General features: G+C 39.9%; 3 protein-coding genes across 5 annotated transcripts; 2 read left to right on the top strand and 1 right to left on the bottom strand.

Moving 5' to 3' along the window:
* The first annotated feature begins 213 nt into the window (after positions 1-213).
* wdr31 (WD repeat domain 31) lies at positions 214-10100 on the top strand. 3 transcript variants are annotated; one of them, XM_030737397.1, is made up of 11 exons: positions 214-537; positions 878-923; positions 1142-1213; positions 3387-3519; positions 3813-3887; positions 4004-4148; positions 4985-5085; positions 5283-5350; positions 7249-7390; positions 7843-8005; positions 8100-10100. In XM_030737397.1, the coding sequence occupies exons 3-11, from the start codon at positions 1167-1169 to the stop codon at positions 8300-8302; spliced, it is 1077 nt and encodes a 358-aa protein (XP_030593257.1). In that variant the 5' UTR covers positions 214-537; positions 878-923; positions 1142-1166; the 3' UTR covers positions 8303-10100. The 3 variants fall into 3 exon arrangements, with proteins under 3 accessions (XP_030593257.1, XP_030593256.1, XP_030593258.1); XM_030737396.1 differs by lacking the exon at positions 878-923; XM_030737398.1 differs by lacking the exons at positions 878-923; positions 1142-1213.
* Positions 10101-10900: 800 nt separating this feature from the next.
* On the bottom strand, positions 10901-16983 carry bri3bp (bri3 binding protein). Its single transcript, XM_030738443.1, has 3 exons — positions 16668-16983; positions 15303-15405; positions 10901-14912 (listed from the first exon to the last, which is right to left on the bottom strand). Exons 1-3 carry the CDS (start codon positions 16842-16844, stop codon positions 14491-14493), a joined length of 702 nt encoding a protein of 233 aa, XP_030594303.1. The 5' UTR covers positions 16845-16983; the 3' UTR covers positions 10901-14490.
* Positions 16984-20616: 3633 nt separating this feature from the next.
* On the top strand, positions 20617-91318 carry stpg2 (sperm-tail PG-rich repeat containing 2). The gene is given in 15 exon segments (XM_030738109.1): positions 20617-21137; positions 21456-21559; positions 21964-22131; positions 23166-23324; positions 28250-28365; positions 29639-29750; positions 35095-35199; positions 41751-41910; positions 43374-43537; positions 43801-43893; positions 69344-69431; positions 69434-69505; positions 72225-72340; positions 89906-90106; positions 90711-91318. Coding segments are annotated over 14 exon segments (1731 nt in total). The 5' UTR covers positions 20617-21031; the 3' UTR covers positions 90074-90106; positions 90711-91318.
* The last annotated feature ends 30578 nt before the right edge of the window (positions 91319-121896 follow it).

Below are 121896 nucleotides of genomic sequence, written 5' to 3'. Positions count from 1 at the left end.
TAGAAATTAAGAAAAGAAAAAGCTTTTGAATATAATAATGCTGTGAATATAAAATTATAATGATTTTATTTTATTTTTTTTGGTGCACATGGGGCAGTGGATACACTGTGCAGTGAGACACGGGGGTTTTAGTAAGCTAACCACTGGTGTACTCCAGCTTTTATTTTGTAAGAGAGCAAGTTTCCGGTTACTTCCGTCTATGCGTCATGTGACCTCGTCCTCGCCTAGTTACGAGAAAGCGTCGCTCCGTGGTCGTTACGGAGGGAGGGATGGGTTTGTTTTAGTTAAAAAAAACAAAAACACTTAATGTGCACTTTCCCACGCGGTTACGACAGCGGTCTATCATGGCAGTGTGTGGGAAACGGTTCGCTGTTGTTACAGTAACAACTTTTGTAAGCTTTGACCCGTGTACGTTCATGTTTTACTGCTACTAATGCATTGATCTTTCTTAGCATGACCGATAAAGATTAGTTAGCATGCTAGCGAGCTAGCTCCCCAGTCTCTGCATCACCCAGTGAAGACACCTGCCAGTGACAGGTAAGAAATCCTGCTCCGGTGCTCTACAAGTGGGCGCGAGTCATCATCCATTTTTCACCTTTATTAACTACGGTTAAAATCCCGCGGGTACCGTTGCATAATAATCGCCAGCACAGTTCTTAGCAGGTGTTTTCCAGTGACTAATATATTGTGACAGTAATGATGCCGCTGTAATAGGATTTGAGCCCTCTCCTTCCTGTCGCTTGTTTGTGGAGTGGAGTACGCCGGGATAACGAGGGTGGGGCTTAGCTGTTAGAGTGTGAGAAAGTACTGTTATTGTTCTTTCTTTTGTACTGCTCTGTATAATACTGAATGATTTTGCATCAAAATGTCATTTCAGATTAGTACGTGACTTCAAGCAAGGCTCCCCGCTCACTGAAAACAAAGTAATAAGTTTATTTAGCTGCAACAGAAGCACAGAAAGTTTGTGCCTAATGGAATTATTGCATTAAGCACTGTTGAGTTAGTACTGGGCTGTTGTAGGGTTGCAGTGAAATCTGAGTCGTTACCCCTCATTATTACCACTTACAAGATATGCATTTAGCTGCTCTGGAGTGCCTACAATCGTGATTTCTCTGTTTAATGGCATTTTTCTGTGTGTCAGTGTGGCTGCCGGTTCCTAGGCAGACATGGGCAAACTACAGAGCAAATTCCGCAAGAGGTCTGAGCTCTACAGGTGAGACTTGTGCTAGAGCTGCTCAGTTATGACAAAAACAATTATTTTTAGTCAGTAATAACATCAAGATTAGTTAACATGATTAACATGATTTTTGGAACTCCAGTTGCTTTATTATTTTTTTAAACGTATTTAACTAACTGGATTTTTTCAAGTTTCAATTATAATGCAACTCAATAAACTAATGAAATAAATAAATCTAAACTGAATTAAACATGCCACAGCCTGGCGGGGAGCGAATTTGGAGTTTTATGGAGAGGCAAAAGGCAAGAGAGAATTATTACAAAACAGTGTTGCAAAAATAATCATGGTTATCTCGTTTTAAGTATCAGTGGAAGCCAAAATTGTAATGGAAAATAAAATTAAGTTAATTGCATAGATCTGACTGTGATTTAAAAAAAAAAAAGGACTGAATGTGGTACTTGCTCAGTACCCAGGATTAAAAAAGACATTCACAATCTTAAAAGATAGTGCTGGAGGGTAGACAGGAGATAGAAGAAGACGACTCTCCAGGTACATTATCAAGAAATGAAAGCATTAATGCTTGCTTTTAATGAACAAATTAAGAAGGCAAGGGCCAACTATTTTTCTACTTTAATTCGTACTAATAAGCACAGCTCCAGAGGCTTTTTAAGTCAGTGGACCATCTTTTACTTCCTGTAAGTTTTAATAAGTTGTGATAACTGCCTTAATTTTCTAAGCTTTACTAAGGATAAAATTAATTTTATAAAATCCAAAACAGTAGCTCCCGATTCTGTCATTGATGTTCCCTACCCCAGCTATTACATTTTATCTTCTTTTATGCCAGTTTCACTGAATAAGGTCAAAACTGAAATTGACAGAAATTTTGGATGCCACTGCCCCATGGTTGATTTAAATAATTTAAAGTTCTCTCTGATCTGGCTGCATCCCAGAATGCTTAAAGACAGCCTGTGTGCAACCACACATCAAAAAAATCTGGCTTTGATCCTTCTGACTATAACAATTACAGGCCAACTTCAAATAACATTTTGTTCCACTGCTATGCCGATGATACACAACTCTTTGTCCCAGTGAAATCCACTGATTCAACTAATGTTGCAAACTATCTAACTGCTGTTAAGAAAAGGATGTGTGCAATTTTTTAAAACTTAAATTCAGATAAAACAATTTCTTATTATTGGTTCAGACAAGGTGCATCCAACATCAAGTCCTCCCTCAGTCTTTTATCGATTGATGTGAAATCAGCTGTTCGAAACCTGGCTGTGCTTTTCTAGGTTTAAGTAGACTTCAGTTTGTGAAAAATGCAGCAGCAAGACTTCTTACACGAGGCAAGAACACTGAGCATATTACACCAATCTTAATGACTCTGTACTGGCTGCACATTACTTTTAATATTAATTTCAAGATTTTAATTATTACTTGTAAAGCATTTTTGGCGTGGTCCCAGAATAAATAGTGAAGGTGCTGTTCCCGTACAAACTGATGCACAGCCTCAGATCCTCAGGCAGAAACCTGTTAACTGTTCCCACCTCACGCTGAAAGACAAAAGACAATCAAGCGTTTGCTGTCGGGGCTTCTTGGTTGTGGAATGACCTGCCAGTGGAAATCTGGCTCGCCTCATCAATGTCTTCTTTTAAATCACTGCTAAAGACTTGTAAGGCTTTTTAAAAAACATTTTACTATAGATTTTATATTTTTTGACATTCTTATCTTAACTCCATCTTACTCTTTTAACTTCTAGATTTTTTTGTTCATTTTAAGTTACTCATGAAAAAACAACCTCATTGTATCTTATTTTTATTTTGATGTTGCACTTGAGTCTTTAATTGATTTTTAAATTATTTTTTATAATTTCCTCCTAGTTCTTTAATTCTGTGTATCTGGGAAACACTTTCTAACACTGTTTTTGATAAGTGTTATACAAATAAATCTTATCTTCTTATTCTTCTAATCTTATTATTATTATTATTATACCGTAGCACTTTTCTCATTTTTACTACATAATATTAATAAATATATGGGTAATTTTTTATAATTGCAAAAGCTGCTAGAATGCAGTTCCTTGAATGTTTTGTAAAACAAACAATGAATATAGTATAACATTTAGAAGTAGATATGTGCCAGTATAATTATGATATGAAAAATAAGCCTGTATATGTTTCTGGTGTTAATTGTTGTTTTTGTTTTGTAGGGCATCTCAAGGGGAGAAGACAGAAAATACTTTTGACTGTCAGGTGGTGCAGTATGAGCCTGCCCATCATGGCTCCATCAACACAGTGACCACTCTCAGTCCAGACCTGTGTGTCTCTGGTGGGAGTGACCAGGTAAAACAATACATGTACATTAGCCCATAAAGTCAAAATTTAGTCATTGTGTTGAATATTAATTAGCCTTAAGCACTGCAAATGTTCAAGTCACAAATTGAACATTATAATGGTTTTAAATTACTTTAAATCATAAAGCTCACAGAGCAAAATGCCTAATTCATAGAAGACTCATAATATTAGCTAAGTTATGATTGTTCATTTATAGGTTATGCTAGAAATCCCTGAATTAAGGGTATAGATTTTGTGAAAACTGCTTAGACACATGGTGATTAGCATGTCCATCTCTGTAGGTTGTGGTGGTGTATGACTGGAAACAAGGCCGGATGTGTCAGTCTTTCCAGGGCCACAACCGAGAGGTTACCAAGGTAACGTCAATACCATGTGCGTAAAAACTGATAAAGGTATGACGCCGCAAAGGTGTCATAGATTTCACATCGCCTGGTCTTATCTCTCTTATCCTCTGAATTCTGCCCTCAACCAGGTGATTTGTTATCCGGGTAGTACATGGATCTTTAGTGCCTCACGGGACAAGACTGTTCTGATGTGGGACCTCAACCAGGGAGACGAACCTATTCAAGAATTCTGTGGGCATGAGTTGGTGGTCAACGGACTAGCTATCAGTCCTGGTACATACACATAGGCATTCACACACAATGAGTGTTCTCAGGCATCAGTAAATGTTTTAACTGTTGTCTTAAAGCCTACAGTAAATTTGCCAGTCTATGATTTCTGGTATGTTACAGTGCATGATAAAACACGGCTAGTAAGTGTATTCTGTCATATCCCTGTGCAGATAGGAACTTATTTATCCCAAAACATTTTTTTGTAGTTGCAGACATCTCAATTTTATTGTACTAAAGCTCAAGAAGAAGAGATGTGCCTCAGAAGGCATTTCACAAGTATGAAAAAAAGCATAATTAGTATTATTAAACAAAAGCGAATTATTTTAAGGTTTTGTTTCCAATTTAGTTTAATTAAAGAATGAATCAGAGTGAATTTGCACATTTCAGTTTAGTTTTTATTGTTTGAAAATGTTTCGTTTCAGATTAATTTTTATTAGTTACAGTATTGTTTTTAGTCTTTTCCACTGTTATCGTATGGAGAATATTTGTCAGAGCCAAGTTTTAAGAGGTGAACACTTTCCTGCATAAACATGCAAGTATCCTCAGGCTGATTGTGATGACAGATGTGACCAAATTGACCAAGATCAAAACTAAGGACGTTTCAGCTCTACATGTACAGTTGTGGTCAAAAATGTACATACATTCATCATGGCCATAAATACCATAGTAATTTTGGGCTCAATTAGTAGGACAGTTGGCACTAGCTGGAATGTCAGATTTCTTTCATTTTATTTTGATTATGAGCAATTATTTTCACTTCTGGATACACACTAACATCTATTTCAGGTTAACAATCTGCACCAAATATATATGAAAGTGTTTTTTTTTTGGGTTTGTAGATGGCAGAAAGCTGTGCACTGGCTCTCGTGACAACTGGATGTGCTTGTGGGATATAGAGTCTGCAAAATGTGAACAGAGACACAACATATCTAGAAACCTGGTAAGAATAACAGTATGCGTTTTTATGTGCTCATGTCCTTGTACTAAGAATTGCTTTAAGCATGCTGAACTGCTTTAAATATACACCTGAGCATACAGTATGAGAGAAATAATTAGATCACCAAGCTACTTAATCAGACTTTTAGATCCTGTGTCTGCAGGATGACCGTTTTTCCACTTTTGTGTGTCTTTTTCCAGGTGACTCATGTATGCTGGGTTCCTGCCAGCTCCTCTATTGTCCAGACCTCTGAAGATAAGACTATAAGGTACAGAAGGATTTTCTTTTACAATATTATTACTGAAATTCAGTGGAATTCCATTTTGTGTGCTGTAAAATATGATTTGTTTAAACTTTATAAGAAAATGTATAATGTGTCAAGTGTGTAATTAATAGCAGCCCTGGGATGTTTCTCATTTGGTAACACTGATAAAAGGGACACTTGACACTGTATTATATTGTACCATAGAATGGATTCAGTTATGCCTTCCCTATTTTCCTATAATAAATCATTAACAGGTCTGACTTTTCAATGAGGCAAAGCTGAGTTCAAGTCCCATTTGGCAGGAAAATTTGGATTGGGAAATTAAACGGTTTCACCTAGTTTTTGCTCTGTAGCACCCTCCCTGTCCGTGACCTGACCCCATCCCTAAATTATTGCTGAAGTACCTCTTGTCTTTGGGAGATAACATGCTTTCTGTCTTAGTATGGCTTTAAAATGCCGTACAAGAATAGACTGATAATATCGTGAGTACACCAAGACTGCAAATCAGATAGGAACACAAACCTTAGCATGAACTTATACAACCAGTTTAGCCAGTTATTTAATACTCAGGGATTTACTGCTGGTGTCCAGATAAAGTCAGCCAAAATCTAGCTGCAGCAAGCCAATTAGAGCACCGGAGACAGTATTAAGCCTTTGCATTGGCATTGAATAAATCGCCAACAGTGTCACCAGCAAAGCACCCCCATACCATCGCACTTCTTCCTCCATAGTTCACGATAGGAACTACACATGTAATGTCCATTCCTTGTGTTCCTCGGCCCAAACCATTCTCTTCCTCTTGTTGTTCTTCCTTATATGTGACTTCTTTGCAGCAATTCGAGCATAAAGTCCAGATTCACGCCGTCTTCTCTGAACAGTTGATGTTGAGATGTGTGTGCTACTTGAACTCTGTGAAGCATTTAGGTGGGCTCTTATCTGGGGTGCTGTTAACTTGCGGTTTCTGAGGTTGGTAACTCTGACGAACTTATCCTGTGGAACAGAAAAAACTCTTGGTCTTCCTTTTCTGGGGGGGGGGGTCCTTATGAGAGTTTCATCATAATGTTTCATGGTCTTTGCAACTGCACTTGAGGATACTTTCAAAATTATTGAAATTTTTTAGATTGACTGACCTTCATTTCTTAAAGTAATGATGGACTGTCATCATTCTTTACGTCGTTGAGTAGTTCTTGCCATAATATGGATATTAGAACATTACTCAAATAGGCACAGCTGTTACCTGAAAACTGTTCCAGGTGACTGCCTCATAAAGCTGACTGAGAAAAGATGTGCAAAGTTGTCATCTAAGCAAGAGGTGCCTACTTTGAAGAATCTAAAATATAAAACACATTATGGTTTGTTTAACACTTTTTTATTTACTAAAAATTCTATATGTGTTTCTTCATAGTTTGGATGACTTTAGTATTAATCTACAATGCAGACAATTTTAAATAATGAAAAAAAATCACTGAATTAGAAGGTGTGTCTAAATTTTTAACAGGTACTATATATCCAAGGGATTTTTTTTTTTTTTAATTTTAGAAACTAGAAGGTCATCATATTTATGGTCTTTCTGGAGTTCAAATACTTTTACCATCTTATATCCTGGGAGAGTAAAGTGATTACAGATCCTAACACTTAGATAACAGCTCCCTGAACATTTGCTCCCTGACCTCTTTCGAATCCTGAGCATTTGATGCAGTTAAGACATTTAGAGACTTAGGATGTTATCTGGAGATAATCAGCATTTGTTGGTAATTCACCCTGTTAGGGCTTGAATGTACACACCATCTGTTGAAAAGTAGAAGACCCTGAGGACATACACGCTCATGTGTACGCACAGAATGTTCTTACATATGTATTAAATGTATCTTTCTTCAATAATTGTTTACTTATGTATACAGGGTGTGGGACAGCCGCGTATGGCAGGTGACCAATACATTTCCAGCTAAGCAATACATCCAGACCCACTGTGACGTCTCTCCAAATGGAAACTACTTGGTGTCCAGCAGCAATGGCTTTGGAGGCCAGGGCTGTGAAGCCACGGTAAGACCACAGGTCGTGCATGTTTGGTTGTTGTCTGTAAGGCTCTAAATGTACAGATATTTGGTAGATTGAGGCTGTCACTAGGTTATTTATTGTCTGGGTTTTATTAATCTGGTATTAAACAAACTGGAATGAACAATATCCTTTGTTGCTCTGCCAGTGTGAAATACCAGTGGCCACATTTTTATTCCTCCACATTTTCTTTTCTCAGACATTACCTTTTTGGCCTTTGAATGATTTTTCTTGTGGGTTTGAATCCCCCAGTTTACACTGTAATATGGAAATATGGAGTGAGCCAAAGTCATTTGGTTTGCGGTTTTGTGGTGTGCAGCTACTGAGATGCCCTCATGATAAATGGATTTGATCTTTTTTTAGCACTGTTTTTGCGGATTTTTTTGAAGCACTGAGCATTGCCGTTTGTTATTGGTGGAGTTGTGTCTGTGTGTTACTAGCTCTGGGACCTGCGTCAGCCTGGCTGTAAAGTTGTGGAGTACAGAGGCCATCTCCAAACCACAGCCTGTTGTGTGTTTCTGGCCACGCATCCTGGTGGCACAGCTCAAGTAGCAACATCCTCCCATGACAGCTCTGTCAAAATCTGGGATCAGAATACAGCAGGTAACACCCCTACTCATGGATGAAACTACAGTATTTAAACACAAAATAACTAATACAAACTGCTGCAACCTTCCCTCTGCTGTTCTCTGTTTAGTTTGTTTAGGGACGCTGTCTCTGGATGGTGCCGGTCCACTGGTTTCACTGGCTCCCAGTGATTCCACCAATCTGCTGTGTGCCAGCTTCAACTCTGGCCTCCATCATATCCAAGTGGACCAAGGATCACAACATGCTCAGGGTTCGGGTGCAGGTTCAGGTGGTGGAGGTGGGCTGGACATTAAAGTTGTGGCACGTTTCTGACAGCCCAGGAGAGTCTGACGTGACTCGTAATGTGAACAACCAGAGACTCAGCAGGAGAGTATCACTGGATATGGACATCAAGTCATTTTATTTTATTTTTTTACAGACTTCATTTCTATAAACATTTTGGAGTTATTAGATTGCCATACAGTGAAGAATGGCAGAAGAGACTGAGTAAAGGAGGTGACATAGCTACTCTTCAGGGGGACTACAAACAGGAAATGGTCATACCTGCAGTCATCACCAGAGATACCTGATGGAGGGCGGGATTTACCTGTTAGGTGTCATATCATTATAAACTACCACTTTATTTAGAAATATGTACCACATGAATAAATGGCCACTCTAAAAGACAGTCACAAAATTAGATGATTGTCGTTTCCATTGATTGGTTCAGGTTCTTGCACAGTTAACTAAATTGCTAAAAACTACTAGTCACCCTCTCGTTGCGCTATCGATGATCTGAGCTCCTTGTGCATTGACTCACTTTGTCTGGTTGGTGTTGCAGCTGGGCTTGGAGTGTTGCCTATTTGGACCAAACTACAATTGACCAAATTTTACAAACTGCTATAGTTAGGTGTGACTTATTAGAAACTTCAAGCAGATGTTTTGCTTTTATTGGTGAGCTGAATGCAGTTTGGTCACAGCTTTGTGCCAGTGACACTTCTGGCACTAGGTGGCGCAAATTAATCTTAAGCACTGAAAGCCTACGATGGTTTTAAACAAGTTGCTCATTTTTGACAAACTGAAAAGCCCAGATTTCCAAGCACCCGACTGAGTGGATATCTGGTAATTTTCTTTTTAGATTATTTAAACAGTGCAAGAACTTAAAGCAGTCAATTCAAATATAAACTAAGGCAAGGCCAAAAGAGGAGTGGTGATGAGTCATTGAAGCCAAGAGTAAGCAATAGTTTTTTCCCCTGATGTTTTTAGAGCGCAAAATCAGACTTACACTTTTATTTGTCAGAGAAGTTGTGAAGTCAGCAAAACAGAGTAATGTTTGTATGCTGATAATATTGATTAGTTTGTACTTTAGCTTTAATCTGTCATGTGTAAGACCGGGTCAGTACAACACCAAACTCTATAAACACACTTTGTTTCATGTAAATAGAGATTCTGATATTTTTATCAATCAAAAGCAGTTGATAGTTGATATGTTGTGGTATATTTAATTTTTAAAACTACTATGCAAAATACCAGAGTAATTCCCCTTTTTATTGGTAAAACTGTGTTTGAATAAACACATGAAATACAAAATATTTCAAAAAGATGCCGTGCAGGCTGTCAACATAAAACCTTCTAGCAGTTACTTAAAATCTTATTTAATCAAGAGTAATCAAGAATTTAAGTGTTGCAGATGTTACTTTGTCATAATTAGCAAGTCAGACACGCTGCAATTTAGCAACACTTTCCATAACTAAATAAACTTGTCGAGATATTCGGGAAACTCTTGTACTTAAAGTGTAAGTTTAAAAAGTTTAAACACAAGAGCGTTCACCTTTTTGTTTACAGATATCAGGTGATCATCTCTCGCAAAGACAGTTGCTCCTAAAGCATCCAGTTAAATCAAACAAAAAAAAAGTGGATTGTTTTGTCAAAAGGTACTAAGGAGTCCCCACAACAGTTATTTATTTCTACATTTAGTGAAGAAAACAAGCTGTAGAAAACCAAAGGTAAGATTTAGTTTTGTTTGGAGATTTGTCAAAACTCCAGATGATTCAGTTCAGTCAATCTGTGTGTTTGATATCATATGATAAAGCAATAAACAAGACATTTCATGTCATAGTGGTAAATCTTTCTTGCTTTGTGTCTGCTGATTTTTTTTTTAAATCTTGGTCACAGCCTTATATTTTATATACCACTGATCCTAGAACTGCCATATCTCATCCAGTGAAATACCAGTTATATTTAATCATTCATAGTACCCCATGAATGATTTGTGAGATGCTTCCTACTACAGATCAATAAAACAATCTAGAAACCGCCCTCCCTAAAGAAAAAAAGTGTAAAAAAAAAAAAACCCACTCATGTTAATGTTTACACAGGAAAGCTGCCAAGAACGTCATTTTTTTTTTTTTTATCATCAGGCACTGGCAATTTTCTGGTTATTTGTTTTGCTCAGGGTACCATGAAAGCCTGTTTTGAGACCAGTATTTTCCAAGCTGTTTCCAACGTGTGATTCACTGTTTCAGTAACGTTCTTAGTATTTGTGATGACCATACCAGAACTACAGTTACTGAGCACGCTGTCTCACAGTAAGAAGATCGAGGGTGAAAAGGTACATGTACAGCTTTTTTAATGTGTATGTGTGCTGGAATAACTGGTACCACAAGTGATAATTTCCAGTTGGGCTGAAACATAGCATCTGTTCAAAACCCATTAGCACCACCTAGTGCTAGAAATATAAATGAAAGCACTTCCACTAATCACTACAAATACTACAAAATAGAAGAATGCATTTAAATTGAAGCAGTTTGTCAAACCTCATGGATATTTAGGCCATTTTAGCTTGCATTATAAAAGAACTGAGCATAGAGCAATGTGTTCTCTTTTTCTCACACACCTTAAAATGACTAATGAATCATTAAGTGGAAGACGTTTAGTCATAGTCTGGTGTTTATTTAAATCTGGACCTCATTTTCATTCTGGCACATAAAGAACCACATCCCCACCAACAGGTTTTCATAAAGACAAACATCCAAACACGAAGTAACAGCAGGCAGAACAGTTTGGCTCTTCAAACATCGAGTGAGTACAAAATACTCATTAGAAAGAAAGAAAAAAGGCTTAAAAACATTAAGTGGTGATATGGAAAAGAAAGTATATGCTATCTGCATCTACTCTAAAATCAATGGTTACAATTTTTAAGTAACAACAAAATAAAATACATTATTGGCACAGTACATTATAAAAAGCAGGCTATGTGGAAAACAAAGAAATACACTGGACAAGGTACATTAAAAAAGAAGCACGTCATTCAGATGACAGTTAACATTGAATAAATATAATCTGAATGCAGGACTCAGTCTATGCTGAGAAGCCAACAGAAGGACCCACAAGTGGGACATGACTAGACCTACAACTACCAGCAAATTGAAGCATTAACAATTTCTTCCATAATATCTGAAAGGAATGGTAAAACCTCCCTCTTGGAGCTTGTTTGTGAGTGTTTTCAGTGTGAGAACTTTGAAGAATACCCAGAAGTTTTCATTTGCCTCTAAAAAAAAAAATAAAAAAAAAAAATACAGTTTTTAATGTCTAGCATACAAAGTCTGATAAACAGCCACCAAAATCCTGAATCCTTTCTAAACCAACTGCAGGGCATTTTTCAGCTTCAATATCACACTGTCATCTACTGTAATCTAAAATCTATCAACATACATAATTACTGCACACTATAATACGCCTTCATTTATCACACATGCTCCCAGTAGTTAAACCTATGAAGACTGCTGGCTACAGACTGTTAGACCAACCACACAATAAAGCACACCATGATCACATCCCTTTCTCACGTCGGCGGTTCGTCTACAAATCACAAAATGATCATTATCATTGTAAGGACTTTATAATTTGACTATGTCAGAGACACGGCAATCATGTGATTATGGAATGACAGGAGAGCGTTTGTGTCCGGTTCAGTGTTGTAACCATAACAAACAGCACACACAGTTTAGCATCAGTGCAAATGTAAACCGTAAAGTACAGAAGAACAAGACTTATAACACAATTCCAATAGTAATTGACTTCTGGCTAATTTCATCACACCACACACATTTTGTAAGGGCTCTCTGCCTAGGCAGTCAACAGCATAATCATACTGTAATGTAATGCAATATTATAGGCATAAAAGATAAGCATGCAGCAAAATTTGAGATTACGTAGGATATATGGGCGACCTGGGTTTGTTGATGGCAGTCGGGGCAAAACAGGGACTCATTAAGAGTATATGAGGTTATTGAAATTTGCTATTACCACACTTAATTTTGATAACATTTAATGAGAACCTGAACTCAATAGAAATCACCAGACAGTGCTGGGAAATGGCTAACAAGTCCATGTTTCTATACCTGGCATAAGGTTACGCAGTATGAGATTCTCACGGTATGACGACAATCTATAAACATATCAGGTTTCAAGGTGTACAGTATTACACAGTTATTAGTGTACCAGTTTAAAAAAAAAAAAAAAAACTGGCCTTAAAGGAACAGAAATTAACTTCAAACAAAAAGTAACTGGGGATCTTTTCTCCCAATAATATGAGCAGATGTACTTGGTATGACAACAGTCAGTGATAATAAATGAGCTTGAATTTCATCCCACTATATACTGTGAAGCCAGAAGGACACTACAACCCGCACTTGTTGATACAAAACCTTTTACATTCTATACATCACTGCACCCATACTATTGAGAGAAACAGAAATACAGCCCACACATACTGGTAGTAGTAGTATCAACACCATCCTGTTTGACCTCAGTATTATCATTAAATGTATCTTGATCACCAGCAACTTGTGTCTGTTGGCTAATTTTTCTCATGTGGACACTTAGAGCACCAAATCTGCACAGCATTAGGGTCATTTTTAGAAAACTGTTTTTTTTTTTTTTTTTACAGAGTACAGATTCAATAACTTTAATTTACAGTAAAGGAAGTGGGGTTTTTAATTGATGGAGGCATGTCACAAACATAGACAAGCAGTGTAGGGCCCATTCTCTTACAGCAATCCATGGTGAGAAATGAGCTGATGAGAGGGAAAAAAGGAAAAAAAAAAAAAAAAAAAAAATCAGAAATAAACAAGAAATTAGTCATATCAATCTAACAAATTAGCGAGAGCTACAGTGATGCAGGGTAAGAATATACCAACACACTACTTTTTAACATAACCTTTTAGTGCATGACTCAATTAAGCTGGTTTTAAACTACCATTAAAATACTCATAAGAGAAATGACCACATACATTAGTTTCAAAAGCAGGGTTAAATGATATTCAATCTGATTTTTTCCCAGCAGTATTAGATTTCACATCCATAAACTTTAGGAGTATTAGCAACAGTTCAGATCACCACAGTAACTCCACGCTGGTATTTAAATAATGAATGAAAAGCTGGATTTAAACTTTACAAGTTCAACACAAAGTACTGTAAGATACTGGGAAAAAATGTGAAGCCACATCTGAATTGTGAAGAGACCAATACATGATTTTAACATACTTGATATCTCATTTGATTTCAACAAGTGTTGGGTGAGTCCCTGAGATATTGCTGCCTGTCTGTCCACATCTGATGGTGACTTTTAATACAGTGCTTTTCTATTTCATAAGCTTGCCTCTCACACACACACACACACACACACACACACACACACACACACACACACACACACACACACACACACACACACACACACACACACACACACACACACACACACACACACACATTCAAGCAGGTCACTGAGATGCATCTATGCAAATTCACACAAGAAAAAGAGGTCCTGATGTCAAGCTTTTGTCACTATGAAACAATGACTCAATAGAACAAACTAGACCTACACAATTTCAACACTTTGGATGGAAAATGGAATAAATAAATCTTACTGTGGTCAACTATCCAACATCTGGAATTTACACATTATAGAAACGACGTTTGTGTTGGTTCCCAGTAGCATATACCCTACCCCTTCTTACATCAATAGTTTCAAAAAGGGGAAAAATGTGGACAACTGAACCCCCAGCTTATTTACAGGGATCAGAATAAATAAACATATGTAAAATCTGCTTATTTATCAAGCACAAGCATTGACAGTACTTAAGTAAACCTCTAAATATTAAACTAGAGGAATTTCTTACAAGTAGCTGAGGTGTAAAAGTAGGCTAGTATTTAGAAAACCTCTGACATCTCCTCGACAACTTCCTCAGAGATGTAAAAAAACCTCTCAAAGCTCTCAAACAAAAAAAGAAAAGGAAAAAAAAAAAAAGAGCTGTTTGGTTTTGTGCAAGCTCCAATTCAACAGTTTCTCTTGTTACTAAAATCAATTCAAGCCATTAAAATACTGTTTTCAGATCTAGTTTTGTCCCCATCTGACAATAAAGCTGTATGTAGGAGACAGTATTCTCTTATCAAATACATCAGTTTTTCCCCTGGACCCTCCCCCAAACTCATCCTTGCTTCAACCTAAAGTGTGTCTACTGGTCCCCGGTACGTTCAATGGTGTCTATTACACGGCTCAACCTGATATTGAGCAGCCTGATCTGAGTGTCCAGGTGGTCGATTTTTTCTTCTAGTGAACCTGCTCCACCGCCCCGGCGCCAGTATGCTCCCACAGGGCCCGTCATGAAGTACACAGCCATGATGAAGCACAGTGGGAGCACTGCACGCTCAGGGTCACCCTCGAACTTCTGCAGGATGTAGAGGCAGGACAGGGCGAAGAGGGTGACGCGGGCTAGCCAGAAGAAGCGTCCAAACACAGCATGCAGCAAGTAAAAGAAACCCCCCAGGAACATAGACAGGAACCAGTAGGCCAAGAGCACAGCGGCGACCAGGAGCAGGGCACGTGCTGGGGAGTTGGTAAGAGATGTGGGGCTGAAGTAGTGGCTGAGGTTTGATGCTACATATGTAAAGGGAGACAGGGAGAGACACAAGAGGAAGTGGTTACAAAAACAAATACAGTTTGTCATTATGGACATTAGATGGATACTGGAAGCTGGGAAGACAAATTTCATTTATACAATGCTGTGAAAGAAGTATTTGCCCTCTTCCTGATTTCTTCTGCATATTTGTCACACTTACATGGTTCAGTCAACTTCTTTGTTTCTCAATTACTTTTGAACAGTGGCAGGTAGGTTTGAATAGCTTTTTACCCTCAATAGATGAAATCATCATTTGAAAACTGCATTTTGTGTTTACTCGGGTTATCTTTGTCTACACTGTGACATGCTTCACATTTTGTCAGCCTCCATTATTCTGGCATTTCATAAGTACACATTTAAAGACTTACAGTCAATGCCCATCACATCCAGCAGATCTGACCAGATCTTCCAGATGGTGTCCAGGAAAGAGTCCACTCCACTGACAAACCTCTCCGTTGCTTTGGAGAAGAACTACAAGAAAATGGAGATGGTAAATGAAATATGCAAAGACAACCAACTGTGCTTCACGCTATTTTCTCTCATCAATCACGGCAGTCTGTTGGTCAAACTGCAATGTGCAACATCCTCAAATATTAAATAAAGGAGTGCTTTGGTAGCTTCTCATTCTAGCTGTTACCTATATTCTGTTGTTGTATTCAAAATGCTTCAGTATGCAGTACCACATTAAAACTAGACAGGACAGTTCTGTGGAACTAACAACTGCCAGTGAACTAACATCATGGTGTCTAGAGCTGGGTACATGTAACTGTGATACCCTCTCTCTCTGTTATTGACCTCTGTAGCTATAAATCAAACCCCTGTTTACCAGCTCTCCAGGCAACTGACTATTTTTCATTCTCAAATGGGCAGGCAGCTAATGTGTTGATATAACAGTGGCCATATAGGATTAGCATCACTGGAGCAGGCACTTTTATTGCACTGTGAAAGTAGAGTTCTCATAAGAACCCTTTGGTTGCCAGTTTCAGCAGCTCTTCTTCACGGCATACATCAACACTGCTGGACAAGGCAAAGGTGTAATCAACCAGTTACAACTGTATTTAAACAGTCCACAATATCTCATGGCAAAGACAAGTCTAAGAGACTGTGGCAAACTCTACAAGTATCAGTGTGCATTCGTTACTTGCGTGTTTATCAAGCAAGCAGCTGCAAACTGAGACATGAAGCTTCATTATACAGTAATAAGTCTACAGGAACGACTACCATGTGGGTAGCTCAACATAGGCCACTTAATTTAGCTTTGGCGGCTAAAGGCAGGAAATAACATCACATTTCAAAATGCAGGAAATGCAGCAAGGCCAATGAGAGCACATGAGCAGACCCAGTATTTCCTTATTGAGAGCAGCTTCCTAATAAATAAAGAAACGGCTGTTATGTCATGAATTAATTGAGCTGTACTTAATTTCTACTTTAGAGTCACTCATTGTTTGTTGGACTCATTTAGGTACATATACAAAAAAATAAAATAAAAATGCAAGAACACAAAATACAATTTTGTCTTTACTTCGATACAATACTCTGGCATCTTCCGACGATTAATTTTTTTTAAAAAAGGATAAAAGGCTATTTTTTCCCCAAAATGGCATCCGTGAAATTGCTAGCCAGGCCCTTTTCTGTTCGCCATGCTCAGATCACAAACCGCCTTTAATGCGAGCTAGTATACGGGTCATGAACAAAGCTAGCCACTATCTTAACATGATATAGACCTTACTGACCTTGTACAACCCTCTAATGTTGTCCTCTCCGAAAACGCTGCTCAGAGTCTGATAGATGCCATTAGCTGCCCGTCGGAAGCTGTTCTGGTTGCTGGTCCTGCTCCTGCCCCCTTCGGTTGCGCACAGCAAAGACGCGGAAAGCACCAAGAAAAAGACGAAAAACCTGATTCTTTTCATGGCCCCAAGTGCCGCTGGGTGTCAAAAGGAAGAGTGTATCAAAAATGTTTCACTTAAACGCGGAGTAAAACGGGTAATTAGCTGCCAAAAGCGACACCTCGCCGGGCGATGACCGACACTAGCCTTGATGGGGGGGAAGATAACTCGTGGTGCTTTCACGAACGCTCTGTAAAATCCTCGACACCTCTATTTGTTGCCTTGCCATTTGAACGAAGTTAGTAAAAGATTACGTGCGGAGTAGATACATATATTTTGTGGGCCAAGAATAAATAAGAATAAGAATAAATAATATATATATATATATATATATATATATATATATATATATATATATATATATATATATATATATATATATATATATATATATATATATATATATATATATATATATATATATATATATATATACACACCTCTTGGTCTCTTACAGCTTGCCTTTGTCTTTCCCATTTTCAATAAAGGCACCACTTGCCTTCATGTGAATAAGAGGCAGGTTAGGCTTCCTGCTGCCCTCTGCTGGAATGCTTTCACTTTCATTTTTATGTCTTTATTGTTAAACTGAACCCAATAAGCCCAGATGTGACTGTAAAGTGAGACCTTTGTTAGCTGTTTGTTTCTAGTTGTAATCAGTTACCTACCACATATGTGCATATGTAATATGTGCATTTCTGTCCTGATTGATCTAATTTCCCTCTCCCATCACTGTGCTTTGTGTTTTTTCAGTGTAAATTGTTGTTATCTATGAGAAAAGAAAATGTTGATAGCTACTAATGACACCCCAGCCAGAAAATTAACCAATTTTTTTTTTTTTTTTTTTGTTTTTTTTACAAATTTTTCAAGATTACTAAGCATGATTAGAATTACTTTAAGATGTTGGGTAATGGTGCAGTTTTCCAGTCAGCAACATGAATAATAGAAATGCAGCAAGTCTCAGGTGTGAAATTGTAATGTGAGTTTCAAGAAAATATGCATGTATAATGGATTCATAAATAAATAGAGTTGTTTATATAACATCAATATTGAAATTATAATTCAGATTCACATCTGAGTTGACTTCTCAGCTGCAGAAATAGTGTTTAAGAGCAGGTGTCATATCTAGTGTGTAATGTTAATGAGTTAATGACATTTGTCAAGTCAAAGACAAAGCCCCCTGACTAAGAGACATAAAGGGTGATTCAAGTAAGGATGCGGTTCAGTGGCACTCCAGAGAGCCACTTGTTACTTGCATAGCTTTCCCCTGAGTTCTCATTATCCAAACCTTAACTACATTGTGAAACAGGAGGAAGTGTGTCAAGACTGTAGTAGCAACAGGAGTGTCACATTAAGGCCAAATGCAGGGACAGTTTTTTTTTTTCTCTCAAAAGTGTTTTTTGTGATATTTGATTAATCAGTGGACTTTGAATGAACCCAAATTGGTCCAAAATGTAAATCAATGGTGGTGGGGGCTCTGTCAAATTCATCCACTAGATGGTAGAATGGGTCTATGGCTGCTCCCTGAAAATAAGCATTATGGTGTGAGGCCCAATTTCAAGACATTTAGCTGTATTTTTCCTAAATGATTTAATAAATATCCAAAAAAAAAAAAAAAAAAAGGCTAATAATGGTAACCGAAGCAGTGCTACAAGTGTTGCAAAAATGTACAGGTGATACAGGTAGTAGAAACAGCATTGAGGGCAATGCTGATCTTCAAAGTCCTTCTAGATGCAAATCTCACTCTTACTGGATAATTATTTTGAAAAATGTTTTAATTTAAATGCCTCTCGGCAATAAAAACTAGGCTATATGTAGCCTATAGAGACACTAGGCAATGTGATTAAAAAAAATGCTTAAAAGGTTTGCTGACTTTGCCCCTTACAAGGTTTTTTAAAGAGATTTTGTTACTCTTGCTCAAAAAAAAAAAAAATTAAAGGAACACAGTCTCAGTGGTGAAAAGAATAATGCTGGATATCTATACTGGTATGGACTGGGTGATGTGTTAGGAATGACAGGATGCCACATTGTTTGATGGAAATTAAAATGAATTCAAAGACACCCCAAAAATCAAAGTGGAATACATGATGAAGCAGGCTAGTCCATTTTGCCAAGATTTCATTTCAGCAACTCAAAATGATGCTCAGTCATTTGTATGGCCCCCAGGTGCTTGTATGCACGCCTGGCAATGTTGGAGCATGGATAGACCAGGGAATCACTGAGCTCCTGGAAAGTCTGAGGTGCAACCTGGTGTCACTGAATGGATCAAAACAATAATGGTATCACTTGCTTCACTGAACTGTCTACATGCTCTCATTCACACCGGTGTCCTGCTGGATGTCATTTTGTAGGGCTCTGGCAGTGCTCATCCTGTTCCTCCTTGCACAAAGGAGCAGATACCGGTCCTGCTGATGGGTTAAGGACCTTCTACGACCCTGTCCAGCTCTCCCAGAGTAACTGCCTGCCTCCTGGAATCTTCTCCATGCTCTTGAGACTGTACTGGGAGACACAGCAAACCGTCTGGCAATGGCATATATTGATGTGCCATCCTGGAGGAGTTGGACTACCTGTGCAGCCTCTGTAGGGTCCAGGTATCGCTTCATGCTAACTGTAGTGACACTGACCCTAGCCAAATGCAAAACTAGAGAAAAAATAGAAGATAAGATAAGATAAGATAGTGTTTATTTGTCACATGCACAGTTATACACAGTACAATGCACAGTGAAATGTATTTTGTACCTGCAACCTTATATACACACACATATAAATAAGAATAAAAATAAAAAAAAAAGTAATTCACACTATACACTATACTCTATATACTATACACTATACACACTTTTTAAATTATGATATTTACACTGTGCAATAATGGTCCAGTTAGGGCTCAGAGTTGAGCAGACGGATGGCTTGTGGGTAAAAACTCTTCTTCAACCTTTCAGTCTTAGCCCTCAGGCAGCGGTAACGCCGGCCTGATGGGAGCAGGGAGAAGAGAGAGTGTCCGGGGTGGCTGGGCTGTTTTAGGATCTTCATGGCCCTCAGCCTGCACTGCTTGGTGTAAATGTCCTGCAGGTTGGGGAGGGTGGTTCTGATGGTCCGTTCAGCTGAACGAACCACCCTTTTTAGGGCCATGAAGTCCTGCTTGGTGCAGTCTCCCATCCAGGTGGTGATGCTCCCACGCATGATGCTCTCGATGGTGCAGGTGTAAAAGTTCCTGAGCACCTTGAGTGGGAGCTTGAAGTCTCTCAGCCGCCTGAGGAGGTAGAGACGCTGTCTGGCCTTCTTCACAGTGATGTTTATGTGATGAGTCCAGGACAGGTCCTGGACTCATCTAGTGGACTAGAAAAGACAAGGAGGAAAAAATATCAGCCCCCCCCCCCCCCCCCCCCCCCCATCTGTTTAGGGCGTTGTCTCATCGTTTTCCCTCTGTTGTTAATTTCATTAACACCAAAGCAGCTGAAACTGATTAACAATCCCCTCTACTACTGAACTGATCAGATCAATGTCCCAGAATTTTAACTGAATTGATGCTATACTCTGGTTAAATATGTATGTGATTATATATGTAACGGAGAAGAAAGGTAAATGTTACAAGGAAGTCTTAATGAAAAGTAATCCTGACTTGTTTCTTCTTTAAGAGTTCAAGTCCAACTTTCGTCAAGTCAGAAACAGGTAAGTCATTCCTCCTATTTCTCAGTCCAGCCTCACAGACACAGGCGCGTCCCCGGAGCCGGGGAAGCCACGCCCACTCCGAAAGGAGGCAGAATTAGCGCTCAGGCGCGCACCCACACATGAATAGCTTCACGTGAGGGAGAAAGCGATACGGAGGTACTGCACCTGGAGGGGCGGGTGGAATCATAGATCTATCTATCTATCTATCTTGCTTCTACCACCATCTTAGCAATTTCTGAGTTCTCCCATAAACTTAAATTGTCAGAGTGCCATGTTTCCCTGTCTCTGTGGTACTTCTTCCTTTTCCTTTCTTCTTCTGTGTATTCGGTCTGCAGTTGCCATGTAACAATAAGTGGTATCCAAGCAACTATGCAGTCGAAGTAACCAGCGCAGTCCTGAGAAAGAGGAGCACAGGGCAGGCAATTTTTAACCTCGGAGCCGAATAGTTTAATGAAATTACAGCTACACCCTGTGGCAGATTCAAGAAAGAGTATTTATTGTACAAATGAAGTTTAGTGAGGCTCCAAGTCTGTGAGTTCAACATGTATGGAAGAGCTCCGAGAGTGACCTTCATGACAGCAGGAGGTACATCGTCTACTGTTGGTCCCGGATCATACAATGTCAGCCAGTCCAGTTACAAGATATCAGGTACTTAGAAGCAAGCCTATATGTCCTTTATAAAGTCAGAATGTATTTTTTTTCCTCCTTCAGAAAACTGTAATATTTTAAAGTTAACCTCAAATTAATTTAGCTAGCTTGCAAGAAAGAATATAGAATATTTAGACTTCCGGATTGTAATCAGCTTACACTTCTCACAGATAAAGGTTAAATGAATATATCTGGCAGTATAGTTCCATATGTAGGCCAAAATCTTCCAGCTGTTTCGTTTTTCTCACAGTTACATCAGTGAAAATAAAGCATCGTACCTCCTGCAAGCATTCACTGTGGACGTTTTCCTTGTTGCAGATGGCTATGCGCCATTCCTTTCCTTGACAGCCAGGGAATCGATATTCTCTAAAGGCGGTGAATATTTACCTGGACCTGGACACTATGACTCCTCACCTGTCAAGGTATTGTAGGTTAGAGGGAACCATTTTCCTTTACAAATAGTGCAGGACCTGACCATAGTGGAGAGTCATGGAGTGGATGTGATGGCTTCTGGATAAGAGTGAAACAATTAGCAGATTTCTTTTTTAAATGGAAATATGAATTTTTCTTTATTTAACTTTCTCATTGTTACCTATATGACACAGAGTAATGTTTGTGGTGAAACTAATTTGACTGTCAAGAGAAGAAGCATTATTTGCTGTTTCCAGGTAAACTGTGTCCAACTAACCATCAGTTCAGATGGTGGCTAAGTGAAGATGATGTTTGCCTACTGTTAAACAAAAAAATCTTTTAAGACATTTATTTTTTTCAATAGCAGCCTTATTCTCTCTTTGCTTGCCTTTCTGTTGAACCCTTGTCCCTTCAGTTAAACGTCCATGGTGGCAGCAGTCTTCAGAGCCGCTCCAAGCGTTTTGAGGCTGTAGTGTCAGAGGTTCCAGGCCCCGGGGCCTACAATGTGTCGCATGCCTCAAAAAAGGCACTCAGGGCTATGACAGCTAATGTAGGACACCCTGGAAGGCCTGGCAACAAAGTGGTAAGCATATGGGTGCAGATAGGAGGGCAAAGTACAAGAGTAGTACTGACACTTGCTACTTTTACAGTATTATGTCATACATCTATTCAACTGAAATATTTAGTTATCGTAGGTGGCAGTGGCTTTATAAGGCTGAATATGTCCACATGTCCACTTTTCCGCTGTTGTTTCTTGGCCCTTAAAACTTCTCTAATCCTTCATATTTGTGTTTGGTGTGCAAATACAGGAAGGTTTGGGCAAAATCCCCTTGATAGGTCTAATTGAATAGGATAGAATGCCTTTATACACATTTAATATTGTATAGAAGAGCCTTGTACAATTGTAAATCCAAAGTTGGTACAGAAGACTCTTCATCCTCTGCTGATTTGAGTGTTGAAGTCAGAGCACTTACAAACTCACACTACACCTGGCGTGATATAAGAACTTCAATAATGGTGTTGAAGTTTGGGTATTTTGTTCCTCATTGTGTCCATTTTGCATTTTATTTCAAGAATATACACAAAGTAAGCTATAAGCTGCCCTTTGGGCTGTTATGACAACAACGACAGGCTGTTATCTGTGGATATTAGATGATATCTAATTCAGTGCATTTGAAACTTGCACCTCCAGAACTGAACATGAGCATCTTAGTAGGCATTATTTTTTATGCTTGCTGTAATTAACTGAAAAGCATGTATGTACACGTACATTACTCCCAGCTGAAGAAAGTTAGTAGAATAACTTCCTGGCAGATTTCTTTGTTTATGTTCCCTCAGTAGATCTTATTTCTGTTGCACTTCTACACTTGTAGTTTCTTCTTCTTCTTTTTTTTTTCTTCATCCTGCTTCTGTTTCCCTTACCCTCTTTTGCTTATCTTCTCTCTCATTAATGCTTCTCTCTCTCTCTCTGTCCCTCTCTCAGTCTCGTCTTATATTGGCCCCAGGCAGTGCTCAGCTGCTTTGTAAGCCAGGGCATTTTTTCCATCAGAAACCCTGACTTTTTGCTTTACTCTCTCTGCCTTTCTCCTGCTTTTCTTTCCTTTGGACTGGCTGCAGGCTACAGGTCTCCGGCTAGCTCTTCAGTCAGACATCCCATCTATTCCTTCCCCGGGCCAAGCCTATGGCTATGAGGTGGATGCCCAGGGTGCCCTTCGTAAGCAACAGCCTCCTCCTAGGGACACAACCCTGGGGCCAGCCTACTACAATCCGCTGCTGGTAAGGACAAATACACACAGACACGTTCAGAGTCCTGCTGAAGTTTGAACATTCATCCATCAGAGAAGGTGAAACCCTCATTTCTGAATGCATGCATGTTTTCATTAATCTGTACGAGTGTGTGTCTGAGTGTACTTTCTCTTCCACGAGGCGACGGCCATTAGTGTTAGGTAGAGCTAATGCACCATTGAACCCCCCCCCCCCCCCCCCCCAGCCCGCCTCATTCACTTGGCCCAAAAACCATTTCCATAGCTAATGAATGCAGCTCCACTTTAAAAAAGCCACAGTGCACCAGTGCTCATCCATTTTACATGCCAACAAAGAGAGCCATTAGTAATTATTCTTCAAGCTATATTACTATATTCACTTAAAATAATGCACACGCCTGCTGGTCTGGCTCTCAATTAAGTAATTTTTCATCTGTTAATGACCTGAGGAAGTCAACAGCGTCCTTGAGTGTTGGCCGAGGTTGTGTCAACACACCGGCGCAGGCACAGAGGCGTGCTGTGATTTAGGGCTATCAGCAGTGCATCCATCCATGGCTCTTATTTTTTTTTTCCGACTCAGCTTCTGTTGCTCTCCCTTTGAAGGTTCGACCTCAGTATCTGTCTTTCTCCTTCCCTCTGTTCATCCATCTGACACACTTATTTCTTTAAACTCAAACACTTCCCCCACCCCGTGCTCTGCCTGAGTTCAAAAGTGTGCAGAGGAAGAATTAAGTGGTTGTCTGAGGACATAACTTCAAAGTGCCTGGGACAATCTTTGAATGATAAGACATTAGAAAGACATCAGAAGAACAAAACTTTTTTTTTTAATCTGGATGTTACCGAGAAACACAAAAACATCTTTCATCACTTATTCAGAGATATGATTTAAGTCTGTATTTACGAAACAACATCAACTAATCGCTGTGTACTAAACTGGCCATATGAGCTCAGTACACAGCTCAGACTCAGGCTGGTAAGCTGTATAAGATTTCTCAATGTTGTGTTGGTTTAAGTACATACAGTATGGAATGTGATATGTTAAAATATCCATGAATAATACAGTAAGAACCACTTAATATTTTGTTAGTTCACATTGTACAGTGTTAAATTTAGCAGATTATCATTAAACAGTCATCCAGATGGTGATGTGGAACGGAGACTCTGTGGAGGAGACAGAGGACCTGAATCCATTCAGAAAAGGAAGAGTTTGGTTCGAGTTAAGTGAATGAGTTGCATTCACAATAGTGGTCATAGAAACTGTTCCACCCCCAAAATCTGTTACACAATATCTGCTTTCTTTCCTCAGCTCTCAGCTGTGCGCTGCATCGTCAACATGTCACAGTAATGCTCTGTGAACACTCAGTTGTATTCACCAGGACGTATGGGGAAAAAGTCACATTAATAACCAGGGGTGTCACATTCATTTTAGTTCACATACAGCCCAAACTGATCTCAAGTGAGATGGATGAGTAAAAAAGGTAAAACCATTACATAAGAACCTATAAAACAAAATTTTTTGGCTTTCTCTTATGTTCTAAAAACACATGAAAACATACATTATTTCTCATGCTTGTTATAGCACCATTATTTCATAAAGCAGAAGAAACGTATCAGCACAGTTCCCTACCACAGTGGCCCCAACATTATGCATCAGCCAGTTTACAAATAATCAGTATTTAGCACATTGTGGATACGTTTATGTAACACACAATTAGCTGTTTCAGCCTGTGGAACCTGCCACAAACATAACCCAACCAATATAAATGTTTTTTTCTGGTCCACTTTTTCAAATTTTTATCTAAATAATAAATATCCTGCCATTCCATTTCATCATATCTGAATGCACATCTGTATATGCTCTATCTGCAATGTTGTTTTTGCTTTTAAAAGCTTTCCTTGACATAAATAGGCAATTTGTGCCTCTGAGCTCTGTGCCAGCTACAAAATCATCATAGTTTGTGTCTGTATGCAGGATAGAAGTGTTGCTGTTTTTTTTTGTTTTTTTTAACTATGCATCTGAACATCCTTGTTTCCTATCTTCCTTCCTTGAAACTTGATTGGAAGATCACAGGGGGCCTAACCTCAGATCTTGTCCTCCAGTCGCTGTTAAAGTTGAAATAAGGAGACAGGCACAACATGGAGTTAGAAACTTTTTCAGACTGCCTGCCAGTACCTCCATAACCTGCCTCACATAATAAACACAGACAGTTGGGTCAAGGAAGAAGTTAAAAGAGAAATGGAAAAATGTTTGCAGCTTTGATTTTTAATCCAACAGATGTCTTTACTTCTATGTTGGTTCCATTTAAGCATGTGGTTTTGAAACTGAGGGACAAGAAGCAGACTTCTGTCATTGTCAGAACCATGATTTTTTTTAAAAATTAAATACCAAACTGTTAAGTGGAATATACAGATAAAAACACAGAGAATGTACAGAGAGAATGGGAAGTCTGTTTCTGAGAACAACTCACAAACGGTACCTCACAATGCTGCAGACTAGTAACCATTAAAGAAGCCTTCCTTAATAGTTAAGATGTAAAATGCAAGTGCAAGCTGTAAACCAAGTATTCCTTTCACTTTAACTAGTAGTGACTTCATGGATTTCTTTACAAATAAAATTTTAGACATTAGAGAAAAAATTATTCATAACCATCTCAAAGATTATTCTTCATGTTCGGCTGCTTTCAGCACTGCTGGTATTTGTTTAGACTCTTTTGCTCCAGTTGATCTTTCTGAGTTAACTTCAATAGTTACTTCCTCCAAACCAGCAACATGTTTGTTAGATCCCATTCCTACTAGACTGTTCAAAGAAGTCTTTCCAATTATTGATGCTTCAATCTTAAAAATGATCAATCAGTCTTTATTAGTTGGCTATGTACCACAGGCCTTCAAGGTGGCTGTAATTAAACCTCTACTTAAAAAGCCATCACTTGACCCAGCTGTGTTAGCTAATTATAGGCCAATCTCCAACCTTCCTTTTCTCTCAAAGATTCTTGAAAGAGTAGTTGTAAAACAGCTAACTGATCATCTGCAGAGGAACGGTTTATTTGAAGAGTTTCAGTCAGGTTTCAGAATTCATCACAGTACAGAAACAGCATTAGTGAAGGTTACAAATGATCTTCTTACAGCCTCTGACAGTGGACTCATCTCTGTTCTTGTCCTGTTGGACCTCAGTGCAGCTTTTGATACTGTTGACCATAACATTTTATTACAGAGATTAGAGCATACTATAGGTATTAAAGGTACTGCACTGCAGTGGTTTGAATCATATTTATCTCATAGACTCCAATTTGTTCATGTAAATGGGGAGTCTTCTTCACACACTAAGGTTAATTATGGAGTTCCACAGGGTTCTGTGCTAGGACCAATTTTATTTACATTATACATGCTTAGAAAGCACTGAATCAATTTTCATTGTTATGCAGATGATACTCAGCTTTACCTATCAATGAAGCCAGATGACACACATCAATTAGTTAAACTGCAGGAATGTCTTAAAGACATTAAGGCCTGGATGACCTCTAATTTTCTGCTTCTAAATTCAGATAAAACTGAAATTCTTGTTCTTGGCCCCACAAATCTTAGAAACATGGTGTCTAACCAGATACTTACTCTGGATGGCATTACTTTGGCCTCCAGTAACACTGTGAGAAATCTTGGAGTCATTTTTGACCAGGATATGTCCTTCAATGCACATATTAAACAAATATGTAGGACCGCTTTTTTTCATTTGCGCAATATTTCTAAAATTAGAAACATCCTTTCTCAGAGTGATGCTGAAAAGCTAATTCATGCATTTATTACTTCTAGGCTGGATTATTGTAATTCATTATTATCAGGCTGTCCTAAAAGCTCCCTGAAAAGCCTTCAGCTGATCCAAAATGCTGCAGCTAGAGTACTGACAGGGACTAGAAAGAGAGAGCAGATTTCTCCCATATTGGCTTCTCTTCATTGGCTCCCTGTTAAATCTAGAATAGAATTTAAAATTCTTCTCCTCACATACAAGGTCTTGAATAATCAGGCCCCATCTTATCTCAAAGACCTCATAGTACCATATCACCCCAACAGAAAACTTTGCTCTCAGACTGCTGGCTTACTTGTGGTTCCTAGGATACTTAAGAGTAGAATGGGAGGCAGAGCCTTCAGCTTTCAGGCGCCTCTTCTGTGGAACCAGCTCCCAGCTTGGATTCGGGAGACAGACACCCTCTCTATTTTTAAGATTAGGCTTAAAACTTTCCTTTATGATAAAGCTTATAGTTAAGGCTGGATCAGGTGACCCTGAACCATCCCTTAGTTATGCTGCTATAGGCCTAGTCTGCTGGGGGGTTCACATAATGCACTGTTTCTTCTCATTGACCTTATTTACTTTGTTTATACTCCACTCTGCATTTAATCATTAATTGATATTAATCTCTGGCTCTCTTCCACAGCATGTCTTTCTCTCCCATCAGCCCAACCGGTCACGGCAGATGACTGCCCCTCCCTGAGCCTGGTTCTGCTGGAGGTTTCTTCCTGTTAAAAGGGAGTTTTTCCTTTCCACTGTCGCCAAGTGCTTGCTCATAGGGGGTCGTTTTGACTGTTCGGTTTTCTCTGTATTATTGTAGGGTCTTTACCCACAATACAAAGCGCCTTGAGGCGACTGTTTGTTGTGATTTGGCTCTATATAAATAAAATTGAATTGAATTGAATTGAATTGAATTAAACTATAGAGGATCTACCCCAGACCCTGGCATAATTTCATTCAGCCACCAAGAGCATGGGCTGCAAGACAAACCATCTTCTCTTCTCTTCTCTTCTCTTCTCTTCTCTTCTCTTCTCTTCTCTTCTCTTCTCTTCTCTTCTCTTCTCTTCTCTTCTCTTCTCTTCTCTTCTCTTCTCTTCTCTTCTCTTCTCTTCTCTTCTCTTCTCTTCTCTTCTCTTCTCTTCTCTTCTCTTCTCTAGATAGAGATGACTTCTACTCAGAAGTATAAAGGGATCCACTTTGGCAACATGTCAGGAAGGAGAGGTGAGGTGGAGGTGGAGGTGGGACCAGCTCCAGGACAATATGACCCTGAGCTGTGAGTATCACATCATTACTATAAACAGCCTCTTTTAAATTTTCAGTCACTTGCATGGATAACTAATTAAAAGGTACACACAGCTTCACTTAAAAGAAACATGGACTTAAAAAGAAAACTGTACTATAAAGACTATTTGATCTTCTACTTAGTTTGTAAAATATCTTAATTTCCTTAAACAATAAAATGATTGACATTTAGATTCTCTGTAGGAACACCTAAAGTTAGCAGTTACTATGGAGAGCTTTACCGAACAACCATGTAACATCATCTGTAATTCTGAACTATTGATATTTAAGTTAATTTGATTGCTGACCACCAATCCATGAATTTTCACAAATTCGTATTTTGAAGCAGGGATACAGAGCTGAGGGGCTGGTTAGATAAGACACTCCCCAGCATGGAATATCAGAAGTTCGCTGCTCTTGAATTCTTCCCAAGATGTGTGCTGAATAGAGAGGCTGTTCCTCCAAAGTGAAATATTACTTTGATCCTATAGCCAGAGCATTCGATTTGACATTTTTCAAATATCATTTCTACTGATGGCCACAGAGGACGGGGCTTACTAAGCATGGGTGGGCACACACCCAGCTCAGCTATTCATAAAGGAATTGACTTGGAAGAAGAAGTAGAAGAAGAAGCACCCTTATTTGTCACGTTTACATTGAAGCGCAGTGTAATTCTTTTGATGGTGCTTCACAGCTTGTTAGAAAGCTGGTGTCAGTGATGATGTGGTGCCCCTTGATCAGAAAGGGTTAGGGGCCTTGCTTAAGGGTTCAACAGCTTCATTTTAGTGGTACTTGGTGTTGAACCCCTAACCTTCTAATCAAACTCAGAGCCCAAACCATTTGAGCATCACTGTCCATTGGCAGCTGAAGTAAAAGAAAAAGGAAAATAATGTATTGGTGCAGGTGGACATCCACACAGACATGTCTGTAACACACAAGTGACTACTGGAATTATTTAAAAATGACAGCATATTCAGTCTTTGTGCCTGTTACAGTTATTACAGGTATTTCATCCTTATGAGCCTTTTTTCTCTTTAATATTGCTTTTCTCTCTTTCCCTCTGCTCCCCACTTTCTTTGCTTTTCTCTTTCTATTTATTTTTCCATTGCACATCTCTCATTCAGTGTATTTTATTTTCCCACTTCCCCCCTTTTTCTGTTCTATTTTGTATGCACCTTTAACTCCCTCTCTATTTGTATATCTTCTATTTGTTTGTCTATGTTTTCTATTTTGAAAGACACTGTCATTGCCTCGTTCTCCCACAGAGTCCCAGAAACACAGTACGAGAATGTGAACCTCCAAGAGGAACAGAGACGCAGAGCTGAGCTTGTCATCCCTCGCTACCATGAACTTGTGCCCATGCAGGAGGAAAAGAAGGTGAGTATGTATTTGTGTTGGCGTGAGTTTGTATTAGTTTGATTCTATATATATGAGTATGAATCAATGATAAAAAAGAGCTTTAAAAGAGCTCACAGACTGTATAGAAGGGGCTGACGCAATCAAGGTAACACTGATAACTACAATTAACTGCACAGTGATCCATGTCACTTGTCTGATAACTACATTCAAATACACCACAAACACTGCCAACACAGTTGAGAGGTCTGGTTTAGTGGCTGGAATCAGCCGAGATGATGCTTAACAGATGACTGCCTCTGGTTGGCACCCACATGTCACATAAAGTGCTCATGCCCCTGATTACTTTTATCCCCTTTTACAATTTAAACCAGTGAGTTATAAAAAGATTCACCCCTACTGGATTGGACATAAAGGGGAAGATTAGCTATCAAAACCAGTTTATGCACATAGATGTTTTTTCTGCCCAGATGTAGGTCATTTTTACATGCGCATCTCTGGGGATTGAGTTGATTTTGGGGCCAACTTTAAATTAGAAATACACTTTTGAAGTAACCCAAATGAACTTGGTAAAGAGTGGACTCTCTGATCGCAAGTGATAATTAAAATGTCAACAATATCCAGCTCCTTCTAACACTATTGCTCTGTCAGCCTAGTGGCTTATTTGGTGATATGGAGACCATGCTAGCAAACATCAAGCAGACACAGAGCAATGTTTATTAAGTCATGTCTCTGTCTGATCAAAGCAAACCAGAACAGGGAAGCTCCAGCTTGCAAAAACCGAACACTAACACTAAAATGCTCTTCAGAGCTGAGAGTAATAAACATATACACTGCTGAGAAAAAAGTATTTGTCCCCTTCCTGAGTTCTGATTTTTTTTTTTGCATATTTGGCAAACCAATTTTAATATTAGACAAAGATAACCTGAGTAAATGCAAAGTACAGGTTTTAAATGATTATGTAATTTATTAAGGGGAAAAAGCTGTCCAAACCTTGAATCAAGAAATCACTTAAATAGAACCTGTCTGGCAAAGTGAAGTAGGATAAAAGATCTCAAAAAAGCAACACATCATGCCACAATCTAAAGAAACAGCAAAGAAATAAAGTCATTGACATCTATCAGTTTGAAAGAGTTACAAAGCAAAGGGTCCCAAAGGCTTTGGGATTCCAGTGAACCACGGTAAGATAAATTATCCACAAATGGAGAAAACAGTGGTGAACCTTCCCAGAAGTGGCCGGCCTACCAAAATTATTCCAAGAACGCATCAATGACTCATCCAGGAGGTCACAGAAGAACCCAGAACTGTTTGTAAAGAACTGCAGGCCTCACTTGCCTCAGTTAAGGTCAGTATTCATGATTCAACAATAAGAAAGAGACTGGGCAAAAATGGCACTCATGGGAAAGTTCCAAGGAGAAAACCACTGCTGACCAAAAAGAACACAAAAACTCACCTCACATTTACCAAAAAAAACCATCTTGGTGATGAAGACTTTAGGGAAAACATTCTGTGGACTGATGAGAGAAAAGATTAACTTTTTGGAAGGTTTGAGTCCTGTTACATCGGATGTAAAACTAACACAGCATTTCATGAAAAGAACATTGTACCAACTGTCAAATATGGTGGTATTAGTGGATGGTCTGAGGCTGCTTTGCTGCTTCAGGATCTGGATGACTTGCTGTAATTGATGGAACCATGAAGCTGCTCTCTACCAGAAATCTTGAAGGAGAAGGTCCAGCCATCACTTGATCAGATTTTGCAGTGGCCTAGTCAAAGTCTGAACTGAAATCATATTAAAATGCTTTGGCATGGCCATCAACAGGCTGTTCATCCTCAGAAACCCTCCCATGTGACTGAATTAAAACAAGCTGTCACAATTATCAGTTATCACAAAAACACTTGATTGCAGCCAAGGGTGGCACAACCTGTTATTAGTTTTAAGGAGCAATTACTTTCTCACATAGGGTCAGGTAGGTTTGGATAAATAAAATCATTATCATTAAAACCTGCATTTTGCAGTTACTCAGGTTATCTTTGTCTAATATTCAAATTTGTTTGATGATCTGAAACATATAAGCGTGCCAAATATGCAAAAAAACTAAGAAACCAGGAAGGGGGCAAATACTTTTTCTCAGCACTGTGGTCTTTTGAGCTACACAGTGTAAGTTTTTAGCCAACTTATTACAACACAACAATGATATTGAATGCTGTTTTTGTAAAATGAAGACTGTGTGTCCATTCAAATATCAAATAGCCTTGCTTATCAGCAGACATTGGAGTCACTGGCATAATTTTATATTCATGTTACTTTACCTGAAAAATATTTTCTCATTTTTGTTTTTAAAATCTCATTCTAAAAGCAAAGCCACTAGCCAACCTTGGAACTAAAAAGACAGGAGAAACAAGCTGGAGCACACAAAGTGAGCTGTGCTGCAAGCAGAGGCAAGAAACTTATTAACAAGACTGACACACAGTTTTTTTTTTTTTCTGACCATGCTGACCACTAATCATACCTAATTATAAAAATGATCCCTGTGCAGACAGTTATGTTTCTTTTGTAAGCAACATTTAATGCAATACCATCATAATCACATTATGACTGAAAAATGAACTGCATGCACTGCTTCTGACCCCACCTAATGAGTCCTCTAACCTTCAGGTTTGAACACATTTCTGTCTGTTTCAGCACGTTATGTAATGTTGTTTTAATTACACCAAACCACAATGTTTTGATAGCATCTTTCACCAACAGGTTGTTGTTATTAACAGTTAAATAACTTAGTTGATTTTTACAGTGAGAACAGGGTAAATATGTTGGATTCTAATGGATTTTTCCAAGCTCAATCAATGAAAGATGATTTACCAGTTCATCTCATTTCCCATAGGGGGCAGTAAAACACAAGCTTTTAACACAGACTAATATATTGGAAGTGGATGAGTAGAGGGGAGTTACTCACCTGCATATGAACTTGACTGTGCTGGCAGAGTAATGCTCTGTGATGCCTTATTTTACCGATCGGTGGGTTAGAGAAGGTGAGGCAAGGCTGGATTTCATGAGAAAAAGGTAAATGCGCCTTTTTCTTTTTTTTTGTCAAGGCATTTATGCCTTTCCCATTTCTTATTTTGCCTTTGCCTCCCACAGCATCTTATTGCCGTTCCACTTGTCTTTACATAATATTATGCATATCTACTAAAACATTTTTAAAAAACGTTTATCTTAAATTTCTCTGGCTTTCAGTCTAAAACTTTACTGTCTGTGCATTTTTTGTGTGTTTGTGCTACATGCTGTATTTGGACCCCCAGCCATGATGGCTGCACCTCCATCCGTCATCATTAGTATCTGGCATGTCAACCCATATGTACTCCCACACATATATACACTGACCAGATGGGTCATTTCCCACAGTGGGAACACTCAGGACAAACACCTTTACTTCCTGGAGATCAGCAGACAGTCTGCCTCTAATGGCTTAGGGCTGCTGGTGTCCTATAGACTTTAAGAGACTGTGTGCAGGATTTCTCCATTAAATAGACATTCTGACATAGCTAGGGCAATATCTGAGCAAACCACTTTAAGATGCCATTACAGTGTGCATCCCTGCAAACACAAGAAAAACAGATAAAGTTGTACCCGTGCGGTGTCTGATATTATCCTGGATTTACAAACTGTTCTGTCATTTCACCTTTAAAATGCCATGAATATCATGTTAATGTTATCATGGGTGATGATATTTGCAGCATGTGTTATTTTTAGAAACAGGGAAGCGGCACAGCTCCCTGCGAGGAAGAAAGAAGAATTCTTGGCAGGATGTTTAACCTAGGGGATAACCTACCTCTAAAACTGTAAATTGAGCATCTCAGGTGCACAATATGTTCATTTAAATGTATTTTAACTATAATATGTTTGATGTGACTTCAGTAAGACATTGTTGTCTTTGCACAAGAATGTCTATATAATATTTGATCCAAAACTATATCAACAATGCGGCTACACAAAAACTTAAGGTGAAAAGAGAAGTTTTTCTTGAACACCTGGGTGCAGCATGCATGCAGAAACCTTTCCACAGAGTTCCTCCTTTGAAGTTACACTTCAGAGGAGACACCCTTTAGTGATAAGTAAATACTTTGGCCCTGCCAAAGCATGCTGTTTGTGTGCTTGTGAAACAAATATCACAAATAGCATGCAAAATTTGGGAGCTGTTTAATGGCATTTAAAAAAAAAATTCCAACCAGCTTTTTTAGACCCTTTCTGAGCCCATATGTGCAATGTGTTTGCACACGCAATGATGGAATAAAAACTTTTTTTGTGGATTTTGTGTATCCTCGTGCATGGTGAAAGGTGAATAGCAAATCTCTTTAGGAATTCCTTGCAACACAAATGCTTATGAATGAGAAAGCATGCACAGATCTCCTTAGAAGTATTAGATGTGGAAAAAAATGTACAGGCATGTGTAGTTCTGGCACAGGGCTACAAATCGCCAAAACAAGTTTTCTAAGAATAGCATTCTCAGTGGCAGCCTTACTGTACATCAGCACACTGAATGTGGCATATTTGATTATGAGGAGAGGAAACAAGTTTCTTGCAAGAGGGCAATATGGCCATTGTTCACTGATAGACTCTGAGGTATCCTAAGGCACAGGGCAGACACATTATTCAGAAGTTCACTGAGTTCCCCCCCTCGCAGTGCTAACAATGGCCAAAGGAATCCATGTCGTTTTACTGCAGAACTAGTTAAACCACCTGCGGCAGAGCAAACTTATTGTTTTCCAACAGATATAAAAATGTCCAGCTCTGTATCGGGCAATGCGGAAATGTGTGATTGTGAGAACGTATCTGGGTTTTCTTAAACTTTCACTGTCAGCTTCTCTGTAAGTGCCGTTTGCTGCTCTACAATGACGTAGTAATCTTGAGTTGGTGCATGATGTGACTGTTATAGCTCAGACGCACAAACACTGTGTACACTTTATAATGAGCGTTTCTTCTGCTCTGTTTCTTTATATAAATGACTTAATTGGACAGCAGGAACTTTTTTTTTGGTAGTATTTTTTTTTTATATGTATTCACAGGTTACTCATCATTTACTGCATTTCTTTCTCTGCTCTTTTTCTTTTCATCATCTTAACATTTCAGCTTCATTTCCTCAACACTGTGTGCTCTTCATTCATCACAGAAACAGGAAAAAAAAAATCTAAGCAGCAGCTCCATCCAGTGTCCTATCCTCTGTCTCTTTCACTTCCTCAAACTTTCTCCTTTTCCTCTTATTGACACACCTACATGAAAAGTGATATTTGCAAATCGTGTAAATGCATCCCGATCAGTTTCACCTTGGATGTTCTGTAAATTTCACTTTCTGTTTCCCAACAGGGAGTCCCTGGTCCAGGCCAGTACCACATCAGAAGTCAATTTGAGAAACCTGTCAAGCCTGGCAGCTTGCCGAAATTCACTTGTTCCTTCCTCTCAAAGACTGAGGTAAATCCCAGATAGCTCTGTGTTTAGCCTTGTTGGCTCCGGGGGGAGGATTGTGTGGTGTATTTCAATTTTCTGTATTAGTTTTTGTGTTGCTATTGCATTGATTCCATGTCTGTTCATTCATTAGCATCTTACTCTGCAACTAATGCAATAATTTTCTAATACTCACCACTTTTGTCAATAATCAGTTTGGCCATGCTGCCAAAGATCAGATTGTGTCAGAAGGTAGTTTAAAATCAATTTAACAATATTTCTAGCAATTCTCTAGTTTGAATTTTATGTGAAAATAAAGCCAGTTACCATCTGTTAATTATATATCTATTTGTTATAACGAACCCCCAGTAGTTACTGTAGTACAGTTAAGCATTTATGTAATAGTCAGCTGTCTTATAGCAACTGCAGCTAGTGTCTAGTTGACATCATATTGATTGTAAGATAGAATATGAATAAAAGGGTTGGCTGACACATCTTTATACTTTATCAACTGGTATGCTTATTTTACAAATCAGTACATTTATTAGACTCTAAATCCTCATCTGTCTTATACTGGGCTTTGGTACAGACCATCACTTCATCCACTGCCTGAGACAAACTATTTTAACTCCCTTCTAATATGAATCCCATTATAAGCTATATATAGCACTAGACCAAGGATATCAAACTCATTTTAAATTGTGGGCCACATGCAGCCCACTTTGATCTTAAGTGGGTCGGACCAGTGAAATTCTCCTTTCTGTCAGTGTAACGAAGTTCAACTATACATTTTAATCCCTGTGATCTCTTTAATTCACAGAAAATGTCCTTTTTTTTTCACTGAAGACCCATTGTGAAAAAAACAAAAAAAACAAAGACCCCCCCGCCCCCGAAATTTTTATAGTAGACAGTGGAAAAACCAGGAACCTTTCTCTCACTTAATTGTTCATTTATTACTGAATTCCTTTGGTGTAGTAGGAATTGGCCACGGTAGGAAAAGTTGTAAAACGTATGAAAATACAGATGAAGTCCAAAATTTATGCCCTTCACTTTTTTACAAAGTTGTCCAGTGGACCGGGTTAGAGTCTTTGCTGGGCCGATTCTGGCCCCTAGGCCATATGGTCGCAGCAGATGACTGCCCCTCCCTGTGCCTGGTTCTGCTGGAGATTTCTTCCTGTTAAAAGGGAGTTTTTACTTCCCACTGTCACCAAGTGCTTGCTCAGAGAGGGTCATTTTGACTGGGTTTTCTTTGTAATTATTGTTGGGTCTTTAGCTTACAATGTAAAATGCCTTGAGGTGACTGTTGCGATTTGGCGCTACACAAATAGAATTGAATTAAATTGAATGTTTCACACCCATGCACTAGACAGTGCTACACCAGACATAGCCCTAAAGTGTTTCTGCTGTTAGGCTTAATATACTGAAAATAGTTTTCGGACATAATCTACAGGAATCAAATATATTAAGTTTACTGTACAATATCTCCAAGGAGGTTGCCTTTTTAAAATGGAATATTTTAGATCAGTTACAGATCTACAACACTGAGCCCTACTTGGCTTGTTTAATTGATGTGCTGGGAATGGAGGGATTCTTCAGATAGGGGTGAAGATGAGTTTATTAAGAGGCTCAGAGGAGCGAAGATGAAGGATGTGAAAATGTGTAGTTTCACGTTTCAGGAATAGCTCTCTTCTCCTCCTCTGTGGCACTGGCCCACAGTTCTACTCCTGTGAAACTCTCAGACTGATTTAATTATCACTCTGACACACGTGATAGTGCATGTTCTCACACACAATCGCACTATTCCAGATTGTGTGTATTTTAGGTGCAGGCAGATTTTGGCTGCCGATATGCAAGCACAACACACACACACACACACACACACACACACACACACACACACACACACACACACACACACACACACACTCCTAAAATTACCTTTATTAGGTCTAAAACATAAACGTTTTACCGGTGAGAACGACCAGTGCAAGATTCTTGGATTTATTTTATGCATGTGTGTGTGCACATGGGTGTGTGTGTCACAGTTTGCTATGACCTAATTTCCCTGGCCACATGCTGTGTTGGTGCATCGACCCTGTGATGTCGTCACTGACACCCACCAAGGAGTGTGTGTGTGTGCGTGCGTGTGCATGTGTCACAAGTCATCTTCACTGAAGTACTGAGAGCGACAGTTTTCTTAGATCTTCGTCTCACTGTGAGTCCGGTTCCATCTGACGCTGTTATCCTGTGGAGGGATGGAAAGGAAATGAGGGAAGGAGGGAGGGGTGGAAGAAGCAAGAGAGGCGAGGATAAGAGGAACAGTTGGAATCTTCCAGTTCTCATCTCTCCTCCCTTTGACTTCCCAGTTTTCCAATATCAAAGCATCAATCTGACACATTGTGAAAACATGGCTTTTACTTGGTCTCGCTCTTCCAATCATCCCTTCCCTGTTTTTGTTTAATCATTGTCTGACAGCTTGTAAGGCTTTTCCGTGTGCCATGTTTATTAATCCATTTCCCGTCTTCCTTTCTTATTTTTTGTCCTTATTTATTCTCACATTTATTTTCTGCTCTGACTCATTCATATCTGGTTTCTTCTTGGATTTTGTGGAGAACAGTTTATCTCTTCACACCCTTGTACAAATGACATCACCAGTCATTACCATGGAAATGAATGATTTGTAACACTAACAAGAAGGCAGTTATTTGTTTCAGAAGTATGCATTATTCAATGTTCCAGTTCCACTTGTGTTGAATATAACATGTGAGAAGTTCAAGTATTTTTCAGTATATATGATGTAATTTTTATGATGGCGTTTTGCATTAATTACTGTTGCTAATGACAACAAATAACTTAGAAGCACACAATAAGCCAAAAGGTGTATGAAGAAAATAGAATTAAATTTGGCCACCGTCCTACTCAGGGTCATCTCTACATACGTACCTCTGGACCACTCCCAGTGATCCAACATTTATGACAAATATGATCACTAGTTATGACATAGAGACCAAACAGCTGTCTTCAGTGGAGGAGTTCACAGTCTTTAAGCCATAAAGTGGATCATGAGGTCAGGCGCGCAGTCAGGAGATTGCTTGTCATTTTTTGACATTTATGGGGTTTTGCACCACATGAATTCAGATGTGCCAGATATTCAGATAGTGACAACCTTGAAGGGCACAACAGCCAAATTTAAATCAGGTGCTTTTTATTGGTTGAGTCACAAAACTTTTTGATCGCTCCCTGTATAATCCACACATTTTAATAAAAATCACAGTCTGTGGATTGTCTGATTTTATTTATAGATGATAATGCTTGAGTAAGCATAGAGCCATGAAGCGCTTACAAAATCCTAAGAGGAGCTTAGAAACGTTTCTGCAGCTGATGCTATGCAGAGACAACCTGAGAAGGGGGAAAAACAAATTTCATACACGCTATAGCATAATGTGGTACTTTAACAACCAAATGTCAAGATTGTGTTGTGATATTTGAATACAAATTGAAAATGGTAGGTAAAAGATGAAGATAACGCCAATAACAGTATTTAGCAGGTGCTATTGTTTGTGATTTAGACAGTTAAAACAAACTACTGTGTCCCTCACTCCCTTACTGCTGACGTGGACTAAAAATAAGGGCGTGAGTTTAACATGGGGCACATTGATTACCTTCATCATGGGCATCGTGGAATTTCACCGTAATTTGGGGCCATTAATGATTTCTTTGAAATCATTAATGGAACAACCCAGGAGCCACCAAGGCTCAAACCTGCCTGGAAACTGCTGGAACACCAGCGTCACTGTCCACAGTAAAGCGAGAAGGTGCTGGGAAAAAAAGAAACCCCTGCTTCAGAATCAAGACTTTCAGGCTTGACTGAAATTTGCACCTGCCCACACGGATAAGCCAAATGACTTCCAGAGAAAAGTTTTTGGTCAGACGAGACAAACATTGAGGCCACAATGACAAGAGGCATGTTTGGTGGAGTAATGGTGAGGCTTTCAATCCTAAGAACACTGTACCATATTTGAACCCGTATGTATACTGTATATGCCTTGTGTGGATTACAGAAAATTCAAAATAAACTCTGCTTGTGCACCCAATTCTTGTTTTTTAAAGTCATTAAAGATGTACAATCATTCCAGAACAGTTCAAATACATCATTAAAGGCCCCAAATTACCAGGACATTTGTGCACAGGATGAGTGTACTACTGAAAAAAAGTTAATTGTTAAAATTTCACTAGACCAGAATCATCAGACTTGATCATTAAGGATTTTTTTTTTCTCACTTTATTCATGCAAATGTGACTGCTAGATTGTTTAGTCTCTGTTGATTTACCAGTGTACTGACTGAAGCTCTAGCCTGTTAGCAATTTACACACCGGCAGCATGTGTGCTGTTTCTGTGCCGTGTTTGTGAGATCACTCAGTGTCTAATCTCAAAATTTATCAGAAACGTTTAGCTGTCCTAGTTCTCCTCCCCTTTTCTTGTGACATACACAAACCCACATACAAGCATTTACAGAAGTTCTTTGGTAATGATACCATGCACTCAACGCACTAACATGGCACGCACAAGAAATTAAAGTCACAAACCCTCAGGATGACTATACATTTTATTTATTTATTTATTTTTTACTAAAGTTGGAGCAATTTAGTAGGATACATCTTGGCCCTTCTTGTGCAGCATGAGGGTTCACTTTTTATAGTCCGACATTAACAGTGTAACTTAAAAGGTGTTTGTTGCCAAACGTCACCAGTGAGAACAGTGTACTAGGGCTATAGTGCCCCCTCTCTCTGTGTCTTCATTTTCCACATAAACCGTCATTATTTTCACAGTTCCAGTGAACATTTTGGCTTTGAGTGTGAATTTCAAAGGCATTGCTCTGGCAGTTTTCCTCATATGTGCTTAAAGATGGAATAAAAGGAAGGAGAACAAAAAACAAATCCACCCTCTATGTGAAGTGGTAACAAAGCTCAGGGTGTCAGTTAAAGAGAGAAAATGTGCCTGTTAGCAGGACTTTACCCAGAGCCAGTAAGGCTGAATTGGATTGACAGATGGCCACAAACTTCTGCTCTGTAACTGAATTTGAAGAAGGAAAAAAATCACTTTGGTTTGGCCTTGGGACAGCTTTTCTTGTCATTCTTACTCTTCTCCTTTCAGTCTCTAACTTCCCCTCTCTGGCATTTTCTACTTTTCTCAATTTCTTCCTCCGTCTAAACATCTTTTCTTCCTTTCTTTTCCTTCATTTCTTTTTCTTCTTTTTTTTTTGCCTTAAAAAAATCTCAATATTTCAGCTGTGCATTACTAACACAATTTTCATTACCCCCACAAATAATTTTCCATAGGCTGCATCTTGTTTAAATGCAAACCCTAGATCAATAGTTGGCATGCCTCCAAATACATTACTGTATATGTAAGATCATTCTATAGTTGAACATCAGTCATTTGAGGACTTGGCTGTGGTTTATGTGTGGCTGTGCACTGTTAATGTAGCCTTGCTGGCATTTGAATGAATCAAGTGATTTGTATTCCTCCAATGAATGGTTCCGTTATGAGTTAAACCGAAGCATAGTTCACCTTCAGTAATTTTGACTAAAAAAGGCAACTTATCTGTTTTGGTTCTTTGATTTCCTGTGTTGTTATAATAGACTATTAGAGAAACACCCTGGAAGTCAGGCTGCCATCAGCAAAATGTTCAAAGAACATTACATACCTGATTGTGTGAATCATTATCTTTGCATTGAAGATGCTGTTTCGCCATCTCATCTTCTATCCCGTCACTTAGTTCTCTCTGTATGCGATCTACTCTCATTTTTTGTGTCACTGGTTTCATTATCACTCTTGTTCTTTCCTTTTGTCTTTTGTCTTTTTTTTTTTTTTTGCTTTTATTGTGTTTTAGATTTTCCACATGTAATTGGGATTTGAGATTTACAGCAAAGAGGCAGATGAGCAGTATGGCTTTATGGGTAGTAATTTGTGTTGTTGTCTGTTGTTGTCTGACTTTGCTCCTGATTGAAATATCTAAATGACTGTTGTTGTGAAATTTGTGTCCTTCCCATGATGAAATGGAATAACTTTGGTGGTCAGATTTACCTTTGTTTAGTACTTTGATTATGCTAATGATAATGCCATCTGCCCCAGTTGTGTTGTTTCTGCGTCAACCAATTAAACCAGTGCTCACACACATTAGCATCCATCTAAAAGCCCTGCAGTGCCCTAACAAAGTCTCTACTGTGTGTTAACCCCAGTTCAGTCATAACTTTATTTTCCCAACTCTTTAGCAACATGGGAACTCCACTGTTGCTGTTCATCTCGTATGACCTGATCAGAGATGAGGCACAGCTGACTGTGGTAACAGCTGATCGAAGCCAAGTCTGTGGATAAGGCAGATATTTGCAGCTGGATTTGTTACCGTGTTCCAGATGGGTACAGCTGGTCTCTATTTGATCAATAGAAGAATGCTGTTAAATAATGAATTGTGAAATGTTAGTGTGTGCTGGGTACTTGACTTAAGATGCCTCACTTTCTGTTTTTTTTTTTCATTCATTCATTTGTGTCATTCCCTTTATTCTCTTTCCATTAGAGGTTTGGCCCTGTGAAAGAAGTGTCGCCCCCTGTTGGTACTTATAATGACCCGCGCTGTGCCCTGGAACTGCTGAAGAGGACCTCAGGAATAAAGAAAAGTCCATTTGGCATCACTGCAGCGCGCTTCGCTTTTAACCACAAAAAAGGCTCCACACCAGGTCCGTGTGTGTGTGTGTGTGTACTTGTATGAGTGAGTATCTACTGTAGATTGTGTTTAGTCAATGATTTTTTTCCACTGAGCAGTAGAATCCAATTTTCTCTTTAGCAGACATCAAGCAATCAGTTGTTGGTGCAGAAGATGGGTGTTCTGTCTTTGCACAGATTTTGTAATATAGATCTTTCTCTTAGTTAATAGCTGAGGCTTTTCACTTAATATTCATATCTTGTCAAACATGACTTGCACTTGATTGTTGCCTTGTAATGTTAGAGGACAGTATTTATTAGCCTTTGAAGCTTTTTCTTAAACAACCCATGTTCTCTAAGAGATCAGGTTTTAACCTGACACGGCCATTACACTCAATTTAACAAGTAATAATTAAGAATAAGTACTACTTTACAGCTTGTATTAACATTTTGAAAGGAAATGAAAGGGGCATGACTTGTGTGTGCACGCGCGCGCATGTGTGTGTGTGAGCGCCTGCATGAGAGAGAGAGAGAGAGAGAGAGAGAGAGAGAGAGAGCATGCTGTGTCGTCCCATGAGTGAACCATTATTTGTAGAGGTATGATTCATTTCTAACATCTGCTCGCATTAAGCCTTTGAAATATAACACAAGGAATATTAAAACTAAAACCTCGTCTGTTTTTGCATTGCATATTACTCTGAACTGTAGTCATTTATGTAAAAATTAAACTTTATGAGCACAACAACATTAAATCTGTTCCTGCATTTTCATCTCCAAACATCTCTCCACATTCTGCAGAGCAAAACAGACGTGTTGAATCACATGATTGATTTTCAGAAGCTGCCTTAATTTTTAATGACTTTGATGATTCACTTTATACAGATGGTTTTGTTATATTTTATTGCTTTGTTGATTTTTTTTTTTTTTTCAGTTTTTGGTAATGTTCTTAATTTTATTTTAGCTTGAGGAGAAATGCAAATGTTTCTCCCTCGTGTCTTGTGTTACCTTGAATATTTGCTGCATTTTTGTCTCATTTTTTTTTTTACAAATTCTGCATAAAAAATTTTCTTTTCTTAGGTTAAAGTGCAAAGGGCCATTCATTCATTCTTCTGTTTTTTTCTTTTGTAGTACACCTGTAAACACAACATATTGCAGAGGAGACAGATGTAAAGCAGTAAACTGTCTCCGTATGAAAGTTATTGTAGCACAGGTGTAGCACAGATGTCACTTCTCAGTCAGCACAACATGAATGCTACACACACTGCCAAGTGTGACACCAAGCCAAAGTTACACCTTGGCAACATGTGTCTAATAACTGCGTCTTGATTGCAAGATTAGATTCATCGTAGTGGTTCAGATAAAACTAACACGTATTGGTTTATGAGAAAGTAGAACAAGAACCAATTATAATGTAGTCCTGGACTGTTTTCTCTTAGGCCATGTGTGTAAAATTACTGGTCACAAAAAGTGAACACAGTGAAAACCTCTGTCTGTGCAGGTCCAGGTTCCTACAATGTGTTTGAGGATGGCTTAGCACGGGAAAGTTTTAAAAAGGCATTTTTATCACAAACCAAGAAGGGGGGCTTTGGCTCTTCTTCTCAGCGCAGCTCCATTTTCTACAACAAGGAATCAGTCGAGGCCCCAAGCCCAGCACAATATGAGGTAGGATGGACTAGTAGTAATTCATGAAGCTTTCACATTGTTATCCATAACATAGATCAGTCCCAAATTCATCAATAGGTCATCAGATTGATAAAAAAAAAAAAAAATTGTGAAATTATATTTGAAAGTTTTTTGCTTAATACGTTGTACTTTTGAATAGGGCTAAAACATTAAGCTTTATTAGAGGCATGCATACAGTTTTCATGTTCTTATTAGCATGTATATGTGCACATTAGTGTCACTGTCTTATATTCTAACTATAGACAGAAAAGAAGACAGAGGAGCGCTACAAACAGCAGCACACAGCGGTTTTCAAATCAATCACAGAGCGTCTGGCATCACCACTATTGGCTAAAGTAAGCTTGTTTTTCTCTCTGTCTCCCACTTTCTCCCAGAGTTTTTGTCGTTAGACATTTTTCTATCTAGACACCAAGTTTTATGTTGCAAATCTTCTCAAACCTACTTAACAGAAGAGCCTGAAATGAAGTAAAACAGCAGAGCGTGCCAAGCTTTTAGTTTCATAAATGGGCCATCACAGCAGTTCATTTTCTTAGACGGCTTCTTTTCTTCTTTTCCTTTTTCCCCCCTAATGCTCATTTATGCTGAAGAAAACAGGTCACAGCTGTGATAATTAGTTTCTTGCTCATCTCCGATGTAACTTTTCCTGTGAGCTTCCTCATTCCTCACTCTCTTCCACTTTGCTGATATTAATACAAAACCAAACATCATATATTTACATACCAAACTCTTTCCACTTCTAAGTATTACTTTGATTCTATTTTAAAGCAATTATTTATTTTATTTATGATCAAACTGTTTTGGGTGTGACCCGCAATTAAAACAAAAGGAAGCTTTGCTTTTAGTTTTAATTATATGGTTTAGTATTGAATACTTTGATGTTATTGTCCTCAAACTTTTGTTTTTCTGGATGCCCCTATAAGGATATTATTCTTGTATTTATTTATATTTTCTACAACCGGTTATCTTAAAGCAGTGACTAATTTATCTGAATCCTGGAAAGAAGTTTGAGTTTCCTTTTTAACTTTCTCCTTTTTAAGTTTAGCTCATTTCCTCTGTCAGTGTTTTTTATTTATGCGGGTGCTGAGTTAAACTTTTCTCAACTTCTAGGCGAGTGATTGAGGCAGCTGAGAGCACAGGAAGCAGTTGATTGACATACATTAGAGGACTAGGGTTACCTAGGCAACTGGAGCTTGGAATCTACACTAATGAGTGACCATCAGTGAAAAAGCGATATGCGACGAGCGTACCTCCTTGTGACTGGAATATGCTGCTAGTGGAACTTGAAAAAGTGTGACACAAACTGGAAATGTAGAACATTTACTTTCAAAGTAAAAGTTGCGTTGCACTTCTCACAGTTTCACTACTGCTCAGCTGGTAGTTTACAAGCATTTGCAGACAAGCTGGGATCTTCCATGCAAACTTTGGGCGACTGTGGGAACCTGCTAGCGACCAAAACATCACAAGGAGGTTTTTGGTGCAGGTCTGCATACCTCTTTTTGAGCAATTTCTTGCAAACACTCCCATTTTTCTCTAGCCACCTGTGGTTCCCAGGGGGCCACAGATTGGCCTCTATGCCTGCATAACTTGGGCTTTAGCGGCTGATTACACAGTAATTGCCATCATAATCCAGCAGCCACTTGCCAACCAGGTGGGGAATATACATTTTTCCCTGGTGACTGGTGGTTGTCAAGAGGCTTCTCGGCCTGTGTGACAGGGTGCCATCATGATCTAATTGTTAATTTTACTGTTGTGATAATTTTTCAATTTCAAATATAGATTTATATTGAGAGATCAGGAGTTCTCTAATACTGGTGGTTAGTTTATGAATGTGAGGATTCAACTAAATGAATCTATTAGGTCATGCTCACAGATGTCAAGTCCTGCTAGACTAAATCAGTTTACTGCTGGTAACTACACAGCTGAAGGAAGCACTACACACACATTATAAATTGAAGGACTGTTATTTATTCTGGGTTGATGTATTTTATGCTTAAATCTAATATTAAATTTGATGAAAATTATGATAAAACCCGTGTCCATGCAAATTTTCACCAAAACATTTGTTTTAATGTCAAGAAAAACACAACTGACAAAAAGTGACTGCTTAGATTGTGAAGCTGTATTTCTTTGCCCTGTATGACACAAAATGATGTTTACTTGCATATAAATAATGTGCTAATAACGAATCACAGTGAAGCTGCTGAATGTGAGGGGTAGCGATTGAATCTTGCTAACTCGAGCACTAAAAAAATTGGGAAAATGTGAATTTCTGCCTTTGACACAGCAAATATTAAAGATGCACAATTTGTACTTTCAAGTACCCTTCTGGGTACCAGCTGGTGTTTACTCTGATTAACTCTAAAGGTTAGAAGTGTTATCTTCATCTTGAGGCAAAGGTCTCCAGAGCTGATTTTAACACTGCAAACTGTGGTGCTCTCTACAAAGAGAACGTTTAAAGGGTAATTTTACACTCAGCAATGTGGGCAAAGAATTGTAGGTGCATATTGTACTGTAAGTCAGCATCTCTGGACTTAGTTGATCTTGTGGGATTCATGTGCATCTCTCACTCAGAAAGCACTATTTATATCACTAATTAAAAATTTCAAAGAAAAAAATTCTGGCACAAAGTTTATGTGCAGAAAGTTGAAGTAACTTAAAATTTTGAGGGAAAACAATCTATAGTTCTGCTTTAACCAGAAAAAAAAGAAGAGAAAAAAAAAGAAGCAGAAATGTGAATTCAAATATTCTGCACATACACTTTTTATTGTGCAAGTAGATGTACAGAAGATGCCTTGTCATATCAACTGCACTTGTTTGTAGTTCTACTCAGTTCTAATCAAATTGGTGTGATAGCAGAGCAGGTTCAGTATTTACTAGACACTCAATAATCTACATAACTGGAGAATGTGTGTATAGACATGCACTGTAGTAACATGGATACTGAACTGAATACATTTTTGCTTATTTTAATTCCTTCCTGACTTTTTTTTTTTCGTGTGTGCTTGTGTGACAGACTGACTGGCAGAGTGCGCAGCGTTTCCTCACAGTGTGAATGTGCCTGAATTTTTCAGTGTTTTTGATTTTCAGGAGTGGGAATGAGCATATTTAGACTTCAAGATGCTGCTTTGTCACATTTTCAATTCAAGCTGACTTCATGCTCTGCTGTTACAGACTTTTCATATGTGAAATCATGGCTGTGCACTTGTGTACTTTGAAGAAGTGGATTAAAAACTTGCTACCTACATACACACAAGCATCAGTTTTCACAAAGAGGAATCTACCAAGGGAAATCAGATATCAATCATCTCCTATCCTGTAGAGCAGGGGTGGGCAATCCCAGGCCTCAAGGGCCGGTGTCCTGCAGGTTTTAGATGTGTCCCTGATCCAACACACCTGAATCAAATGGCTGAATTACCTCCTCAGTATGCAGTCAAGTTCTCCAGAGTCCTGCTAATGACTTCTATATGTGATTCAGGTATGTTGGGTCAGGGACACATCTAAAACATGCAGGACACCGGCCCTCGAGGCCTGGAGTTGCCCACCCCTGCTGTAGAGGATAGTAAGATTTCTGCCTTTTGCTGTCCAGTTTTAATGTACTGTATTATTGCTTGTTTATTTATATTATCCCAGTTGGTTACTGTACAAATAGGAAATTCTATGTTTTTTAACAGAAAATTGTTTAAGTCTTGGTAAAGTTAAATATAAAAAAACTTAATGATGTTTCACAAGTAAGGAGATGGCCCTGCTTAAGTCTCCCCCAGTCCCAGTGGTTTTCAGCCCTCTCTGTGGGAACCATAAATGTTTTATACAGTCATTGGTCTTTGACACATAACCTTAGTGGGTTTCATTCTTGCTGTATGTTCGGAGAGGGATTTACACGGTGGACACCAGCTGAATGCCGTTAACTACCTGGTAGGACATTAAAGCAGCAGGACTCTGGGGACAGAGGAGCAGGACTGAGAGACTGCGATATTGTGCGAGCGGCTTTAGAAATCAAAAAATGTGCTGCAAATGAAAATATCATCAAATGCATCTATATTTGTAACTTAAGATACTAATGTTACACATCAGCAGTCTCCACTGGGAAAATTCTCCTGCTTTGGCATGTAGTGAGATCAGAGATCATTGTCAGCTTCATTTGGGCAAAGGATGTTCGCTTAATTGTGTTTCATGCTGCTGTGGCATGCACAGCAGAAAAATGTCATAAAACTATCTGCATAGTACAGAACATTATTTTTGCTGGCCTGATGAGTTGTACTGTAGGCCTGCAACTAAAATGCCATCAGGCAAAGCAGGGCATCTGCTAAAGCTTTTATTCCCATTGAATTATTTTTTATTTTTTTTATGGCAGTTTGGAAAAACGCAGTGAGCAAATTGTGTATATTTATATATAGTTAGATTGTTTATGCATTCAGATAATGCAGATCTGTCACATTTTATTGCATATCACAAATGAGTTCAAGTGAGAGTGTTGAGACTAATTAGAAAACTGTGAGCAATCCATCAAGAATTGTGGTGCTGATCACCTCTTTATTAGTCTCTACCTCATATCTGTCTGCAGCGTTTGCCATTTTTCATGACAATGGCTCAGTGGAGTTTTCTGTCAAGCTGCAGTATATTGTGCTGATGGATGATCTGACTCACTTAGAATCCTTGGTTTGCTAAATCCTAATGCAGCCAGTGGAAAACTTGACAGCCATACTACAGAGTCTGCATAATGTTCAGGTTTTGACATTGTCATGTGCTAATAGTTTTTGATCTGGATTGGATTTCTGAAAGTTGAAATGATCAGCGGGAGGCTTTCATTACATGCTGGAGACACGGGGTGATTAAATATTTAACAATGGCTTTAACTTGGTTCAGTTCCCAGTCGCAGTACCTCCAGCTTGGTTGTGTGTTCCCACAAACATAATTGGTCATGTTTGCAGGTGGGAGGCTGTTGAAGTTGAGGTGAAAAGAAGCAGCTGGTGGCACGTGTCTCAGAGGTAGCACACGCCCGTCTGCATCTCTCCTCAGGCAAACAACATTAGCAGAGATGAAGACTGCAGTGTAGAGGGCTTGTACTTTCTAAACTGGGCTAAGGGAAAAACAAAACAAAAATCAATACATAATTATTAAGAAAGCAGCAAATTAAAAAACAAGCAAACTGTAATTTAAAATATCACTTCCCTGTTTTCCTTCCTGACACCATTGCATTTTTTTTTTAGGGGGGAACAGCACCTTTGAGTTCTCTGTGGTGGTGATGATCTGAGGCTAAGTGCAGTTGCTCCACACAGAGCCTCCTTTATGACCAGTTAATGAAAAATCACCTGGGGACATCTTAGCTGTAACAGTTAGCCACATGCTGTGCTTCAGCCTAGGCTGTATCCCTGGTAACGGTCACCCGCTGGGATAGATATTAAAAGAGTCTAATCAGAAAGCAATCACGATCACATGAGAAGGCAAAAAAAGCCGGAAAAAAAGAATAAAGGTAAAAAGTATGTCTTTATTATCTCTTTTTATGTGTGGGAGTTTATGTCTTCTGTACTTTGACTTAAAAGCTTCAATTAATATTAAAGGTCAACATTATGCTGGAGACTTTATTCACATTTCATGGCTTTTGAAATCAGAAATATAAAAGATACACCATGTCAGCTATAGTGATAGAAGTTGTTTTTACAGACCTGTTATCTAACTTGTCTTTGTTATTACTGTGTTACTTCTTATTTTTCAGATATTTTGTTTTTGAAGTGTTTATTTTTTTCCCGATAAATTCCAGTTTATTCAGTAGCAGTTTATTATCAAATATTTTCTCAGTGAATTTCAAATCTATCTGTTCCTAAAGATTTAATGACCGAACAGTTCTTAAATAGCCAATCACTGGCCACTTTGTTAGCTCACCTGTTCAGCTTCTTGTTAAACTGTAAAATATTTAATTAGTCCCTCACATGGCAGCAACTCATTGCATTCAGGCATGCAGACAGGGTCAAGGTGACCTGGGGACGTTCAATCTGAATGGGGAAGAAAGGTGATTTAAATGACTTTGAATGCAGCATAGTTGTTGGTGCCAGGTGGGCCGGTCTGAGTATTTCAGAAATTGCTGATCTTCTGGGATTTTCCCACTCAACCATCTCTGTGCTGGGTGACTCTCCTGTCAACTAAGAACAGGAAACTGAGGTTACAATTCACACATTAAGCAAAATTGGACAATAGAAGACTCGAAAAATATTACCTGGTCTGATGAGTCTCGATTTCTGCACCAATATTTGGATGGAAGGGTCAGAGTTTGGTGTAAACAACATGAAAGCATGGCTCCATCCTGCCTTGCATCAGCAGTTTAGGCTGGTAGTGGTGTAACAGTGTAGGGATATTTTCATGGCACACTTTGGGCCTCTTAGTACCAACTGAACTTTGTTTAAGTACTACAGCCTACCTGAGTATCGTTGCTGACCATGTCCATCCCTTTATGACCACAGTGCACCAATCTTCTGCTGCTTCCATCAGGATAATGTGCCATGTCATAAAGGTCTAATCATCTCAAACTGGTTTATTGAACATGACATTGAGTTCATTGTACTCAAATGTCCTCCACAGTCACCAGATCTCAATTCGATAGAGCACCTTTGTGGTGGAGTGAAGATTTGCATCATGATTGTACAGCCCACAAATCTGCAGCAACTGTGTGATGCTGTCATGTCAATATGGACCAAAATGTTTCCAGCACTTTGTTGAATTTATGCCACAAAGAATTAAGGCAGATCTGAAGGCAAAAGAGGGTCCAACTTAGCACTCGCACAGTGTACCTAACAAAATGACTGGTAAGTGTGCACTAAGTAACAAGGACTGCATAATTTATTAGGGAGAGCTTGTGTAGTCTTATCTTGTGGTGGATTTCTTACATTTCTGACAGTTTAAATCAAACACACCTTGACTTGTTCAAATACTTGAAGCTATGTCAGATCTGCACTTTACCCAGAGGTCTGGATCTGATAGGAGCTGATTACCTGTCTGGGGGGAAGAAAGACTCAAATCCTCTTGGGAAATGGCAGATATGAAAGGAGAGATGATTATGAGTATAGAGCACAACTTAAATGAATGTTTGCTTTTCTCTCCCACTTTAATCCAGAGCGTTTTCCAGCATTATTTCCCCTGATCCCCAAACCGTCCTTCTTCACTTCTATTCTGTCTCTGTACATCTATCTTCCTTTTTTTTACTCTTTCATCAGTGTTTTCTTTCACCTTCTATACCTCTTTCCACATTCTCTTCTCCTTCTGGCCACCCCTTCCTGACACTGGCCTTCTGGCTGCAAAGGTCATGGGATACCCTCAGGCAGTGCTGGTAGAGAATAAGAGTAGAATTTAATTTGGACCTATGTTTCAACCAGAGGCAGTGGAATTCCTCCCTTTTCTATAAATCAGTGAAATATTGCCTTGTCCCTTGAAATGACAGGAGAGAAATTTGACTTGGCATTTTGTCTGTCAGTTTCTTCAAATACATCTCTGGCTTACATCATCACTGTTAGAGGTCCTAGTGGATTTTCACTATTTATAATGAGTGAGAGTGAGGGATTGTCAATGGTTTGTCATACAGTGTTAGGTATTTCTTCAATAAGGGGTACATTTTCACTGGTGCTGTCATTGAATTGTGGACAGTGGGTTACAGTTATTGAGTTACCCAGTGAGATACGCAGTAAAATGACTGCCAGTAAATCCTGGATTATTTATTACAAAAAAAAAAAAAAAAATTCTCTGAGTTAAAAGTTCAGCCAATGCCTGAGATGAAGCGTTGCACCACTAAGGCAGAAAATCACAGAAGAAGCAGAGCCTCAGTATTCTGTAAAAGTGCTTTCAGATCATTAAAGGTTGCCACTTTCTCCCCTTAGTTTAATTCCAGCATTACCAACAGTCCTGCAATTATCTGGTTTCTATATTCTCAAATCATTATAAATGATTTAGACTATACTGAACTTTAAATCCCAAAGTTGGCAGAACTAAAAAAAATATAATATAATAAGGCAACTGAATGTCTGAATGTTTTGGAAAACTGTAAATAATGACAGTAGAGTATAAACAAATTCAGGTATGAAAATATTGATTAATCACTGATTTGATTTGTGTGTGAAATGTTTGTTATGCATGATTTACGCACAGATTTGTGTGTGGACTCTTCATGAACGAGACCCAATGTCTGCAGTTGCCCTTTCTCATGTTCTCATGTTTACTGGGCAAGTCACTGCACTTTTGTCACATGCACAGTGTCAGAAAGTGCTTAATATATTCAGTTACTTTGGGCATTTGTGGTTTATAGTGCGCAAGACAACATGGAAAATGGTTCCAGTTTGCACAGATTTTCATATATTTTGCTTCATTTGAAAAATAGTCCAAAACCACAAGATATTCAGTTTAGTACAATGAAAGAAAAACATCAAATTCACATATCTGAGAAACTGGAATAAATTAAAACAATATTCCATTGATTATCCTATCATTTTTTAAATAAATTGTTGCAGTTCTTTTCTTAAAATTGTGACTGGAACCATGCTACTACACCAGCAAAGAAAAACTGTCAAAATATACAAAAACATGAGGAAATATTGCAGAGGCTTATTAGTTAGCTAGATCTATGTGGGAACTTCACAACACTGGAAGAGGCTCATATGGACATCTAATTATGTAAAATTGTTTAATTGGAACACCAAGATGAAAACACATTAGCATAACTTTGGCATCCTCACTGGCCCTCCATAGCTTCTGGAAACTCAAAACTCAGTGAACACAATAAGTTATTGAATAGATTCACTTGACACTCTTTAAGTTGAAATATGCAAAGACACCCCAGGATTGGCAGAAATGGCTTCTCTGGCAGTAAAAGCTCTACTCACAGTTCTAAATTTGACTTTTAACTTTTGACTGGAATGGTTTTATATTTTCAAACCACTATGCTTTCCCGGCACACGTCTCATTTCTTAAAGCACTTTCTAATTTATGTGAAGAACGTGTACATGGGTGGTTTAGTCCACTGTGTTGAGTAGCTACTTTCAGCTGCTCCCTTGCCACACGGGGTTACCACAGCAGGTAGCTCCGCATGTTTGATTTGGCAAGGTTTTACACCAGATGCACTTCCTGATGCAACCCCAACGGGGATTTGTGTCTCTGGCTGGAACTGACCCAGCAACCTTTCACTAGCCAAGCGAATGTGTTAACCACTAGTATGTGATCCATATGCCACAAGGCCGCTGCGAAGGCAAGAGGTGGGTTACATACACCCTGGACAGGTCACTGGTATAACACAGTGCTAAGACAGGGCTAACACAGAGAGTTCTCATGTCAATGTGAGCTTTCTCACACTCACACTTTATGACCAATTTAGAATCACCAATTAACCTAACAAGCATGTCTTTGGAGTATGGAAGGAAGCCCACAGTTCTGGTACCGGGAGAACCCATGCAGGGCCACAGCCAGCTGGTGGATTTAAATCCAGGACATTTTTGCTATGCAAAAGTGCTAACTTCTGTATCCTCGTGCCACCATAAAAGTGGAGTAATACTGTATAAAGTGTCTCATAACCCACAATAACATCAGCAAATAAAACCTATTTTGACTTTCTTTTTCTGATTGAAATAGTCAACAATATAAAGTTCTTGTCACGGTCTTCTTTTTTTTGCCGCATCCAAGAAACTGTAACAGAGTAATAATGTCGCTGCCAGTCAATCACACTTCTCTTTATCTGCACTAATATCGTTTACTGACAATGAAGAAGACTTCACAATTTTCTCTCAGAGAAACTGAATCAGTGAGAGACAATATTAAACATGTTTTTTATTACATCTACTACTGACATTGATTGGAGGCAAGATTCATAATATATCAATGGTGCCAAAATAATAATGAAAACAAATAGAAAAAAGGGAGCACTTCTTAGCTGGAGACACTTCCGTCCCCACGCTTGGCAGCTCTTTCTGTTGCTTGTTAAGGTAATACACAGACTCTGTGCATTGTACACTTACTCATATATTATAATTTTCCTGTTGCTACTTTGATTGACAGGTAAGTTCTTTGTGCTGAAATTGTTAATCATGAAACACAGTTAATACAGATGCATAATTCAGCTTTCAGGGTTAGGTGTTGCCATACCTACAATATATGAGGGAGCCTCAAGAGTGTCCTGCCAATATTGATGCACAGTTCCTTAAAAATGTATCATCAGGGGGAGCTATGTGGAGGCTAAATTGCTGTGTTTCCCTCCTATACTTTCTGTTGGCCATGTACAGCATAAAAATCTTATTCAGTCCCTACTATGTCTTGTGACACATCATTGACAAGGGCTGACACAGTGAAGAAAACCCCCCCATTAATGTGGATGACAAGTGGAAAAACAATATATTGCTCTCAGAAAAAGATACCACACATAATGGCTTTGAGAGAGACAGAAAAATTAAAGGAGAGATGAAACTGAATGGAAGAAACAGTGGGAGGGATTGAAGGAAAGAAAAAGAATGCGAAAGAGAGCCTCTGTGTATATTGTGTAATTATCTATCCTATTAGCTCTGGTTGAGATAATTAGAGTGTTTGCTAAACATACATTTATCCAACTGAAGAGTATCAACACTTGCTCTGTGCTCCAGAATGAAGCAAAATGCAGAAACCCATGTGGTGAAATTATACTGAAAATGATGGGAGTGGGATTGGCAGTGAAATTAAGGAACTGAGTAAAAAGTTGATGGTGGGTGTTTGATGAAAGAGAAAAAAAAGTTCAAATCAAGGGAGAAAGATGGGAGGGACAAATGGTAAAAAGGATTGAAAAATTAAAGATGATAAATAAAAGCCACGGGAGTCAGTCATAGAGTGACAGTTGCATATGCCATGGGCGAGATATGGTGGAGTTGCAAAATATGCAGCGGCCCAGGGTTTGTCACTTATTGACTTTTTGTCTCCGTGTTTCATTGCATTTTTATGATATATCCATGGACAGCTAATGGCATGTCATGGTGCAGCCTCTATTTATGGGAGACAAGGGAGTCGGGTGATGAAAGAAAGGAACAAAAACAGGAAAATGGACTTATAGATTCGATATGGATTTTACTGTCAGCTGTCTGGGTAATGATGATGATGTGAGTCCCTGTGAGAATTTAAGCATGGTCACACACACACACACACACACACACACACACACACACACACACACACACACACACACACACACACACACACACACAGGGCTGTTACTGCACCCATAAACACATAAATACATATATAATAATCCGATATTACCCAGAATGTTGAAACATGTCTACATGGGTCCATTTGCAAACTCTTATGAATCCACAAGAACATTGTAGTGATACGCACACGCACAATTAAGTGATTGAATGAGCGCTTAGTGACACTTCTACCCTGAGGCATCAGACAGTAACACTCCCATCATGCTTTGAATATCTCCCGAACATTTCATAAATGTGATAGATAGAAAAGTAAAAAGTGAAGAGGAAACGGGGGGTGGATAGACTCCTGCTGTTGTATTTCGTAGCTGTATTGACTATTTTTTTTAGATGAGAGATTTTTGCTCCCTTTTTCTTTCTTTTCGTGTTTTCTATACTTGCCCACTCTCTTCTATTTGCTTGCAGCAACAAAATAAGAAAAGAAATGACCTACGGCTATGTGCTGTTGTGTGAGCTGATTTACCCACCTCCTTGTGATGTGCGATACCACTTATTTCCTTTCAGATCTGATACAAAATAAAACCCTGACTGGCATATATTGAATACCAGTCCACATGGATACTAATACTTGATGTATACAAAAACTGAATGTGCTCAGTGAAGTATACCCAATTTGTTTCCCAGATGGTATCTTGTGAGTGTTGCTGCACTGTGTGGATGCACAGTCTAAAATTGATCACTGTATGAAAACTCTGTATGCAAATGCTTATTTACTTACATTTGCAGCCTCTAAAAATTTATTAGCTATTGTTCAAGAGGTGAGGACCAACAGGTACCCCGGTGGCAGGTGCTTAAGAAAATGATTGATGGAAGTCTGTAATGAAATAATTAATAAATTGGTCAGCCATATACTCCTCATGTCTAAATTTAGGTAAGGTTTGCATATAGAATGAGTCTTTCAAAATGAATGCACAGGTGTCATTGAAGTAAAAGTAAAAGAGCCTTTTCAGCATCACAACCCTTGAAAATATTAATATAGTTCATCAAATTTTAGGGAGACAAATCTCACTCTAATCTGGGGTTACATGTACTCATGCGGTTCTGATAACGTGGCCTAATTTTGTGTGTGTGTGTGTGTGTGTGTGTGTGTGTGTGTGTGTGTGTGTGTGTGTGTGTGTGTGAAGAGACAGAAACATAAAGACAAGACTAAAAGTTCTGCTCATGACTTCTAGAAGTTGCGATTTTCATGACCCCTTACAATATTAATTAACTGTGCAAAATAGCTAAACTTTGTCTGTTCTTCATGGTGAGGGTACTGCTAAAGGCAACGCCTGGGCTTCATTAAAATCAGAGCAGGTTATACGGACCGTGAGTATGCGCAGAAATTACACAGCATTTTGGAGACTGTCCTCCCAAGAGAGCTAATGTCCAAAAACAACATATGTTTACGTTCCAGTGATTAAAATCCTCCGGGCATAGTCATTTCTCTTTTCCATCAGGAGCAAAGGAGGAAATTGTGTGATGTTACAGAGTAAAAGTGCTGATGGCTCAGCAACAAACTTTAGAACTACTTTAAGGACAATCATCTTGTCCAGAGGCCTGTACTACAAAGCAGGATTTTGTCTTATTCAGGTGACTTCAGGGTCAAGCCTGGGTTTTCTGTAGTAGGAAGATGGCTCACATCTTACTGAGGTACATCACCATAGTAACTTATTTGAAGACAAAGATCAACAGGTAAGAAATCACCGTGTACTGATCAAACAGTTCTCCGGAAAATAGTGTCACTATTCCTGGAAGATCCCTCGCACCTCTGTAGGCAGAGAGTAGGAGGATCTAAAGTTTTTCAGTAGTGTCCAATGTCTTTGTGTTTCCATGATGAGCATCAGTAATAAATACAGATTTTAAGACACAACTTTATTCCTTGATGTGTTTTTTTCCTGTTGGCTGAAAACAATTTTACAGCAATTTTATTGTTCTAAGCACTAATGTTAAGCACTAATGATCCCTAAACAGCAGCTGAGTTTATTTCATTCTGTATTGTGTGTGTAACCACTTCATATTTTTCTAATATTATAGATTACTCTTCCTTTATAAAATCAAGTTTTACCCAAGTTTTAAAATAAAATTTAAGCAACCTCTAGCAGTCATGGCTGAAGGGATAGTGAGGACTCACTAGGCAGGCTGTTTGACTTGCTTTCAGTGATTTATTTACAGTGCTCGAAACAAAGAATTGCGCTAGTGGGAAAGGGTGGCTTGCTGGGCTCTCCTCTTATTTCCTTGCTCACCCACTCTCAGGCATGCACTCCATGGTTCCAGGTTTGGGAGATACTGTAAGTAACAGTCCGGCATTGAGGGTAGGTCTTCCTCCACTTAAGTAGGCCAGATGATCACCCAAACCATAATCAGCTGCTGAAACTGGCCCAGGTGTCTTAGCAGCTGAGGGTTGGAGGAGGACCGCCTCTACAACACAGGTTTAGTTAACACACATGACCAGAATGGGAGACCCAGAGTGGGGGGTCCAGCGGCCAGCGGGGTCCACGACAGAAAGGGTGTGTGAATAACGTGTTTGGTTTTTTCCCAGGCAAATTCAGAAGAAATGCAAAAATATGGATTTTCTCAGATTTGTGAAAAGTCTATGTGGACTATGCAGAGAATGACTGAGCCCCTTATAAGCTTAATAATATATTAAACAAATTAAGTGGCCTTGCTACCTTACTTAACCTAACCAACTTGAGCAATAGCACAGATACAATATAAAAGGTTAATTTCTCAACAGTTTTGGGGGCTACTATAGATAATCATAGTCAAAGTCATACTGCTGTTGGAGGCGTGAGGTTAGTGAACATTTCTGTGTGTTGCCTGAGAGGGCAAAGGATGTGCTCTCTTTTAAATCACTCACATTTTGCCTGTTGGATCACAACATTCTGTACCTTATGTGCAAAGAGCTCATAGTGTTCAATATAAAGAGGGATTATCTTCAAGAGAGCATGCGTGTTCTCAGTTAAGTTCATGTCAGTCCTCGCATAAGAGATTAATATTTAGAGTCTATTGACAGAAACTTGACTGTTGATGGCGCCATAAAAACGCGATAGAGAAAATGTTCCTTAGCTGAGGTTAAAACTGAATTTCCTCATCCTCAATGAGAATATAACAAATTGTGTTTTTTAATCTCGCTCACTGTCAGGCAGCTCAGTTCACAAATATTACTTCATCTCTCAGATCTCTGGCTTCATTCTGTAACTCTTGTGTAAAGAAGCGTGTGTTTTGTGAAGAACATTGGTTTCATTTTTTGGTTCCATCTTGAAATTAGACATGCAGATTAAACCTGTCATCAACCCAAACTTGTTTCAATTAAGACTTTTCATTGAAGTCAAACCTTTTCCTTCTTTTAATAACCTTGAGAAGGTGATCCATACTTTTATCACATCCAGACTGGATTACTGCAATTCTTTATATGCCAGAGTGAGCAAGGCACTGTTATCACAAATACGGAGAGTACAAAATGCTACTGCCAGACTCCTGACTGGAAAATGGAAACACAAAGATATTTCACCTGTCTTGGCATCGTCACGCCACCTGTGCAGTTAAGGCTTCATTTTAAAATCCCTTTGGTCACTTATAAGTGCTTGCATGGGCTTGCCCCTAAATATCTATCAGGGCAGTTACTGTTTTATACCCCTTGTCAAATGGTTACCAGCAGCTCTTAGTGACTCCAAGCACCAGACTGGCTTCTATAGCCAATCGGTCTTTTGCAGTCGCAGCTCTGAAACTCTGGAACAGCCCCCAGCCACCCCCCCCATCTCGATCACGTTGTCTGCTTAACTAACAGTTTTCAAATCTCCACTAAAAACTCACCTTTTCTCTTTAGCCATTTCAGTTCAGTCTTAATTTTCAACGGTTTCATTCAGTTAGTTATTTTTAATTATTCATAGTTATGTTTTAATTATGCTTTTAATTATGTTCCCTTACTGTTTTTGTTTTCCTGATTGTTTTATTGATTGTGCTTAAATGTGCTATAAATAAACCTGCCTTGATAATATTACAGTGTAATGCTATTACGTTGCTGACTTAGATTTTCAAGCCTCACTGAAATGTTATTGTAAAATGTTAGTATTGGTTAAGAGTGAACAAAGGGCATGTAATTTATGGTGTGTGTTAATCTTTTAGAAGATTTTTTGAAAGATTTGCCACTTGCTGAATGCTCCAGTGCTTTTTTCTGACCTCACCTGTCCTCTAATTAAGGTGTAGTAGGCTTAATTTCCCTTGAGCAGGATAGCTACAGAGTCATTGATTCATAACTGATGAAAATATAATCTTTAATAACACTACAGCATATTGTTGCAAATCTTTCTCAGTGTACGAAGACAGCATGGGGTGGGGGGTTCGGGGGGAGACAGTAAAAGATAAGAGATAATGGAGACCACAGAGGCAGTAAAAGGAATGCATCAGAGGCACAGAAATAAACGTGGGAAATGCGACTGGATGCACGAGCATCAGAGGAAAGACAAAGAAATGAGAGAGAAACACAAGTACATCTTAAAATGTGTGATAGGGCACAGATGGGGAACTTGTCTGTGTTGCACTTTCAGATTTGATGATGTGTGGATGCTGTCTAAGTTATTGCTTGAAGAAAAAAAGATCACATATGCTTGGTGAAATTATTTTTCTGGTTTTTCTCCTTCTCTTCCCCTCTTGCTGTGAAGTCCTGGTTATTGTTACCTTCCTGCTGTCTTGCTGTTATAAAACAAGCCAACTGAAAAACAGCCCCTCCTCAGTCTGTGACTCGGAATAAAAGACGTTTTATGGAAGAAGGTGGATAAACACAACATGACTTCTGGCAAATTCATAAAACTAGAGCAAGCCTTTGCAGAGGCCACACCCACCATATGCATTGCTGGTATGCTGTTTGCTGTGTTGTCATTAAATACTGCCCATTGCACTCATATCTGCATCGCATACAGACAAAAAAAGGTCATTTTTTACATTTTTTTTAATGGGTTAGCAGATATAAAAAAACTACTTAAAAGGACACTGTTCATTTTGGCAATTAAATAAAGCAAGCAGTTGTCATCTCCTTGGTTAATGTTAGTTAATGTGATTGTTCAAGTTTACTCTTAGTAACATGTAGGATGCCAAGATTTGTTGCCTGTCACAAAACCCCAAGTATACACCTTTTGAATGAAATATCTAAGCATCATTTGGAAGCATTTTCTGAAACCTTATTAAGAGTTTTTTTAGTCACTTTGCTTTTCTAGGATCAAAAGAAAAGTTTAGTGTTAAGCACTGAAAAAGTGTTTCACTTTAACATCCACCAGTTTGCCATCTTCTCTTGGGTGAGGAAAGTCTTAAATAAAGTCGGTAATGACTCCTTTCATGTGTTAACAGTTTCTTTGAAATCAGTAGTTCAAAGTGACTCAAATAAGAAATATTAATAAGAAATATTGTCAGCTAGCAGCATTAATACAAAACTTGATGCGCAATGCCACAATTTTGATAAATGAAACCTTTCAGATGCATCTTTTCTGTCCAGCATCAGGACGAGGCTCTGTCTGTCAAATCTTATTTGTATCGACCTGCTTTTGAAAATAACGAGAGATTGGGTCCCATTTGTATTTATTTATTTGAGAATAATGGAATTGTCAGCAGATACCTGTAGACCTGTGACACTGCCCAGAATAGAGATCAGTATTTAAACAAATTAAAAACTTATTTTCCACTTGTAGATTGGATTAGGGGAAGTGAGATGTAGCAGGCCTGGTTCTTTAATTTGATCCTGTCTTTGTCTATTAAGAGGACTACGTTTCACTTATGCTGGCAGTTTTCTCAGCTTTAGTTGTTTGTTCTAATTTTTACAGCTTTCTTTTTGCTTGTATACCATTATCTTTTGGTTTGCCCATCTCTAGACATTTTCTCTCCCCTCTCATTATCTTGTGCCACATCTTTTCTTTTCTGCTGTCAGTTAATCGGTTTCTTGATGTTTCTTCCTTTCTCTCTCTCTTTGTCTCCCTACTTGTGTTGAGGAAGGAGACACGTGTTAAGCAGCTGTGTCCAGTCTGTGCATGTGCATGCCTACCTACATGTGTAGTTCTCTGTCCAAAGTATGGGCACCAGCTGTGGCCAGCAGCTGTGTGTTTAGTGCATTTTGTGTGTGTGTGTGTGTGTGCCAGTATATGCAGGTGTGGGCATGTATCTGTTTTATGCAGCAGCTGTGTGTTTTGTGTTTATTTGGCTATGGACAGCTGTTTAGTAGGAGGTGATGATTTTAGGAGCCAAGCACAGAGTCATCTAGGCAGGTGGCCAGGGGACAGCAGGACGAGTAAAGCCCAGCAAGGTGTAAGGCCTGGCATGGGTGTTATACTCAATTGGGCACTTCTGGACCACTGCTGGATCTATCATAGATCATCCAGGCCCCAGCTGTGGGTGTCAGACTTTATACAGGATTATTAACCTGCCCCACGCTATAGATAGGTTAGTGATTGCCACATAAATCAGTAAGAAGGAGTCACTTAAAGGGAACCTATTATGCTCACATTTTGATCTCCATATTTTTAGTCTTGGACTCCACTAGAGTAGCTTTGCATGAAGTGGAAAACTATTATTTATCTAGGTGTCCTAGGTCTTGGTGCAGGCCCTCAAGTCATTCATTCATTTTCTTCTGCTGGTGACTTCTCCAAGGGTACACCCTGAAGAGAACCCACACAAGTATGGGGAGAACATGCAAACTCCACACAGAAAGGTGGCTTCAAACCCAGGACCTTCTTGTTCTGAGGCAACAGTGCCAACCTCCGCACCACGTGCTGCCTGAAATAAGTTACTGAAGCCAATTCCCACCAACATTCTTATTAAACAAAGTGACTACACTGCTCAAAAAATTAAAGGAACACTTTTTAATCAGAGTACAGCATCAAGTCAATTAAACTTCTGGGATATTGTTCTAATCAGTTCAGTAGCAGAGGGGGTTGCTAATCAGTTTCAGCTGCTTTGGTGATGAGGAAATTAACAGTATGTGCTCTAGAGGTGTAAACAATGAAACAACCCCCTAAAAAGGAATGGCTTTACAGGTGGAGGCCACTGACATTTTTTCCTCCTCATCTTTTCTGACTGTTTTTCATTAGTTTTTCATTTGGCTAGGGTCAGTGTCCCTGCTGGTAGCATGAGGTGATATCTGGACCCTACAGAGGTTGGACAGGAAGTCCAACTCCTCCAGGATGGCACATCAATACGTGCCATTGCCAAAAGGTTTCCTGTGTCTCCCAGCACAGTCTCAAGAACATGGAGGAGATTTCAGGAGACAGATAGTTACTCTAGGAGAGCTGGACAGGGCTGTAGAAGGTCCATAACCCATCAGCACGACTGGTATCTACTCCTTTGTGCAAGCAGGAACAGAATGAGCACTACCAGAGCCCTACAAAATGACCTCTAGCAGGCTACTCGCATGAATGTCTCTGACCAAACAATCAGAAACAGATGTCATGTGGGGAGCCTGAGGGCTCACCATCTTCTAGTGGGCCCTTTGCTCACTGCCCAGCACTGTGGAACACCTCTGGGACATTATATTTTGGTCCATCTGATACCACCAGGTTGCATCTCAGACTGTCCAGGAGCTCAGTGATGCCCAGGTCCAGATTTAGGAAGAGATCTTAAAGGACACCATCCTTCATCTTATTAGGAGCATTTTATCAGACATACATACTGTACAAACACGTGGGGGCCATACAAACTACTGAGTACCATTTTGAGTTACTGCAATGAAATTTTGGCAAAATGGACTAGCCTGCCTCATCATTTTTTCACTTTGATTTTTAGGGTGTCTTTGAATTTAGCCCTCTGTAGGTTGATTATTTCATTCTTGGTATCCTTTCATTGCTCACACATTACCCAGTCTATATCAGTATAGATATCTAGGTATCTAGATTTTTTTCCCATCAAGATTTAATGTGTTTTCAAAGTGTTCCTTTAATTTAAGCCTTTAATTTTGAGCAGTGTATAATGGAGATATTTCCTCTCATTGACATTATAACAGCCAAGAGTGGGAAAAAAATGGTCTGAAATAAGTAAAGCTGTCTGAAAACTGAGCTTTTGGCAATGTTTAATATGAGCATCCCTCATTATAACAGCAGAAATGACAGAAAAAAGGAAAAGCATATTAGGTCCCCTTTAGGTCTTGGTTTGAAAATGATGTGGGCTCACTGTGGTTTATCAAGGCAGAAATGTAAACCTTTCACACTGATGTTCCTCACAATCCAACCAGTTATGAATGTGTACATGTAAGTTGTGACATTAGATGTTGAGCTGAGAGAACAAAGGCTGGTAAAATAGAAAGTCAAGCACTTTTACATAAGAATGAGTGGTGGAGAAGTAGGTAGCAAAAATGGGCAGAAAAAGGAATTCAAGTAGGAAAGAGAAAGACAAGGCAAGATGATAATAGTAAATATGCAAAGAAAGACGATAAAAATAAATAAAGGAGAAAGCAAGATTACAAGACTACAAAACACAGCAGAAAACTGTACCCGTCAGCAAATTGTTAGAATAACTGCTGCCTATAAAGTGTGAATAGGAAGCAAATGGGACCCATATGGTTTCCTTCTGTCATTGCATCTATATTGAAGACCTGTCTAAAACCTCATTAAGGCCTTACGACACCAACCATACCTTCACTACTAAAATCAGACAGATGGTTATCAGGCTCTGTGATGAGGCACCAGCTGTGCCTATGACACACTGAGATAGACGGTCTTTTCTGGGTGTTCTCTTTTCATTTAAATATCATCACTCCATTTTGTTACATGAGACAAAAAAACAAATGCAAAAGAAAATAAATGCTGCTGATTAAACAAAAAAATGGTGACGCGCCTGTCATGTCATGGTGGAAAGTCATATAAACAAATTACCTTTAAGTACCTTTAGATTTACAGTCTATGCCCTTTATCACCCAGTTATTTATTTATTTAGTCAATCAACCAGTAAGGCCCTTTATATAACAACTGGGCAAACTACACAATCGCAGCTCTTTCCTTGCTCAGAATTGCTAAGGAAAATTTCCTTTGCCTGAATGATTTAGGCCAACAGTACTCTTAGAGTGTTGAACACAGGCCCAGATGTCTAAGCACTTTTGAAAATTAAGTAGAGTGTTTTAATTGCCCACACTTGAGGACAAAATTAAACAAAGAATTTAAGGATCTGAAACTCTTTACATTGCAAACAGGTTATATTATCCTAGAGACCTGCAGACTGGTTACCAACAAGATTCCTAATCGAGCCTTTGACAATTGTCCAACTCAAAATTTTTTATTTAATAGCAAATACTCACAACTACAGTACCAAGTTAATTTTTAACCTGGGAAGATGAGAGAGTGCTGTGGTGTTATAATGAATATGTGACGATGTCATGGTTATTGGTTGACACATAGACAGATGAAGACAGAGATCTAGCGAGAGAAAGTCAAATTTGGAAGTACAGAGTCTGAAAATAGCATATTTGCTCTGAAAGGAAGAGTGAAAGGCTTTAAGAGTAATGAGATGATGAAGAATGGAATGGAGTCCTCGTGTGAGAATTCAAGCACGGTCTCACACACACACACACACACACACACACACACACACACACACACACACACACACACACACACACACACACACACACACACACACACACACACCTCATGTTGTGCCTGACCATTAGTCAAGCTGTCACTACGCATACTGCCAAATCATTAATACTGCCACTGTCAAGTGCACTTGAGTCATTAGTATGAGAGGGCGTGGTGTGAAAGAAATGCTGTACTGTAAGAAGATAATATAAAATCTCTCACTTTGTGTTTGCATTTTGCCGAGACAAAATTATTCTAAAGCTGGCTATGAGTGAGAATGTGTGTTGATAATGCTATAGTAAACTGGTAGTTCTTGAAGAAATTATATTTTATATGATGTGCATGAAAAAAGTAGAAATAAGCAATATTTATATTTGATGATTGAATATGGCATGATTGTAAAGTATTTTGAGTATATATAAGTAACTACAAATAACTATCAGTAATGCAGAGGCTGCTTTCTAAAGCCTAGAAGCACAGGACAAACTTAAGAACATAACATTTTGTAAAGTTAAGAAAGTGGGAAAAATTCTTGCCACAACTTCATTTTTCTTGGTCAAGGTAACAGTTCTGAGAGGTGTGTTCCAAACATTTTGATGAATAAACTGAATGCTCCACAGAGACCCTCACTATAATGTGAAATCATGCCTTCTCGAGAAGAGATTTTTTTATTTATTTATTTATTTTTTCAAACAGCAGCAGCAGCCTCTTGACATAACAATGTCAGGTCCAATAACTGATGTGGCGATGCACACATATTCCCTCAGTTTTTGGTAGTTATTTTTGAAATCCTTCAGTGAGACATTTCAGTCCTTGTTTCCTTTGATTTTGATTCGTTGCTTAACATGAATTGCATTGCTGGGTTGAACTGTTCATGTGCTGAATATCCTTGTAGGGTCAAATTCAGGACATACTGTATGCATTCAGTGGCATCCCATTGTACATACAATTCAATATTTAGATATTCGTGCATGCAGTATTTACCATGACTTCATATTGTAGTGATTTCCTTGATCACTTTTCTGTTAATTATGCTCAGTCTTGATAAACAGGAACTGTTTTTAATTTTACATATAACATTTTTATTTTTTTTTTGTTAATTTTTTGAACCACTTTCATTATAAAAATACTGTCAGGTCTGGCAGTCTGTGTTGCTGCTACCAATATATCAATATTTAATTTCAGTTATTCTCTAGCACTGGCTGCCACAAATGTCTATCTAGCATCTACTGTATATTCACTCAGTCACTTTCAGACAGTCAAGGGCAATGTGACAGAATCATCAAGAAAAGTTTGTGTGTGTGTGTGTATTTGTGTGTGTGTGCAGATGGCAAGTATTGAGCTGTCTAAATGTCAAGGGTGTGTAATTAAAGTCAACCTGAGTGTGCTGTCAATAGTTGATGACTACTACTGGGAACATGGTTTGTTCCATATTCCAGTATAATTATAGACCATAGGGCTCCACAGATGTGCCCACAGGTGTCCGTTATATTAAATCAACGATGACACCAACCAAACCAGCCAGACTAGGAGAGACTGGTACAGGGCTGCAAATTTTCTTCACCGTCATTCAAATTAATTTTTCTTTTCGCATAGATTTTTATTTCTCTGTGCATCAATAAGTTAAATGTTTCCATGTTTTGTGTGAGGTTATACTGCTGTACACATGTTGTGCTTGCCTCCTTGTTCCCCCTGCTGTGTCTATAATGAAAAGCTAAATGACCGCGGTTAGAAGTGATTAAAGATGGACGGCTACCTAGGAGGAGAGGAGAAAGCAGCGGTTGGGAAATGACAGCTTGAGGTAAATGACAGCTTTCCTATGTTTAGGATAAATGGATCGTGCTGCTATATTCAGCCTTCAACATTAATTATTCAGAGACCCGCCGATGAGACAAATCCCCAGCAACTGAGGTTCCTCTGCAGCAGTGGAAGTGCGAGTTTTACCCATGATTCACCCATTCTCCATTTCAGATTCAAAATTCTATGACTGGTATCAGCAAGGGTGCTTCCATGAATTTGCTCTTTATTAATATTCATTAAGGACTGAGGTTATGATAGTCTGATATGGAATCTATATGCCTGAAATTACCTATGACATGTTGGAGATGTGGTTCTGACATTGTTTCTTCTTTGCAGAAGCACAGTACCTACAAACTTTCATTGTATCTGTGTGTGTGCTTCCTTTCAGTTGATTTGTTCAGTTTAACATGTATACAGTACCAGTCAAAAGTTTTGGACACACTCAGTGTGTCAAAAGTTTGGACACATGAAAGGCACGGTATCTTATACTACAGGACTGTAGTATAGATATCATGCCCTTTCATGTCCTGGCTAAAGACACTTCTATTCAGACTTTTGACCTGTGACCTGTGATTACATATGTGAGGCCCTGCCTGCACATACATTACCATATCATCACAGTCACTCCTCAGTTCTTGCTGTTTTCAACTCACTAAGAACACCTCTGCCGGGCTAGTTTTGCTGCTGCTATTGGCTCTCTTATCAGCTACCAACTTGAAATTAGTTGAATTTCCATTATTGGTGCTAGCCACCAATGCTTCAGTTGGTGAGCAGACTGCCTGTGGAATACAAATTTTGAATTTCCAGTGCACTGTATTTTTGGTTTGCAGTCTGGCATAAGTACCAAACCAAAGCATTCAAAGAAGTCTTATGTATGCCCCTGTCCTCTGGGGCACAGCTTCTCTTTGCATGACAAAGACCCTGAAAAGGAAGGTAATATTTGTGGAGAAAGTGCTGGGAAAGACTTGCTGTCACACAGAATGACCTTCTCCTGACATGCATGGGTTGTCAGAGAAAGAACAAGAGAATAGGAGAGCCTGTCTTCAGCCCAGTATGCCGCCCCTGCTGCCTGGTTGGCCAAGAAGATACAGTATGTCACTTTTCTCTGTATCACTGTGCAGTTGAGAAGCTGCAGGTAGAGTGGCTCTCTTCTGCTGGCTCAGAAATTGTCATGGTTTATAGGGGTTCTTAATACACCCAGAGCTACAGTGAGGAAAATAGTTGACCACAGTGCTACCGCTCAGCCTCCTAGAGTAGAATCTTTAGGTGGCACAAATCCCCTGGAAGTACAAGTTCTAGACACATAATCACCAGGTCTCAGTAGATCTTAATGGGGTGCATATTAGCCTTAGTGACTTCAATTCCATATCAATTCAAAAGCAAATGGCTAAGTAAGAACCGGGAATAGAAATGCTAAAATCATAATAAACCACTGAGTAATACTGTCACTTCCTGTGTTTGGCATTACCATAATAGTGCCATTCCATTATTATGGACTAACTTGACGGAGGATTTTTTAGAAGATGGATCATTGTAGCATTTAAAAATCCTAGGTGACATTATTATCATGACCCTCAAGGTCAAGGTCAGTGGTCAGGTTTTCTGAAAATCTTGTGAACGCGATAATGAGACGAGATTCAAACTTGTCAGAGATTTTTAGTAGGTGCATTTTTTTGCATTAGAAAAGCTTACAGTAGTTGACATCATTATCGAGTTATCACATTCACAAGATTTTATGACCTCGACCTTGAGGTCAAGGTTGCCTAGATTCTAACTTGTCTGAGATTTTTAGTAGATGCATCTATGGTATGATTTTGAAAATCCCAGGTGAAATTGTCATTGAGATATTGCATTCACAAAGTTAAAAGTTGGCCGCCTACCTGCGCACCCAGTGGGGTGACAACAATACCTCATCAGGCTTTTTAAGCTGAGGAGTAAAAAACTACCTGCCCATGTTTCCAGATGTTTAACCTCCACATGGAGCCAACCCTTGTCCATCTGCATCACTGTACCTGGCTAGGAATAGTATTTGGACCTGGATGCTGTAGAGAAGGCTGGCTTTCTGGCTTATTGGCTGGCTTGCTTAATCCACTGCCTATGGAGCCAACCCTGTCCCACAACCATGGTGTGGGAGGCCCCACAGCTATTCTGTTCAACCTCTGCAAATTTTCAAGAGCCTCAGTTGGACCAACTGAGACTCAGGCAGGTATTGGAGCATCTGCATGTTAGTCTGTCTGGATGATTGGGCTCCAGAAAGCAAGTGGCAATGCAGCTGTTGCTGCTCATTGTGTCACACATTCAAAGTCTGATTTTCTCAGTAAATTTTCAAAAAAGCTTGCTAACCCTGAGCCAGCAGATCTTGTTTTTCAGGCTCGAAATCTTCTCAGTTTCCAGTTGTGAATGTCTGTCAGAGCACAGAGTGGCCTTGCTCAATTTCACTTTGGGTGCAAACTGCATTTCCACATGATTTTACAATTACTGGGCATGATGACATCTATGATAGCCGCTGTGGCACTCAGGCTTTTAATAATGATTCCTTTGTGTGTCACGTCACCTTCAAAGTAGGCTGGTGATAACCGCTCCTTGCATGTTAGCTCTCCACCCTTGGAAAGAGCCTGGCTTGCTATGCTAAAGGCACTTTGACTAAGAGGGTGTCTTTTCCTGAGGTGCTGTCCACAGACTGCTCCCTGGGGGCGGGATCTGTGCGAAGCCACAGGTGTGATCACATGGTCACATTTCATTCTCAATAAACATGTGTTGACAAAATTGACAAAATTAATTAACACTATAACAGAAGACATTTTGCATATTATTATCATTATTTTTACATCATTCTCTTAAAAACCTTATATTTTTTTAGTTTTTTAAGTTTACAATATTATTTTAGTTAAGAAAGAATTTAAGAATGAAAACTAAAAACCTATTTTGCATTTTGATATGAATTAACTGAAATATTTCTTTTCAAAGCTTGTTACAGTGTTTAGATTTAGATAAAAGCAAGAGCCTTGATGAAGAGGGTTTGACATTGTTTGGATGTCCTTGCATTTGCATGCCAATATTCATGCATACATGAGTAACACTGTAATAAGTCTGACCATCTGAGTGTGTTTTGATAACAGATGGCTGACCTTGCAGCTGTGTAATGTAAAAAGGGAAAACTACACATTTTGTGCATTTCATTTTGTTGCATAAATGTTACTGTCAGTTCCTTCCAATATATCATTACTCTTCTTTGCTCTGCTCTTCTCTTCTTGTAGGATTCTCCTGCACCCAGCAGATACAATGTGAGTCAGACATTTGAGAAGGTTAATGGCCACTACTTAGAACCCCGAAATGAAGATGCTAAGAACGGCATAGCTGCTTCCTGTCTGCTGCACCGAGGGATAATTTCTTCCTACACAGTGACTCTAGCATTCCAGGTGTAACACACACACACACACACACACACACACACACACACACACACACACACACACACACACACACACACACACACACACACACACACACACACTTGTTTTACTTGTTATATGTATAACACTTAAAAGTACAAGTATGTTATACTTACATACTTATATGTGTTTGGCCTGTCAATTGAAGCAATGCATTTCCCTGCCCTATACCATAACCCTTACTTTCCCAAGTGAATGCCTAACCCTAGATCTATCAAATACAAACAAAGTGTTAAACCCAATTTGAAGTGTTAACTATGTTGGGTCCAGCAATTTGGTCCTCTGTGAAGTAGTTGGGATCCACAGGTTTAGTGGGCCCCTCCAAAATATATAATAATAAGTACCCACATAGATATTATGTAAAGAGAAATGGCTCCATCTGCATGTGGGTCGGTCCTTCCTTTCTTTTCAGTGTTAAACATTCACAAACTGTACAGTGCCTCCCTTTGCTATCATACAGTCTAATTAGCATCATCTCTATGGGCCTCTAACCTAATATTTACCTGAGTTACACTCCCATTGAAAAATGTTGTTTCAAAATTGATAGATTCATGACTTACTTGGATAATTTATGACTAGCCCCCTTTCACCAAGGGACTGAACCCAGGAGACACCTGAAACCGTTTAACCAAAATCCAATTTGCATATAAATAGATTTGGACTGTTTGCAGAATTGTTTCTACTAGAAATGCATACACGCACAGATTTATGCCCCCCCCCCCCCCCCCCCCCCCCCCCCCCCAAGCAGTTATGTAGACATAAATATATGGACACTTAAAGGCAAACTTAGAAACACACACTATACACACTGATATGTGCATGCCTTTTTTCCCATTGTTGAATTTGCATTTATGAATAGGCCTATAATATATGGAACATTATATTACTTATCATGCTGGCTCTAACGTGATCATATTTCTGATAATGGTAGGAGAGAGCGTTTAACTATTCATTAGTTCTGAACAAAAATTAATGACTGTGTTACTCACAATGGTCTGTGACATTAGCAGTTGCTCAAGGTGTTTTTAACTCTCTGTGTAGTCATAAGTTGATTGCATTTAGCCACTGGAGCCGACTAGCACTTACTGCTGCCTTACTGTAAAGGTGTTTCAGACGAATAATGAATTATTTTTCTCTTTTTTCCCCCTCATCATAATTATAAATGCAAAGAATATGATCCGTAGCATATAGGTCCATTAAACCATTTAAAAAATCAATTATAAACTTCTTTTCATAACTCTTTAAAAGTTAGGTGGTACATTATTCTAGCAACCTTAGATTTGAAGTTGTATTGGGTAGCATCCATACCTATTTGACTGATTAGGTTTGTACTAGGGGTGGGACTTTAACGCGTTAATTTCGATTAATTAATTACAGGGAAATTAACGAATTTAAAATTTTAACGCATTTTAATTGCACTTTGCACCTTGGAACGTTTCTCATTGCACGAGTTCCAGGCATACAGATTATATCGACACACAATGTCCAAATTCAGGGGCCGCATCCTTCGAAGGACCCGGCCCACGTAGACCTGGGCCTTTGCAGCCTACGAAGACCGCAAAGATTGGAAGTGAGCGGCTAGCGTTCATATCAGCGTCGTCTGATATGCAAGTGCCCAGCAAGCCTGAGTGCTAAGCACAGCGGTGGAAAAGCAGCTGGTTAAACGGAGAATGAACTTTTTCTCCTTTTTGTGGTTTAATTTTAAGTCTTTAATTCAAAATAAGCTATTAAAACAAGCATAACAACATCAAGGAAGACAGCTGGTCGAATGATTAATTTCCAACTATATTAAGTGAGACATTAATGTTGAATAAAACTATCCAGTTATTATGATTAACTTTAATTTCAGGAGTTTGCTTATCACAGGAGCACTTCCGCCCTTCGTTGGTCTGTGTAGTAGACTGGTGGGAAAATAAACAAGATTTTGAAGTTTAAGCTTATGTATATTGATTCATTCATCAAACAAACTTAAATTAATATTTCTCATGTTAAATATTAAAATGTGATTAATTTCGATTAATTAATTACAAAGCTTCTAATTAATTCGATTAATTTTTTTAATCGAGTCCCACCCCTAGTTTGTACACAACATTTGTACTGTTTTTTTCCTCCAGTATGTAAGGAACAAACAGTATAGCATTTTCCAGAGATTAAAAAACACAAACTTCTTATCTGCCACAACAAGTTTGCTATAGAACCCCTATCTTTACTGAAGGCAAAATGTGCAGACAGTTACATGTCAGCTATTTTTTTAAAACTTACCTCAAAACCAAAAACATAACACTTAAACACTTACATAGAATTTGGTATTCAATAAAAATATAAATTTCTACCAATAATTTAGGATAGGAGTCTAAAATGATTTTACATGGTAAACACAATCAAGCTAATGAAACAAAGGCACTAGTGAAACACAAAGTAAACTCAATCTAGCAACACAAGTAGTATATAAACAATACTTACAGACAATGACTTAGCAAAGGGGGAGAAAGAATAGCTTCAAACTGAGGAGCTGTAGACAGGATTAGCTAGCTTATCTCCCAGAATGCACTTCTGCTAGACTGCTATGGTTAGGAGACATAAACTTAATTACAACGAACTAAGATAGCAAGTCATTACTAGGGGCATAACGCTGGCTTTTCTTGACTGTCTTAAAACATGTTTAAAGTTTGTCTCTGTTGATCAGGCCCAGGGCAGTACAACCCAAGTGTAAACTCTTCTCCAAAGTTGGCCCTGATGTCCTCCAGAGAAGATCGATTCAAAGTCTCCAAGAACATCATCCCAGGACCTGACACTTATTGGGTAACAAAACTGATATATTAATGTTTCAGCCTTGTAAAATGTCCTCACTTTCTATCATACTCCCAGTGTACTTGACTGAACCGAAATACAGTAAGTTCCACAGTTTGTTGGACAAAGACAAATTTTTACTTCTTTTGTATATTTGTCTCTGTACACAACCACAGTGGATTTGACATCAAACAATCAGTATATGATGAAAGTGTTGGTGGAGTCCAACACCCATTGGAAACGAGTCAGACTTATTGCTGGCAATGCAGACCAAGTTCTCTCTGTAGTTGTAAAGGGACTGAATGGCCCGTAACAATGGGTTAGACACCCCACACTCTCGCACCACCCTCCACGAGATACCCTGAGGGACATGCTCAAATGCCTTCTTCAGATCCACAAAACACATGTAGACTGAATGGACAAACTCCCATGCACACTCAAATATCCTTGAGAGGATAAAGAGCTGGTCCAGCATTCCGCGACCAGGACAAAAACCACATTGTTCCTTCAAAATCTGATGGATGAACTCTCTATTCCAGCACCCTGACATAGAACGTCCTGGGGAGGCTAGGAAGTGTGATCCCCTGATTGTTGGTGCACGTCCTCTGGTCCCACTTCTTGAAGATGGGAACCATCACACCAGTCTATCAATTCAATGGCACCGCCCCAGATCTCCACACAACGTTGCAGAGACGTGTCAACCAAGACAGCCCTTTAACATCCAGAGACTTCAGGAACTCTGCCACCAAGGAGTTGTTTAAATACCTCAGTGACCTCACCCCCAGTGACGGGTGAGTCACCCTCCTCACCCCGACTGTGCTTCCTCTATAGAAAGCGTGTCAGTGGGATTAAGGATTAAGGTATAAAAATGTAATTCTTAAACAGTAAATGCTACATTTTTGTAAAAGCCCTTGAACGAAAGCTGAATCACATATTGATTGTTTCATTAAAATCTACTGTGGTGGTGTACAGAAGCAAAACAACAAAAACTGTGAATTTGTCCAACAAATTATGTACCTGACTGTAAATGTGTTTACAGCAGATGCCTAATTTGTTTTTGTACAGAGAGGTTGCCTTTTGTGTGTCTTGTGTATTGCATGAGATGCAATACCCTGAATGTCTGACACTGCTTGTGTTGTAATCCTTGGAGAATCTATCACATTTCTCTCAGTGACCTTGAGCTCTGCGGAAGAAATTGATTGCTTTGAGAAAAAAAAAACAAAACAAAAAAAAAAAAACAGCAACAAAACAAAAACAAATCCAAACTTCAATATCTGTCTGTGGTTTAACCAAAACAAGGCTGATGCACTTTCATGCTCAAGGCAGCTTTTCACTTTGTTTGTAATTGACCCACCTGGTTAAATTAAATAGGAAAAATAGATGCATTTTATTAAGTGTAATGCTGTTTAACACAGCCACCATAGATTACTGACAGAGATAAATGTATTTTATGGTTTAGGCACAATATACCTGTAATGATTCTCAACCAGAGCTTAATCTTTCCCTGCTTTGTTTTAGTGCATTTTAATAGAAATTACAGCTTCTGGTTTTATCTGCTGGTGAATGTGTGTGTGAAATTGAAGTGTTAATGTTGCTTCCAGTCTCTGCTGATTTTGACAGGTGAATATCAAAGACAAAACCAGAGATTTGATTCAAACCTCACTACACAGTTCATTGTCATGTCCATGTCTATGGGTGTGATGCTAGCACAGAGCTCTTTTTTTTTTTTTTTTAAATCTCTCTCTGCCTGTTTTCCAGTCTGCCTGCTGCCTCTGTGTAGTTTTATCTCTCATGTTTCTACTGTCTTCTCTGTAGTCCATGATCTCTATTTCTACTGGTGTTTTCTTCCTCTGTGTCACTCTTCTTCCATGCTGCCATACAGAATATCTTATGGTTTTTTTAAATATAATTTTTTCAGGCTTTATTATAAAGTGATTTTTTGTTGTTGTTGTTGTTGTCCTTGATTATCCTTTGATCACTATGGTTATGTACCATGAAGATTTGTTTGAACGTGTTTTTTATGATGGGATTTGTGACCTTTAAAATAGTATGTGAAATAATATATCATTCATAGCAAATAGTTATGTACTTATTTTTTCTAAAAAAAAGTTGTCAAATACATATAAGAAATTTGCCTCAAAGGTGTTTTGAGACACTGACACGGACACAAATTTAGTTCAGTTAATACTATCAAAATTTTAGCACATTAGTAAATTGTGATAAATGTATCAGCACAGTAGTGGTGAGGTCTCTCAGATAATTACAGCGGCATTCCAGGCCTAATTGAATATGACTAGCACTACAGTGTTGGGGATGCCATGTTTGACATCACAGGGCTAAACCAAGCAAACTCTGGGAATTCAAAATGTCTGCTTACCTATCACCTTTCTTGACATTCAAGCCAGGTTATCGTACAAGATGTAATCTTTTTGGATGAGCTTTTGTCACTGCTCTTTCTGCTCCCCATCCTCTTCTTTCTCTTTGCTTTATTTCTTTCTCCTCTAAGAGGGATTTGTAGCTGTGGTAATTTTTCTCCTGTAGCAAAACTGTTGAAACATCTGATATGATCCTCCTCCCATCTCAACCTGTCCTAACCCCAGCCTTTCTCCCTGCCAGGAGGTTGGGTGGTAAAAGCTGTATTGAATTGAAGTCCATTTTGCCACATCAAGTGTTTGTCTGAAGTTACTTTAACCATCACAGAGAGCTTTAAAGATGGTAGATAATTGGCTCAAAGTAGGAGTAAATTGTTTTTGCTAAACTTTGTAGCAGTGTAGTTACACTGCTACAAATATCAGCTAATAATGCTTTCTGTAGAAGTGAATTGAAGATGAGTAAATTAGGCCCCAGGTTCTGCTCCATTGGCTGCCCAAGAGTTCCTTGAGCATAGTTTTTTATCTTTCTCCTGGCCGTGTATATACTTCATTTGGGTGCACTAGATTCTCCTGCAGTAAAGAGACATGCATGATAGGTCAGTTGGAAATTTTTTGTAGGTGCAAATGGACGTGTATTGCAATGTTTTAGAGGTGAACTCTCCAGTGTGCTAAGTGTAAACTAGAAGAGGCTCCTGCCCACCTTAGAAAGTAGAAAATACATATGTTGCAAGCCCGTCAGTAACTTCTAATCTGAGCTAACAAAATTCCTTAAACTAGATTTGGCAAAAATTTGTTTGGCAGTTTACAAGTTGAAACTTACATTACTCACGGTGCCTCTTACCAGAAGTCACTGCAAACAGTTTTGCAAGTGCAACCTTCCTGTGATCTAAATAATCCCAGATGTCCATCTGATATTCATACATATGCATAATGCAGTAAAAGCCCCATTCAAGAAATAAAAAAATGATTCTATTGCATTGTATGCGATCATATGGCTCCATTTAGCTCTAGGAAGTCGAGTTCCTTTTTAATGGTGAAATGGTGAAATGCAAGTTTAAGCTCGTTGCTCAGTAATTAGCTGTGTGACTGTGAATCTATATGACACCACAGGCCATGCAGCGTTAAATATAGTATGAAGTGGAGCAGAGAGGGAGATAAATAAGTGCTTGTGGAAGATGAGCAGGCAGAGTATAGGATGATAGTAATGAGAAGGAGGCAGGGAGGGGTGAGAGAGAAAGGAGAGACGGTGATAGAGGTGAGACAGTACTGAAAGAGTGGTGGAAATGTGTAGGGGAACAGAAGCAGAGAGACAGAAAATTGAGCTGCTGAAGAGGGTAGTTAAATTCAACAGCTGGAAATGTGTTCTGAGAGTCTGAAATCTGAAGCAGACTTTTCGTGTAATGGAACAGTAGCTATTTCGGCATAAGTGTGTGGATAATCATTCATCCATATGTGCGTAATGTCACAAAGCTATCTACTTGAGAAGCATTTGTCCACTGTGAAGGTTCATTTAGAGTTTCCATTAAATACACTATGTGAGGTACCTGCTTGAGTAGGCTTGATTACCTTTCTCACTCATAACACTGTTCTTATTGGCTGAGCTTCATTTAACAGAGAGTGAAGTGTGGAAATATAAAAAGACTCGGGGAGCAGATGTCGAACAGAAACAAATATTAATTAAATGCTGTGGTCTTTACTGATGCTGGCCTTGTACAAGACACATATGGAGGCAAGAAAAGTGTATTGACTTGAAATAAAAAAAAAATCAAGTGGTAGTTTAATAATCATAGAGTTCATTTTTGACAAGGGTATGCATTAAAGTTGAGCAGACAGTGGTGACTTCTTCAGTTTGTATCAATAAAACTATGCTGTGCAAGTATATATACTGTATGTATATATTGGCACTCTTAATAAAAATCTACTATTAGGCTCCTATTCATTATGATTTAGAACTTAAGGTTGCAGCTGACATGTAACGAAATGCTTCTTATAGTGTGCTGTATATGCATTTTAAGGGCTCTCACCATGTGGGAGTTTTCATATACTTACTTTTAATTTTTGCTGTCTTTGGGAAAAATGTTGATGAGTTGAGTTTTGAGTGTATTTGACTACAGTAATCCCTCACTTATCGCAGGTGTTCCATTCCAGGACCACCCGCGATAAGTGAAAATCCGCGAAGTAGGGACGCTATATTTATTTTAATACTTATTATTTTATTATTATTTTAGTAGTTATACACTATTTTAAGTTTTTAGAAAACCTTCCCACACACTTATACACCACATATATACATTACTGTACAACACGTACTACGCATTTGAAGAACGAGTACCGCCAAAACCTGCGAAACAGCGAAAATACCGTAATAAATATTTTACACTAATATTGATTGAAAACCTGCGAAACAGCGAGTCCGAGAAAAGCGAACCGAGAAAAGCGAACCGCGAAGTAGCGAGGAATTACTGTATACAGTACACTTAATGTGGTAAAGATACTTCATTGGGGGAGTTGTAAATACCTTTTAAAAAGAAAATGAATGTAGGACAGATTGTAGGAATGAGGTCACTGAGGTCTGGACCTTGGTATTTATTTTTCACAACAAGAATTGGCACGAATCAATGTGTTACGGTCTAGATGTCTTTTATTTTGGAAAGAATCTATATAAATACTATGAAGTTATGGTTTATACATGCAACATTCCGCTTCCATATTTTTATATTCACCGATTTTGGCCTTTCAAAAGAGGCAAGTTGTGCAAAATAAAGTTCTTTATAGTTATAAATTTGCACCTCTAGGACCTACTCTAGCCTTTTCTACTGGTCAGTGGAGCACAGGTGCTACACTTTAAATATGATGCATTAATAGAAAAAAATCTGAACTTAACTAATTTCTGAACTCTGGTTACAGCCCTGGGCTGAGGCGAGACCACAGCTATTTTGGAACTTTGTGTTCATTTTGTTCTCAACTATACACTTGTAGAGTTTTTGTGACCACTGTGGCTGTGGCTTGGTTGGTAGAGCAGGTCACCTTGTAGGAGTCGGTGGAAGGAGACACGAGCAGGTATGTAGTCTCAGCTTTATTCGGTAAACTCACAACAAACTAGAACTCCAAATATAAACCTGCAAAGGAGGAGTCAAGCCCTTTTATCCCAGGCCTCTCTCTCCCGCCTTTTCCCTATCTATTCCGGTCTCTCTCTTCGCAATAAGAGCTTGGGGCATTCTGGTGTGAAATGTGCATATATGTGGCCACCACACAGGCCCCCCCTGAACACACAGAATGGCAAACAATACAATAATAAAAACAGCAACCATTTTCAACTCAACATAGCAAAAATAAAATACCACATCAAGAGTATCTCCTAGGGGGTTTAACAAGGCGGCCGCTACGGCTGTGCTTGGCGACCACAGGTGGTGAAAACGAGGGAGGGGCATAGCCCCGACTACGGCGAGACTGCCCCCTCGCAGGGGAAAAAACAGCAGCTGGGGGCAGGTCCTCCGAGTGAGGCATAGAAACGGGAGGACGACCGCGGCGCGGAGGTTGGGCCAACTCAATAGGACCATCCGGAAACATGTGAGCAGGCTTAAGGCGATCCACCGAAACCCGCTCCTGACGACCTCCCAGCTCAACCAAAAAATCCTTAGGTCCCACCTCTAGCACACGGAATGGACCATCATAAGGAGGTCGAAGTGGAGAACGGTGCGCGTCATGGCGGATAAAAATGTACTTGGCAGACATCAGGTCCTTTGGCACATATGACTGTGGAAGGCAGTGATGCGCCGCTACTGGGGCCAAAAACCTATCATTCCCCGGGAAAACCGGCCCGCTCCTTTTGTCGGCCCCCGAAGCAGATGCACCAGGAAGGAATTCCCCTGGAACCCTCAAAGGCTGGCCCAGGACCAGCTCGGCTGAAGAAGACTGCAGGTCCTCCTTAGGTGTCGCACGCAGGCCCAGCAGGACCCAAGGAAGGCGGTCAACCCAGCTGCTGTCCACCAGCGCAGCCCGTAAGGCAGCCTTCATGGTACGGTGGAACCTCTCGCAAAGGCCATTGGCCTGCGGGTGGTACGCGGTAGTGCGATGGAGTCTGACGCCAAGGTTCTCCGCACAGCAGTCCACAGCTCAGACGTGAACTGAGGACCCCTGTCAGATGTCAAGTCAAGCGGTACGCCAAACCGAGATACCCAGGAGGAGACGAACGCACGAGCAACATCTGCTGAGGTGGTTGACGCCAAAGGAACTGCTTCAGGCCACCGAGTTGTCCTGTCCACCATTGTCAGGAGATGGGTGAAACCCCGGGAAGGGGGAAATGGACCTACCAGGTCTACATGGACATGTTCGAACCTTCTCTGGGGTATGGGAAAGTGCTCCAGAGGGGATTTGGTGTGTCGTTGCACTTTGGCGCGCTGACAAGCAACACATGAGGAAGCCCACGCCCTGACCTCTTTCCGGAGGCCGGGCCACACAAACTTGGCCCCTACCAACTTAACTGAGGCTTTAACTCCTGGGTGCGAAAGAGAATGAACTGCCTCAAAAACCCGCCGACGCCAGCAAGCAGGAACCAAGGGGCGAGGCCTGCCCAATGAGACGTCGCAAAGTAGGGTTACGCCACTATCCTGAAATGAGACATCTTCCAAACGCAAACTGGACTCGGCCGCCTTAAAAGCCTGAATCTCCGTATCCGTAAGTTGGTCAGCAGCCATGGCAGAGTAGTCCACTCCCAAATGCACAGAACTAACCTGCGCCCTGGACAGACAGTCAGCCACCCGATTACACTTGCCGGCGACGTGCTGAATGTCAGTGGTAAACTCTGAAATAGCAGAAAGCTGCCGTTGCTGCCGTGCAGTCCATGGTTCTGAAACCTTTGCCATGGCAAATGTGAGAGGTTTGTGGTCTACAAAAGCGGTAAAGTCACGGCCCTCAAGCAGGAACCGGAAATGACGCGTCGCGAGAAAAAGGGCAAGGAGCTCCCTGTCAAACGTACTGTACTTTCTCTCCGCATCCCGAAGCTTCCTGCTAAAAAAGGCGAGGGCTGCCAAGCACCACCCACCCATTGTTCGCACACGGCCCCGACTGCAAAATCGGAGGCATCGGTAGTAAGGGCAACAGGCGCCTCGGGAGACGGGTGGGCCAGCAGGGCAGCGTTGGCAAGAGCAGCTTTGGCACTGTCAAATGCCTGCACCCGCTCAGGTGTCCACTCTATCTCTTGGTTGCCTTTCTTGCCCTTAAGTGCATTGTACAGAGGGTGCATGAGGTGAGCAGCCCGGGGGATGAAACGGTTATAAAAGTTCACCATCCCCAAAAACTCCTGCAGGGGCTTCACTGAGGAAGGGCGCGGAAAAGCAGAAACCGCCTCCACCTTAGCGGGCAGGGGAAACGCCCCTTGGGGCGAAACGAGGTGTCCCAAAAACTCTATGGCCGGCAGACCGAACTGGCATTTAGCTGGATTCACAATCAAACCGTGCTCACTGAGACGCTCAAACAACTGGCGGAGGTGCACTGAATGCTCCACGGTGGAAGGGCTGGCAACCAGTATGTCATCCAGATAGACGAACAAAAATGGCATACCACGCAAAACGGAGTCCATGAGGCGCTGAAACGTCTGTGCCGCGCCCTTCAGACCGAAGGGCATTCGCAAAAACTCGAAAAGGCCAAAAGGAGTGATAACCGCGGTCTTGGGCACATCACGCGGATGGACAGGAACCTGATGGTATCCCCTCACCAAATCCACCTTTGAAAAAAGTTGCCCCCGCAAGATGAACCGAAAATCTTGAATGTGGGGAACCGGGTACCTGTCATTAGTCGTCGCATTATTAAGGCGCCTAAAATCCCCACAAGGGCGCCACCCACCGTCAGCTTTAGGGACCATGTGCAACGGGGACGCCCACGGGCTGTTTGAGCGGCGCACAATACCAAGGCGCTCCATGTTTGCAAACTCCTCCCTGGCTATCGCTAACTTCGCGGCATCGAGACGGCGTGCACGCACAAAAACCGGCGGACCCACAGTGGTAATGTAATGCTCCACACCATGTTTAGCTACGGCTGCAGAGAAGGTGGGAACCGTGAGGGTGGGAAACTCGGCAAGCAAACGCTGGTACTCATCACCTGTGGCAAGCATGTTAGCGAGGGGCAGGGGGCCAGGACTACCAAGTGTACAGGGGTAGGTATCAAAAGACACAGCATCTATCAAGCACCTATTAGCTACATCGACCAACAACCTGAAGCACACAAGAAATCAGCGCCGAGTATAGGTACTGACACAGACGCTATCACAAAGTCCCAGTTAAACTGACGTCCCTTGAAACACACAGTCACCAACCTCATTCCATATGTGCGAATGGGGGTACCGTTCGCCGCGTCCGGCAGGGGTCCGTGACATTGTCCCAAGGCGTCCGCAGCTGAAGCCGGCATGATGCTACGCTGAGCACCCGAGTCCACAAGCAGACGGCGTCCCGAAGCAGTGTCCTCAATGAAGCAGCTTGTCCGAGCTGCCAGCGCACACAGCTGCTAGTGAGCACTGGCCCTCTCGTTTCCCTGGTGCTGGAAGGTACACGGCGGAATGCAGCGCTTCGCCTTCACTCCGAACCGGCGATGATAGAAGCAGAGCACGCTCTCCTTCCTCCGGCGCTCTGCGACGGCGGCCACAGCACCAGCTTCTCTAGTCTCCGTCCCTTGTAGAGCCGCACTCGGTAAAAGTGCATGCACACCGGAATGCCTGGATGCCAGCAAAATCTTGTCCGCCTCTTCAGCTAGCCCGCGGTAATCCTTGGCCCGTATCAGAGCGGAGCTGGCTAGCGCGGTGCGCACGGGAGGGGGGAGCTGGCGCAGGAACAGATGCGTAAAGAGAAACGAAGCGTCGCCCGGGCCGAGCAGAGCCAGCATGTGCTCCATCAGCTCGGAGGGTTTACCATCTCCCAAGCCATTCAGGGACAACAGGCGATCAGCCCGCTCTTCGTCTGAAAGCTGATAAATCCGCAGCAGGTTCTCCTTCAGCGCTCCATACTTGTTAGCAGGCGGCGGGTCCCGGAGCAGTCCCATCAGCCGGCGGGTAGAAGTCCAGCGCCGCGACGACATGGTAATACTTGGTGTCGTCTGAGGTGATCCCGCGGAGGTGAAACTGGGCCTCCACATGCTGGAACCAAGGCTCTGGATCGTGCTGCCAGAACTCCGGGAGCTTGACCGTGGCCGCAAAAATAGCGGGAGAAACGGCGGCGGCTCCTCCGTGAATCGCCACCTTATCGTGGTGGAGGGGTTTGTGTGTCCCAGTGATCCCAGGAGCTATGTTGTCTGGGGGCTTGTCCCCCTGGCAGGGTCTCCCATGGCAAACTGGTCCTGGGTGAGGGTCCAGACAAAGAGCGGTTCAGAAGACCCTTATGAGTGAAAAAACAAGGGAACAGTTTACCCTGCCCGGGATAGGGTTACCGGGGCCCCACCCTGGAGCCAGGCCTGGGGAGGGAGCTCGAGGGAGAGCGTCTGGTGGCCAGGCATTAGCCCGTGGTGCTTGGCCGGGCGCAGCCCGAAGAGGTTACATGGGCCCGCCCTCCTGCAGGCCCACCACCTGCAGGAGGTGTCGTAGGGGTCGGGTGCAATGTGTGTCGGGCGGTGGCCGAGGGCGGAGGCCCTGGCGGACCGATCCCCGGCTATCGAAACTGGCTGTTGGGACATGGAATGTCACCTCTCTGGTGGGGAAGGAGCCTGAGCTAGTGCGTGAGGTTGAGAGATACCAGCTAGACATAGTTGGGCTCACCTCAACGCATGGCCTGGGCTCTGGAACCAGTCTCCTGGAGAAGGGCTGGACTCTGTTCCAGTCTGGAGTTGCCCTCGGTGAGAGGCGGCGAGCTGGGGTGGGTATTCTTGTATCCCCCCGGCTTGCTGCCTGTACGTCGGAGTTTTTCACCGGTGGACGAGAGGGTAGTTTCCCTGCGCCTTCGGGCTGGGGAACGGGTCCTGACTGTTGTTTGCGCTTATGCGCCGAATGACAGTTCAGGGTACCCACCCTTTTTGGAGTTGCTGGGTGGGGTGCTGGAGAGTGCTCCATCTGGTGACTCCATAGTCTTGCTGGGAGACTTCAACGCTCACGTGGGCAATGACAGTGAGACCTGGAGGGGCGTGATTGGGAGGAACGGCCTGCCCGATCTGAACCCGAATGGTGTTTTGTTATTGGACTTCTGTGCAAACCACAGTTTGTCCATAACAAACACCGTGTTCGAACACAAGGATGTCCATAAGTGCACATGGCACCAGGACACCCTAGGTCGCAGGTCGATGATCGATTTTGTAATCGTATCATCAGATCTGCGGCCGTATGTTCTGGACACTCGGGTGAAGAGAGGAGCTGAGCTGTCAACTGATCACCACCTGGTGGTGAGTTGGATCAGGTGGCAGGAGAAGATGCTGGACAGACCTGGCACGCCTAAACGTATTGTGAGGGTGCGCTGGGAACGCCTGGCAGAAGCCCCAGTCCGGGAGATCTTCAACTCCCACCTCCGGCAGAACTTCGACAGCATTCCGAGGGAGGCTGAGGACATTGAGTCCGAATGGACCATGTTCCGCACCTCCATTGTTGAGGCTGCTGCTCAGAGCTGTGGCTGCAAGGTGGTTGGTGCCTGTCGTGGTGGTAACCCCCGAACCAGATGGTGGTCACCGGAGGTGAAGGGAGCCATCAAGCTGAAGAAAGAGTCCTATCGGGCTTGGTTAGCCTGTGGGACTCCGGAGGCAGCTGACAGGTATCGACAGGCCAAACGGAATGCAGCTCGGGTAGTGGCCAAAGCAAAAACTCGGGTGTGGGAGGAGTTTGGTGAGGCTATGGAAAAAGACTTTCGGACGGCATCGAAGCGATTCTGGCAAACCGTCAGGCGACTCAGGAGGGGAAAGCAGTGCTTCACTCACACTGTTTATAGTGCGGGGGGGGTGCTGCTGACTTCAACTGAGGCTATAGTCGGACGGTGGAAGGAATACTTCGAGGACCTTCTGAATCCCACTGACACGCCTTCTGTAGTGGAAGCAGAGTCTGGGGATGAGGGGGATGACTTGACCATCACTGGGGGTGAGGTCACTGAGGTAGTTAAACAACTCCTTGGTGGCAGAGCCCCTGGGGTGGACGAGATTCGCCCTGAGTTCCTGAAGGCTCTGGATGTTGTAGGGCTGTCTTGGTTGACACGCCTCTGCAACATCGCGTGGAGATCTGGGGCAGTGCCATTGGATTGGCAGACCGGGGTGGTGGTCCCCATCTTTAAGAAGGGAGACCGGAGGGTGTGCTCCAACTTTCGGGGGATCACACTCCTCAGCCTCCCCGGAAAGGTCTATGCCAGGGTGCTGGAAAGGAGGGTGCGTCCGTTAGTCGAACCTCGGATTCAGGAGGAACAATGCGGTTTTCGTCCTGGTCGTGGAACGCTGGACCAGCTCTTTATCCTCTCAAGATATTCGAGTGTGCGTGGGAGTTTGCCCAACCAGTCTACATGTGCTTTGTGGACTTGGAGAAGGCATTCGACCGCGTCCCTCGGGGTGTCCTTAGGGTGGTCCTGCGGGAGTATGGGTGTCGGGCCCGTTGTTGCGGGCCATTCAGTCTTTGTACAACCGCAGTGAGAGCTTGGTCCGTATAGCCGGTAATAAGTCGGATTCGTTTCCTGTGGGTGGTGGACTCCGTCAGGGCTGCCCTTTGTCACCGATTCTGTTCATAATTTTTATGGACAGAATTTCTAGGCGTAGCCAGGTGGCGGAAGGCTTCTTCCTTGGTGGCCTCAGAGTCTCATCTCTGCTTTTTGCAGATGATGCGGTTCTGTTGGCTTCATCGGGGGGGGGCCTCCAGCTCGCAGTGGAACGGTTCGCAGCCAAGTGTGAAGCGGCTGGCATGAGAATCAGCACCTCTAAGTCTGAGGCCATGGTCCTCAGCCGGAAAAGGGTGGAGTGCCATCTCCGGCTCAGGAACGAGTTCTTGCCTCAAGTGGAGGAGTTTAAGTATCTCGGGGTCTTGTTCACGAGTGATGGGCGAAGGGAACGGGAGATCGACAGGCGGATCGGGGCTGCTTCTGCAGTGATGCGGACGCTGCACCGGTCCGTCGTGGTGAAGAGGGAGCTTAGCGTAAAAGCGAAGCTCTCGATTTACCGGTCGATCTACGTTCCTACCCTCACCTATGGTCACGAGCTTTGGGTAGTGACCGAAAGAATAAGATCGCGAATACAAGCGGCAGAAATGAGTTTCCTTCGAAGGGTGGCTGGCCTCTCCCTTAGAGATAAGGTGAGGAGTGCGGCCATCCGGGAGGGGCTCAGAGTAGAGCCGCTGCTCCTCCACATCGAAAGGAGCCAGTTGAGGTGGCTCGGGCATCTGATTAGGATGCCTCCTGGCCGCCTCCTGGGTGAGGTGTTCCGGGCATGTCCCACCGGGAAGAGGCCCCGTGGTAGACCCAGGACACGCTGGAGAGATTATGTATCTCGGCTGGCCTGGGAACGCCTTGGGGTCCCTCCGGATGAGCTGGAGGAGGTGGCTGGGGAGAGGGAAGCTTGGGCTTCTCTGCTTAGGCTTCTGCCCCCGCGACCCGGCCCCGGATAAGCGGAAGAAAATGGATGGATGGATGGACGGCGGCTGGTGAGGAAACGGCGGCGGCTGGTGAGGAAACAGCGGCCGCGGCCGCTGAGCTGTCGTCAGCAGACATGTTCTTTAGTCGGGGTCACCAATGTAGGAGTCGGTGGAAGGAGACACGAGCAGGTATGTAGTCTCAGCTTTATTCGGTAAACTCACAACAAACTAGAACTCCAAATATAACACCTGCAAAAGGAGGAGTCAAGCCCTTTATCCCAGGCCTCTCTCTCCCGCCTTTTCCCTATCTATTCCGGTCTCTCTCTTCCCAATAAGAGCTTGGGGCATTCTGGTGTGAAATGTGCATATATGTGGCCACCACAACCTACTAATTGGAAGGTTGGTGGTTCGATTCTGGGCTGCATGCCAAAGTATCCTTGAGCAAGACACTGAACCCCAAGTTGCTCTCGGACGCAAGCGTTGGAGTGTGAATGTGTGTGAATGTTAGATAATAAGCACTTAGCTTAGTTGTATATGGAAGTGCTTGGGTGAATGAAAACATGTTGTATAAGTACTTTGAGTGCTCAATGAGAGTAGAAAAACACTATATAAGAACTAGTCCATTTACCATCTTGCACAGTTGTGATGCTGTTGTATTGCCAAAGTCTGTCAGCATCCGCACTGACCTTATGTAAGTTCCATCCACACTTTGTGTCAAGCAGACAGACTCAAGAGGTGAGTAATCTGTTTTTTAGCTGACTGATGAAAGCAAGAATGCTCATTTAGGAAAGATAATTTGCTCATGTGTCACTTGCTGAATGTGTAAAATGACTTGTGATGTCATGTACCTGACCTGAGCTTATGACTGTGCTGAGAATCAAAGGCTGAGGTAGTAAGAGTTTGTTGTGGCCCAAGAGTTCTCAGATTAACATCACATTCTTTTAACCACATGGTTGCAGAAAATTTTTCTTACCAGGTAGTTTTAGTTTCTTTTAAACCACACCAAACTTCTTAAAAAAATGGTTATATTGCTCGTTATGGAAGTTACCAATAAAGTTTTGTTTGGCAATGGGGACTTTTTGTCTCTGTAGTTGCTTGTGTGTGTGGGCATTGCTTTCCTCTGTGCACTTTGAGAGTCAGCATATCTTGTTTTGCTAGATTGTGTGTAACACATACTTGCATTGCTTCACTGTGTGTAGGTGGTGATGCATGTGTTATGGGGAAGAATGTGCATCCTGCACTCCCTCTTCTGTGCTAGTGTGCACGCTTGCATATGTCTTCATACATACCAAGTAACACAATCACCACCAGCACCAATTACCAACCTGCAATTTTCCCCTTTACCTTCTCCCCTCTTTGACCTATTGAAGCATCCTATAATCTCCCTCATCATTGCCATGCCAATGGTGTAGTTACTTCCAAGGGCTCTTCCCCTATCTCCTCGACCTGCCGAGTAACCCCGAGGGTGACCTGGAGTTGAACCTGCAACCCTTTTCCCATTAGGATCAATACTGAGATCTGAGCAGTGCCGCCAATGTGCTCAAATCCTGCTGTGGCACCTTTGGCATACTGATGTGTGCATGTCTGTGTGTGCACGTACGTGCTCTCCTCAGAGGTTATATGGAGGTAGTGGGGGGTGAGAGAGAGAGAGAGAGAGAGAGAGCTTTACACAAAAGACTCCTTGGGCAGTACCTGGGTAGTACAGCTGATGCATTAAGTGTATGTGTGTGTGTGTGTGTGTATAGAGCATATCTATGTGTGTATGTCTGTGTTTTTTGTAAGGTGATTTTAAGGGCAGACTTTGAAGCAAATGTGTTTTTTTTCCTCTGTAAGGATTTTTTTTCACATTCCCCTTGGTAAGACTAGGGACTAACATACTATTTGTGATTTTAACCTTATTGGCCCCTCTCTCTATAAGCATATCAAAAACGATTAAGCCCTTCTGATAGTTGTTTAATTATAAATTATTTGGGACCTATACCATTGGGTTTTTGGGCAATAGGCGGGGTATATCCTCAACATGTCACCAGTCCATGGCAGGGCTGAACCAAATATTTGACTATAAAATTATGTACACTATTTAGTATAAAATTACTTCAAAGTCTGCCTAAACTCCCTCAAGCAATCTGTGTGTTAGTGGCTTTTTTATCTGTTAAAAGGTGCCATAAAACTTTAGTAAGCAGGATCATACACTGTCAGCGAATATACTGAAATTCATCTAGACTACATCCAGGGTGGAAAAATTACTTCATTCCTTCTGTTTTAAAGTCAAATGACAACCACACATGAATCCTCAATTTATTGCACTATCCTCCAGTTATTCATTTATCCATCAACAATATTTTTGGTTAATTTTCTGTTTCTTTTCTTTCCTTTTTTCAAAATATACTGTACTGCAAAAGTCTTGAGCCACCTGTCATTTCTTTATATTTTATGTCCAAGGAACCAGACATTTTTCTTTGGACATTAGCTGCTTTTCACTCATTCTCAGTCCAGTCCTTGTAATTAAATATTTTCAGAGGAATGTTGATTGTTAAGCCAGAGATAAACCAGTATTTTGTCTACACATAACAGACAACATAGCAAAGAACCAATTTTAACCCTTTATTGAGCAAGTGACTATTTTTGGTAATTTCACACACATAGTATGACACCATCCTGCATCTCAGTGAGGTTAAGAAGCATGTGGTCTTGAAAAATGTGGTCATGAAGAAATGGCCAAATGTTATTTAAAGTTATAATGATAGTAATGTGTATGTTGTAATGTTCTAAAAGGTGATGTAATGAATCTGTTGTTCCATTCACCATGGATGTGTTTTTCTTGTACACGTCTTGGAATTTTTCCTTGCCACTTACGGGCAAGGAACCAAATATGGTAACTTCACTGACCTTGATTTTATACATGAAAATGAAACATTTTGAAAAATGTCATAAAAGTAATTAATTCTTGGTATGCCCTCCAATAATACTCAAAGGTTGAAAATTTGAATTTCAAAGTATTTCAATGAGTGCCCTATAAAAGATTAAATTGCATCTTTAGGCACTTTGTTACAAGCAGCCTGTTGCACAAACACATCATTGTTTCCATTTTTTTGTTGAATCTATGAAAAATGCCAAAGATAACGCAGTTTGACAGCCATAAAATTGTATTTTTGCACCAATAAGGTGATTCCCAAAGAGCTGTTAGCCAAAAACATGACATATCTCAGCATGGTGTGCAGTGTGTCCTTTAAACATTCTGAAGAAACAGGACAAGTGGAGGACAGAAGAAGTGGCAGGCCTAAAAAAAAAAAAAAAACTGTCTATGGTCCTTCAGCTGATCTATCCACTGTTAACTGAAGCTTCATCAGAAATAGTGTCAGTGGAAGAGTGGCTGTCAAGAAGCCATTTTTAAGAAAGAAAAGGCTGAGGTAGGGCTGGGTCATATGGAACAAAAATAATATCTTGGGATTTTTTAGCTGAATGGCGATATACTATATATATATCAATATTTTTTCTTCTCAAAAGGTATAAACAAAAAGGCACTTCTGAGTCAAAGCTACATGTCCCAAATGTCACACAGGCACTTTTACTAACATTCAGCTGTAGATTTACATGAGAAATTGCTTAAAAATAAATTATTGGCATATTTAAATAATAATGCTCAAAAAATTTATGCTTTTTTCTGCCATAAAAAGACTCACAGCTGTGCTATTAAAATGTAAACAGAAAAGATACAGAGCAAAAACAGCAAAAGGCTGACTTATTCTTTAAAAAGTCAGTCTGCAGTGAAGCAGACTTCACCAAAGTGCTTCCTCCTGTGTGTACTCCTGTACATTAGGTACTCTGTACAAATAACAAAACATGTAAACAGACAGAATGAACAAAATTCCATCCTTCAGTCACCAGGATTTTAGCCAGCTCAGCAAATCCATAGACATAGGTGCTGATGTATCACAGCAATGGGCCCACCCATTCAATGCGGGTCTATTTATCCGATGGCTGCATCACAAACACATGAAAAAGACCCACTTCCGCTATTAAGGTCACATGACTTACGGTACAAACCAACTTCCGCTATGGAGTTACGGTATGATGGCCCCCCCTCATACCTGCAGCCAGAGGGTCCCGGGCAATGCCAAAGTGTACGAATGGATGCAGTATGAAGGCTGTATGTACACAAAACATGGTGACAGTGGTGGATTTCAAGTTTCCAAAACTCTCCAAAAGTTACCTACGTCACTGGAAAAAGTTGCTAAATTTGTCGCTAGTCGCCTTTTGGAAAAAAAAAAAAAGTTGCTAGGGGGGCCTGAAAAGCCGCTAACTCTAGTGACAAAGTCGCTAAGTTGGCAGCACTGCCATGTTGTTACTTTCTGCGTGATTTAAGGGTGAAGCGCGAGGGAGAGAGGCGGGGCAGTGTGAAGCTGTGCAGAGACAAATTGGGAGAAGACAAAGGTAAACTGGTGGATCTACAAGGATGATTGTAACACAACATAGACTATATTGATATAAACAATATTGTCTCATCTTATATTGCATGTGAAAATATATCGATATTTCTTAAAAATTTGATATAATCACTAGGCTGGGGTATGCTAAATTACATAAGAACTGTAAGAAATAAGGGATTGGCTCAAGACTTTTGCACATTACTGTAATCCTATTTTACTTTTCATCATCCTTCAGTGTCACTCGTCTCTGTTTATGTCTCTGCAGTTGAGTCCAGGTATTACGAACACACTACTGAAGGGCACCTTTAATGTGACGCTCAACAACCCTCTGAGTCCCTGCTGCTCCCCCTGTGTGGCCAATGGGCCTTTAACGGCCCACAAGACCATTAAAGCGGTCACACCCAACACCTTTATCGCCACCAGCAGTTCATAGAGCTCTTTGTCGGTCAAAGTTTAGAGATGAAAGGTGAGTGGGGGAAAAGGTCAGTCCTGATGTCATCACATTTCAATTCATATTCTGGGGAACGCATATTTTTCATGAATATTTATGTTATATTCATTCCAGTTGAATGTATAATAGATAATAAGTGGGTTTAATAATTGAAAATAAGGTAAGTTCATTAATGAAATGACAGAAATGTGAAATGATATGTGATACGTATTGTAATTCAGAATAAGGCTTTAGGAGGTTTTTAGACTAATTGTGATGGTGACAGTAATAATTTTATGTGTTGTATAAGTATCTTTCGGTATGCATTTGGTGTTGTTTCTACTCCCAGCCACTTTTTGAAAGCTTATGTCTGCAGTCTGTCCAAGCTATTTGTTTTACTGTGTGTGATGTTTGTGTTTGAGTGTGTGTCTAAGCCCAAAATGGGCTATCAAATAACAGAGAAGTTCCCTAGAGCTGTTGTTCTGGTAATAGGTTTCAGTTTTTCAAGTGTTAGAAATTGCCCTCAGAGTAAATTACAGTTAATTTAAGCAAATTATAACAGCCAGTATCTTTTTAAACATCAAATTTGCTGAGCATAATGCTGACTGATTAACATATTTGCTTTTCCTTAATGTTTTAGGCAACACTTCAGAAGAAGATGACTTTGCATTGCTCACTGTCACAGAGTGATATACGTACTATGAAATTTACATCTAAAGTTGACTTATGTATCAGTTCCCCCTGTATTACCACTTTATCGATAACATTGATAAGGCATTCATATGAATATTGCCTCAAATCCTTTGTTAACTTGCTATTCGTCCATAGGGCATGTTATTGTCTTAAAGCAAACACCAAAAGATCCAATCTGACATAAATGAGACAAAGATTAAATATGTTGTAAAAGCTTTGCTACTGTCTTTTTGCTTGTTTGACAGTAAAGCTAGATGAATGCTAGCACAGATCACACGCCTGATGGGGCGTACACACAGGAAGAGACAAATGGCGATGTGGCAACCAGAGGAATGCCAATAAAATTTAGTGACTTGTGCAGATGACAGTCAATGTAACTGTTGGTGACCCTAAAGGGGTGGGTACTGAGTAAAACTAATCTCGACTTTGAGGCGAGTGATTGAAGCAATCGATGGGAGTGGAGGATACTGCTGACTGATATATGACAGTGTGGGAAATACACAAGGGAGCTGCCTACTCAACCAAGAAGCTGGAATGCCAAGTAGTAACCTACAGTTAAAGTGTTGTGTGGGCAAACTGCTTTATATATGATTAAGCTTTGAACTCACACATGATGTGTGTTAAGCTCATGAGGATTGTCATAAAATAGTTCTTAGTTAATGCCAGTGAACCAGCCCATGAGAGAGTTAGTGAAAATGCTGTTAGAATTCATAGAGATTTGTAGCCATACATTATTGCTTAGCATGCATAAATCATAAAGTAATTCATTATGTACATTTGCAATGACCACTAAAGAAACAAGTCTGAATGTCACATACAGTAGACATGTCCTATGTTCTCACATTGATGCACACATACATGTGCAGCCTTGTAAATACAACACAGATTATCTGTAGTTGAATTACCTGGTGTTGTACACTTGGTTTTACTAATCATGCAGAGAGAGCTGATGTTTGACTGCGGTATGAAATATTAAGCGTACATGATGTTGTGCTTTGATACACATAAAAGTGGAAATAGGCTGAAGAGTCAAGAAGAAGGTTTAGAGAAAAGCTGTGTGGAGCTGTGAAAAAAAGATAGTTAACCTTAAAGAAATTGTTTCATGTTGTTGGAGAGCACTTATTTGCTATCTTGCCAATAGACAGGGGAATGCCACGACTCTCATATGTCTGTGTAAGATGCAGCATCAGCTGACCAGCTACTTTTACTTTGCTGGGAGTGTCTTCAGGAGCAGTGTGAAAACACTTTCTCAAATCAAGGATGCTATTTCACTGGACATTAGGAAATTCAAGCCTGCTAAAAGGTTCCTGACCTTGTGTAGCTAAGATGGGTGGATGTGATGAGGTGATAAAAGTTCGTGATGTTGGATAAACCACTTTTACTGGCAGTTACTACCAGAGAGTGTAGATTTATGCCTCTTTTCTCTGCTGATGGCTCACCATAAATCAGCTACTCATGGCGGTTTGAGTTTTCCTCATTTTCAGACAGAGAGTTAAGTGTTTTAAGAGTCTAGAAGCACAGGTGACACTTTGCGTGTACATCTTGTTGCCAGGATGCAGTTTGGTCATCTGACTTAAAACAAAAATAAAAACTTTTCCATCAAATGACTCAAACCACCCACTCTCCTTTTACTGTGTGGAATGCTTCTTTGTCCTGCTGTGTTCAAAATGTTTCTCTGAACATTCAGAGTAACAGGTTGGACTGAGTACCATGTCTCTGATTGTTCCTGTGGGCCTTTTAGCCTAATGAGGTGTTTACCCCCTATCATTATTCAGCTGGGAGCGGTGCAGAGGGAGATGGAGGAGGAGATGGGAAGGGGAAGACAAGGTAGAGAGAGGAAGGTGAGATGGTAAAGTAAAACTGAAACAGGGGGGAAGCATAAAAGACGATAGCGCTGAAGGAAAAGGAGTCCAGTAGAACAAGGAGAAAAAAAAGAGAGATTGTATGTGGGCAGAAGGAAGATCAGAGAGAAAAGGAGAGCCAGAGGAAGAAAAACAGAGAGAAGGGGGGAAAGAGCCTGGTGTTATTTATGCCTCCCTCGGTGCTCGTTTTTACCTTTTTTCCCCCTGCGAGCTGTTTTACATCGGCGATCTAATTAAATCAAATAAATCACATTGCGCGTGCACACACACACACACATACACAAGCACACACACGGAGCTGCAGCTGCCCCTCCTGATTCTCGGATCATGAGCATCTCCTTATCATACACGCTCCGAATAAATCTCGATTATGGTGCATTACACGGCACATCATTCATGTTGTTTATAGGTCTAAAATATGCAAACAGACCAGGGGCATAAAAGTGATCGATGCTCAGATGGGTTCTTTTTTCTGTTCAGTTTTCATCTCTCACATGGCACCAAGCACTGTCACTTACACATGTCTTTTGTGGGATGGAGACATATTGTATCGTGTCCTTATGCTGTGTCCTCATGATGGCTATTTATTGTCTGTGAATTTTTACTACCTCATTTACTAAAAGCACCATCTCTCCTTCTGAGTTCTTATTAAATGTAATTAACTCTGCCAAACTTTGAAACTGTCCCTGACAGATCTCTTGATAATTGTAAAATGGAGGTAAGTTAATGGGTGTTTTTACTCTTTACTTTGGTTCATGAAATCCGTGGAAAAGAAATAAAAAAAGAAATAACGGCTGCTAAAGCTTTCTTTCCCAGAAATAACTGCCTCTGGGAAATAATTGTTTGGGCATATGTTGTCCAAAATATGTTAGCAAATGTATAATTTTTTGGCCAAACCAAGCATAAAATTTACATCCATATTCTCTGATAAACATAGTTATTTAGTGGAGGCATCTCAACATTTCAAAAAAGACAAAACTGCTCAAATTACTGAATAAGTCCATCACTCTGATGGTTTGAATATATGTTTTTCTCTTCACAGGGTAACACTGAAAATAAAGTTTTTCACTGGATTACTCATAATGGAGCCAGGGTTTTTAGACCACTATATTATTCATCTGTAACTATAAATCTGTATGTCAACCTTATTTAAGTGCTCATAAGCTTTAAGATTTAAGATTTAGATTTAGATATCTGTTTATTTGTCACATCACAGTTTAACACAGTACAATGCACAGTGAATGTATTTTGTACCTGCAACCATATATACACACACATATAAATAAGAAGAATAAAAATAAAAAAAAAGTAATTCACACTATACACTATACTCTATATACTATACAACACTATACACACTTTTATAAATTATAATATTTACATTGTGCAATAATGGTCCAGTTAGGGCTCAGAGTTGAGCAGACGGATGGCTTGTGGGTTAAAAAACTCTTCTTCAAACCTTTCAGTCTTAGCCCTCAGGCAGCGGTAACGCCGGCCTGATGGGAGCAGGGAGAAGAGAGAGTGTCCGGGGTGGCTGGGCTGTTTTAGGATCTTCATGGCCCTCAGCTGCACTGCTTGGTGTAAATGTCCTGCAGGTTGGGGAGGGGTGGTTCTGATGGTCCGTTCAGCTGAACGAACCATTTTGGTATAACATACAAATTGAGAGTTTATTAACAAGGCACTAATAGATTTTCTTGCTGATGATGTAAACAGGATTTTTTTATTAGCTTTTAGAGGCTTTTCCATGTCATCCACACTTATTACTGTTTTTAACATAATTAGATTTGAAATATATTGAAAGTATAGTGTATTGGCTCTGTCTGTTATGTTTTGATGGTTTTCCCATTGTGATTGAGCCTGAGTTACTTTACACTAAAGTTAATCTTTAAGACCATAAAAACTTGCCAGAAGTCAAACTAGGTTTATCAATTATCAATTATCTGCTGACCTTTCCGCTCCTTTCGTCATACATGTAAATTTAATGGGCTATATTTAGCTGCAGTCATTGTGTGATGACAGCTACGCACTCAGAAATACAGCTTGGTGGAAAGCCAGATTAGTGACTTTAATTAAAGAAGATGTACAGTAGTGCAGAAGAATCAATGTGTAGGTTAACAAGTGCTGACAAGGGCAGAGTAGACTGTGAGGCTTTATTAAGATACAGTGAGAAGAATGAGACAGGGTTACGTTCACTGGTAGTCACTTCTGAACTCCTCTCTGCTTCTGTCTACCTTTGTGCCTGCTGTGAGTGATTCTTGCCTTAAAGTAGCGCAAATTGGCTGCTGATGGATATGTGATTTTTTTTTTTATGTGCTGTCAGGCAGCTGCTTGAGGCTGCTTCTTGGGAAATTAAATTTACCAAACAATTAACCTCTCGAGAGTAAAAACTCGTGGGTTTATTGTACTTGGATTACATGGAAAATACTGTCTTGTAATATGAATGATGACTGCTCTTCTGCGTCTATAAGTATTCTGGTACACCAGTCTCATTAAAGCTTTTATGCCTTTTGCCTTTCTTTCTTTCTGTGCCATCATCCACGGAATACAAAATATTTTTATGATTTCCCAGTGTTGTTGCAGGTGTATGGAGACTGATTAAAAATGCAGATGTGATTCACACATTATCAAAAACTAGCTGGACATAAAAAAAAAAAAATCAACAGCATCAACGAAAAATGCATTTATTTTATTCATTTCTGACAAATCGCTGCCACTCCTTCCCTCAGTTCTTTCACACTGATGTAATCTCTGAGTCATGCCATCAGTGCTTTTGTCTCTCCCCAGTGCCTCTCACGCTCTCATTCACTGCAAATTTCTAATTAATACATTTGTGTCTGAAGAACTGTCTCCCTCATTTGCTGAAATTGTCAAATTTCTTTTCTTTTACACATGGCTGCTCAATCGTACACTATTCACTGTAACTATAGCACTGATACATTATAAGCTTCAATGAGGCTTTATGCTGCTTTGTTCCTGCTGTAACCATTTCATTAGTTGTTCCTCCAGAAGTTACAATGATCACTCCCTCCTTGACGTGTATAGAGCTTTACCACTGATGATGATGGTGATCAAAAACAGTCATAATCTCAGCTTACATGCACTGCTTGGAGAGGGTTTAATACACTTATTTTACATGCTCAGGCTTTTACAAATAATAGCGGACTCCAGCCTTATGAATATTGCAGAGTTTTATTCTAATGATGCTTCTAGAAGTTCTATAATAGCTTACTGTGATACACCAAAGCTCTGCCTGTTTGTTTGTTTCTTTGGGCGCCAACTCCTCCTAAATGATCAGGAGCTGAGCAACCGAACTTGGCACACAGGTAGGCCACTGAAGGTTCTTTTTTATATCAGATATTAAGGCGTCATCATGTTGCCTAGCAGTCCTGTAGCAATGGGCTAAAAGTACCTTTTTGTTTGTGTTTTTGTTCAGCATTCATCTAACTATTTTTATTTCACAACAATAAAATTTAATTCATGTCTACATAACTTCAATTTTTAGTTTCTCAGTTTCAACAGGTCCACTTGTTTGCTTGTGAAAAAGTCAAAGCTGTGCAATATGTGGGCCGTAAAGGTTATCTGTGTTTGACGAGTCTATTATGTATCTGCGTATACAAGCATGTTCTGCACTTGTGGTTATTTTTTTGACATTTACATTTAGATGTGATTTAACCTTTGAGTACTGATTGTAGCTTAAGAGCCTGAGATGTGTAGTCTAGTATATTTTTGTATGCTTTAATGATATGTGTAGTTTCTTCACCGATTAATGTTAAAATGTTACATATTAAAATGTACACCTGCAACACTAATGAAAGTCATGCAACAGCTTGGTCATAATTTATATCTTTACAAAGACAATTTTCCATCTTGACTGACTGACCATTTTATTAGGAACACCATGTTAATACTGGGTAGGACTCTCAAACAGCCTCAGTTTTTCTTGACAGGGATGCATAATTACAGGTACAGTATGTCAGCTGCACATTGATGCTGCTAATATCCCAATATCACATCTAGATCAGTTGACTGGGGAGGCCACTGAAGTAAACTTAATTTGTTGTGATATTTGTGAAACCTGTAGGTTTGTCATAGTGACACACACACATATGTACATAAGCTGAAAACAATACCAGCTATGGTACTATATTCAATACAGATACTTGTATACTATAGCTAAGGATCTGAACGTACAAAAAGTCATACCTTATGCCCTGTCTTGCAATACACCAAAGAAAGAAGCTTTTAGCATTCCCGATGCATGTAGAGCACAGAGTACTTTATTAGGAACAGCATACAAATAAATCATGTCATGGTTTATTCTTCTTGCCCTCTTCATCCCGTAGTGGGACACAAGGCTACAACAAGTTCCCTCCACTTAACCCTTGCCATATCCTGAGCTCGCCCCCAGGTGTACCCCATCTCCTGTAGCTCTGCTGCAGCAGTTCTTCTACTTCCTTCCTTCTACTTCCAGCATGATAATGCACCATGTCACAGAGCAGAAGTCATCTACTGTAGATGGGACTTCCACACAGAAGGCTTTTGGCAGGTGTTTATGTGTCTGTCCACGGACAGATTTTTGCAGTCACAACACTTTGCAGGTCTGTGCTTAACATCACAATGAGTCTGAATATTGATGTGGTGTTAGTGTGAGGCCACCACAGGGTGCACTTCAGTTTCCTGTTACATCATTTGATTTTACAAAGTTGCAAAGGTAGTGCTGAGATGTTATGTGTAAATCTTTTGTTTGCATTAGAGCATTTTTGGATGCGAGAATCACGGTCACTGAGCTGACTGGAAATAAAGATGGCTGTTCAACAGTTCTGTGAAAGAGTGTGAAATTGCAAGTGTTTGTGTTTGTGCTGTTTCATGAATGCCTGTGAGCTTTCTTTGTTGTACATATGTGATAGAGAAGATAATAAAGAACGGCTGCCTCCATTTCTGCATGTTGGCAGACGTTGGGAAAATGTGTTCTCGTCACACACCAAGCTTTTCAGTGTGTGTGTGTGTGTGTGTGAGTATGGGGGTGAGGGCTGGGGTGGTAGATCGTGTGTGTGTTATTGTGACATATTGAACGTATCCCTGAGCTCTGTTCACTCCAGTGCAGTGGGGCCTGTTGGCCACTCATCTATCTTCTTGGTCTTCGCTGTTGGCTACGTTGATCCTGATTGGCACTCATTACCAAACCCCGGTGGGAGCACACGCCTCATTGGTTCAGAGCAGATTTGAGGGTGGGTTGAAAATGAAGGCTATAGAAGTGTGTGTATGTGTGTGGATTTTATTGATGAGACTGAAGTGTACTCTGGCTGGTGTGTCACTTTGGTATGATTCATGAACTTAGAGATGTTTGAAGAAATGACAAATGTTCTTGTGTGCAGTTTTGTGCTGTTTGCTTACATGTGTTTACCCTTGTGCATGTGTCTGTAAATCTGTGGACTGTATAACTGTATGTATAAGCCCATGTGTGTGTGGTCTGGGTGTGCCTCTCATCATGCCTTTTTAAGTAGCGGGGCACTTTAAATGGAAATGTACTTGACATTTAGGAGGAGATGTAATCAGCGCCCATTAGAAAGCAGCTGATTTCCTCTTGAGCGCTCACTCACTGACATTGCTCTCCCTCTCCTTCCTCCTGCTACTCTCCTCTTTTCCATCTTACCGCAGTATATCATTTCTTTTTCAGACTTTTGATTTATTTCCATTTCTCCCACATTCGGCTGACTGGCCCTTCTCTCTCCCTTTCAATCTAATTTACCTGTACACCCTTCCCTCCTCCTCCTCCTCCTTTGTTTCTCCCCATCAGGGCTTTGTAGTTCAAGAATAGATGTCTGATTTCATTTCCACATTTTGCTGTGTTCATCTCAGTGCCATTATCAAGGCTCATTCTTGAACAGATTTGTTGGGAACGTTGTCTCATGGCAAATCATGCAAAGCAGAGAATCATAAATATAACAACACACAAACAAATCTGCGTAATTATTAAAACTGCAGCTCTTCTCATCATTATGTATTATTTCCTGGAATATATGATACAATAAGCTGTGTTGTCAAGTATTTCAGTTCCTTTGCATTATCATTTGTCTGTGGAACTGACTGTGCCGTAGACTTCGACATGCATCTTCTAAATGCAGAGTCTCATTAGGAACAAGCTATTTACTGGTTAAATGGTGCCTAACTGCCTGGTTAATAGTAAGTGAGCACGCAATTTTTGTAGAAACTGAGTAAAGGGTGTGAAAGTAAGCAAGCATGGGAACAGCATGAGTGAGTAGAACTGCAACTATTTTTATCACTGTGTCATTAAAAATAACCAATTCATACTCTTAAAATGTAAGGAAACAGCACAAAAATGAAAATGGTAACCAGAGTGCAAATTACAACTTCAAGTAACTTGTTGTGCCAACAAGTCCAACAAACAGAAGATGAAACTAGAAAATATTTTTTGCTTGAAAAATAGCAATTGATTACCAGAACCGTTTGCTGTGCCAAAAGCAGGTTAAACTTTGCTTTTAATTATATGCTTCTCACATAATTTTTCATTTTAATGCTGCAACTAATGATCATTTTCATTAATCCCTTCATTAAATTTGCATGAGTTAGATGATCGTCTATAGTGGTGGGAAAAATGCTTCTCTAATCTTCAGTTCCACCTTTAATTGCTTTAGTTTTCCTTTCCAGTCGTCAGTAGTAACCCAAAGAAGCGCACTTTCAAAAGATGTAAAAGAGGAAAAGCTGCAAAGCCTTACATTTGACAAGCTGCATTGAGAGAACAAAATATTCTTAGTATATGTTTTCCAGTTGTCCATCCATCCTTCCATCCATTTTCTTGTGCTTATCCGGGGCCGGGTTGCGGGGGACAGCAACCTAAGCAGAGAAGCCCAGATCTCCCTCTCCCCAGCTACCTCCTCCAACTCATCTGGGGGAGGACCCCAAGGTGTTCCCAGACCAACCAAGAGATATAATCTCTCCAACGTGTCCTGGGTTTGCCGTGAATCCTCGGTAGGACATCCCTGAAACACCTCACCTAGGAGGTGCACTGGAGGGATCCTGGTCAGATGTCCATCATCCCCAAAAGCAGAGCCACCAAGGTGGAAACCTTACATCACTTGGCTATGCCTAAAATTCTGTCCATAAAAATTCTGAACAGAATCAGTGACAAAAAACAGTCCAACACCCACAGGAAATGAGTCTGAGTTATTGGCAGCAATGAGGTCCAAGTTCTCACTGCGGTTGTACAGGGACTGAGTGGCCTGCTACCAGACGCTCTCCCTTGAGCTCCCTCTCCAAGCCTGGCTCCAGGGTGGGGCTCTGGTGACCGTATTCCAGGCAGGGAAACTGTTCCCTTCATATTTCTTCCATAGGTGTTGTTGGAATCACTCTGTGTCTGGCCCTGCACCCAGGACCAATTTGCCTTGGGAGACCCTAGTAGGGGCCAAATGCCCCTGGACAACACAGCTCCTGGGATCACTGGAACGCACAAACCCCTCCACCACAATAAGGTGGCGATTTGTGGAGAAGATACATTCTATGAGATCCTGAAATATTATCTATATAAAAAAGTTAATCTAATTGGAAACTATTAAGAAAAGTAAAACTTACCAAGACTGAAGGTTAAGAAAAGGGATCGATAAAAACTTATGGAAACAAAAACTGGCTATTTTTATCCCTAAAGAGCCAGTTAGTACAATTAACTGAGGCCCAAGATTCAATAACAGTGAACTGAAACATGATTAAAACTATCCAGAAATAAAGAGCAAAACTACAGTACTGTGCAAAAGTCTTGAATCTTAGATAAGCTTTCTTATCATTTCTTTAAGTAGTCTTCACAAATAGTTCTTCAGGCTCTCTGAAGGATATTCAAAGCTCATCTTTGGATGTTGGCTGCCTCTTATTCCATTCTGTCAAGCTGATCCCACATTGCTTCAATAATGTTGAGGTCTGGTCCTTGGGAAGGCCAATCCATGACTGATAGTGTTCCATTGTGTGTTTTTCTATTCAGGTATGCTTTTACTGCACTGGCACTATGTTTGTAATCATTTTCATGAAAAATGAAGCAGGTGCCATTTGGATGCTTTCCAGATAGTATTGCATGGCAGATCAAAATCTGATGGTATTTTTCTATGTTGATAATTCCATCAATTTTAACAAGATCCCCAAAACTGCTGGCTGAAATACAACTCTAAACCAAGACAGAGCCTCCACCATGATTTACAGATGGTCATAGGCATTCACTGTTGCACCTTTCTCCTGACATATTCACAACAGTTTGAACCAAAATTTCAAATTTGGATTCATCATTTCATAAGACCTGTTGCCGCTGATTTTAGCAACCCTCTGCCTTTCCTCTCTCCTTTTCTTCCTTAAAAATGGCCTATTGATAGCCACCCTTCCACTGATCCCATTTCTGATGAAGCTTCAGTGAACAGTGGATAGATCACCTGCATTTCTCAGGTCCTGTGTCAGGTCTTTGCTGAATTTTATTCCCTACATGTATTTCTTAAGGAGATGACTTTAAGATACTGTTCATTGTCTGTGCCCTGTTCATCTATTTGTTCAGTTTCTTTAATTTTTTTAAGGGCACACTTCTGAACATGGCCAGATAAGCTGCGTTTTTGGCTAATAGCTCCTTGGAATCACCTTGTTGCGTTGTTGTTCTGTCTTTGACATTTTTCATAGATTCAGCTAGAGACATGGGGAACAAATGATGCATTTTTGCAACAGGCTGCTAGTGACAAAGTGCCTAAAGATACAATTTAAAGCTTTGGTCTTTGCTAAGTTGTCTTAACTGTCCAATGTAAGAAGATTTTTGTTGTTGTTGTTGTTGTTTTTTGGCTCTTTCCATTCATCAGGAGACTATAGTATAGACCATGAATGAAAAGAATAGAGGTCTGATTTCATTTGCACAGTCATCTGTGTTCATCTCAGTGTCATTATCAGAGCTCCTTTTCAGACAGATTTTAGCAGGGTTGCATTGCCACAAAGATGAGCAAAAACAGTGTCTTGATTAGCATTTCCTAATCAGTACTTGCTTTGAACGTGCTGAAATGATTCTCCACAGAAATAAGAGTAACTACTATATCTTTGGTCTTGCTGCGCCCTCCTGTCCGATGTAAACATGCCCTTTATTTTAGGACATGCTGGGAGAAGCCAGAGATCTCATTTTTGAACATGTGTTTGTGTTTTGAAGTTTTAATGTATGTTGATTTCTCTTTCAACACAACTTCCATCCTCCATCCAGATAAAAGGCTCATTTTAAACTTTCACCTGTGATGACAGATGGAAGTCTTCAGTGAGAATCACAGTTCATTTTAGTTCACAGTTGGAGTAAAAAGAACAGAGAACAGGCATGCAGTTCACCAAGGGATGCTCAAAAGTGTTTGAGTAATGGAAATGATGGTGGGAGAACAAATCATGTTAATTAATGATAAACAGCATAGAGGTGAGCATGTGTCAGCATAGCCTGTACGCCTCAATAAAAGGATCTGAATCACTGTTTGATTTCAGATCATAGGGCAAGGAAGACTTTTGCGAAAAGGAAATAAATATGAGTAGGCGTTAGCAGGAGCAGTGGGGGCAAATGCACAAGGGTAAAGGATTACAAAAAACATGAAATATTTGCAAAGTCGGGTCAGTTGAATCTGTAGATGGGCAGGAAGAAAAGCAACTCTCTTAGCCTCTGAAATAATGGGACTGAGCCAGTGAATAAAAGTGTGCTTTGTAGGCGTGAACTGTGAAGACAAAAGGAAAACATTCAGCAGAGAAAACTTGTAGATTTATTCCTTTGCCAAAGTGTGTGCCGAGGTGGAGGCATGTGATCATTACCAACTGTCTTATCTGTTTAGATGTCTGTCAGCAGGAACATTCAACTAGCTGAATTTCATAAAACTTGGAGAACTGCTGCACGGGCCAGGAAAGAATATTTCACTATATGTTAGAATCGCTTTCCTTTAAACTGTGAAGTAGGTCAGTGACATTGGCAGACAATGCCATTTCAAAGTGCCTTTCTGGTTTGAAAGACATTATGTGGACTTGCATGTGCAGGGATGATTCCATTGCTAGCTGTATATTAATTTAGTTGCGATATTGTATCCAAAGTGAGGTTACTGTTATTTTCTGAAGCTAGAGGCAGGTTGCCAAATAATTTCAAATTTCTAAAAAGCAAAGCAGCATCTATTTGGAAAAAAAAAAAAATGAAGTTAATCCAATCTTCCTCTTCATGTGAGATTGATGGACAAATATGGCACAAAGGGCTGGAAGGCACCAAACAGATTTAACATCAAGTGGATTTTATTATTTCACATCCAAGCAATGTGGAAGATGTGACTTTCATTTCAACCTTTCTGATTATTTAATTTTTCTCTCAGCAATCAGGATTTTTTTTTCTCTCCCAGCTGCACTTAGATTTTATCTATGAACGTGCATGTGCAATCATGTGAGATTGATTTCAGGATTAACAGTAAATAAACACTGCCTTTGCGGCCATAATTATCAAGCCAGAAGTACTGACACGAACTGCTACATAATTTACATCAGTGTCACAACAATGCACTCTCCAAACCTTGAATTTTGGCAGATGGTGTTTCTGTTTGAAATGGTTTTCATTTCCTTCACTCTGTATCCAAAATTGATATTCCACCACCCAGTGATTCTTGGCTGCTGCCGTTGTGCCGGGGATGAGATGAATGTTGGCTTTCATCTTAAACCAATAAATAAATGAATAGAATTTAACAAAATAAAATAATGAAAGCATTAAATAATAACAGGGACAAAGTTTCATGCAGATTTTGTGATACTACCTTGTGCTAAATTTCTGTAACTCTGTATTTCATTATTTTTGTGTCTTTGTAACAGATGTGGACATTGCTAGAGTTTTTTAGTCATGCTTGGCCATCTAACGCCCAAGTAAAATAGACAGCTACCAGGGCTGTGTGAGCTACCGTCTTTGCTTGTTGTGTTTATGTATTCATACTTTTTTGTGTCTCTGCGAATGGCAACACAGTTATACTTTCTTTAGAAAAAGATTCACACTTCTTTAGATTGCCAGATTATGAGCATGCTGCATCATTTGTTAACATGACAGAAATTTAATATTTTCAGTGAACCTGTATGCAAGCTCCATTAATAACAAAAAGGCCACGTATATGCTGTATTCAGTGCAGCAGTGTGGCAAATCTGCATTAACTGTGAGAAGACTGACATCACCCTTTAATCATCATCCTACCAACTTGGGTACTATTCAGGCCATTTTTGTCATATCTCATAAGGGTTTTTCAATTCATTCCAGTTTTTTATGACTTTGTCAATCAATTCGTTCCTAATGTTGTCATATCATTTTCTATTTCTGCTTTGATTAGTGCTTTAAAATACAAATATATAGGAAACTATATATAACTAACATTTATTCAGTTTGCCATGGGTCCTTAATTCAAATGCAAAATACAGCATGAGAAGCACAGATGGCGGCTGCTGTGGACACCTTTCATTTTAATACTTGGTTTTCATTTTGGCTCTTTGTATGTTATTTTTTTTCATTGGTTCTTCTACACGGCTGGCAAACACCAACAACATTATAAGCAAGAAGAGCCCACAGACTGGTTGTCTTGTTGACACTGCCCCCAGTCACAGCAAACAGCTTCAACATAATGATGGTCTACAAAGCTGTGTGTAGGTCGACTAAAACGAATGTTGGGGCCCTAAGATGTTAAACAGTCCCTGGAGGTTGCAGGAGCTGCAGAGTTGGATGTCTGTGCTATTGTCACATTATCTGGTATTATTATTATTATGAAGATTATTGAATAGAGGTATTTAGATTCAGTTTTTGAAAGATTGTGAATGCTCTCTGTGGGTATGTCCAAGATTGTGAAATGCCATCCTGTCCTTTCCTTTCGTCAGTGTCAATCATCAGTGTCAATATTACTTGACAGAAGATCTGCTTTTTCACTCCTCTGCAAAGTACTGCACATTAATTTGTCCAAAGGTACAACATAAAGACAAATGATAATATGAAAAACCTACCCACTGGTTGTGGTGCAAAGGTGGGGGTGGACAACCAGGGGAAAATGTGAAATGAAACAAAGGTGAATGGATATCATTTTTTTGTTGCGGGAAAAAGTTTTCTGAAGCTATCACGCTGACCTTCATTTAAGGAAAATTAAACATTGATTCTCTTTTTTTCTTGTTAATCCTTGCTAAAAAAAGAAAAAAAAGTGTGTGCAGTGCTTGAACTTCTAAAGAGGGACACAGAAGGAAAAGGGCCACTGCTTCAGCGGCTGTGAAACAAAGCTGCTCTGCAGTTCAGCAGTCGCACAAGATGCAACTTAATTAACTTTAGCTTAATTTGTAAAATCAGCCAGTAAACCAGCCAGCAGACTGAATAATGATGCCTTGAAACTAAAACTATAAAGTTTGTTTTTGGTTTGAATGTTTGTGCTGCTGTTGTAATCAGTTGATCCAGCAGAATAACAGCAGTTTAAAAAAAAAAAAGGGGGAAAGAATCAAGGGAAATGACGCACAAAAAAGAATAGACTTAAAAGAGAAACAAACAACAGATGTCAATTAAAATTTTGGCACACTAGTGTGTGTCTGCTGAGACAAACACTGAAGCAATGTTTTTTGAGTAATGACTAAATAGGATTTAATTAAAAGACAACTTGTTTTTACGTTATGGATTAGAAATGATCATCTTTTATTACAAGTGCAGCCACCATTTTGGCTGACTGCAACATTCATTTAGCTAACAAGACAAGTTATTGATTAAGTATTGACAGCTCATATATAATCCTTAAGACTTAAAATCGTGGACAGGCGCAAGGTGTGTGTGTGTGTGTGTGTGCGTGTGTGTGTGCTGTCCTTGTTCGTTAAAAAAAGGAGGTATGCCAAAATGCAAAATGGGCTGTGTGCACACTTGGTCACTGTGGGCGTACGGGCTGGCCAGATTTTTGGCTTTCCATCTCCACTGTAGAGATTTATCAAATTAAGTACTTCTGAAAAACTGTGTATACGGGGGCAAACATTATAACCCTGCGAGAGATTTCCATATAAACATGATTTTTACATGAATAATTACATAAACCTCTAGGCACGCTGTTTATATGGCGGAGGCTGTAGATATCTTTGTATTTGTGTGTTTGTGGCAAAGCAGCAACAAGATCATGCAAGACTTAAAATAAGTAAAATGACAAGTACAGTCGGTGCAGTTTCCATCGACTAATGCTGTCCCTGGGTAATTGAGACTCCAGTTGTGGATAATTACTCCACAAATTACTTTTACCCAGAGCCCATAAGCACACATTTCTAACTTTTGTCTAAGCTGCTGTTTAAATTTGGAATGATAGTGGGTGCAGGGATATAACCCCGTGCTGGCTTTTATCGCTAATAAGACACACATATTGTAATCCATGAAAAGCATTACTCTTTTGCTGTGTGAAACACACTTTTCAGGATGATAGTGTTTGGAATCTCATAACATTTTTTTGTTGTATTAACACAGGAAGAATCTGTATTGTTTTCAGGCGTATCTATTTTCAGTCTTGCAAAAAAACAGGCCCCATGCTTTGCTACTAAAATCTATAAATTCTCTTATATTTCAAGGTGGAAAAGCAAGCATTTAAAGCAAATATATTAACTTACATTCAGTGTGATTGACAGGTGCATACAGTAAACAGCACCACTGACAAATTAAGTTGTGAATTGAAGAAATTTTAAGACAGCTTGGCAAAAATGTGTCTGAAACATAGTGACCAGAAGGACGTACAGCTGGATGAGACGGACATTTTGTGCCCTTTAAAAGTAGGGTCCCACTGCAAGCTGTTTGTAAAACAAAAAAACCCACACAAATAACAAAATATTACCAGTAATTGGTCTTGCATTTATAGAGTGATGTGGTGGAAAGATTTTGCCTATCAACAGTTTAGTTATGAGCGCCAGCGCTCTTTGATGATAGCGACATCCAGCATGATGCAATCATTTTCTGACTACAGAAGCAATCTAAGTAAGTAAGTAAACTTTTATTTTTATAGCACCTTTCAAGATAAAGTGTTTCACTACAAAAATCCTAGAACATCAAAACAAAAAGTTGCCCAAAAGCAGTTTTTAAAAAGATGAGTTTTTAGCTGTCTCTTAAAAGAGATCACTGAGTCCACAGATCTCAGGCTCAGAGGGAGACAGTTCCAGAGTCTGGGGGCCACTGTTGCAAAAGCTCTGTCTCTTAGTTCTCAACCTTGTGTGATGCACATTTAAAAGACAGTGTGGAGAGACTATTTTCTACATGATGGGATGAACCGTTTATACTGGGAACATGTATGCATGAGGCCCAAATATTTTCCATCTGAACTAATTAAAAATTCAATTTTTTTTTAACTCTCTGGCTGAATGAAAAGTTAAAAGCAGCAAAGAGAACAGAGTGGATGTAGTCTTACTCAGTAGCAGCAAGTGGAAAAGGACACTCTGTGAAAAGCTTTCATTCATGGAGTTGATCCTTCTGGAATCTTGCCAGAGAACTCACGTAAAAGCCTAATCTCTCAAATAGGATCACAACTGCGTGACGATGTGGACACAGAGAGATGCCTCCTCCTTATAGTGGTGTCAAAGCTTGCTGTGCTCATTAGAATAACACTATAGCTCTGGGTCAGTTGAGAGATTGATATTTTGGATGGATGTTGGATGGTAGCCTTGATGCTTGGCTGCCAAATTGCTAGAGGAACAGACTGTGTAATATGTCTGTTGACAAGGGACATGTTCCACATACGTGATAAATATTCATTCTAATTTCCCGTGATATGAATGGTACAGCAAACTTTTAAGGCAATAGATCTGGCCACATTGGCTGTAGCCTTTGAACTGGCTTTCTAGAGTGCATTGCTTTAGAGCTTCAGTAAGTAAAACGTGATAAATCTTTGTACATTTTACCATGTTAAATATATTGTTTGCATGTGTATAATTAATTTTAATATTGCAACCAGGAGTTGTCACACCTCAAAGACATTTTACAAATGTTTCCGCAAACATTAATGTCAATTTTGCAGCACACCCAAGTGTTTAACATCCAGTGAAATCTGTTACTGCATGGTTTCGTGCAAAGTGGCTTAAGCTAACACGGGTGCCCAGCAAGGAAGGAAATTCTCCCAAACTTGTCGACAATAACTTTCCTGTCACAGACAGTTTAATAAATGGACGTAGCTTCTGGGTCTGAAAAGTGAAGCCAATGCGGAAGTCTGTTAGACCTGCAATCTTTTTATTTATTTATTTATTTTTATTTCATTTTTTTAAAGGGCACCAAGGGGCGATAGCTCTGGTTGCAGAAAGACTTCTGGTCTAATAGAAGTCTATGGGAAAACAGCGCTCTGCCGGGACCTCCTTCACTAAACGTTTTCCTGCTGAATTTATGATCTCAGTTGCTCTTTTCAGGTCTGTTAAATTTTGTTCATTCTCAGTGTCATACAGAGAAATTATCCAGGAAATTGTCATTGCCTAACAACTTGTTAATCACAAGTTGTTAGACAACATGTGTGGTTTCTATTTGTGAATATACAGAGTATGCAGGCAAGAGCCAATATTTTTAGTACCAGAAGCTTTGTGGTTTATGTTTGTGGTCCACTTGTTGATAAAGTGAACATGCATATTTGAACAGGTTTTGGTTGTGAGTAAAATTGTGAGGGAATAGACGTGTTGACATGCAATGATGTCGATTGAGCTTTTTTAAAAAAAATTTTTTTATTAATGTCTCATCCTGGGTTCAGCAGAAGCTCCTGAAATCTTGGCTGTTATCCCCAAAGACCAAATCAGGAGAGTAGTCGATGGGTTCTCACATTTTATCATGACTAACCATTTATCCAGTTTTACTTAGCGATCTCCAGCTGTAAGCCAGAACTTAGAGCACTCACCTCTGTACTGGTGCGTGTTTGTGTGCTGTCTGTAAACACAATAGCTTGAAAAGTTTTGAATTTATTATCATAAAGCTTTGTAGGGGTGTAGTGGGGCCATGTTAATAATCCATTACAAGTGGTGTTGGGCACAACAAAGCCCACCCCAGCAGATATTCTAGCTGATTTGAACGTTGTCCATCTCACAAACGTGTCACTCTCCAAACACTGAATCACTGAGATAATTCATAGGTCCATGCACATGATTTTCCTTTGACCTTCACCTTGAGGTCAAGGTCACCGAGATTCCAACTCATCAAGGATTTTTAGTAGATGTCTAAGATTTGAATTTGAACATCCTAGATGACATTGTTTTTGAGTTATCTCATGATTTTCAGAAAAGCTTGACCTTTAACCTTGACCAAAGTAACGCAACAATGATATCAGGTCACTGGCCATCTTTCGTGCAAATTTGGTATGAATCTGACTGGTAGGTTTGCTGTAATATCATTAACAAACATACAGACAAGACAAGCATACCAACAACAATACCCTGTTCTCCCCTCAGGGGGGCACCAAGGTCTTCAAGGTCAAATAAGGTCAAACTTTGATAAAATGTCTTTTATCTTAAAAACTATGCTTAAAATTCCACTGTCTTTGTTTGTATTGGCAACATTTAGGAATTTATGCTGGTATATGATTCTGAATATCACATTATAGTTTGCATTTAAATATCATGTCACATTTGACCTCTGATTTCACTTTTACATTTCACATCTCCTTTTCTTTCAAGGTGACACCAAAATGTTTTATATCTTTAAATAAAGTAATGTCAAGAGGAAATGAATGAGCTGACTGGTTAGTTAGAAATATTTATTCATAAATCAGTGCCTATTATCCATTACCTCCTCCTATATAATGTTTGTGTAATCAAAGTAAACATTTGTCACGTTACCCTTACGTACATGATTTTTACTGCACTACAAATTTCTTAAAGTACGTTTAAAAAGAACAAAGAAAACAAATTGAAACAATATTATTCCCTTAAAAGTAAATACTGCCCAGAGAGTGAGCTGCCTTGATGGAGGTTTGCGGTCTCAGAGTGCTTCTTGTTCCAATATGTAAAAGATTAAGCTTAAAGCTCCAAACTCTCCAACTGTTATAGATTCAGTTTTACAAGAAGCAATTAGAAGTTCATGTTTCTGTTTCATAGTCAAAGCCTTCTGGAAGATTAAAAGTGGAAAGCTTTTAATATGTAGAGTGCAGGAAGATTTTGGTTTGCATGAACAGCATACTATTATAGAGCAAATCAGACTGTTCCCATTACTACTTTACTCTTTTACACCCCATAATCACACGCTGACACAGTCATGTTACTGTAAAAGAGCAGCAGCTCAGCAGAGGTTTTATTGATTTCTGTATGAAACATAGGTTTAATTTGCAGATGAGCACCAAATGAGTGCCAAAAAAAAGAAGACAGGCTTTTGTCCATTTCTGAAAAGTTGGATTTTGCTGAAGAAGTACTTGATAAGTGTAAATAGTTCTCCTCTTGGAACATCTATTGGATTTGCGGCTTTTTCTCCAAAATGTGTACTGCAATTATAGCATTATTCAGAGCACAAAAGCAGTCCTTTAAATACAGGCTGCATGTTTCAGGCTTTTACTGATGAAGGGGCTGTGATTAGAGAGAAGAAGAATGGGATTTTCTTTGTTAGAATGGGCAGTTTTGTTACTTTGCAAAGTTTTTCATTCCTAAAAGCCTATGCATCAGAAGATGGGGAGGAAGATAATGAGATAGAAGGGGGCGGTGGTAGAAAGAGCTTTTACTGGAAGCCTAAGATACAGAATGGAAGAACAATCAAAAAGGAGAGCTGAGTGGGAGACTGACAGTAAAAAAGGAGGAGAAAACTTACTTTCATTTGCCTAGTCATTCCTAAAGATTTCTCAGTGAAGAAAAAAAAAACAAAGCTCTGCTGTCCATGAGCTGCTTGCAACTTTATTACAGTTTGCAGAACCGATTAATCAGCATAATGCATTTAACCAATTATGCTAGATTTGATCTGGCTGGAGAGCTAATTCAATAGCACTCTTTAGTGATTTACGAGGGCGAGTTTATTGTAGTGCTGGATCGGTGGTCTGACATCCCGATGGGAGATGACTAAGGTGGCATTAAGGAGACCTCAGAAAACATGTAAACCGACATCTTTCAGCAGAATGCATCTTTAATAATACCTGACAACCTTCAAAAATCTTTTTTAACTTCAAGCACATTTTTACAGTGACATTTATAGTTTTCTTTTATTGGACTTTTAAAGCAGGGACTCATTGATCACATTCAGATGACGTTCTGTAAAAAGACAAGGTTGTAGGAAAGAAAAAACAAATTAAAAAAACAAAATAAAATAATTGTCTAATAAAAACGTTTTTCCTTTCTGTTTGCTGTAGAGTTACTTTGTACAGTACCTTGTGATTAATTTTCACAAAATAGTCAATGACCATGTGTGACCCGTGCAGTGGTAATGAACAACTGAGAAAGCCAGTGTCATAAATGAAATTGGCACTGTAGCAGCTGTTTCAAAGAATAGTTTAGGCTGTAAAGGAAAAGAAATAATATGGAATCTAATTAATATCCCATATTACCTGATACTTCATATGCGTTCAAATAGTAATATATTTAAATTAAATTCTGTTAAAGCAACATTGAAATTTGTGGAAATAAGGCATTCAAAAAGACTGGAATTGATCCCACAGTCGCGTACGCACCCACTGCGTTATAAATGAGATGCTGCTCGCTTGACTTTCTTTGTGCATAGATGAGATTTTAATTGGACATTACTGAAGATGTCCCAAATGTATATAATATTACAGTTTAATGGTGCATCCTGATTTGGTGAGTCACTAATTTCAAGTAATAGTTGTCATTTAGTAAATAGGATGTACTTTATTCACAAATATACAACAGATTTACAAATGCTGTTGCTCTTGCATCATAGTTTTAATAAACACACTTCTAAGAGAAGCACATGCTGCTCATCTTAGAACTGCAATTGTTCCTGGGAGCACTTTGTGTGGTCAGCAGGTGTTTATTACTTTCAGAGTGGAGTCATGCTGGGAACTGGGAACTCCTATTCTGCTTTTTCCTGGGAAATATGTTGGGATATCACACTGTGAAAAATCCAGGTTTAAATCATAAAATTAACGATGGTGCTCTGGTGTCAGAATCCTGGTATTGTGCATGCTGGGTTATGACTAAGAGCATCAGCATATATGAGCGAACAGCACTCTCTGTTTTTTCTTAGCTTAAGTCTAGAGATATCTTCTCTCACTTATGTGTGTGTGTGTGTGTGTGTGTGTGTGTGTGTGTGTGTGTGTGTGTGTGTGTGTGTGTGTGTGTGTGTGTGTTGGACTCCTTTTCAACTTCAGAATTGCCTTAATTATATGTGGCATAGATTCAACAAGGTGCTTGTCAGCTACATATTCACTTGTTCCACCACATTCCAAAGGGCTCTATTGGACTGGAGGCCATGCAGTGAACTCATTGTCATGTTTAAAAAATCAGTTTGAGATGATTTGAGCTTTGTGACATGCCATGCTAGCCTGCTGAAAGCAACCATCAGAAGATGGGCACACTGTGGTCATAAAGGGATGGACATGTTCAGTAAAAATACTCAGGTAGGCTGTGGTGTTTAAACGATTCTCAGTTGGTACTAATGGACCTAAAGTGTGCCAAGAAACTATCCCCCACACCATTACACCACCAGCAGCAGCCTGAACTGCTGATTCAAGGCAGGATGGAGCCATGCGTTCATGTTGTTTATGCCAGATTCTGGCCCTGCCATCCAAATGTAGAAATCCTAATAGCAGAAATTGAGACTCATCAGATTGGGCAACGCAATTCTAAACATCTGTTGTCCAGTTTTGGTGAATCTGTGTGACTTGTAGCCTCATTCTCCTGTTCTTAGTTTACATGAGTGATACCCGATGCTGTCTTCTGCTGTTGTAGCTCATCTGCTTCAAGGTTCAGTGTTTGATGTGTTCAGAGATGCTCTTCTGCATATCTTGGTTGGAATGAATGGTTATTTGACTTACTGTTGCCTGCAGTCTAGCCATTCTCCTCTGACTTCTGGCATCAGCAAAGCATTTTCACCCAACTGCTGCTCACTGGATATTTTCTCTTTTTTCAGACCATCTTCTGTAAACACATTTTTCTGGGAAAATCCCAGTAAATCAGCAGTTTCTGGAATCCTCAGACCAGCCTTTATGTCACCAACAACCACACAATGTTCAAAGTCACTTAAATCTGGTTTGGTTTGAACTTCAGCAGGTCATCTTGACCATGTCTACACGCCAGAATGCACTGTGTTGCTGCCATGTCATTGGCTGATTAGCTATTTGTGGTTAGCAGTTTGATAGGTGTACTGGTGAGTGCATGTAAGTTGATTTATATTTTGATTTTTACTTAAATGTATTTAAAATGACATATGGCTTAACATGAATGGTTGGAAAGGTGAGGTATTACCTCTTGTTTATGAAAAACAACTTTCCAGTATCACTGACCTGATCAGAAAAGTACAGTTTGAGAAGAATAATTTATATTTTCACTGTCCTTTTGTCTACATTGGCAGTCAAGAAGAAACACCCATTACTCGTGGAACAATTTTTATTATTATTATTATTTTGTTGTGTGAAATAGTGTTATGGACAGTTGCATGCACAGCATGGCCATTAATATACTGCAGTCCAGTCACATATAGAGAGACAGGAAAGGTTGTTTGATTTCATATGAAAAATAGCTTGTCTCAGTCTGTTTGTGCTAGCCAGCCCCCTTTTATACCTTCCCATTTCTCAGTCATTTACTCTGCTATATAATTTGGTTAAATTCATACTTTCTGTACTGTAATTTTTTTCATCTCTTTTCCTTCACACACAGGTCTCACTTGTCTTTTTGTCTCCACACCTTCCACACTCCATTATGTCTCTACTTCTACACATCTTTAGCCTGGCTAATGTGCTCCCTTCGCTCATTCATACACTTGAATACTCACACAAACAGTCTCTCTCTCTCTCTCTCTCTCTCTCACACACACACACACACACACACACACACACACACACACACACACACACACACACACACACACACACACACACACACACACACACACACACTCTTACACTAACAGACCATTCTGTTCCGCCAGCTTGTCGGAGTGTGACTGATTGATTACTACCCACAAGGCTTGGCTTTGTTGATGTCAGAAACAGGACAGGTACCTTGGACCACAGGGGGCACTGGGAAGATTGATGTCTCTCTCTTTCACAACTCCCTTTTCTTTCTCTCATTTTCCCTCTCCATTTTCATCTTTCACACTTCCACACATAGACACTCATTGACCCCAAGTGATCACTGGAAGGGCTTTTTGTAGTTGTGCTCGAGTGCAAGTCAGGTAGGAAGGCAGGCATGTGAATTATGTAGCTATGATGTACAACTGAACAGTTTTCTGTCTTGCTTGTAAATTATACTTCTTAGTGGACGAAACACACATTTTGGATAAAAGATGAAAGCATAAAGTCACCTCTTGCCACCTAATACACTGTGGAGCACACAGTGTAAATGGAGCCAGATTTGAACACTGTTATACGGTAAAATGGCAGAATAAATACACAGATTAACATTAAATAAGAAGGTTTCTTTTATGGAAGGACACCACAGAGGAAACCTCTGTTCTCCAGAACACAACACAAGCTATTCTTTCCAGTCTTCCTGTCAAGTGCAACTCTAACTTTATGCAGTGGGTGTATCCTTGACTAGGGTCTTGCAATGGTGGTCATCCTTAATCAGTCTGGTGTCTATACAGGTAACAAGTTTCTTGCAGGAAATGTAATTAGAGAGAAGATACTTCATGAGGCATCAGCTTGTCTGTCTGCCTCACTAACTTTTTGCATTCTTCTTCCTCACCCTCTCCCTTGCTCTTTCACTTTCAGCTCTGCAGGAGGCATTAATGATCTGATATGGGATCTGCCCTTTACTACCCCAACCAGCTGTAACACAGCATTTGCAATAATAATAGCTGATGTGGGACCACCCATTGTTCAACCCCAGCCAGGTGTTTTTGGCACCTGGAAATTTAATGATCTGCCCGGGGAAAGCGACCCTTTGACACTTCGACATATGACTATTTCAGCAATACTATGCCACAAATTGTGGTATGAGCGGTAGTGTAAATCATAGACGACATACAAACCAGATTCCATAAGTCTGACAGAGGCAGATACACAAGACCAACAGCTATAACAAGCAGTGTTGGCTTTAGCTGACATTTGACAAATGGACCTAATATAAAGATATTTTGTTTGAGATATTGTTTGGTGCTGTAAATACAGTGACCATAATGGTTTTTATACTGCTAAAGCTACAGCCAATTTTGCTGGTACCAGTACTACTGCAAATTTTAATTGCCTGCCATATACCAGTATGTTGCCTTTAATTACACATTTACAATGGTATGAAGACTATCACTGCCATTCATCATGGCTGTAGTTTCCTGTGTCTTCTTGGATGTTTTGGAGATTCTTTTTGGTGTCCTTCAAATTTGCATCACCTTTCTTAAGCTAGTAACAGCTCTGCTAATTATGCTAAATTTATGATCATAGTTTAAATAAAGGCTTAAAGATAGACAAAAATAAATCTCTCCCTGGCTGTATCTTAGACTTTGTGCTTCCTGCCCGTTTGGCATTTTTGGCTATATGCATAACTGTGTTATTATATTTGTTTTACAGGAAATTACAAGACTGTGAAATGGCTAGAGGGCTTTTACTCTCCTGTTTTGTTTTGTTTTTTCCATATATATCACTATAGAAACACTCAAAGACTCTAATAGTGTTACTTTAGTTAACGGTTGTTCTGAAAGTGTAATGTGAAATAAAACATCTATGCAAGGTTACCATGATGAAGTAGCTTGATGAAGCCACAGGGAGAAATATTTAACAGTTTGTGGAGCTTTTTGTATTGAAGTAGTTTTGTGTGAACCACTAAAGTGTGAGAGGTGAAGGAGATTTTTTTTTTTTTTTAAAGAGAAGCATTTTTAGTAAGATTTATCTCTCTCCCTTGCTATTCCTGTTTTTCTTTCCACCTCTATCATACCCAGTTTATGCATATTTTAGACTGTCCAGTTTTGCCCTGTATATTGAGCTATTATACAGGAAAATGGGAGCGTAACTTCAAATTGCCTCCTTCATCATAACCGTAATGCTGCAGGGAGTGTGTCTATACACCCTCCAAACCCCTGCAGAGTTAAGTTCCGTGTAGAATAAATCCCCAGACCTGGCGCTCTCAAACAGATTATGCTACACATGATCTCGCTCTCTCTTTCTCTCTCTCTCACACACACACACACACACACACACACACACACACACACACACACACACGTCTTTCTGTGGCTTTGGACTACATGCTGCGCTCTGTTCCATATTCTTTGAACATCCTTGCAGATTCATGTTGTGTTACGCATATGTATATGATTCCCATCACATATATAGATGAGCTGTGGGGATAATCGATCTATTCAACAAACAAAATTAATGTTTTTAGGTCATACACAACATATTACTCCTTGTTTGGTTATCTGGGCAATAGTAAACTGCTATTTTTTTCATTTACACAACGTTTAGGGATTGTCATCTGCATGCGCGTAATTTGCGGGGGGGTAAGGGGGGTTATGACCCCCCCAATAATCTGATCCAATCACTATAACCCCCCCCAATAAAGTCACATCAAAAAAAACATCTTACATGAATAACATGTTATTTTTCTTTATTCATTATCAATTTTAGGTAAACTACTAGCATGTTTAATCATTTGGTAATGTAACCCCACCCCCCCCACCCCCCATCTCTCTCCCCACAAAAACTTGGTATCACCCAACTCGCTTTCTCTACCAAGCGGCAGCTTTCGCTTGTGGATGCAGCTGCTGGGCAGCGGGTGTAGTTTGAAAAAATGAAGAGCACAACACCCCTTGTAAAAAGCGGAAAAATAAAAACGAGGTAAATGTAAATGTATTGTTAGCTGATGATTTAATAACTATGCCGCTGTGTATCAAACACACTATGAATACCGGTTCAGGTATTTTAGCTTCGTTAGACCTGCTCCTCCTAATCTGACAGTGAGTCAAAGAAAAAGAAGATAAAAGTGGTTATTTGCACACATGCGGCACAGTACAATACCTGTAATATGTAATAAACTAAACTCATTAAAGTATATAGTTTTACTCAAGTGAAAACACACATAACATTTTATGTATTTAGTTAGTAATGACTAATATTAGTACTGACAACAGGACTGAAGATGAGAGTCCCAGAAAGGTCCAGGATGAGACTCGTTATATTTTAAACACATCAAGTTAAAAACTTTTTCTCTACAGAATGTGTTTAATAGTAAAGATTGCATTAAACTCTCACATGCTCAGTGGAGAACAGACTGCTGTAAAATATTTTATTTATTATATTTGGCAGGCCAAATTAAAACAGTTTCTTTAAAAGTGGAATGAGGGGCTGCAAAATTAGTAGTAAAACAAAACAGGTTCATGAAAGAGACTTGTTACTGTTGGAAGAAATGTGAAAAATATAAGCCTTTTCTTAATTGTTGAAGGTGCAGAGTAAATACAAATAAAGTTAAATAAATACATAGTAAAAGCAATACAATGTATTTCTAATACATTTCTAATTAACCCAAAATCTCCTGAATCCTTTTAGAAAAGTAAATGATTTAATAAATAAATAAATAGGCAGAGAGCTTAACCCCCCCAATGTTGGACCCAAAGTTACACCCTTGGTCATCTGCCAAAAATCAGCTGCAAGATATGAAACAAATCCATGTAATGAAATAAGTGCATAAAAGACATTAAAACATCCAAAAAGGTATACTTTACTATCCACCAGTGTCTCTAATAAGGCAGCATAGTAGAAAAAATGTCTTGGCTAAACCAGCATGTGCAGATGTCACTCACATATGCAATAATCAGCTCATTCATAAAATATCATGAAGCTAAATTAGAGAGTCAACCTGCACTGACTTGATTTTACAGGCAATTCACAAACTCTAGAAACACTTGTGAATCACAGCACATTGCACAGCGGAGCAGTTTAACAGAGGAGCCAGCAGGAGTTCACAGTGCCCAGAGCAGCAGAGAGCAGACAACAAATAAGTGGCTAAATTAAGTCCTCATCTCCTGTGCTTCACTCAGCGGCCTAACAACTGTCTAACTGCACCTGTGTGCATGACTCAGTCAAATTTAACAGGTTTGTTGTAGGAAGTGAGTCTCCCCCGGTGTGTGAGAAGTAGCTACCAGAATTGCCAAGACCACAGAAAAGTAACAGTAGTCACCTTACTTGAGTCAGCCATGAAGTGTTAAAGCTCATGTTAATAAAAAATGGAAGAGAGCTGAGATAAACTAACCCAGCTTGGAGCTAAGAGAGCAAGGAGAGTGAACTAAATGCATGCCGTTCTGATGGTAGGGGGCATCCCGGTGAGTCAACCAGTCCCTGAATTTGATTTGATCAGAAGAAATTCTTTTTCTGCCCATGTGTGTGTGTGTGTCTCTCTGTGTGTGTGTGTGTGTGTGTGTTACACACACACACACACACACACACACACACACACACACACACACACACACACACACACACACACACACGCACAGGAAACAACATATAAATGTTTAATTCAAACGATAAATCCTCTTTCACCTGAGATGAAATGAAGAAAGTCTTCTCATCCAAGCTCGCCTTTGCTGGTCATCCTATAATAATGTCCCAGAAGAGGTGAGTATATCATGGGACCATTCAAGTTGAGATGGTTTGGACACATACATATGAGAGATAGTGGTTATGTTGGAGAAAAGATGTTGACTGTGGAGCTGCCAGGCAGAAGAAAAAGAGGAAGATCACAGAGAAGATTTATGGGTGCAGTGAAGTAGGGTTAGTGTGATAAAGGAGGATGCTAACAAATGGCAGATGATCTGCTGGGGCGAACAGAGGGAGCAGCCGAGAGAAGAAGAAGTACAGTAAGGCGCTAGTTGAAAGTTAGCAACATATCTAATGAGAACGCAAATGCTACCTGGACAGTTGCATGGATGTTAGTAGCAGCTACAACTCACTGTCTCATAACTTCAGTATTATAGTAATTAATGGACACTGACAACAGTGAGTTTCCTGTATAGGCATTAAATCTCTTCAGCTTCTCTTCATTCCCATACTGACAGAGAGCAGACTAATGTAGCTAAGGAACTATGCTCACACACCCACGTATTGCTCCCAAGTCAGTTGTTGGCTAAGGGATTTAATGTTGCCTCAATAATGACTAATGAGCTGTAAACTGCAACAAACAGCCATACATAAAAGCAATATGAAACAAAGCAGACTAGGTTCTATAGACAGTTCTACCATTTAAATGAACTTTTATTTTGCTAAATTAACTTTCAATAGTAAATTATACTTACTTTCCATTTAAATTGTCATAGGTTTAACAATGGAAAACATTATCTAGCATAGAAAACATGGAACTGACTCTATGCTTTGTGTCCACAATCACCCAGAAGGATATCAGTGTTATGATAGTTTTGTATTTTTTTCTTTTTGTTTGATTTTCTCAGTTCAATTTAGTTTCAGTTTGTTATCCATGTAGGTTTGCACATTTTATTTATATTGTTTAAAAATTTTCATCACATTTCATCACACCAGACTGACAACAGTACTATTATATTATTTGAAACAAATTTGATACATTGAACAATAGAAAGTAATGTGTAATACTCATATACCACAAGATTTATTCAGATGTCACGATGATTCAGATACACTACACTTGCACATTTTTTCTCTTAACATTTGATCTCAGCTGCTATATCTGCTGTGGAAAGACACCTAAGTGGCAGTGGTACTTTTTTTCAAGCTGATACACTGACACAAACTAGAACCTAAAATGAACACTTAAAGTTGAATCAAAAGCTGTAAAAATGACTGTCACAACTGCCAAGGCCAAAACACTTGTATGTGCACTTCAGTTTTTTATGTGATGACTGAGAAATATGTTATAGGCAACTATATTTATATAAGAGGTACTGCAAGATGTTGTGGGTGTGTATCTGCGTATACCATTCCTGCACCCTGTAGGTACAAAAATGTATTGATTTACTCTTTCCCTTAAAGTTCTCAGTTGTTACTTCCTTGTTCTGCTGTGCCCACATTTCAGTACCTCCAGGAACGAGTACTGTAAGTATTTTATATGTACCAACACACGCACACACACGGAGGTATAGGTATAGGAAAGTATATACAGTTTTCTTTTACAAATTATCACCATCAGCAACTACAAGCACTTTATCTGTGACACTTTTCCACTTCTTGTTTCTGTCGCTTTTTATTTTTATGTGTGTATGTAAGCCAATCTTTAAGTTGCCAATAAGCCACTAGTTGGCTGAAAAGGATGGCAACAGTTTTACATCAAAGGCTTGGCAAAGAAACCTGGCATCATATTGTAATTTATATACTATTTCAAACCATATTGCGAAAGCAGACTATGACACCAATGAGCTTGAAATGCTACAAAAACATTTAGAAGAAAATGTTCTTCCTCAAGAAATATATATATATATATATGTATGCAAGTATCTCACTAGAAAAAATGTTTAAAAGTAACCACTTTTTCCTTTACCATATTGTAAGTACCCAGAAGCCTCAAATAACCATATGTGAATGACCAGAGGGATAAGATGCAGAAATAGACTCAAGGTGTCATCCCTGAGGGCTGATGAAGGAGTATTCAAAAACTCTTGCTAGGAAAACAACATATTGCTTCATGTTTTAATTGGAGCAAGGTAATGGTCCGTGAAGACTTGTGTATTAGCCACTAAGACAAGCTGTTCTGATCAAAAATGTGTGTGTGTGTGTGTGTATGATCACATGAATCGTTTAGTTTTCTGTGTCTCACTGGCCAAATGCCCATTATGCGTCAAGCCTAGAGAGGCGGGAACCATCAGGTTGCTACTTATTTGATTGAGTATAAAATTACAGACATTCGGGAAGCAGCTGCTTTAGTTGATGATTATGTTTTGACACAGAAAAAATTATTACTGGAGATGTGTGGGGTGTGTCCTCCTATTTGTAACCCTGGATAATGATCTGGTTGGCAGTAAAATTTGGCCTGATGAGCCAACGCCTGGAGTCCCTGTGATGCCTGGACAGCAGCACAGCCAAGCACCCACAGGTGTTTCCAGCATGTCCAGAGACGCACGCTCACAGTCGTGCTGAGGGTGACTTCCCTCTTAGTATGCCCCAGCCAAATCAGAGTCTAGGTTCAGAAGTTCTAGTTTCACTGTCTTATTTTCCTCTGTCTGAGCTCAGAGGGGAGCAGCATACTGAACCATCTTTTACCAAGGGTTTTTTTTTTTTTTTTTTTAAATCTTGGTCTTATGGTAAGTGAATGGGAACTCCTGATGACATTTTAATTAATGAAAGTTGTGAGTCAACGGGTACCCTATAGTGACAGGTTGGCTGTCATGTTTGACAGAGCTGCCACATTTGTTCAAGTGCTGGTGCTGATTTTGTGATGTGGTTTTGAAGGTGTTGCATAACCAAACTAGACATCTTGGCATGCGGAGAACAAATTGCAAAATTTTTGGGGGGCCTATGTTAAAGCGTGCTGTGGCTGCTCATATTAGACATGTTATACCTGTCTAATTCAAACCAGAACATTAAGCCTACTCCAGGTTCAGGTAGGCATCTGGCTGAACACTGGAGTAACTTTCTGTGCTAACTTTGGGTGTTCCTGCGCCTCTCTACTTTGCACTCTTCCACAATCCAGGTGCTGAGGTGTGAAGGTGGTGTTGATAATTATGCTACTTTCCTGGAGTAAGGTATAATGAACCAATTTTGATTGCTAACTGGTTGTGATTCATGTCTCATGTGATTTATGTCTTCATTTTTCTAGGCAGGGATGGGGGAGCAAAGACTTGTTTTAATTGAAGGGTACTGCATTAACAAAGAAAGTGAAAGCTTATTGTAAGAGTGGGACAGTGTGCCTGTCATCTCTATCAGCTGTCACCACATATAATGAGGGAGACAGCTTTCTAGCACACACCAACACGAATGGAAAATGAGGCACTTTGAGTAAGCTGGCATACTTTGTATCTTACAGTTCATTTTACACTTCAGTATATTATTCTTAAACCTGTGTTCCTAAAAATTAAATGAAATTGCAATTTTAGAAATGTTAGTGTAGAAAACAGCATGGCAGTGCTATTAAGAAATGTTATTTCATGAAATAAAAAAAAAACTAAAAACATTTTAATAGGAATGAAGAGCTACCAAAATAATATCTCACAATGGCTCAAGTAAGTACTGTATGCATAGACTACAACTA

Source organism: Archocentrus centrarchus, chromosome 9 (genome assembly GCF_007364275.1).
Source record: "Archocentrus centrarchus isolate MPI-CPG fArcCen1 chromosome 9, fArcCen1, whole genome shotgun sequence".
NCBI lineage: Eukaryota > Metazoa > Chordata > Actinopteri > Cichliformes > Cichlidae > Archocentrus > Archocentrus centrarchus.
Note: the sequence above shows the minus strand (reverse complement) of the source record. Positions and strands in the feature narration are given on the sequence as shown.

Excerpts from the sequence above, each read along its gene's own strand:
- wdr31 (XM_030737396.1), top strand. The coding sequence starts at position 1,167 with ATGGGCAAACTACAGAGCAAATTCCGCAAGAGGTCTGAGCTCTACAG. Across the intron at positions 3,520-3,812 it reads TCTCTGGTGGGAGTGACCAG|GTTGTGGTGGTGTATGACTG; the intron begins GTAAAACAATAC and ends CCATCTCTGTAG. Across the intron at positions 4,149-4,984 it reads CGGACTAGCTATCAGTCCTG|ATGGCAGAAAGCTGTGCACT; the intron begins GTACATACACAT and ends TTGGGTTTGTAG.
- bri3bp (XM_030738443.1), bottom strand. The coding sequence starts at position 16,844 with ATGAAAAGAATCAGGTTTTTCGTCTTTTTCTTGGTGCTTTCCGCGTCT. Across the intron at positions 15,406-16,667 it reads ACATTAGAGGGTTGTACAAG|TTCTTCTCCAAAGCAACGGA; the intron begins GTCAGTAAGGTC and ends ATTTTCTTGTAG. Across the intron at positions 14,913-15,302 it reads GGATGTGATGGGCATTGACT|CATCAAACCTCAGCCACTAC; the intron begins GTAAGTCTTTAA and ends TTACATATGTAG.